Source organism: Rhipicephalus microplus, chromosome 2 (assembly GCF_043290135.1).
Source record: "Rhipicephalus microplus isolate Deutch F79 chromosome 2, USDA_Rmic, whole genome shotgun sequence".
NCBI lineage: Eukaryota > Metazoa > Arthropoda > Arachnida > Ixodida > Ixodidae > Rhipicephalus > Rhipicephalus microplus.
This window is the reverse complement of record NC_134701.1, coordinates 292,990,460-293,109,902: the sequence shown is the minus strand read 5'-3', so window position 1 is coordinate 293,109,902 and position 119,443 is coordinate 292,990,460. Positions and strand designations below refer to the sequence as shown.

At 46.0% G+C, this 119,443-nt stretch overlaps 2 protein-coding genes across 6 annotated transcripts; one reads left to right on the top strand and one right to left on the bottom strand.

Moving 5' to 3' along the window:
* Positions 1 to 2,806: 2,806 nt before the first annotated feature.
* LOC119178116 (CCR4-NOT transcription complex subunit Pop2) lies at positions 2,807 to 81,455 on the top strand. Of its 3 annotated transcripts, none has more exons than XM_037429278.2 (7): positions 2,808 to 2,967; positions 24,039 to 24,283; positions 40,996 to 41,189; positions 48,472 to 48,633; positions 48,692 to 48,869; positions 57,871 to 57,948; positions 79,992 to 81,455. In XM_037429278.2, exons 2-7 carry the CDS (start codon positions 24,095 to 24,097, stop codon positions 80,163 to 80,165), a joined length of 975 nt encoding a protein of 324 aa, XP_037285175.1. In that variant the 5' UTR covers positions 2,808 to 2,967; positions 24,039 to 24,094; the 3' UTR covers positions 80,166 to 81,455. The 3 variants fall into 3 exon arrangements, with proteins under 3 accessions (XP_075738379.1, XP_037285175.1, XP_075738380.1); XM_075882265.1 differs by lacking the exon at positions 79,992 to 81,455 and adding an exon at positions 63,241 to 63,264; XM_075882264.1 differs by lacking the exon at positions 57,871 to 57,948 and having other exon boundaries at positions 2,807 to 2,967.
* On the bottom strand, positions 53,025 to 107,097 carry LOC119178125 (coiled-coil domain-containing protein 134). 3 transcript variants are annotated; one of them, XM_075882266.1, is made up of 7 exons: positions 106,866 to 107,095; positions 106,601 to 106,722; positions 106,427 to 106,511; positions 106,090 to 106,268; positions 100,379 to 100,450; positions 99,740 to 99,844; positions 53,025 to 53,398 (listed from the first exon to the last, which is right to left on the bottom strand). In XM_075882266.1, exons 1-6 carry the CDS (start codon positions 106,963 to 106,965, stop codon positions 99,752 to 99,754), a joined length of 651 nt encoding a protein of 216 aa, XP_075738381.1. In that variant the 5' UTR covers positions 106,966 to 107,095; the 3' UTR covers positions 53,025 to 53,398; positions 99,740 to 99,751. The 3 variants fall into 3 exon arrangements, with proteins under 3 accessions (XP_075738381.1, XP_037285193.1, XP_075738382.1); XM_037429296.2 differs by lacking the exon at positions 53,025 to 53,398 and adding an exon at positions 57,834 to 58,133 and having other exon boundaries at positions 106,866 to 107,094; XM_075882267.1 differs by lacking the exons at positions 53,025 to 53,398; positions 106,601 to 106,722 and adding an exon at positions 57,834 to 58,133 and having other exon boundaries at positions 106,835 to 107,097.
* Positions 107,098 to 119,443: the final 12,346 nt, after the last annotated feature.

Here is a 119,443-nt window from a genome sequence, read left to right as displayed (position 1 = left end):
ACTTTGCTAGGAGCACGAGCCGTTCCTCAGGCATCTTTCTAAAGTTGGCGTTGTCTCCAATGAGACGCTGTTTTGATTACTTTATTCAACGCCTCCTCTAGAAAGATGCCTGAGGAATGGCTCGTGCTCCCAGCGGAGTTGGCCTGCTTACAGTTTTAAACGATTTCTGCACAGTGGCGCTCGCGACCGACACTAACATCACGACGGCGGGTGGTACCAGTTAAGCGTTTTTAGAGTGTACTAGAATAGGTTGAGTGGCGCGACCGCCGCTGTTTTCCTGAAGCTCCGTACGCGGTTGCGATAGAGGGCGCTACGAGCAATCCGGCTTGGTCGCGCATCGCTCGTGCGGTCGTGCGTTGCCGGGCTTCTGCGCCTTTGGCGACGGCCAGTTTCTTACCGGTGTACGGCTATAGATTTATACTGTCAGAGTAGCATTAAAAATGGTGTTTCCACACGATAATCAGGCTTTCGTCTCATAATATTGCCCCTAAATGTTGCTGCACTGGTTTCGCGGCTCTGAGCGTCTGCTACGGTGACGCGCGAATGCGCCCCTTGCGTAGGTTCTTCGCGATTCCGTTTTTTTTTTTTGTCTTTTTACCAATTGAGAGAAACTGTCAAGTCCGCGTGCTGTCCGTCTCACTGTGCATGGCCGCAGTAAAGCGAAGCTGTAAATAGCAGTTCAAATTGGAATGAATGTCGTCAGCGAAAGCTACACGTGTGCTTTTGTCACAACGCCTCGGCTACGGGAAGGAATGCTTTAAATAACGATGCTAATAGAAAACTGCTTTTTCTTACCCCCATATTAAAAGGACAACAGCGATGTCTGCATCCCTTAGCTTTGTATTGGATCAGCAGCAAATATACAAATATCGTTCAATGTGTAGAAACAAGCAGCTGCAATTTAGCCAGAGGATAAAGCCAGGCATAAACCGACGCGGTTTTTTCCACCTGTCAACAGCATATTAAATGTGTTTACAGACACGACAAAATAAAAATAAAGATGTTTAAAACCGGCTGCTATATACCCTACAAAGAAATATCAGTCACACACGCTATGCATAAAGATACATTTTAAAGGAAAACAAAATAAAAATAAAGATGCTTAAAACTTATTGCTTTACATATATACAAAGAAGTATCACTGTTACACTGGCTATGTACACAGATAAACTTCAAAGCACAAAAAAATCACTGTAAATACTATGTACCAAGAAAACTGTTACAGGTATGTAACAGGACGAGTGGAGCACTCAGCTGTACGGGAATCCTACACGCACCTACGGAGCTTTAGGTGCTGCAGCCTCCTGCGCCGTTCTTCCTTAGCTCTATTGATTCCTTTAACCAAAAAGTGCAATCGAGTGACAACATAAAATTTTACCACATGAGACTTCACTGCTTTTGCATGTTGCCAAGGGGTCTCCCTTCAACCCTGACCAGATGCAGCACATCTAAAATGCTATCACTGCGCAGTTCATTAGTGCTGAAGCAGTCTGTAAATGTGTCTTCTAAATAGCTAACGAAGTCAAACAGCTCCTTAGACGAGTACAACAAACCACCTTTGTCGCAAAAGTTCGTAAAGGCCGAACACTCATGTTCCTTCTCTTCTGAAGCTGGAACAAGCAGTGAAGTACGACAAGCAGTGCATCCTGACTTCTGCACACACTTTCTAGCAACATATCCAGCCATGTAATATGCTAGGCGAGAGTCACTTTTTTTTCCACAAGGCTGTAATGCTCAGTTGCGGCAGCAATACTGTCATGGCAGGCAGCGCTTTCTATCACGTCAAGATCTCCTTGAGCGATGTGGTCATCAATTGTTTCCTGCAGGCTTGTTGCATCTGCCGAGTGTGCATCTCCAGTGTCGAGCAGTGATGTAAGCACCAATGGTGTAACGCTCGCACCGTGCACTGGCTTAGCTAGGCTATAGTAGCTCAGGCAGTTGACAGCAATTAAGAACTGCTCTGGGGTCGGATGGTCATTACAGCCCGACGACTGCCGCACAACTCCAAACAAGTTCTCGAGTGGATCTTGGCTTAGGTTACTCGTCATCAAATACCTGTAGCTTAGTTCTGTGGTAACATAGTCCAGCAAAGAAAGCACACTGGACAGCGTAACCCTCAGGCCAGTAGCTGTCTGCTTGCTAAGGAACCCGACGCCCTTGCCGACATGCTGCTCCCACTTGTCAATGTAGTCTAGAAAACTGGAGAGCGCAGAACTACCACTTGAGTGCGGCCAAAGAGCCTCGGACTTGAATCTGGAGGTCATCAGTTTGATGAGAACACGCAGTCCCCGTCGCCTTCACTGCAAATTGCAATGGCCCGGCGGCGGACGCGGAGGAAATTTCCAAGCCGCTTCGATCGCAGCGCCCCCACGCTAACTTTCCGCAGTTCGGGCTTCGCCAGGAAGCGTAGGCGGCGCCCGGTGATCGCGCCACTCAACCTATTCTAGTACACTCTAGCGTTTTTCATCTGCGGCCCATAGGGGCGCGTCAGTCGAGAGTTGTTTGAGACCTGCACCCATAGAAAGGGCAGCGCAAAAACTCGGAAAAAAAAGAAAAACAGAGTTTTTGCGCTGCCCTATGTGAGGAATATGAACCAACTAGCCCAAACCAAAGTACTTCTTGAGACCTGCAACTGTGCATCACTGTTTTGGAGGCTATGCAAAGTGTTGCGTTGTTGCACCGTCCGCCACAAGTGACGCTAGCGACTGAGAACATTTTAAAATGAAAGAGAGAAAGGATGTGGCAGCTGTTTTTCTTCTCATGCGGCAGGCATCTTTATAGAGGAGGCGCTGCTTTATTATTATTTTTTACCCAGCATGCCCGCAAGCATGAAAGCCTGAAAGCCTCGGGTCGAGCACGCAACAGCATTTGCTCGGAAAGTACTGTAAATCCAACAAGCTTGGCTTAGCCGACCAAGTGATGCATTGCTGTGACTCTAACGCTTGAAAGGAGAATCAACTACACTTGGTAAGAAATGCATACGTGCATTCCTCGTTCTTTCCGCAACAACGCTGCTGAGTGCCGCCCGCTGAATTCAATGTGCGTCCGTATTTGAAGTTAGGCCTAGTCGCTAAATGGAATATCTCATCTCGACGTTCGAGCCTCCTTTTTATGCTCCAGTACGTGTCGTTCTAGTGCGTTAATGCGAGAGGCTCATTTCCGGGCCCGGCTGTTCACTGTTTCGTAGCCCTGGCGATCGGTCTGAGTTAGAAACCGGGCGCCGTTGAAACGTCACGGCGTTGGAATGATCCAGTGGTTTAGTGTTTACTTCTCGTCTCCTCGATTTGTGCGGGGCTTGGTGCCGTTTACGTGCTGCTGCAGTTACGTCCGGTCGTGGGTGCAAAGGATACTCCAGGGGCGAGTGGGATAGACCCAACTAGAAAGGTCTTACCTCTTTGTTCTCGGCAGGTCGTGCTTGCCGTGCCTTCTTTAATGCAAATGGAACAGTATCTCACCTTTTAGCGACCACAGTGACGATTTTGCGTGTCTCTGTCAACACACCATTTGAGCTTCTTATCGAGACGCGTTAATTGCCTTTTCAGTGCCCGCATCTTGCCGTTCAAACACGACAGGGCGCAGGTTCATTTTACATCGCATTTGCGTTCAGTTCAGCATTGCGCAGTCATCAGGAGTTCCAGCACGAGGGCTCAACCTGTGCTCGTTAGTAATGGACAGCATCGTGTGCAGGCTGTCTTTTTAAACGTAAATTACTCGAGTTGTGCACCCAAAGCTGTTGATCGTTTCTTGGGAGCTTACCCATAGCTGTGTTGTGTACACCTGTAAAAATACTGCTGCTCTCTCTTTGCTTGTGCTAATATTTGGTACTGCAGGTATGTATGAATTTTAGCAAAAAAAAGCTTTGTCAAACTTTAATTACTCTTGCTGTAAATCTGAATTATGTTATAAATAAGATCAACTGGGGTGTAGTATTGAAAGGAATATTTGGAAACTACAAAGATTTTTTTTGTGTGATGAATTCTATGGCGTACCACTTGTTGCACCACTAGTTCTTGCTAGTCGACCTATGTTGCGTCCGCTGTAGGCTTTTCCAACAACCCTGCCCCCTTGCAAGCACATTTCTTAAACCCCTGACGAATAAGACCTTTGATCAAGTTTCTCACTTGGAACACACAACGGGTAGCGGACTCTTTTTTTTCACAGGTCTTTTCTGGATGCAAGTTTAGGCCCGAAAAAAGGCAGTTGTGAAACCAGTGGGTCTCTTACAACAGCAAATAATAATTGGCAAAGCTTGCACTAAGATGGACAATTCTGAGTATTCTAGGTTGTTGCTGGGCTACGTCCACGTTAACTCGGCGAGGTTAAACTGACAAGACATGGTTGTCTGAATTCCGGAGACAGAAACCAAGTGCTTCCCGTAAATCATTTTTGGCCTTCCGGGCTCTTCTCACAGCCATTTGTTGGCAAGCTGTCGCCTTCTCCATTTTTTGCGGACCAAAGTTGAATATAGTGGTATTTATACTCTGTTTCAGAAGTTCCCTTTGCACTGTGGACGTTACAGGCCCTTCAGCCAATAGAAAGGGCGCTTAGCCTTTACACATGTATTCATTCTCGTCGCGTCGTCTGCTCACTGTATTCAAGGTGTCTGCTCAACGAATTGTAGTTTTTATGGCTAGTTTATTGCCTTATGAATGTAAGAAAAGCTATTGAAAAAGCAACTACACCGGGTACACGAAGAAGCACGAATTTGTAGCTCTGCTAAAGTTCAGTAGGATCTTATGCTGGTGGGTAACTTCACTTTGTGGCTGTTTCTCTCTGTTCGCGGCTTCCGTATCTCTTTCTACGTCGACGCATTTCTTCACGTCTCCTGCTGCAATGCTCCTTTTCTCTCTTTTTTGTTTACACCGAAAGAGGATCCAGCGTGCACGGAACGCTGTGCGAGGTAGCATGCTTGATATTTGAAGATGCAGTGTTCTTGGCGAAGCAGTCTGAACACGACCTCGGAGCATTAGGCTTAGAAGGTGTGGCTAAGCTGTATATATCGCTAATTACGACGAAACCTACCTGGTGCTTTATTCCCAGAGTAATATTGTCACAGGTAATGGGTATGAGCCATCAACTATAGGTGGAATCCCTGGGAAGTGAAGAAAGAAGAGGGCTTTTGTGTCCTGGTCTGAAGGCAAGCAAGACGTTGTTTCGTCGCTGTCTGTAATTACGTTCGTGGCACTGGTGGAGGTGCTGGGTAAATGCGCCTCGGCTTCAGATTTTCAGCCGACACACCGAGCTACTTGGAGACAGCTACAGCTCCCACGGCAAGAAGCAGTCGCCGCCTGCGAGGACTATCTCCCGAGTACCGTCCCCTCTCTCAAGGCGAGATGGCACCTTCAACTAACAACCAGGTGAGTCAAACCAACGACGCCTATTCTTTTCTCCCGCATGTTTTTCATGCGCCGCAAACACCACGCTCATTTCACGGAGACATTTATGAAGATGTTGACGACTGGCTTGACCACTTCAATCGAGTTGCCAACATCAACGAATGGGATGAAGCTCACAAGCTGCGGAGAGTTTACTTTGCGTTAGAAGACTCTGCCAAAACGTGGTACGAGAATCACTAGGGTTCCTTTGCGACGTGGCACGAGTTCAGCCGACAGTTTCGTGATGCGTACCGCAGCACTGAAAGGAAAGAGAGAGCGGAGCAGGCAATCTCGTCTCGGAACCAACGACCCAACAAGAGAGTTTCGATGTTTGTCGAGGACATGCTTCGACTCTTCAAGCGTGCTGACCCTGCAATGTCCGAGGAAAAGAAGGTGCGGCATTTAATGCGTGGGGTAAAAGAGCAGCTCTTCGCCGGACTCGTGCGCAATCCACCGACGACTGTGGCAGAGTTCATAAATGAAGCAACCGCAATGGAGCGTACTCTCCAGTATAGGTCGTCACAGTATGAACGCCACGACGTGACCCCTGCTGCATGCTTTATCGGGGCTGACAGCAAGAGGCATGCCCTCGCTGAGTTCATAAGAAGCATCGTGCGGGACGATCTGCGCCAACTCCAAGCAGCGGGACCCCAACCACCCGTAAGTGATCTCACAGACTTAATCCGAAATGAGATCCGACAGGTGGTCACCCCACTCGCGCCAACAAGGCCTGAGGCCCCTGTGCTGACTTATGCGGCGGCTCTGCGATCCCCTGCACCACATGGCCCTGATCCCACCATGGGGAGAATGGATCAGGCTAGCCATCGATTCCAGGGCACCTCTTCGACTCCGCCACCCGCCTCAAGGTTTCCGAGTGCACCAACTTATCGTCCGTCTGAATCGCGGCAGAACGCCACAAAGGCCAGCGTGTGGCGTACGTACGATAACCGTCCACTCTGCTACCACTGTGGCGAAGCGGGTCACGTCTACCGTAACTGCCAGTACCGCCAACTTGGTTTCCGTGGCTTTCACCCTGATGCTCGGCGCCCGCGTTACGATGAGCGTCCTCGCGACATCGAAGCGTACCTTACGGGCCAGCAAGCTCCTCGCCTTGGTCAACGCCTCCAATCACGATCACCATCACCTCGCCGCCCCACGTCGCCTAGCATTCCCTCGTCATCTTATGCTCCTTTCAGAGGCCGGTCACCGAGTCCCCACAGGGGAAACTAGAAACCGCGGCTCCTGGGGGTGAAGCCGCGTCCCAACGAACTGTCAAAGAGCCTCCTTCGACGCAAAGACCCGACGAAGACCGTTCTGACTTTCCAGTCATTTCCGAAAGTCATAAGACTGTTTCCGCCGACATCACCGTACACGTCGATAATCACGTCGTCACTGCTCTCGTCGACACCGGCGCCGATTATTCGGTTATGAGCAGCGCCCTAGCATCCCAACTGAGAAAGGTAACTACCCCTTGGCAAGGACCGCCGTTGCGCACGGCAGGGGGCCACCTCGTCACGCCGACTGGAATGTGCACAGCCCGTGTTCGAGTCCCTGCTTCGACGTTCATAGGGTCTTTCCTCGTATTACCTGTGTGCTCCCGTCCACTCATTCTGGGGCTGGACTTTCTTCGCGAACACGGCGCAATTATTGACTTACGAGACTTGCAGGTGTCGTTCGAGGACCCGTTTCATCCTGAACCGGAAAACGCCCGCTCATCGAAGGCTGCCCTACGTGTATCCTCCGAATCTGTTACTCTGCCTCCTCGCAGCAGCCTTTTTATCAACGTTGAATGTGACCAAGACGTCCCCGATGCTGTAATTGCAGAAGGAAATTTGTCCCTACTTTTTGCACAACAAATCTGTGTTGCCCGAGGTATTGTTCAGCCCAGTAGAAAGCAGGCTTGCCTATTAGTCACGAATTTCAGCGAGGAGTATCGCCATCTTACCAAACACACTGCGATCGCATACCTTGAGGATATTGCCGACGTCCCTGGTCCCTCAACATTATCTGCTCTTTCGTCGTGCGACGATTCCTCCATGACATTTGCAAGCACTCTCGACGTAAACCAGGGTCTACCGTCTGCACAACGGGAACGTCTTTTGAAGCTACTCGGCTCATTTCGGGACTGCTTCGCTACGACTTCGAAAGTTAACCAAACACCGCTTGCCAAGCATCGTATCATCACCGAGCCTACGGAGACACCCATTCGACAGCATGCCTACAGAGTCTCGCAAAAAGAACAAGACGTTATACGCCAACAGGTCCAGCAGATGCTCAAGGACGATGTCATCCAGCCATCGACCAGTCCCTGGGCGTCCCCTGTTGTGTTAGTAAAGAAAAAAGATGGTACTCTGCGATTTTGCGTCGACTACCGAAAGTTGAATAAGATCGCAAAGAAAGACGTGTATCCTTTACCACGAATAGACGACTCGCTGGACCGCATTCGCAATGCTCGTTACTTTTCTTCCATGGATCTACGCAGCGGCTATTGGCAAATATCTGTTGATGAGCGCGACCGCGAAAAGACCGCCTTCATTACTCCTGACGGACTCTACGAGTTCAAGGTCCTTCCCTTCGGCTTATGCTCGGCACCAGCTACTTTTCAAAGAATGATGGACACGGTTCTTTCTGGGCTAAAATGGCAATCGTGTCTTGTCTACCTTGACGATGTGGTCGTCTTCTCGGACACGTTTGAGCAGCACGTCCAGCGCTTACAGGCAGTTCTTCAGGCGATTCGAACAGCTGGACTTTCTCTCAAACCTGAGAAATGCCACTTTGCATTCGAGGAACTGAAATTTCTTGGTCACGTCGTCAGCCACGCCGGTATACATCCAGACCCTGAGAAAACGAAAGTTGTTGCCGCATTTCCTGTCCCAACGAACAAGCGCGACCTCTACCGATTTCTGGGACTCTGCACATATTACAGACGCTTCGTCAAAGGCTTTTCTAAAATCGCTGAACCGCTAAATGAACTTACGAAAGACGGCGTACCGTTTGTTTGGGGTCATGATCAGCATCACGCCTTTGACACGCTACGAAACCATCTCCAAGCTCCACCTGTACTCGGTCACTTTGACGATAACGCTGCCACAGAGCTACACACGGATGCCAGCAACGTCGGACTTGGAGCTGTACTGGTTCAATGGCAAAATGGCGTAGAACGCGTGATCGCCTATGCAAGTCGAACACTATCATCTGCAGAGAAAAACTACTCTGCAATAGAAAAGGAATGCTTAGCCGTTGTTTGGGCTATAACAAAGTTTCGCCTTTATTTATACGGTCGACCATTCAGGGTAGTTAGCGACCACCATTCTTTATGCTGGCTCGCCAACCTCAAAGACCCTTCCGGTCGTCTAGCACACTGGAGCCTTCGGCTGCAAGAATTTGACGTTACAGTCATTCACAAGTCGGGACGCAAACACTGATGCTGACTGTCTTTCACGTGCACCAATTGCAAGTACGAACGCGGACGTTGAAGAGGACGATACATTCATTTCCTCTGTGTCAGCAACCGACTTGGCTCAACAACAACGCGACGACATGGAGCTAAGCCCGCTGATTGACTACCTCGAAGGCCGAAAACGCAGCCTTCCTCGAAACTTCGCACGTTGGCTGGCCTCGTTCTGCATCAGGGATGGAGTCCTCTATAAGAAAAATTTCGACTAGAGTGTACTAGAATGGGGGAGTGGGTCCACTGAAGGCTCCACGCTGAGGCGTTTTTTTCGGAAAATCCAGGTGGCGCTACCATCGCCTTCACCTGAAGACTTAGCCGTGGTTGCCATGGTTACAAGTCCCCTTTGCCACGCGGTTCGCGACGGGTGGGTAGTCTGATAGTTCGCGCGGTTCGCGTGCTGCTCGCGCGTCTGGCGCAGTCTCGCAGCGTTGTTGCTTCGTTCGTGCGTGCGTGGCCGTGAACGGCGTCGCACCGTGCTTCCGCGCCAGTTCAACAAAATCTAAATGTTTATATTGCGAAACGCCCTGCTCGTATAGGTAGTCACGCACGCAAGTACCGTGATTTCCACGGTAATTGTTTACAATCAAGAGCGTAAGTTGAATTTGGCTTTTGCGAAAACGTACGCATCGAAAGTGTAATATGAGCATTAACTGCGATGCTTTTAAAAATGTCAATATAACTGGGATATATAAGTAAGTTTGCGTTTGGTGCAAATTTAGACTCACGGCAGCAAATTGAATATGATGCAAGACTAAAGTTACCAGCTGTTATCACGAGAATTAAAGCTAAAGTATGCGAACCCTTCTGCAAATTTGCAGCTATTCGTTAGGGACGCGTGATATTATTGAAAAACTGAACCAGTCCTGTTGCGATTACGTGAGGGTGTTGGCAAAGGAAGTTTAGTCACATCGGACGGCAACTGTGCTATTCGTAGGAAATGACTTATAGGGCGGACGCACGTCCGTCGCGGTGGTTTTATGATGAGTTTTTGTTCGGCATCTAGTGCTGGTATACGTTGTAGGTATTAATGAAATATGTTATATTTTACCTTTTCTCTTCGTGCCTGCGGTACGTGTCCATGCAAACATTTGTTCGAAACATGAACGTGTTTTCACCTATAGATAGGAAGTCTGAAAGACACCAATAAAGAAGTGATATGCGCAAAATATTTTATTTTAAATTGACTGCGCAAGCTTTTCGCATAAATATAAAAAACAAAATAAATATCATCGAAAGACTTCGACACCGTCGCTCAAGGAACGTCAGGCTCTATGTTGTCCTGCTAAGCTTTAAGTGTTTTGCTCTCGCTCGTTTCGAAGCGTTTTCCCTGTTCATTCCCTTCACTAAGAAGTGAAGGCGAGTGAGCACGTAGAACGAAACGAGCTTTGTGCTCACTGCATCTTTGTGGTCTGGACAGCCGACCGCTTTCGAGTTCAGAAAATTAGTTTTCACCAATGAAAGGATGTCAGAGATGCTATCTGTGTGCAACATGGAAACACTGAAACATTCAGTAAACAAGTTTTCAAGTGAGGCAATGAAATCATACAGCTGTCGTGAGGGGTACAGAAGTCCACCCCAGTCGCATTGCTCCGTGAATTGCGAAGGGAGCTGTTCAGCAACCGCGACAGCTTTCTCAAACAGAAGCACTTCTTTGCATTGTACGCATGCCAACTTCAATACACACTTTCTGGCCACGTACCCTGCTGTGTAGTAAATGAGTCTCGAGTCACTCTTCTCCAAAGTCACATCGATGTGGTCAGCAAACTTTTCTGGCATCGTGGCAATCGTGCTTTCGACCTCGCCAAGTTTTCCCTGTGATATAAGATCATCAATTTTTTTGTGCGTGACCTTTAGACCCTGTCTGTCATGCACAGTGACAAGAGCGTTTATCATGTCAGGGTTTGCGTTTGCGCTGTCCACACTGTGCGCCAAGTTATAAAAGGACAAGCAGTTGACGGTTATTAGAAACTCATCCGGAGAGGGGTGCGCGTTGCAGCCACTTGACTGGCGAACGATGCCGAAGAAATGTTCCACGGGATCGGTGCTAAGTCGAGATGTCATGAGATATTTGAATCCAACGCTCTCTGTCAGGTACTTCAGCAATGAAAGGGTATTTGCTATAGTGACCCTAAAACCTATGGCAGTGGACTCGCTGAGAAAGTGCCGCTTGTTGTCACTGAATGATTCCCAGTCATTCAGGAAGTCCAGAAAATTGGACAGGAATGCCACGTCTGTAGAAGCTGGTCTCAGCGCTTCGGCCCGAAACCTGGAAGTCATCACGGTGATCAGTCGTTGGATCTTCCTGCAAAATAAACAAAAAGAATGTATGTCAGAAGAGCGCTCATCATGCGTTTGAGATGTTTACGATTACACTTAATTCATTTGGAACGTAGGCGCAACTCACGAGAAGAACAGCTGAGTTGCCTCGATGCTGCCACACCTTCTCTCGATGTCCTCCTTGTAGAAGGCCAGGCCCCGTAGGACATATGGACCGAATAGTTGGAAGGCGAAAGGGGTTCTCATCTTCTCAAATGAGTTTGGTTCCAGATGCGTCTCGGTCAAATTGGGCATAACTTTCAGTGTCCTAACACTTCTGTCTAGAAGGTACGCCTCCCGAACCGGATGCACAGACACCTAGAAATATAGGTTGAGGTAATGCAATGTATGCAAAAAACACAATCTTTGTAAAATGTCAACCATGAATCTATACGTACCAATCCGTCTGGTGTTGCAAAGCCTTTCTGGAGAAGACCATTCCTGAGGCATTTTAGCAGATGCGGGAAATCGGAGATAAAGTGCAATTTCCTCATCTCGTCGACAGGATGCTGTATGGCGCCATTTATTTTCTTCGATGACGCCGACACCCCCGCTAGCTTCCACATTTTTCGATTCCAGGGGGCTCCGTCACAAGTGATGTGGTCGACGAACAAGCCCGCCTGTTCCACGAGGATGGTAGCTTCCATGAGAATTTTCAATAAAATGTCTCCTCTCACATTTCCTTTTGTCGCAAAAACGCCCACAATTTGGCTCCATTTTCCAGCGAAAGGCACAAACATGATGACCATGCCGTGATCACATTGCTGGTACTTGTCTTCGGGCTTCGTAAATTCTCCAAGGTCCACGAAGCCTTGAATCTGGCCAGACGCCGTCACATTGAAATGTTCTGACAATTTCATTTCGTCCACCAATAGTCCGCCGTGTCTTTCGAGGTCTGACATGCTCGCGGTTTTTTTCTTTAGAGTGTTCATTACTGCTTGATTAAAACCGAAGGCCGACTCGTATGACCTCAAGTATCTTTTCAAAGTAGTGTTGCTGGGCATCATGAGAATTTCGTTCTTTCTGATGTGCTGATAAAGCCGGGGACTCTTTAGTTTCATGAGTAAACACTCGAGGATCCACTCCTGATTGTAGCGCATGCCCTGCTTGCTGGTTTGTTTGGCAGCTTGAAAGCAAGCGCGAACACTTGCCTGCTGCTTTCGCGGTAGTGACGATATTTTATCCTCTAGTATTTTATCCGCGACATTCGCATTGTTTGCCCTCATCTCTTCGAGACGACCAGCAATGTCCAACAGCCTTGTCGCCATCCGCTTGTTTCTCTGACTCAGGACCCGCAGTTTGGTGGAGACTGAGTTTCTTCGCTCTTTTCGTTTTAGGTAGCTTTTTCTGGTGAGTATTACTTTCCTCACGTACTTGCATGAAATGCATGAAGAACCTGGAAGTATACGAGAAAAAAATTATGAAGAGCTTCCAGTTTTTTACCATGCATGTTTGAAACGCAATTTATGCACTTTCACTTTCTGTAGGCAAACTATTCTTTCGTAAATGTTAATGAGTACTACAAAAATTAGGGGCCACACAAATGTTCTAGCATTAAACAGGTTACTGATTGATTAATTGTACAATTACAAGTGACGTCTCAATAAACGTTTGCCGCACTCACCTTGTTGTTTAACCGCTCCTTTGCACGTGACACTGAAGACAAGGCCGTCGGAATGAGAGATTTGCTGCTCCAGTTTCTTCGTAAGAACGTCATAGGTGAAGTCCTTCGCCCTACCTGCTCCTCTGCAAGGGTGAAGAGATTCTGCGCAGTCCAGGACTTGTTTGGCATCTTCAAGGTTATAGGCGACCTTTTCGGAGATCAGCGTCTTCCGAACATATGTCCGACAAATCACTTCACTCCGGTCGGTACCGTAATTCATGAGCACAGTCTTTTCGATGCTTACGAGTTCACGACTTAGGGAGGCCGAAACATAAGCAATTCCGTCATAATGACGAAACTTGTGCATTGCCCAGTGGTCGTTTGGCCGGACAACGTCTTCAAGTTCAAATGCGTTGTCGCTTTGCCTCGCACTTTCGCAATCTTCAAATCTCAGTTGCGGCTCAACTGATTGCAGCGCAGTTCTTTTTGACGGCTGGTCTTCACAGGTTGGTGGTGAAGCCGCTCTCTTCTTCGTTGACTGCTCCGGTGTGGGCTGCTCGTCAGGACACTTCAGGAGATGAGGTATAATTATGGGTACAGCATCACTGCGAAGTTCCGGCTTTCCCCGCTCTATATATACTTCTCGGCCTTCGATAATATGTACATATTGCCTTAGTATGTATTTTTGCTCGAAGTGCAGCTCGCAAATGGCATCGGTGACTTGCAAGGGCCGATCAGCGCGGTTGAGATTCTGGTCCCATAGCCGGCGTCTTTCTTCGTCTTGAGGTACTCCAAAGAGTGAGAGCTTGGGCTGGTTTTTAACTCTGCTGTATCCGGTTTGGCAGCCTACGACACAACAGTAATTTCTACGCCTAGACGTGCTCATCCTCTAATCTTTTGAAGCAGCTTGGAACGCTCCGTTATGCAACCAGCAGACACATATCTGCGCACGCAAACGTGCCGTCTGCCGCGTATTCTTTGTCCAGACGGCTTTGCTCAAAGGGAAATACAAACCTACGCGTTCACGAAAAAAAGCATACATTTTATTTCATGTCACTTGTTTTTGTCTCTAATAATGTGTAAAAAAAGAACCAGGAGACAAATTGTGAAAACAGCGCACGAACGACGGTGCATCGAACAGACGACGGCGCGTCGAGCAGACGACAACATCGAGCGCTCAGCGTCCCCGCCAGCGCGTCGTGCGGCCCGAACCGCCGCACGACTCGCACGCTCCCGCCGAAACTGACGTCACTTCAGGAGAAGGCTACTGCAGCGCCACCAAATTTTCCGCCGTTTTTGCTTCACCCGCACCGCTTGCCGCCGGCCACAGTGGACCCACTCCCCCATTCTAGTACACTCTAATTTCGACCATACCCAGGCTACTTACCTACTGGTTGCGCCGACCTCGCTTCGGGACGATATTTTACATGCTTGTCACGACGAACCATCATCCGGACACCTTGGCTACACGCGCACATTGGAAAGAATTCGCCGCTCATACTACTGGCCCCGCCTCGCGAAGACAGTCGAGCAGTACGTCCGCACATGCCGCGACTGTCAACGCCGTAAGACTCCACCTGTCCGACCAGCAGGACTACTACAGCCTATCGCCACGCCGAAGACACCATTCCATCAAATTGGCATTGACTTGCTCGGCTCATTTCCCACCTCTTCGTCTGGAAACCGGTGGATTGTGGTTGCCACCGATTATTTAACGCGTTACAGTGAAACAAAGGCCCTGCCCAAAGCTACCGCAGCCGAAATCGCACAGTTCTTTGTCACCAGCATCGTACTTCGTCACGGAGCGCCAACTGTAATAATTACTGATCGTGGTACAGCTTTCACCGCAGAGATGCTTCAAGAAGTGCTGAGACTAAGTGGTACAGAACATCGGAAAACCACGGGTTATCACCCCCAAACAAATGGACTCACTGAACGGTTGAACAAGACCATTGCAGATATGCTATCAATGTATGTGGCCGTTGATCACAAGAACTGGGATGATATACTCCCTTACGCAACTTTTGCTTATAATACAGCAGTCCAAGAGAGTACAGGTTTCACCCCATTTCGCTTAGTTCATGGTCGAGAGGTCACTACAATGCTCGACGCAATGCTCCTTCCCAACAACTTGAGCATGTTCAACACGGACGCTGCATTGTTCGCTCAACGCGCCGAGGAGGCCCGTCAACTCGCCCGATGCCGTATTCAGGCTCGCCAAACTGCCGACGCACACCGCTACAACCTTACACACCGAGAGGTTACCTTCAAACCAGGCGATGAAGTTTGGGTGTGGACTCCCATCCGACAGCGTGGTCACTCTGAGAAGTTGCTTCGGCGCTACTTTGGCCCTTACGAAGTGCTGCGCCGACTCAGTGACGTTACGTATGAAGTTCTCCCTGAGGGCGCCTCAAGACGTTCCCGTCGGTTTCCACAAAGTGATGTGGTGCACGTGTCAAGACTCAAGCCATATTTCTCGCGTCACCCATCGAACGTGGACTAACTTACCATGCATTGGCTATTTTTTGTCACTTTCGTTTCTTTTTGATTGTCTTGTGTCCTAACTCCTTTCTTTATTGAGTACTTCTATGACACCAGGCCATTTTTTTCCTAACGACGGAGTTGTTGGGTTCCATGGTAGCATCTTTTCTTTCTCATTTTTTCTCAACACTCATTACCAGCATCGAGCCGATGCTTTTCGAGGAGAGGGAGTAATGTCACAGGTAATGGGTATGAGCCATCAACTGTAGGTGGAATCCCTTGGAAGTGAAGAAAGAAGAGGGCTTTTGCGTCCTGGTCAGAGGGCAAGCAAGACGTCGATTCGTCGCTGTCTGTTATTACGTTCGTGGCAATATGAAACAAATCAGTGGCTGATTTTGCCATTCGTTTACTGCTATCAGCGCAGTGGGCGTGTAGCAAGAGCAAGTCTGGATCAAAGCAGGCAGTCGGTCACTTCTGCTTGGGTGCTGCCATGTTGATTTTTAAACACAGTTATCGGCAATAGTCGACACAAGTAAATAAATGCGTACCATATAAAGTTGCAGAAGAATAAACACAGCACGTAGCAATATCATGTATCGATGTGGCGTACAATACTGCAAAAAACGCTCATTCTAGCCAACCCTGCTGTACAAGCGTGTGGCTTTCTTACACCCGGTAGCTGTTGTAGTGCTGAACGAAAGTGGTGAAACAGAGTATTGGTGGCACGTTTATGATGGCAGTTGTGTGGGGTGAACAATTTATTGCTAAGAAGCATGGATGGCTGGACGAAACTCAACATGGTGGTGCGTAAAAAGCAATAGCACATAGGGAGGCGTACAAAACACTGCGCCAACTACCAACTGAGAATTTATTGCAACAACAAACACATAAGCGGTTTCAACACGTGTTGATGAAACTGTTATATGGGCAGACAAGGATTGTCTTAAAGGGTTTCTGAAAAACTTTTTCAAGTAACAATGAAATGAATTCACTGGAAGAGCTTATTGCCTCATGAACTCAATGCCGCAAAAATTTTAAGAATCCGTCCAGTGCGAGTGGAGTTACAAAGATTTGTTGCATGCTGCAAATGCATTCTCTCATCCCGACGAAGGCGCTAGAAGCTAAGCAGGGAGGGATAGCAGGGGGGGGGGGAAATATGTCAACCGCACCTTGTGACCTTGAGTTATTATTATTTTTTTTTTCAAATGTGCGGCGGCTTCAGTGAGATCATGTGTGGTCAAGTTGCGGCCTCCCATGGCGATCTCTGTAACGACCGAGTGTGCCATGTTCAGATAAGCCAAAGGCTGATAGATGGGCTTGCTACAAGTGATTTTTGAGTCTTTCGTAATTTGTAGAGAGAAGAGAAAGCAATTTTTAGCTGACTTTGATTATTGTGAATTCGAGGCCACGTGCTGTGCTATAATATTTGGCTTGCGTGTTGTCGGGAGCCTCTACTACTGATCGGCAGCGTTCTCTGATGATGCTCAAAAAAGTGTTGCAGGGCCCCTTTAATAACGCACTTCCAGGAAAGCTGACTCAGCGGCAATAATGTTATACCCCTTTCACACTGGATGTTTTAATGACATCTGAATGGGATGGCATTCGCATCTAATGACGTCATGCGGCTGCTGCACCGAGATATATAATGTCATTAGAATCGGCTGACTTGGCCAGTCGAATGAGTTTGAGAAACACCTTCGCAGTCAAAGTGAATGTATACCCTCTACCTACAGAGACTACTTAAAAGATGGCATTTGGCATTATCAATTTGACCCACATTCATGCAAACACGCTATTAAGGGTGCTTTTTTAAGGGATCTATTTTAACGAGGACAAGAGTACAGAAGGCTGTCGCAAGATGTCTTTACTCTCCACCTCACTGGCGCCAGGCCGCTGGCGCGGTCGGCCATGGTGTAAACAAGCAGATGCTTTTGTGCACGTGTCTGCGTGTATCTCCAGCAGTGGCATCAGCTGCACGAAGGCAATGAACCCTGGCGGAGATGTTTGCTGTTGTAAGGCTACGGCAGTTCTGTTGCAAACTGTTTGCCCTCATGGATGCGTGCAAGACCGTGTTTTAAATCGATCGCGAAACGCTCGAGGTTAGTGTGCGGTCTCACCGCACACTAAACTATACTACGTGTGCGTCTGTTACTTCACATTCTAGAAAACCTAGATAGACGTGAGACGTTTATTTTCCTTTTTTTTTTCGTCACGATGTGCAAGCTGGTTGCTTGTGTGGACAAGAAGGGGTGTACTTTTGTGCATTCTACCGGCTGTGGCTACTGGCTAAGTGGATCGTCTTGGCTTTTGGTGGCAACATATTCTGCGATATAAAATTTCTTTGTGTATTTAGTTAGCAAAGCCACTTCCCGCATGTCTTTTAAAAGAAATAAGCTAAATTTTTATCAATCTACATTTCCCATCCTCAACTTTTTCGGCCACTTTTTTCTGAATTGTGGACATTGATATTATGAACGTATGACATTTCTTGTTCAGAATGACATTTGAATGTGATACTCCTGTCACAGCTCCAGTGTGACAGGAGTATCACATTCAAATGTGATACTCCTGCAAGGGCATCACTACACATGCATCACATGCCTTGTTGATAAAGTATACTTCTTCGATATTGTGCGAATCTATATCCTTAGATCTAGATTTCACTGGCGTAACACTGAACAAAGGTGTGCAGCCACATTTTGCTACAGTGCAAAGAATGGTTAGAACACAGTTGTCTCTTTAGCGAAGCTTGTTATTCACATAACTACCAGTCTGTCCAACATAATGCTTGAGTCCTTCAATACATTTACTGGTCGTGAAGCGTCGCCGTAACTCTATGGGAAAGCTTTGTGCACTGCGAGCGGAGGCCGCGGGGCGGCACTGCGTCATTGCGCGGGGCATCGAGCAGGCCGGAGGGAGGCTAGCTGTTGGCGCCGCTATGGGATCAATGCATAATATCGTGGCATGTCATCGCTTTTTTCACCGTATGACTACTATTGGGCCTAGTGTGCTGTGTCTGAAGATCGGGAAGGATACCATATACCTGCTAGGTACCTGGTTGTCGATCCAGTTACAAAATAAATATGACGAAAAAGTCTCGGAGTTCTCGCCGCCTACAGGGATTGGCGGGAAAAGTGGAAGCGCGCAATGCCGCAACAAGAAACTGGTGATTTCACATTTTTTCCCCCGAATGTGCACGTTCAGAAATTATTCTTGGATTTTTGCTGAATATTTTGACGTATATTGATATTTAGTGGATTTAATGTGCAATATAATGTCTAGTTACATAAAGTATCAGCGGTTGACTTGCAAGTATTCAATAATCTTTTTCTTAAACTTCAGAGATATCATTGCATGATTTTAATTCTGAGGAAGAAAATTTTGGATTGTGACAGACAGTCCTCGATAGTTGTTGAAATTTACCTTTCATCAGTGCAATGAATAGTTTTCACAATTTTCGCTAGAACCCAGGTGGTATAAATTTCCGGAGCCCTCCACTACGGCGTCTCTCATAATCATATGGTGGTTTTGAGATGTTAAACCCCAGATATCAATCAATTTTTGCGAGAACTTTTTCTTTCTTTTTTTTTTTCATTCTATTTTTTTTTCAAGTTTTTTTTTTCATTTGAGAGTCTTGATTTTTTTCCTTCCTTCTTTTTTTTCTGTTCTCGCTTTGTTCTCTTTTTTCCTCTCATAAAGCAAAATGCTCAAGTTTTTGTTTTCTTCTGTATGTTTTATTTTTAATTTTTCTTTTATTTTTATCTCTTTCTCCTTTTTTTTCTTCTTTTTCATTCTTTCATGCATTGTTTTTTTACATGATTTTTCTTTTACATTCATTTGACCAGTTTCAGTTTGACAGTATCTGAGTATGGACAATCATAATTAGAACAATTTGTTTTTCCTTGTAGAATGTGTTAGGATTTCGCCTTTACAGTAAAAAACAATAAATAAGGACAGGCAAAACGCAGCATGAGTAAGCTACACAGCAGAGTAAAGGACAGAGAAACTACATTGCACGGTCAACCAAACTTGGAACGCGCTACGGCACCGTAGTGATAAATTAACGCAAAACAACAAAAAACTAAAACGAGACAAACGTTGCATGAAGTATTGCTTGATCCTCATCACTTGCAAAATTAAAAGCACTGATTCATTCACAGTGGTCGTTGGTTTAATAAGTGCGAGGCAATTCTAATCTTCGTGTATATAAACACTGTATATATAAACGCTGTCAAAAGTTGCAACCATTGCACTTGTGTACAATCCGAATTCGTTGAAAAACTCTGGATTGTACACAAATGTTCACTCGATGCTCAGGAAAAAAAAAAAGCATGCTTTTATAGCGGTAGCATATATGATAGTTGAATCAGCATGCCGTTGAATTTCTTGCTTCAAGACCTCATTCGATGCTAAATTTCACTTTATTAGAGCTTTCCCGAATTTCCTTAAAGCGAACATCATTCTGAAGACGTATTTAACTTTCACGGCTACATTTAATTACGTTTCACAGCTCCGGCGCGTGTCATCAAACGGCGACAGGGGCACCCCCAGCGATTGCTCCTGTCTCTATATCAAACTTTTGCCGAAGGTTCATGACCAGTAAAAGTATTGAAGGACTCTGATAACGCTTGGAACACTAAAGTGGAATGTTGTACACCACATCAACGGCACTTGAAACCGTGCGCTGCCCCGCCGCGGTGGTCTAGTGGCTAAGGTGCTCGGCTGCTGACCCGCAGGTCGCGGGTTCGATTCCCGGCTGCGGCGGCTGCATTTCCGATGGAGGCGGAAATGTTGTAGGCCCGTGTACTCAGATTTGGGTGCACGTTAAAGAACCCCAGGTGGTCAAAATTTCCGGAGTCCTCCACTACGGCGTCTCTCATAATCAAATGGTGGTTTTGGGACGTTAAACCCCACAAATCAATCATGAAACCGTGCGCTTGACTTTGTAAACATTTATTTTATTGGTAAACAGCTTCATTGTAGAAAATTGTCTGTAGGTCTTTATTTTTCTTTTGCATTTTTTCATAGAATCATCAAAATGAACTGCATTCCTTACAGAAGGTGTAGTAGTCTGTCAATCTGTTGTTTAGTTCGATTTAAAAATGACAATGCTATCAGTATTTTTTTATATTTTGAGATAAACTAGGTTATTTTTGCTGATCTTGTTTGAAATGTTAGCGCCATGCTTACAGAAGTGTTTCTGACATGAAACATTAATTGTCAGTGCTATGTAGCAGCTCCACAATATCTCATCATTAGTCCTTCAAATTAGTGAAAGGTTGCTTACGTAAAGGAGTTATTGTATGCTCGTGTGATGGATATTAGTGCCAACTTATCTTGTGCATGTCATGGCGAACAGCATCTCTCGTGTGAATATTTCCCATCACCTGGTGTACTGGTGCCATGTACCTGTTTTCCTTCAGCAATTGCTAGAGCAAACACTTGCACTGTGATCATTGTTGGAATGAGTACATGGATTTGTCTAGTCAATGTGCCTATTGCCGCTTTTGTGGCTGTTCATTTTCATGGCTGCAGCGGCATCACTGGCACAGTGGTGGATCCGAAACTTCATTTTGTTGTAAATGCAATGGCTGCTCAACTCGTGTATGTGTCAGGAACTTTTCTCGTAAGCGTTTGCATCGAATAGAATTGAGAGAGTCGGAAAACGGGCGTGGCAAAACACACTTTATAACCCAAAAGACATAAGGAAAAAAAAAATGGAAAGAGGAAACGAAACCATCATTCGCGGACACAAAATTACACCAATAGCAGCACAAGCAAAACTGCCTGCAAACAAGTCTAAATCTGTTCGTTCTTAGCCCTAGCTGCTACTCATAATCCAATATGGCCGGCGTCTCAACAATCTGAACGCTCTTACAGTTCACGTCGGCTTCTCTCAGTTGCCGTGTCAAAGTTTGTCAAGTACGTCGTTGAATTTCTCCTCAACCTCCTACTTTCACCATCGGTTGGTCCTGCTAAACGAACCGCTCGTTGTCGTCGCCGGTGTCCTGGACTTCATCTTCTTTGGCCTCGCTAGGCTAGGCTTAGCCTCGTCATGGACTTTCTTGAATGCGAGTCCGCTATGCTGACTGGTGTGGGCTGTTGCCGTCCTGCCGCGAATTGCAAGAGCGGCAAGTTCGGGCAGCCTCACTCAAAACCTCCAAGGTCAACGGCCACTCTCCGGGCCTCTCACGCCGACACCCCTCAGAACTGGGTGGCTATACTGCTTCCGTCGCAGTAGGGATGCTCGTTTTTCATGTGTTCGCAGCTTGGCGTCCCAACGCACAGTGCCAGCTCATCCTATGGGATTTTTTTCTCCGGCCCGGGTCACGTGCCACGAGCCTTTCCCCGACCAATGTCTTGCGTCTCCGTGGCTGGTGCGTGTGCTCTCAGGTGACTCTTTTCTCCCCATGCACCGTGGCCGCGCTTCCACATTCGGCACCCGCCTGATGCCTCTCCTTTTACTTATGACAGTATGGCAACAGCTTCTGCTAGCCTTGTTTTTTGCAAGGCAGAAGTGGTTTGTCTCGATACTGCATATATATTTTGGCAGTGAGTTTTATATTGTTGGGCTTTTCAAGTTTCTTCCACTATTTTGTTGGGTGGCCACAATCGCTACGCGAAAAAGAGCTTGTGTTTGATCACATGCACACTCGAGACAGGAATCGTCCACAATTTTAATAATGTGTGCAGTGGCTGATCTATTGAGTACATTATTCCAGCAAACAGTGCTTTACATAACTTGCAAGCACGTCATTCTACGTAACTCTGAGATGTGATCTTGGCATGTGCACCACCATCGCCGAATACATGACAGCAGATACCGAGCCAAGCAGTGCGGTATTTGACTGCTGCACGAGAAGTAAGTATAACTATGGTAAAAAAGGGGTGAATGTGCTGTTCACTGAAGGTGACCACAAACCCCTGCAACCACACGAAAGGGCTGTGTGTGTAGCGCATCATATGGCTCGTGTTCGTAAACATGAGGCACCTCAAAACTGAACAGTGTATGTGTATGCAGGTGGGACTTTATAACATGCAAGTCAAGTTTCCAAATCTCATGTGAAGTTTTAACCATTATGTGACACCATGAACTCGGGACCCTGCAGATATGGAGGATCAGAGTTCCTCAGTCAACACTGCTTCGCTACTGGCTGTATAATGTCCTCGACGATTCTCATTTTTGTCATATGGGCAAGGCAAATGATCGAAACACGCATACTGTGCCAAACGATTCGCCGTATGAACGTGTAAACACAACATAGTCACAGAGATGTATGTGCTCCATGTTCTCTATAGTTCTGTTAGGTTGTTATCATGTCAGTTAATGTGACAGCATTTTACTTCATCTCTTTAATAAGTCTAGCTAACATTTTGAAGCAGGTAAATGCAGAAATGGTACCAAGTTTTGGCTGCTGTGATGACTTCTTGTTGGGCGGCAGATGAGTGTATGAGGAATAGGCAAGGAGTACGGTTTAGGATAAGTGGTGTGCAACTGTCATACAGGTATAATTTGTTTAGGTTTATGCTGGGCTGTTCTAGTGTTTGATATTGCAACCTTTGAGCAGCCTTGGGTTTTCCTGCAATTGTGGCACGCATGACCATGACGTTTCCTGCCATGAATGGAGCTGCCATTCTGCTGCCAGGACTATTGGAGAACATGTAAAGGAGCACTGACACAAAATTTTGAAGCAAGATAATGAGCAAGATAGATTTATGTGGAGACTTTCACAACATCTACAAAATATCAAGGGCCTATGTAGCCTAGAACATCTAAACATCAATAAAGTGCATTACTGAACAAGATGCGGGGGCAATGTAAACAAACCTATGTCACGAGTTAGTGTTGTCTCGTTCCTGGCGCGTGCCTAGCTCTTGCGCTCACTGCGATTTCCTTCACTGTGCCTGCTGCTGGCTGCCCACTCATGCATACTTTCGCGCGTGGCGCCCTTTTGCATAGTCACACGGCCAGCTGTGTGTACCTTGAAACTCTAGCTCAGTGCTCTTTGAAACTGAGACCAAGACTGGGCGCCCGAAAATTGTCTTAACTAGAAAATTAGCCGCATATCTGCATCTTAGACTGCAAAGGACGTGGAAAGACGAGTGTCTGCAGGTACTGTGTTGGAGGACCTCGGCGTCCTCTTCGTACACCTACAGAGAGGCAGTCAACAAGGGCATTGAGGCACTCCATGCTGCGTTCCCGTAAATGCTACCTTTTAGGTAGCAGAGTAGGCCGCACCACCGAAGCGGTCGCCATCCACCTGGAATCTATTACTGTGACTACTGGGTGTCACGCTCTTGTTCCATATAGCATGCAGAATTTGTCTTCGTTGGCTATGTTGTACTCCGAGAAAACAGTCTATGGGGCTTGGATTTGGGTGCCACCCTTTAGGAAGACAGCTGAGTGGAAGGGAGAAAGAAGGGGCTTGGCTGATATCTTAGTAGATATTAATGGGGAAAAAAAGAACCTGGACAGGTCATGCCATGGGAATAACGGGTAACAAATGGTCATTTAGAAAGTTGCAATGGATACCAAGGAATGGGTGGCACAGCTGAGGATGGCAAAGGGTTGGGGAAGCCACAAGTTTCAGAAATTTGAAAATGGGATTTGCTCGTTCAGCACAAGGTTGGTTGAAAATCATTAGGAGAGGTCCTTATTATACTATGGATATGAGATGAGCTAATGACGATTTTTTCCTGCTGCCAACGAATGGCTTTTCGTTTAGGGTGGGGGGAGTTAACGCTTCCTGATCAGACTGATGTGCCATTCATAATGCCGTGTAACACAGAATGCACTCCTTCCTTGCAGGGTAGGGGCATCCTCATGAGAACATGTAATGGTGAGGCCCTGCATGTGTGGTGAGCATGCCGGCCCCCAGCACCGCGGGCAGCAGCCCCAGCGCCAACAGCGCTGGCAGTGCCGGTGGCGGCAACACCAATGGCCTGGTCGTCTGCAACGAGGCCTGTGGAATCCGCGATGTCTGGGCCTCCAACCTGGAGGACGAGTTTCGCACCATCATACGGGTGGTCCAGAAGTACAACTATGTTGCCATGGTCAGTTGTGTACTACATGGCGTGTGTGTGCAGATAAGAGCATCGGTGCATCTCGGGCGACCCCCTTCAATTTTTCTGGGAGAAAATATATTTTGTGGCTTGAGTCCCTAAGACAACCCCACCAATTTCAGTCTTGCAAAAAATATTTTGCCTTCATTGGAAAAAGTGTGTTAAAGGGCCAGTAAACAACCTCAATGTCCAAAAATTGTTGTAAAGAGAAATATGTGCACTTTTACTTCGTGAACATACTGCCGCAAGAATTTTGCGAATACTCGCTACATTAAGAAAGTTAAATAGGCTAGAACATCCCGTTCATCTAGTTTCAAATTTTCATGCGGCCTCGCCAACCTTCTCTTTCAGAGGGAAGGGAAGGTGTGGCCCGTCATCGTGACTCTGCGCACTTCGGCAATGTGACAAGACTTGATCAGTCGCAATGCACTTCCGTTTGCTGTGATGCCTGGTTGTTTTACCTGGTGCCGATGCTTCTCTGCAGCCCAGTTGCTCCATTTGCAGCCGACAACGATTTGCAGCACAACTGCATTCCAAAACCCGGCCATGAGATTGGCCAGACTATTATGCCATGTGAGAGCAGCAACACAAAACACAAATAATTCGCTTAATAGTGGGTTTGCTGATCAACAGGTGGCGCGACAATCTGCTCACTCCCTAAAATTAGGTCAGTGAAGTGGCCTGATTTTGATGCATGGAGCCTATGGGAAGTTTTGCAACTTGTAAGATTGAATAGCTCTGTCGTAGCTGTGGGTGTGAAGAGCAACTCTCATTGACTTCACTACTGTTCGTTGAGACCTGGTTTAGACCAATCGACGAGCTGCGTGCTGCGTCACATAGCCGATTGTTGAGTTGTCACTGCTTGTGCAAGGAGCATTGGTCAGGCATAGGAAAGGAGCAGAGGCATTCCTTTTGAAAATAGAGGCTCTGCGCGATGTGAAGCTCTGTAATATTCAGAAAACGTGATCGCTGCTGTCTACTCTACGAATTACCAACCTTGTTTGGAGGGGTGTAAAAAAAAATTAAGTAGAGCCTGCTGACTGGCCCTATAACGTTATTCGGCTTCACAAGCCAAATATCGTTAAAATAATGCAACATGTTTTTACTCGATAAGTTAGAACAAGTGCTTCACCCTATTTCTCGAGAGATGAAAAAAAAATATTGAAGCCCCCCTCCCCCCCTTTGCTGCGAAAGCTATGAAAACGCAACACAGGCCACCTATGGTGCCGTAGGTGACCATCACTGCTGGTGTCCGTAAACAATATCGCACAAAATAAGAAAACGAAACAAAAAACTCGGTAATAAAAAACACCAAGGGTGCAATAGAATTTGAACCCAGGTCCTCTGCGTGTCAGCCCAGTGTTCTACCACTGAGCCACGCCAGTGTTTGGAACTTCTTGGCAAACTGGTCTTTGGCAGGCTTGATGTCAGGAAAGGAATCGTGTTAATAGGAGTAAAAAGCCTTTTAGGACAGAAAGGAACAACCAAATGTCAGACAATGCGAATTACACTACAAGTTAGTTCTCGAGTACTCAAGTCATTCACAGAAGGCTCATCTTACTGTAGCACATGCCCACTGTTGGGGATTGTAGGGATTACAACAGCTTGTGGCATAATTCTCATCGTCGACAGCTATAGGACAAAGGAAAACTGCACAAAGTTTCTCGCAAGTGTGCGGTGGATGCCACGCTTCTTGGGGAGAATGATGGAATGCATAGTGAATGCCTGCCTACTACGCAATGATTTATGACGTAGTGGGTACCCTGCAAGTTTGCTTGGAGCAGCTTGAAAAACGGTTCTGAAAGGCCACTCTTCCAGCTTTCGCTGTGACAGTGCTGCACATTCCGCGCAGGCCTGGGGGTTTTTGCCTTCCTCGTTGATCTTTTTTTTCTTCTTCCTCGATGATTTTTAGAGGCAAGCTCTTACTCAAGCACTGTGAGTGCATGTGGCATCATACTCGACATTTCTATTTGGCACACTTTTAGTATAATGTGCATGATCTCAAAAACTTTCAGAACACCGATTGTCATACAAGTGGAGCCAAATTAGGCTATCATTAAACAATGTGCCTTATTAGCCATCTTGTTTTTGTTTGTTTGCTTTTTTCTAAAATACAGACCTCAATATTAGCTGATTGCTTGTACATACTACAGTGATGCTACTGCTGCGCCAATTGCACCAAACTGCGCTGAATTGCTCTGGCTGCTACACGCTGCTACATTTCCTCAAAATTTGCTTAGTCTGCACCCAATCTGCACCAAAGGGCGTGCTCAGACTTTCAGAAATGAAACTAGTTGAGGTTCTTCCATTAAGAATGAAATCGCGGTGCATCTGCATAGGAGACAACTCGAGCCAAGCCAAGCCTAACTTGGCCAAATGTCACGGTTGGGACTATACTGGTATGGGCACCGCATACTGACCCTAGAGAGCTGCATTCATCGCGCTGCCCCATCCCAGGTTCGCTGACATTGGCCATAAGGGGCACGCAGATGAGACGCGTGCAAGCGTTCCCCGTTGTTACGAAGCGCGCCTCCGACGACGTTACGAAGGGCGCCTCGAAATCTCACCGCTGCAACCACTGTTTCGAAAGACGGCGACGCCAACACGGTCCTGAAGGCGCCACTGCTCCGATCTCCGCCGACACGGTCACCAGCTGTTTGGTAACATAGGTTTCTCAGGTCGCGACTGCTTCTGCGCAGAGCTGATAGACGAGCGGACGAGACGACGGTGATTTAAACAAGGTTTATGTACGGCATATATATACAGAGGCGTTACAAATTCGGCACTGGGGCCGACAGCTTAGAGACCCGAAGAGCCGAGCTCTCCTCTCTAACACATAGGTCTGCTCTCAAATGGGTCTGCTAACACATAGCTCAACTCTCTATCGCATAGCCCTCTTCGCTGACACACATGTCTGCTGCTAACACATAGCTCAACTGCGACACACGTCTGCTCTCACGTAGGACTGCTGCTCGCGACGCGCCGCAGGGCTTCTTTTATATGCACCGGGTGGATTCTTTGAATAACAAAATGTCCAACCAGAAGCGCCGCTGGTCATGAGGTCAGACTCCTCCAATGGGGTCGCCGCTGGGCCGCATCATTCTTTCTCATTGAATCTGGAGAGGCTGCGCTGCAGGTGGCTGCACCCAAGGACGAGTGACGTCACCAGGCATTGCGTCAAACCCGCCAGACAGGAAGGCGCCGGTTGTTTACTCGACGGGCTCGCGGGCTGAGGTGACTCGCTGCACGTGCGCGCCAGAAAGGCGCCGTCGCGTGATGACGCCGTTGAGTTGTTGATCGCGTCAGGCGGGCTCGCGTGCTGGCCTTGACACAGATTTCCTTTTTCCGAGGCATGGACGTTCGCTGCGGACTCGCAGGCATAACACCGTGTAGCCTGGCCACAGTCCTCCCGCTCGTGCAGACAGGGAGATGCGCACGTCGCATTCCATTTTCACGGACACTGTCTCAGTGTTGCTGTTTCCACCTGCTAGGCTTTGCGCTCTGGCGTTGCAAGCAGATTGACAAATTCAACCGCACGGTGCCTATAGGTGTTCTCTGCTATGGGGAACTAGATATACTTCACTATAGTTGGGACCATGGATGGTTGGGACACAGTGAATGCCCAATTTTACGGACTTTATAGGATTGAGAAATCGTCTGACAAAGATTCCTGACTTTTTATTCCTCTCAAGTAATTGAATCGCCACAGCCTCGTCTGAAACATGGCAGTACACTACACCAGCGGCACTTTCAACCCTGTGCTTGACTTTGTAAACCTTTATTTTATTGCTAAACAGCTTCACTGTTGAAAACATAAGAAAGTCGGTAGATCCGTTCTGTATTTATTTTTATTTTTTTGCATTTTTTTCATAGGATCATAAAAATGAGCCACATTATTTACAATGCCTTCTAGAGTACACTTTAGGGCATTTCGGTGCACGCTCTGGCTGCCCTAAATACATTCAGGGTCTACCGTTGTACATATGCAAATAAGCGTCGCGTGATGAGCGCTGCCAATACCAGCAAAGCGCTGAATAAGTTGCAGATTTATCACATGGAGCGTTCATTAAGCCCAAGAATGATTTCAGTTTGCTCACTGACTTGGGGACCGGTGCTTGAAGAACTGCTTCAATGTTGTCGTCCTTCGATTTGAGCCCATTAGCATCAGCTCGATGTCCGAGGAAGATGACTTCTTGTCTGAATTTGTATTTCTTGATGTTTAGCCTGAGACCATAGTCCCGTATGCGCAGCAAGACTTGCTTTAACAATGAAGTATCATTGCGCTTCTCAGCCACTACGATGTCATCCAGATAGGCTTGTACACCCGGGAGACCCTTGAATAAAGAATCCATATGCCTCTAGAAGATGGCCAGAGCTCAGCTAATCCCAAAAGGAAGCCTGCTGAAGCAAAATAGGCCTATGTGAGTGTTTATGACTGTCAGCTTCTTGGCCGCGTCGTCCAGGGGCAGCTGGTTGTACGCTTGAGTCAAATCCAGTGTACTAAATACTTCGCCCCATTCAGTCGTGCGAAGATGTCATCCACACGGGGTAGTGGGTACTGCTTAGTCACTGTAGCCGTGTTCACTGTCAGACGAAAATCTCCACACAGTCGAATGTACCCATCAGTCTTAACAACAGAGAACCACTGGCGTTGCCCATTCTGCAGCCATAACTGGTGATATCACACCGTCAGCAACCAATCTGTCCAAAGCATCAGACCCCTTGGTTGTCAAAGCGTATGGCACCGTATGTGCTTTGCAAAAGCGGGGCGTGGCATTTTCCTTCAGGATAAGCCTCACCGGTAGACCTTTGTATAGTTATGAACCTAGCACAAACACATCTTTGAACTCCTTGAGCAAAGTGTGAAGTTCTTGGCTTGTGCAGTCTTCCTTGTGCGTGTTGAGGTTTGCGATGACATTTGGCCTCAACATGGCCACTCCACAATTATTAAACACCTTGATTGTATCCCTTCTGCATAACGCTGGTTCAGGTGTATCGACGATAACCAGGGTGACCTGTACGTTGTGCCCCTCGCAGGTCGCTTACATGTGCACTTTTCCAACAACTGGAAGTTCTCCCAAAAAACATGACGATTTGAGAGTGGTGCTGCGTGGAGGCGGCCATCTGCTTTGATTCTGCTTGAACAGGCTCATTGAAATAACGCTAACAGGTGACCCCGTATCGATCAACATGGTAAGCGGCACATCATCTCAAGTAATTTTCTTTGAAATTGGCTTAACCATGCGACCGGTACTTTTTTTATGAGCCACTATAGTATAGAGCTTATCTTTCGAGCTATCGTCGGCTGCTGCCGACAGGACGTAAGCCCCACGGACGGGGCTTCTGCTGGGTTTGTTCACGGCACATCCGAGCGACGTGTCCTCGTTTACCGCATCGGCGGCAGGCCGTACGAACGTGACAGCACCGTTCGTTCGAGTGAGTTTCACTGCCACGCCTACGGCACGGTGTCATGCCTTTGGCCTTCGATTGCCCTTTTCGTGGCCTATTCTGAGGCGTGTATTGGATGCTACTCTGATCGGCAGATTGCATGCTTCTAGCATTCGCGGTCGCCTTCTGAGCTGCAATAACGAAATCCTCTGCTTCCGTTAGCCTCAGGTTCCTGAGAGTCAGCAAATGTCATCTCACATCTTCATCTAAGACTCCACACATGATTCGCTCTCGTAGCATGCGTTCGAGCGACGATCTGAAATTGCATATTTCTGCCAGCACCCTTATTTTAGCAATAAATTCCTGTACCCTCCTCTCCTTCTAGTTGTGATCGAGTAAAAACAAAAAACATCACTTGCCGCTATTTCATTGACTTCAGGAGCATAGTACTCCTCGAGGTATCATTGGCATCGTCGTAGTCAAGTGCATTAATTTGCCTTGGATGGCAACGTCCCTGGACCACTCGAATTGCGCTGTGTGGTAGCGAGGCCACTAACACTGCTCGTAGGTTCGAGGTGAACTCGGAACATTGGCCATGTTCCCTCAAACATTAGTGGCCGTCCCATGCTCATGGCTCTGTGGGTCTAGGACTGGTTGAGGTCTTTGTTGTCCTCGTCGCCACTGTTACAGCGCACGACACTGACTCAACAGAACATAGGTAGCACGTCGTTTATTCCAAGTAAGCCAGAGCTTCGGCCAACCCGAGCTCCCGCGCAGCGCGAGCCTCTAGAGACCGGCGCACCGCGCTTCTCACTGGTGATGTCTCCAATACCACAGATGGGGCTTGTGATGCGGTCGTGAAATCGTCTGAATTTGCAAGCATGTCTGAAAAATTTGGCTTCCAAAATATTGGCTGTCAACTGATCAAAGGTTTTATCTATTAAATATGGTCCGCTTATCTGTTGGTGATGTAGTTTTTTTTTTCTTTTTTATTCTATTATGCTTGAATAGCGTGCAGCACATTGTAATTTTATAATTCGGGAAGGGGGGGGGGGGGGGTGCAGGCCCGCCTGCTCGCCTCCCGCTCCGCTCACCCACTCGTGGGCAATAACGAGCGATCGCTCTCGCCTGGTGCGCCGTGCGCGCCGCTGCCGCTTCGTGTTTTGTCGGCGGCGGGGCAGCTGCGGAAGATGCATGCTCGTACCAAAATGTGGATTAAAATTTCTAGATTGTCCGTGGAAAAAGTTCGTTATATCAAGGTTGTCTCCCACTGTTACTTTGTTACATAGTGGTAGAAAATACATGTGCTTCTATGGAGCAACGGTGGGGAATAGAAACACTTTGTTATATCAAAGAATTCGTTATATGGAGGTTCGTTATAAGCAGGTTCAATTGTATTTCCTCGCAAACCAAACGTACTCGGCTATAGACCTCAGCATTGCATCTCCCACTCTTATTGCCCTACTTAATTGGAAAGTTACTACAAACCTTTATGGTAGTGACCACTGTCCAATAGTTCTGTGCGTACCAAAACGAAATGAACGTTCTTTACGGGCTCCTAAGTCGCGGATTGGTAACAGTTAAAAAAGATGCATTTTTGAACTGAACTGACATGTGTGCCTTAAGATGCAGCTGCAGACTACTTCGCAACATTTTTGATTGATGCTCCCACAAAGTGTATCCCACATGCTCGACTGTCCGCCAAACGACGCGTCTCTTGGTGGAACAGTGATTGTCAAAATGTTCGAAAAAAGCTAAATAAAGCATGGAGATTGCTTCGAAACTCACCGACAGCCAAGAACCTTGACAATTGTAAAAACATAAATTCCCAAGGCAGAAGAACATGCAGACAGGCGAGAACGAAAAGCTGGCATAAGTTTTTATCGGAAATCAATTCATATTCACAAGAGGCGAGAGTCTGGGACATGGTAGGAAAGGTAGCAGGACTGCAATCTCATCACTTCGTCTAGTAAACACACCAGGCGACAGCTTGGAAAACCAGGCGAACACCCTCGGCGCACACTCGAGCAGATCTCCAGTTCGTCGCACTACACCGCATCGTTCCGACTATACAAAACCCTAATAGAAAAAGGAACTAGAGCGCAATTCCACAAAACATGAATAATACAAAGAACCATTCATGTTAGCTGATATAGAGGCATCAATTAACTGCTGCAACAACTCATCCCCAGGCCCATACTGTGTAGTATATGACATGTAAAAACACAAGCCCTCTGAAATTCGAAAAGCACATCTCTCCCTGTGCCCACCGCGGTGGTCTTGTGGCTGAGGTACTCGGCTGCTAACTCGCAGGTCGTGGGATCGAATCCCATCTGCGGCGGCTGCATTTTCGATAGAGGCGAAAATGCTGTAGGCTTGTGCGCTCAGACTTGAGTGCACGTTAAAGAACCCCAGGTGGTCGAAATTTCCGGAGCCCTTCTCTACGGCGTTTCTAATAATCATACGGTGGTTTCGGGACTTTAAACCTCACACATCAATGAATCCTCTCCCTGTATAATGCTGTTTGGTTTTCTGGCGAGATTCCATCAGCCTGGAAAGAAGCCATTGTTATTCTGATTCTGAAGCAAGGCAAGGATCCATCCTCCGTTACCAGCTATAGACCGATCACACTTACAAGTTGTTTCTGCAAACTTTTCGAAAAGATAATTAACCGCCGGCTTTTACATTACCTGGAATTACAATATACTTGATCCACACCAGTGCGGATTTCGTGAGGGTAGATCCACCACTGACCACCTGCTACATTTCAAGGCACAAATCCACAATGCTTTCGTTCATAAACTGCTCTATTTTTCAGTATTCCTAGATTTGGAAAAGGCATACCGCACGACATGGCCTTTTGGCATACTGCGATTGGCATACTGCAAGATGTCTCGCACCTAGATGTCAGAGGTAAAATGCTAACCATAATCTAAAGTTATTTGTCGAACCGCACTCGTCGTTATGCGTCGAACCGAGTGGGGAAAGTTTTGTCACACATTTGTCCAGGAGACTGGAGCGTCGCAAAATGGTGTGTTGAGTTGCACACTTTCTATTGTAAAAATGAATACACTGCATTCCTGCATTCCAAGCAGTATGTTTCATTCCACATCTGTCGACGATGTTCAGATCGGTTTTAGATCCTGCAGTCTTGCGATGTGCGTGCGGCAGCTTCAGCTTTGTTTTAATAAGGCCACCAAACGGGCTGACAAAAATGGGCTCGCCCTTAACCTTCAAGAAGCACATGCATTTTATTTAGAACAACCTGATCTAATCGTTGGCCATCACGGCCAGCAACGAGCTGAGAAAACTGAACACAAATTTTATAGTTATAGATTTAGACATGAACTTGACATTCGTACCCTACATAAAAAAATCTGAAAACGAATGCCTGAAAGCTATGAATGTACCTAAGCTCTTGTCGTGGACATCACGGGGCAGTGATAGAAAATGTCTGATAAGTCTTTATATAAACCTTAAATGCACACGCCTAGATTCTGGGGCAATCGTTTATCAGCCTGTGGTTCCAAGCGCTTTGAAAATGCTTGACCCGATCCATCATTTGAGCATCCGCCTTTCTATGGGTGCTTTTTGCACTTCAGTAAAATAAATTTATAATGAACTCGAAAGTGCCCCAATAAGTGGTCGTTATATCAGTACTAGTTCATTGTATATGGACCCGCACATGAAAAGGTCAGGCAAACTTTTTTTTCCGTGTATCAGTTCGCTTGCAGTCCAGTGAATGTGCGCGTTGTGTTTTCTTCGCGCATGCTTGACTCGAGATCGTGCTCGGGTGCCTGTTCGTTCAAGCCAACGAAAAATTTTGCGAGCAACGCACTTCAGCGCCCTTGCACGACGCGGCAGCAGTGAACTTGCGAATCGCAACATGACTCGCTTGTACCGCCGTCGTTTCGCCGAGCAACTATTTGCAGATGACTGTGATGAGGTTGCCGGCGATGATTCGGTGGTACGTCCATCGCCACCGGCTATTTTGCCATTGCTCCTTTTTGATGGCTATCCGTTAAGGCACTGCCTCAACCGCACGAAAGTTGAATCAACTGGTTACTGCCGCTACTGAAAGGTAGAAAACGTTTCGCGGTGGAGAGTTGTGTCGCAGTGAACTTTTGTGCAACAAGTTATCGCTTCTCCCATTTGTGGGTTTTTGCATTCGAAGGCAGTGCTGGTTAATTGGTTAATCGTCAGTGGTCGTAGCCGAGAACGGCGTCAGAAATGTTTGCCGTGCGGAAGCTGACGGCAAGTCTTCATGCTGCCTCCTATTTTTTATTTACGTTTTTTTCCGCACTTCCGTTCCTATTTTTTATTTACGTTTTTTCTGCACTTCCGTTCTGCCTGTGAAGAGTCTGGAAAGAGAGCGACCTCGCTCGCAACGTTCCAAATCTGCATGTGGTGCTCGCCGTAGTCTACAAAATCTTCGTTGCAGCGGGGAATTTGCGAGCATGCGCCTATAACATGCTTTAGAATGCCTGTTCTAACATGATTTTCGCTTCGTATGCTCCATATTTTTACCGTGACCTTGTCTGAAGTATTCAATTAAAAAGTTGGAGGCTTTGAAAAATATTTGCTGTATTTGTACACCCCTTACACTACACTATCAAGTGATATGTCTACTTCTGTCCTCTTTGACAACCGCCCTGCCATGAGACAGACCTATGTACTTTGTGTGAGGGGTTTAGCTGAAGGAATGGGCATGCCACTTGAACGCCGTTTGACTGCTCCTGCTGCATACGTCCTACCATTGCAGTGGCAGCTCATAGATTGCAATATGTCATTTGTTGAAGTTGCCAAGCACGCAGCCATTGCACATATCCGTACACATTTCCTTGAACTCCAGCATAAATACTCATGTCCCAAATTCTTTACAGATATCTCAAAGACTAGGAGGTCCGTCCTATGTACGGCTGATGCAGAAGCTAAGCTATTGTTCCAGCCGCACACAGTCTTACCATGTACGATTAACGTCCCCTATCATTAGCTTGAATTATCGCAGCTACACTGGTTCCGGCGAATAAGGTAACAGGCTAGGTCAACAAACAACGCTTTATTGCTATACGTTAGCAATAACCCGTAAATGTCACGTAGAGTGACTACAGATAACAAAGGTGTCGATGTTTACACCTCGGTCGTTGTCGTCCTTGGCTCGCAGGGAGTTTCATGTCCGTCCTTTCGTGGCAGGTGCCAGAGCGCCCGGTCGTCGGCACGCTGGTTTTCTTCACCGTGCCGGTTTCCCTTTCCCGATAAGAATACGTTCTCTTGCTGAGAGAGGGGAAACTCGTTCTGTGTGCCGGGAAAAGATCGCAAGCGCTAGCCGCGTGGGTGTTACATCCCTTCGCAAGATGCTTTATTGACTCGTGTCTCTAAGGGACAATCATGTCCTCGCAACTAGGCTTTCACACTGCCATAAAAAGCGAAAGGGTGACAGGGCGCACATGCTCCCCCACAAGACCCATTCTTCTGTGTCCTATGTATAGTTTACTCACTTAAAAAAAAAACATGTATGCGAGAGCCCAGGGCGACGCGAGATACAAGGAAACGTGTTGGCGAACCAGCTAGCTGCATCCGCCAATGAGAACACCAACGCGTCTGTTCAGTAAAAGCTTGTTTATTCCCCTGCAGGGGCGTCCGCATAAGCAGGCGGTTGGTGGGTGTGTAGCGCCACCACGGACTCGAGCTCCGGGATCCGGGAAAAGGGGATCCTGGGGTTGAACTGACGCTGGGTGCTTGGACTTTTAAGGCCCCCCGGCTGAGGCAACACTCCCCTTTGGCCCCAGCTTCACGTAGACGGCACCCCTGGGCTAACCCACTCAGGGGGAATTGGCAGTCGCCTTTTCGTATCTCTCTCTCTACCTATGTCTTCGTCCTTAACTCTTTATCTGTCCTGTCATCTTCTCTTTTCCGTTTACTTCCAATTTTTTGGCAGCGAGGGTTAATGCTGTGCAATTAGCCAACCTTGGGTAACCACACAGGGTTATATTCTACTTGGAGACACCAGCCATGCATCCCTGCTATAACCGAATATAACCCCGTGCAGCTACCCAAGAATATAACCCTGTATAGTTACCCAACCTTGGGCAACTACACAGGGTTATATTCGGTTATAGCAGCGATGCATGGCTGGTGTCTCCAAGTGTTCACTATTCAACCTTGTAGCGTCCCCTTGTTGGGCTCCGTGGTGGGTGGCCACCATCGCCGCCGAAGGGTACACAATATGTATGGCCAACTTTTTCCCCCTCTCCCTGATCCGCCCGAAAAGGTGGCGCATCGAAGAACCGTTTTTTTCCAAAAAAAGCAGTCCTTCCCCAAGTTTCATGTCGTGCATAGCCAGAAAGCGAACAAAACAGTCCGAGAAATCTCACCTTTTCTTGTCTCGAAAACACTCACCGAAGCAATCTGCCCAGGATATTGTGTAACGAAGTTGGGAAGCGGCGACCTCCTTTTGGAGGTTCGCAACAAACTCCATTACGACAACTTACCTAAACTGGTAGCGTTTGGGGATGTCTCAGGGCCCACACAGGTCAATGAATATCGTGCGCTCTGTGGTCTCTGATGACGGCCTGGTTGGACTGTCCGAAAGTGAATTATTGGAAGCCTGGTCAAGGTCCAAAAAATAATTATACGACGGGACAAAAAGGAAACCCACAAAACACATAATCATCACCTTTGGTACCAGTGACTTACCTGATTCAATGGAAACTGGTTACTGCAAGCTCCGTGTTGGGCCCTATGTGCCAAGCCATCGCAGATGTTTCAGGTGGCAGCGCTTTGGACATAGGTCGCCAAGTTGCAGAGGGCGGAGGCGCATTACTTGCGCAAAATGTGCATCCAACGAGCACGCATCAGATTCGTATACCTCAACAACATAATGCTGTGCGAACTGTGAAGTAGACCATGCTGGTTACTCGAGATTGTGCCCAATCGGGAAGAAAAAAAAAAAAAACAAATCCTTGAGATTAAAGTGAAGTTCAATCTGTCCTTTCAAGAAGCACGTAAACGGTCCTCCATTCATCAGTCCCGTTCCTGCTTCGCCGATGTGACACGTCGCGCTGCATCTTTCCGTGCCCGCAAAAGTCGCACAGAGTGAGACTGTGGGCGCGCCACAAGCGCCCCCGGCTGGAGCAGCCAGTACTGCTCGGCCACCTAACAGGGCCAGCAGACTCCCCAGTCTGCCAGACCCTGGGCCACTGCAAGCACAGTGAGGCCCGAAAGCACCGTGAATGTCTGTCGAGCAGGCACCATTCACCATCTCACGAGAGGTGATGGATGAAAGTCCCACTCCTCAGGCGCCCGAAATGCTGAAGGAGAGGCGCAGCTCTCTGGAGTGCACTAAAAAAGAAAGGCTTTGATATACAGGGCCTCCTAAGGCCCTGTAACCTAAGGCAACACCTTTGTACACACAGCATTACACAGATGAAAAATTACACAAATAATACAGTGGAACGTTAAAAGGCTCCTGAAAAACCTCGATAATATTCAAGAACTTTCACACAAACATACACCAAAAGTGCTGTGTGTACAAGAGACACACTTGAAACCAAAACACACAAACTTTCTACGTTATTACGCTATGTTTCGAAAGGATCGGAATAATGCAGTCGCGTCATCCGGTGGCATCCCCATTGTTGTGGATCCAGGAACTGCCTGTACACATTTACCACTTCAGACGTCTCTTGATGCAGTAGCCGTTCGAGCCTTTATCTTGAACAAACTGGTCACAATTTGCTCTATTTATATACCTCCTCAGCACCAACTTAGTAAACGAGAATTCCAGACGTAAATTGATGAACACAGGCAGTTTGTTTTCTGGTGACAGACAGCACACAATAATCTCTATTGAATTGCCGTCCATGTGTCACCTACTATTGTAAATATCTGAACACTTCGTTTGTATACATTTGCATACTTTTACTCTGTTCACCCCACCATGGCTTTTGTTGTAGAATAAAACTGTAGAGGTTTGTGGTGTCTCGAATTGGCGAACGGGCGCCACGCCACGCTCTTGGAGTGAACGGATACAGCATACACGGTCGGAACAAACCAAACAACATATTTATTTAACTAATTTTAGAATGACAATATCGTCTGCCAAATTATTATAACATTACTGTGGTCATATGCTAAGCAACCTCACACATTATTCCAAACCATGACAAACACAATAACGCCCAAGGCGGCGTCGCCACCGCTTGACTTACCATGAGGTCTCCCGATGCGCAACCCGCAGTGTCACGCGTTGGGGATCCATGCTAGAGACAGCTGTTCGCGGCAGCATCCACGCAGTCACCCAAGTCAAACATTACGCGACGCTTCCCCTCCGAGCCGTGAACGCGCTCTTGCGTGAGCATCATGAACTCCCGTTGCCCCTCGTACGCGGCGCCATTGTAATTCTCAAGTGTATTCTTGTGTTTTTTTCTTCAGCAGCAGTTGCAGAGCGAGGCTGAGGCTAGCTGTTGCCCATTGCATGACGTCTTTGTATGCATGGGCGACAACCGACTGCCTTTGCAGACCGGTATATAGGGTGAGTTAAGGAGAGGAGGATGAGGGGATCTGAGACGTGCCCGCGGCCATTTAGCGGCATTCTGCCACACGGCCACACCCTTTTGCTTTTTCTGCTCTGATAACGGCGTGTGGCGATAGATGGCGCCACGTGCGGGTGCAGCATGCGGTGCGCGCACGCCGAGGGAGCGCACTCTTGTCCGTGGTCGGCGCCGGGTAAGCACGTGTTTTCTTTTGTCCGCGTCCCCTTTGGGAATCGCTGGACTGAAGCCTGCCTGGGGTTGCCTTGGGCACCTCGGCAGGCGTTTTTACTTGAGTGCTAGCTTCGGTACCGTTCGCTAAGCCCACAGCGGGTGCCTAGTGCTTGAAGTGGTCGTACCACACCGAGCCGCACTTGCCGTAGGCCTACGCGTACGAGGTTTGCCCTAACACTCGCGACCAGGCCCAGTGGACACCGTGAGAGTGCGTAGCATAGCCGCGAGGGACCTTTTCCGGACCGGCGTGTCAAAGCTCGCCATTGCCAGCTGCGACGTGCTCGCGGTTTTCCCCTTATTGTGAACGTCCACGTGCGGGTGTCTTTGCTACCCGCGTCCCGGAGCAGACGTTGTACTATTGTTCGGGGTGCCGCCAGAGGCAATAAAGTGTTGTGTATTTTGTATTAGAACACTGTCTGTTTTGCCGCACCGCGCAAAACGCCTTATTAGTTAAGCGCGCGCGGAGCGGCGCGCTACACGCAAGTAGGTGGTGAAGTCGCGGCCCTGTGGCTCGCTAAGTGTGAACCCGCGGTGATCATTCGCTGCAGTTAGTAGCGGGGTCACCATATTGTATATACCACCGCATCAACTTTTAACCGTTCATGACCTCGAAAGCCTAACAAGACCACTGCCACAGCCATTTATTTTGTCGGTGATTTTAACGCTCATTGTATTCTCTGGGCAGCCAAAGAACTCACCAGAGAGGGCATGTTATTGAAGATTTCATCCTTTCGACCAACATATGTCTTTTAAACTCTGGGGCACCAACATTTCTCGCCTACCTCCCGCAATTTTAGTTGCCTTGATTTAGCGTTTTGCTCGCTGTCCCTTTGTAGTGATTTTAATTGGGAAGTATGAGACACATCTTATGGAAATGATCACCTACCTCTCATCATCAAAATCACCTCTACATCACCCATCGTCAACCGTAAACCCTGTCGCTGGTTAATACAGCAGGCCGCCGGGCAGTTTTACTAAGAATGTTAAGCTTGAAAATGTGGTCTCACCAGATCTCAGCATCGATGAGATGAACGAACAACTAACCAAAACGTTGATAACAGCGGCTGAAAAAACGATACCCCAGTCTTCAAGTCACGTACGAAAGAATCGGAAGCCTTGGTGGACACCGGAGTGCGAACGAGCAGACTTCTTTTTACATGGAAAAAGCCAAATGGTCATCATGCTTTCGTCCATCCATCCCTTTTCATTCGCTTGTATGAGGACACCTGAAGGGAAGCAGTCCTTCGGCAGCGTCTTTCACCTAAATATGAGCATTGGTATAGTTTGGTTCCATTGGCACAGCAAGCAAGGACAAATGTAAAATGAGATTTTTCATGTCCTGTTGTTCGCAGCAGCACCGACTTGTCACCCTTTTGCGCAACAGTTCGTCCGATCAGAATGTCAAATGTCAATAGAATTTAGTCTATGTTGACAATGTGCTTCTCCGCGATCTCATTTTCGTCCACTTGCTTCTTCACGAACGCCTTGAAGTTATCCAGCTTTTCAGTGAAGTCTTCTGGCAGCTTTCGACAAAGCGTTGTGTGCGCTCTGATGCTCAAATAGTTGTGCTTCATTCATCTGAGGCACCAAGAAGGTCCACTGGCAAAACTAACAGCGCCCGTCTCCTGAGCCCACGTGCTCGCTTTCAGGCGCAACTGCACTGTTGACAATCCCCTGCCTTCAGCACGTTGTTCTAATACCCACGCGTGCAGGCGGGCTTCAAGTTGAGGCCATAGTGCTTCTCATAGCCTTCAGCTTCTCCTCCGACTTGCGCGACAATTATTACTGCTCAACTCGGTCAAATTGCAAATCTAACACATCAATTCAATATTTGGCTTGCAAAGTTTCTTTTTAGGACTTCGATGTTACTGTGGCATAATCACGAGGGGCAAGCACTTCTGTCAAGTTCGCCAGCCTAGTGCATTTTGACAACTACACACGCACACTAGTCGGCGCAAAAGTCTAAAAAATCACTACGTTGCCTAAATCGGCAAATTCAAATAGATTCTGAAAGTTGAGCGGCTGCACTAAGTACTAGAAAGTGCTGGGTGCACACGAAAAAAATCTAACAAGCCAAAATTGATGACAGAGAGGCGTCGATCACCGGTGATCGATTTGAATAGGCGTGCTAAGGAAAGAGTAAGGGAAGAGCCAGCTGAGACATTGAATTTGAACACGGAGAAACGCTCTTTCCAAAGATTCCAAACAAACGGCACTAGAGGCACCATTACAGAGCTCAGATTTTTCAAAAATTGGGTGGGTTTTTTTCGCGATTTCTGCAACAATTCTCACCGCTTTGGCAAGTGCAACAAATTTTCAAAAGCAGGTCTGGCGGTTTTAGTGGAAATATTTCGGGATTGGATAGGAGGGCTGCAGATACTGAAAAAGTGATTTTCAAGAAATCAGTTTTTTCGCCATTTTTTTTTGCACTACGAAAGCCGTGTTTTCCTTAAAAAAAAAAAAAAGGCTCTAGAAAGGCAGTTCTTTCATGCAGACCTTGCATTTTTTGTTGGTTTGTTGCTCACACTTCTAAACCACTGTATTTTACAGGACACAGAGTTTCCAGGAGTGGTGGCCCGGCCCATTGGGGAGTTCCGCAGCACTGCAGACTACCAGTATCAGCTGCTACGCTGCAATGTGGACCTTCTCAAGATCATCCAGTTAGGCCTCACCTTTCTCGACGAGCACGGAAACACACCCCCAAATTATTCAACCTGGCAGTTCAATTTCAAGTTCAGTCTCACGTGAGTGCCAGTCAGATAAGTGACATTCATTGTCTGTTGACAATAGCATTTCGAGTGAGCACCAATTGAAACTGCTGCATTTACTTGCATCTTAGCTGGCCTCGATTCTAGGCAGATTTTAAAAATTTGCCGGGCGAAAATGATATTCTCGTGCTACACGGTACCAGAAAGTAACATTGCGTTCTTAATGTCGTTGGACAGTGGCACAAGGGACACGGTCATAGTGTCTATGAAGTTCTGAAGGCACTGTATTTAGTGCTCAATAAACCTGGCTTGATGATGCACAGTTATGCACAATTGCAGATACTGTGCAACTTTTCCTTGAAGGTAGCATCACTCTGAAGATGAAATCAACCTTTATGGTGCAAGAGTTCAATAGCGACGCTAGGTAGTAGGCAGACAGCCGGTATGGACGCAGATACTCGAGCAGTTCAGCATCTACTGCTCGTGCACACGCTTGCGCTTGCGCGTCGCGTTCGTGAACCTCAGGTGGCACATGAGATGTGTGGTTTGGAGGCCGAAACGAATAGTCAGCGTGTCTTGGTGCGTTCACTGTGAAGCGCCGATGACATAGACGTGCAACGTGGCCTGGAATTCCGCAAAAGTAACATATGGGCCGGCTGTCAGCAGTGCATCAAGGACTTCCGGCGTGCTGCTGTGTAGCTGGAAACGGCGCGGTGGACGGTCGCACAGGTTGTGGCTTATACAATGGCAGATGAGGCAGAAGCATTGCTGCGACGGTTGCATAAGTCAGTGGCGCGACAACAGGTGTTGGTGGAGAGGCCGACGTAGGTAATGGCAACGCCTCGGAGACTTGCTCCTGAATAGCCTGTCTGATGGTCGGCATTAGGCGGTTCGTTGGTGCTTCGGTGGTCGGCAGATACGAGAAACGCGAAAGCCGTCGTGCGACCTCTTCGCGTACATATTCTTTTATCTGCTCCAGCAGGGTGCTGTCACCACCGACGGCCAGGGCAGGGTCGTCTGCTGTCGTCGACCTCCGAACTGATGCACGTTATTTGCGAATCTCTTCCAAGCTCTGGTACAAGGTCACAAGTTCGGATACGGTACTTGCGCCCTTCGGCAGCAACATTTGAAAGGCATCATCGTTTATGCCATTCAAGATATGTCTCATCTTGTCCTGTTCGGTCATCTCGTGTTTAAAGCGCCAGCATAAATCGATAACATCTTCAATATAGCTTGTGATGCTTTCGCCCTGCCTTTGTGCACATCCGCGTAGGCGCTGTTCAGCACGCAGCTTGCACACTGCGGGGCGATCAAACACAGCTGCAAGGGTGGTCTTGAAAGCGGGCTAAGTGGTAAATTCAGCACGGTGGTTTGTGAACCACAGGCTGGCGAGGCGACGTTTTTGAGATAAACAGGGACATACTCCAATTTCGAGGGGTCGTCCCCTCGAAATTGGAGTATGTCCTTTTCAAACAGGTGCAACCAGTCTTCCACATCTTGGTCCTCGATGCCGCTGAAGAAGGGGGATCCTGTTGGCGCAGGGTGGTAAGCACGATGACCAGTTGAGATTGGGTCGTGCTTTGCTGGGTGGCGCCTTGCTCGGTCATCTGATCAGGAGTTGCTGATCCAATTGGCAGCTTCTGGCTTCGAAGTTCCAGATTTGCGACGCCAGGTAATTGGCAGACGGCCGGTACAGACACAAATAATCCAGCAGTTCAGCATCTACCGCTCGTGCAAAAGCTCGCGCTTCGCACTCAGAGATCGTTTAAGTGGTCATGGCCTTGTGAATTCCCTATATAACGGGTACATTTACTGTAAAAGCCCACAATTAGCCAGGGTTTTCTTTCTACATTTTAGGGTACTCAATTACGTCCCCGTGCTTTTTGCGGGTCCCAAGAATTTTTGACTGCGCTGGGTGCTAGATAGTGTTAGTGACGGTAGCAGGCGTTAGTCATTCAGTCATTCAGCAGCGCATAGGCTGTACTCGTCTGCTTTTAAAAGGAAAGTTATCGCTGCCGCCAAAACCAAACACCATTGGCCACTGTGCTGCGAAGTGCACTTCGGAGTCTACGAGCGCAGTATTCGCGGTTTTTGGAAGATGGTCTTTTTGCTTGCAGCGGCCAGCAAAAAAGTTTCCGCAGACCAAAAAAATGAAGCATTTCCTGACGTGGAACGAATACTCCCAGACTTTGTGTGGGAGCAGCAAGCTGCACATTTCGCTGTAAACATTGAGCCACTACAAGCGAAGACGAGGGAGATTGCCTGAGACAAAGGCATTCAGCCGAAGGAATTCAAAGCAAACTAGCATTGGGTGGCTCTCTTCATGCGGCGGCGTATGTCGATCTCGCAGAAGCTACCAAAGAGCTATGAAGAGCACCTTGTGATGTTTCAAAAGTATGTCATTGCGTTGCAAAAGGCTTTTCAGCTGGGCCAGATCGGCAACGGGAATAAAAAGCCGGTCTACCTGGATGTGCCTTCGGCGCTGACGGTGCACCAGCAAGGCTCCAGGCAAGTTATCGTGTGATCGACTGGGAACGAAAAAACGCAGCTAACTGTAATGTCCTGCAGTACAGTCGGTCGCAAGCTACCACCCTACATGGTGTTTAAACGAAAGTCGCTGCCGAAGGAAGAGAAGTTCCCCCCAAAAAATATTGTCGTTCGCTTCCAGGACAAGGGGTGAATGGCGAATCACTACTGCTTGGCTGAATAATGTCCGCAAGGTGTTGATGGCCCACAGTGCCGCAGGGGTTTCCTTCGAAGCTTGTGCTTGATGGGTTTCGGTTTCATATGAACGATTCCGTAAAGGGACTTGCGCACACAGCTCGTCTTCATCCCGAAAGGCATGACATCACAGCTGCAGCTGCTTGATGTGTGCCTTAAGGGGGGAGGATACCCCGGAAACTGTACTTCTTTACTTTTTAAGATATCTTCATGAAACTATGAGGGCATGTTCGCTACATTAAAACTAGAGAAACTGCAAAGTTTCATGAAATCGTGTTCAGGCGTTTAGAGTTACTGAGGTCTAACTGGGTGCTTCACTTGTGTGCCTGAGGAAAAGCCGGAGGAAATCGCAGGACATACCAGAAGGCTGAAATTTTTTGTGGTCATCCCTGGATAGATGTCTTAGAGTACTAAAGAGCCATTTTTTTTTTTCAATTTTCCTTCCGAAAAAGCTTTATGAAACTTTGAATTTGATGTAGCCAGTAGGTATGACCTTTATCAAAAAATAATCGTTTATTAATTAATGACACCAATTAAAAAAAAAGAAGCTTGTTACACCCTGGCAAAATCATCCAGGAGCAGAATAAAAGAAACGGCCCACAAATCTGATCAGCAGTTCTTGAGAAATCGCTTCCCTCAGCACCTCAACTAGCTTAAAGTCCATTTTGAGAAAACGGGCTTTGAAAGTTCAGCACGTGTTTTCCTCAAAAAGCTCCAGCAAAGTAGCTTGAAGTGTCCTTGTGCACTTTTTTCCTCTTTTGTCTTCCCTCCATCATCTCTAAGTGCCGTTTATTTTTTCAGACGTAGGGCATCTTTTTAAGAGCCAGCTACATCAGTTCAAATTTTTTCGCGTCTCTGGCGTAAATTCGAGTTCAGCGCAAACAGCGTCTCGAGGTCTCGCATTCGCATCGATTTCTTCCTAGTTAAGAAATGCATCCTCAGATGAAGGATCGACGCCCCATGCACGCTATTTGTCCCAACGCAGACGAAGTGCTGGTTCTGGCGATCTTAGCAACAGTCGGTGTCACGCTCGACGGTACCGATTCATAGCATGTGCTGGATCCAGCGATCTCGGACACGCTTGATGTATTCGCGGCTCCAGGTACACACAGTTTGTCGGATTCTGAACTTGTGGCAGCCGACAGCACAGTTTGGCTGGCGCAAGCATCTACGCACTGGGCCTTTGCAGCAGAAAAGCGAAATTATAATTCTCATTCCGCGCTCCGAACTAATGCAACGTCTTACGCTTCGTTGCCGGCATCATGATCAGCAACAAACATACAGGGGACAGAACTCGTGTGAAAATAAAAAAAGGAATAGAAACTGATTGAAAATACAGCGCGAGGCAAAAAGCGGCCCATAAGCAAACGTCTATCGAAGCGAACGGAGCATAGAGCAATAGCGAGACAAGCGTGCCGGTCATGCCATCACTAGGAAGGACTGCTTCCGCTTTCAACGCAGCAGCCAATGGCAGGTAATGGGCGCGAGTTCACACCTCGTGACTACGTTTGTAAAAAACGCTTCTTGGATGGCACGCGCGACTGCGCTCCCTCCTTAGCCTGTCGCCGCTCACAACGCTCGAGCCCACTCCTCACGTCGGCATCATCTCCACACCCGTGTCACCTCTCTCCATCTGTCAGCGAGAAGCCACGGGTAGGCGCGCTGCGCCCTGTCGTCTAGCCGGCCGTGGTCACACGGCGCCGGCAACGTGGACAGCGCGTCGTTTGCTGCGCGATCATGCCGACAGGTGGGACGCCGCCGGGCATGCTTCCCACTAGTGTGCGCGTACCTTTCACTGCCATCGTCGGTGTGGGGGGTTAGCGAAGCCGACCGCGTTCGCGAATAGCGACGTCGCGCCTGGAACACCTACGAGGCGCAAGCCAGGGAAGCCGAACGTAAGCGTCGGCAATGGAATACCAACGACACTTGCAAGGTGCGAGACAGAAACACCAATCGCGTTCGAGAATAGTGTCGGCGTGCGGGTAACACAGACAAGATGCGAGCTGACGAAGCCAAGCACAAGCGTTTCAATGTGTCCCTCCTCCAGTGTCTTTGCATTTCAAACAATAGTTTACTATAGTAAACGCTACACAGAGTTTCGCTTCAAACCGTCCCTCCAGCACCCGCGTTAAAGCCCGTTTCAACCGGGTCAACGCCGTGCGCACCGCTGCTGCTTCGCATCCCATCAGGGCTCTCTTCGGGGCAACGGTTCATACCGTAATTACTCGAATCTAACGCGCACCTTTTTTCCGGTTTAGCGAGTTCATAAATCGCATGCGCGTTAGAATCGAGCACGAACAAAAAAATTTTGGTCAATCTATTGCCATCGCAAAATCCAAAATGGCCGCCCCCTACGTGCGTCGACATGGCGCGTCGGCTATTTCTGCCTATGTGTTTCCCATGTACGGCACTTCGTACGTGTGCTGAGGAGTTCGCCATCTAGTAGTGCATTAGCATCGACGGCGTGGAAGGGCCGACTCCAAAAACTCGAGTGCTCCACGATGTCGCTTTTAAAAGAAAAGTCATCGCGTGTGCAGAAACGGACGGAAATCGGGCCGCATCGCGGTCGTTCGGAGTTCCCGAAACGTGCGTGCGGGACCGGCGGAAACAAAAGCAGAAGATTGTCGACAGCAAAGCTGCTCGCAAAGGCTTCAGTGGACCACAACAGGGTCAGTTTCCGCAAATTAAAGAGCTGCTCGGCGAGTATGTGCTTGAGCAGCGAGCGGCACAGCGGCCCGTGACGACAGAACTGCTCCAAGTGCGGGCTATGCAATTAGTCTTAGAAAAAGGTCTAATGCGGAGCCAGTTTTAAGCGAGCAGGTGCTGGCTAACTAACTTTATGAAGAGGAAAGGCTTTTCCCTCCGAAGGGCAACATGCATATGCGAAAAGTTTTGCGGAGGAGTACGATGAAAAGCTTCACAGTTTTCAGAGGTTCGTCCTAAACTTGCGGCGCAACAACGGCTACCTGCTTGGGCAAATCGGGAATGCCGATCAGACGCCTCTTTATTTCAACATGCCTGGCACCACAACCGTCGAGAAGGGGGTGAAGCAAGTTCGAGGGCTGACATCGGTCCACGGTAAAACTACAGTGACGACAATGCTCTGTTACACGTCAGATGGGCACAAGCTTCGCCCGTACCTCATATTTATATGGAAGACGCTCCCGAAAGGAGTCGTTTTTTTGAGTGGTGTGATCATGCGGGCCAGCGAGAAAAATGGGTGCGCGTTGCAATCGATGTCTTACGTTTTTTTTTTTTTTTCGCGGTGGAAATCTGGTTTGCGTTACAATCGAGGGCGCGGTAGAATCGAGTAAATACGGTAGTTTTTTCTTTTCAAAGCAGCTTCCTGCAGTGTTGTAGCTCTGTGGTTGAACTGCTAGCTGCATGCCATGAAGAATGCGTGGTTGCTATTGCTACTTAAAACCAATTTCGGGATCACGGACAATGCTGATTTTTCATTTCCAACCAATGACGAGGACGCCAACCTTTCTGCAGAACGAGCTCTTTCACGCTGTCCTGTTAAACCTTCGAGCTGGCGAAGACGCAGGGAAACCCACCTAGTTGTATGTTAAGCACAAACGGTGAATCGGGGCGAAGTGGCCTTTAACGAGAGCGTGGTGAGAGCGATGTGCACGTTTTTCCTCCTCCGTCAGTAAGTTTTACGACAGGGGGCACGTAAGTGCTGTGCCCGATTTCGTGACTTCTTTAGGGTGCCTAAGCGAGCGCAGTTTCGCCTGCTCAAGAATTCTTGCTCCGTGCTCTAAGTTCATAATACTTATGTAAGTGATATCACGCTTTAAAGGAGATAATTGCACTTTCATAAGCCGGAAAAGTTACGCCTGCTCAAGAATTCTTGCTCCCTGCTCTAAGTTCATAATACTTATGTAAGTGATATCACGCTTTAAAGGAGATAATTGCACTTTCATAAGCCGGAAAAGTTAGACCTCGATCTGGTCAAAAAGTGACGGAAACATGTTCAGACTCAAAGTTGCTAAAAAATGCATCTCGAGGAAACTCGTTTTAAGCGTGCAAATGAAAGTTTTTCGTTGCGGGAAAGATGTGATTTTTGAAATGATTGCTTCCATTATGAGATATTTGGAACTATGGTTATTTTCAGCATGTGGCTTTGGTGAACTCCTCATGTGAGGTGCAATGGCAGGAACCCAGGTGACGTTCCGAAGTGTTCTGTCTCGGGCGAGTGTGCTATTCATGGATTTGAATAATATTACCGCTGCACATATGAAAAAGGAAAAGATAAGACGTCGTGAAAGGTAGCTTTTGAATAGCATCTCCCTTTAAATGCCAGTGTAGTTTGTTTCTGGTAAGTCCACGATGTACCCGCATATACTAAATTTACAAGAATGTGTCGATTCACCTCATAACTCTTGGTTTAGAGCCATAAAATGCAGCATAATAAATTACTCAACCGTTTTGCATGAAATCTGCCTAATTTTAGTTTTCCGGCATTTCAGGCTCTTGTTCCTTTCTGCAGACATGCAGGAGTCCGATTTGATGGCTTTTACCAGTAGCATGGTGTGGCAACATTGTTATAAGTGGGTTTGATTGTGGCAACACGAGTTAATTTTTTTTGCTCCAGGGAGGACATGTACGCGCAGGATTCCATTGACCTGCTTACCAACTCCGGCATTCAGTTCAAGAAACACGATGAAGAGGGCATCAATCCGTACGAGTTTGCTCAGCTTCTCATGACATCGGGAGTGGTCCTGTCGGACAATGTCAAGTGGCTTTCCTTTCACAGGCAAGTGCACTGTCCTTGGGTGAGGCGATGCTGATGCAGACTTTACCTCTGTGCGCAGTGGATATGACTTTGGCTACATGCTGAAGTTGCTGACGGACCAAAACCTGCCCGTGGATGAGTCAGAATTCTTTGAGTTGTTGCGAATCTACTTTCCGGCCATCTACGATGTGAAGTACCTTATGAAAAGTTGCAAGAACCTGAAAGGAGGCCTGCAGGAGGTGGCTGAGCAGCTAGAGGTGAGTTGTGGTTGGTTGGTTTGCATGCCAGGGCTACCATGTGCTCATATACTTGGTGCAGTCAAACTTCATTAGTACATTCTCCACTTTAGAAATACTAACAGTAAACACATACAGTCGAACTTTGGTTATACTTCCCCCGGATTCGTGACGACTCTCATTTTACGACAAATCGGTTTGGTCCTGGCAAAGTCGTCATTGAAAAAATGTATTCAAAATTTTGGTTATTCTCGAGTCCAAATTAGCACTCACCACCTAGCGGCCATGTCTGGAAATGGCGCTACCGGTGTCAACCCTGAAAGGAGACATAATGCTACGTTGTGCGCATTGAGAAGTGGCCGCATAGTTGTTTTCTTTTCGCCACGTTGCATGTGCGAGCCCGAAAAAGAAGAAAGCGATGTCCAGAGCATCGCAGTGTATCACCACGGTCGCTGGATAAAAAAAAACAAGGTGTGGCCTGTTGCATCACGTCGCCGGCGATGCGCGAGCGCGTCTAGGTAGAGTTGACAGTTTTGGCTGCTTTTTGGGGGAGGGCGCTGATGCTCCAGCCGTCAATGAGGATGGCACTTCATGTTTCAATGTGGTTGCGTGAGGATTTGTGCATATCCGTTTCTCGTGCTTTTTTTTGCGTGTGATCGTGTGTGGGGGGCAGTTAGTCTCATGTTTTCTGTGATCAAGTACGATTCTTTGGTGCGTGCATGTGTAGCGGATGGTTTCTTTGTGGTATGACACCGCGAAGCTGTTCTGTGCCGCTGAGCATCTCGAATGCTAAAAAAAGACGCTACGTCAAAGTACAGCATATTCCCCTGCGATCTACAGCTTCAAGATGCATATTATTCGTAACACAGCATTTATTTTTGTCACAAACGAGCGCTGAAGCAGACGCAGGCCGCCGCCTCCAGACAACGGCATCAAATCATCTTGACACACATTCCCTTTATGGACACGCACAAGGAAACAAGAAAACAAGCATTAAAAGTCCCCAAGGCATGCCCTTACCCTCTACACACGCGACAGCCAACCAGCAAAGATGAGAAAAAATCGACATATCAAAGTTGGGCTTCTCTTGGAGGCAACAGTTTTCGCAGACGAACCAGCAAGACGAAACACTTTTCCCGGGTTGCCGCTTTGGTGTGTGCTGCACGCAGTACAATTACTTGGAATGTTTGCAAAACCGGGAAGGATCCAAACTAGAGATGTCGGAGGGTGGGACAGGTGGTGAACATCGGCCAAGTTGTGATGTTCGAGCGGTGTGAATGAGTCGTGTAGTGCAGCCAGTCGATATTGAAGAATCGAGTCGTGACGCCGCTGGAGTACTTTGTTCAAAAGTGTCGCCGGGACGATGACCAGTGCTGGAGTTCGTTTCAGTGTTTCCTTGAAGAGAAATTTTCGAGACATGTTTGAAGAATTGTGGAGCACACGCGTGTGGTGAATATTTGGGGCCTCTAAGTGTTTTTGCAGAGTTACCGTAATTACTCTAATCTAACGCACACCTTTTTCCGGTTAAGCAAGTTCATAAATCACATGCGCGTTAGTATCGAGTACGAACAAAAAAAATTACGGTCAATCTATTGCCATCGGCAAATCCAAAATGGCTGCCCCCTACGTGCGTCGGCCATTTCTGCCTATGTGTTTCCCATGTGCGGCACTTTGTACGTGTGCTGAGGAGTTCGTCATCTAGTAGTGCATTAGAATCGATGGCGTGGAAGGGCCGACTCCCAAAACTCGAGCGCACCACGATGCCGCTTTTAAAAGAAAAGTAATCGCGTGAGCAGAAACGGACGAAAATCGGGCCGCATCGCGGTCGTTCGGAGTTCCCGAAACGTGCGTGCGGGACCGGCGGAAGCAAAAGCAGAACATTGTCGACAGCGAAGCTTCACGCAAAGGCTTCTGTGGACCACAGCAAGGTCGGTTTCTGCAAATTAAAGAGCTGCTCGGCGAGTATGTACTTGAGCAGCGAGCGGCACAGCGGCCCGTGACGACAGAACTGCTCCAAGTGCGGGCTATGCAATTAGTCTTAGAAAAAGGTCTAATGCAGGGCCAGTTTAAAGCGAGCAGGTGCTGGCTAACTAACTTTATGAAGAGGAAAGGCTTTTTCCTCCGAAGGGGAACATGCATATGCGAAAAGTTTTGCGGAGGAGTACGATGAAAAGCTTCACAGTTTTCGGAGGTTCGTCCTAAACTTGCGGCGCAACAACGGCTACCTGCTTGGGCAAATCGGGAATGCCGATCAGACGCCTCTTTACTTCAACATGCCTGGCACCACAACCGTCGAGAAGAAGGGGGCGAAGCAAGTTCGCGTGCTGACATCGGTCCACGGTAAAACTACAGTGACGGCAATGCTCTGTTACACGTCAGATGGGCACAAGCTTCGCCCGTACCTCATATTTAAATGGAAGACGCTCCCGAAAGGAGTAGTTTTTTCGAGTGGGGTGATCGTGCGGGCCAGCGAGAAAAATGGGTGCGCGTTGCAATTGATGTCTTACGTTTTTTTTTTTTTGCGGCGGAAATAGGGTGCGCGCTCCAATGGAGGGCGCGGTAGAATCAAGTAAATACGGTAATGATGCGTGAGATTGCATTTCTAGCGTGGTAAGTTTGTTCACTTTGTTTTAAATACCTTCTAAGTGATTTTCTGAGTTGTACTTAATAGCTATAGAGCGTGCAAGTTTGTGTGATGCCTTTGCTAAGAATACATATTTTGTTTGTGCCGTAAACTCTTGCTATTTAACTCGGGTCTTTGGACTGTAACCGGTGTTGTTAATGCACTAAAAGAACCTGCATTTAAATTATGTGTGTTTTCACTGTGCGTTTCGGTGGGCTGATACGTGAACCCTTGAAATATGCCCGGCGATTGCCTCTCCGTGAATGGAATCACTGACCCCTTTTCACTTCGGGTGAGTCCTACGAGCAGTATTCATGGAGCGTGTTGAGGCCTATACTCCACAAATTATTGGCCCTCCTAGGGCAAACTGTTCTCATATGTGGCGTAATAGGTACTCCTAATAACGGGTCAGAATCGAACCTGTGACCCTGTGATGTGCAGCTAGGAAACACGTTGTATACGCCCTGCTGTGGCGTGTAGAAATTTGTGTGAAAGCCTTTCTCCTGGGAGAAGTGGTGGCACCTGGGTGGGCACAAGGTGAACTAGGCCTGTCCCGCTGCTTATGGCGGCACACACCAGACAGCGCCTCCAGCGGCTGTAATATAGCAATGCGTGGCATCGTGGTGGAAAACATGGCAACATATCGTTTTATCATGTTTTGATGGATGCAGACGGAAAAAGATGCAAATCGGAAACTTGCGCATTGGAATAAAGGTGACGGACACTAGGGTAGTTTGTTCTAATCAATTTACTCTCGACATCATAATTCTCCTCGGTGAGTACACCATAAATAAGCTTGTGTGCATTTTTATCAATATTCGGGCTTCTCTAAGTACGAGGTATAGTTTCGTTTATACTATATAGTACGTATAATTTCGTTTATATAAGCAAGTGCTTTAAGAAATTCATTCTGTTACGTATGTGGCTGTATTCATGCTGGTTTTCTGTGCAAGTCCTAGTCCTACCCATTCTCAAATAAGCTGCTGTAGTCCTTCTCCCCGAATATTATTAAGCTGCAGTAACTCTCCCTCTCCCCCTCCTGAATGTTTTTGATTTTGCGTGTCTGTATAATCACACACATAAACGCGTGCAGAGGTCGCGCATGCGTAATGTGCGCGTATGTAAGTTCGTGCATGTATGCATCATGTCTCATGTCTGTGCATTCTTAGCGTGCATATTGCACGTGCATATATCGTATTTACTTGCATAATCCTCTCACTCGCATAGTTCTCGCACCCTCCACATCGCCCAACAAAAATACGATTTTCTTTTTCCTCGAGTAATTGACGCACCCCCTAAAATTGGGCAATAATGTCTGCTTGTTCCAGTTGATGATGATAGCGTGCACCATGTGACGCCATGTCTAAGGCATTAAGCGTACTATTATTGCTTGGAGATTCAATCCAATTTTGTATGTTGTGTCGGTAATCTTGTCACGTTATGGGGCGATACTGAAGCTACTTGGCTGCTTTCAAGTTGAAAGGGTGTGGGGTCTTGAAATGGCGAGCGAGCTCCACACCACGCTCTTGGAGTGAACGGACACAGCAGACGCGGTCGGTACAAACCACACACATACATTTATTTATCTAATTTAGAACGTCCGCCGAACCGATACATCAATTTTTATCAACACACGAAGTCATCATTACGCAAAATTACCACACACTTAAACAACATAACACAAGAGCACACAAAAGGCGGCATCGCGAACGCTTCACTCACCACGTGGGCCTACCGCAGGCGGCCCGCGGTGCCGTCCACGGCAGACCCACTGGGAGAGGTTAGGTTGGGTTGGGTTGGGTTAGGTTAGGTTCGTAAGGCACATGCCCGCCTCGCACACACTCGAGCGCATAATGAGCGCTCGCTCTTGCCTGGGGGTCGTCGGAGCCACGAGCGTGCTGCCGCTGCTTCATAGGCGGCGGGGCCACTGCAAAAGATGCACGCTCATGCTGAAATGACAAAATCCAGGGCGAAATTTGTAGATTGTTTGTGGCAAAATTTGTTATATCAAGGTTGACTCCTGCTGTTACTTTGTTACATAGAGGTTGCAAATACATGTGCTTCTTTGGAGTAACGGCGGGAAATAGAAACACTAGCTATATCGAGAAATTCGCTATATGGAGGTTTGTTATAAGCAGGTTTAACTGTACTGCCAACTTGAACAAGTGAGTGTTCGGAAGCACACAACCTTATTCTTTAGAAACCTAATACATGGATTGGCGAACGTAAATAAAGGAGCGCTGCTATTACAACTGAAACTACAATTTGCCTTATCTGAAGATAGACTGGCCTAGGCATAGCTCCATTCTGTTATCAAGTGCCTCGCCGCGATCGTCTAGTGGCTAAGGTACTCTGCTATTGACCTGCGGGTTGCGGAATGGAATCCCAGCTATGGCGGCTGCATTTTCCATGGAGGTGAAAATGCTGTAGGCCTATTTTCTATGGAGGCGAAAATGCTATAGGCCTGTGTGCACAGATTTGGGTGCGCATTAAAAAACCACAGGTGGTCGTAATTTCTGGAGCCCTCCTTTACGGCATCTCTCATAATCATATGGTGGTTTTGGGACATTATACCTCATGTATCGATTTTTTGATCAAGTGAACGGCATGCGTATTTAGCTTTTGCAGCACAACGGAATCCATGGGATACATGCAATTGGCAGCACGAGTTACAGCGTAGTCACCTCGAAAACTGATAAGGCCTTACATGTAGCAGTATAGCAGCGCAGCACAAAAGTGCTGCCACCTTCAGGAGAGTTGAGTCAAATTGGCCCAACTGTTGTCGGGTCTTGGCTGGTAGAGATCCACCATTCGAGAGGGTGTCGCCCTTTCTCGTGACCTCTTGTTCTTGGCCCACTACACATGAGAAGTTGCCTAGATAGGTTCTTCAACTTGAAGTAAATTTAATGCAGTTCGCTGAAGAGCCTCGATGTTTGCTTGCATAGCGCAACTATTTACGCTGTTTTTCCAGTGAAACCCTTTTTGCCAATGGGGATGAGGCAGTCCTTTCCTTTCGACTTCGGCAAAGCAACACGATCGAACAACACAATCAAGAAACTTCTGCACAGTGCCAAACGAAAGTGCCGCGCTGACCCCGTTGAGCGTAGCCCTCCTTTTTTTTTTTTTTTTTTCGACCATTGTTGTCAGCACACGGAGAATTTTCTGGAGATCTGTATACAAGGCAGTATGCCGTCCGAAAGAAAAAAAACTACCTTTACTTGAATCAAACATCATCCGAATATTTATGAGAGCAAAGTATGAAAGTGCGTTTTCCCTAGGTTGACAATTAGAAAAGTAAACATACAAGATGTCTTCTTAGAATCGAAAATTTATTCTCCTGGATGTTCGTAAGCTTTTACATACACCTCGACCACAGGCGAATGTATTCAGGGTCATTACCTAATAAAGCTCTATCCACGCAGAGTAGATTCAGCAGGCTGAAAAGCTGATAATTTCACGTTTGGAAGCTTTTTCTGGTGGATATACAGCTGACCTCCTGCCTTTAATGCACTCGCAGTCACAGGCTTGCGCACGCGTAAGGGAGCGATTTAGGTCTTTGTACCATGTAAAATTACGTTCACTTGACATCAACATTCATAATAACAGCAAGACATCACTAGTTACAGTTCACAAGCTAACAAATTACAACACACACAGCTCAGTCACGCACAAAGGCATTCTACACGAATTCGTGGTCCGTCGCCATTATGCGGCAGTGATGACACTGCTGATGGGAGGGTGTTGGCAATGCGGTTTCAGTTTTGTTTTGACACGTAGGCATTTCTCAGGCTGTATATCGGTAAAAAGATGCGCGTTAAGTTCGATTATTTTTTAGAATTGATAATAGACTCGCTCGCACCTCCTCCAACTAAGTAATGCAGCCATTAGCTACTACTGGCAAGAATAATTTATTTTACCTTCCTTGCAGAGGCACGAGGTTGTGCTGTGAGCTTATTCAGGAAGTCTGTACCAGTTTTTTGGGCAAGGTTGAGTGTCGCTGCGTGTAATCATAGTTTTTCGATGATATTTTTCGTGGCACTCTGAAGGTCGTACAACCGCCCCGCCGCGGTGGTCTAGTGGCTAAGGTACTCGGCTGCTGACCCGCAGGTCGCGGGATCAAATCCCGGCTGCGGCGGCTGCATTTCCGATGGAGGCGGAAATGTTGTAGGCCCGTGTGCTCAGATTTGGGTGCACGTTAAAGAACCCCAGGTGGTCAAAATTTCCGGAGCCCTCCACTACGGCGTCTCTCATAATCATATGGTGGTTTTGAGACGTTAAACCCCACAAATCAATCGAACCCTAGGTGGTCGAAATTTCCGGAGTCCTCCACTACGGCGTCTCTCGTAATCATATGGTGGTTTTGGGACGTTAAACCCCACATATCAATCAATCAAGGTCTTACAACCGGGGTTCCACTGTAGCTGCGACGAATCCTCGACAGATTCTCATGGAGACTAATGCATTTGTGGACCGCTTAATTCTTTCGTTACTGCGAGACAATGATTATTTTTCATGTCTTGGGAAAATAGTTTTTGCTAGTTTGAAAAGTACTCAAGCACATGCTGCAGGATACCAATTTTTCACGTTGAAATGCTCTTCCCCCTTCCAAAAAAAATACATGTTTTTGGGCAACAAAACTATTTTGCAAAGAATGAAAATATCAAAAGTGTGAAATTTCTGGTTGCCAGCTGGTAAGCAGTGTAATAAAGACACATTATATGCAAAAATATTGAAAACGAAGAAATTCAGAATATACATTTTGAAAAATTTGAAGACCAAGGAACAGTATAAAAAATAATAAATTTAGTACAAAGTGTATTTATTCATGTAGACAAATAAAATCAGAAGAGATTCTGTTTTATTACCTATGCCATGCAGCGATTCATTGCATGATTTTTCGTGAAGCAGGAGTAACTCTTGCACTTTTCACAGTAGTAAATATTTGTTTTCTCGCTTCTTTTTTTTTTTTGCGATAGGATACTGCAGGTATTTATTTCATTGTAGATGGATGCGCATGATGTGAATAATCCCTCTGTAAATCAGATGTGCAATGAACTTCGCTATTTCGTCTATTGTCACCTCTTTCCATGAGCCAAGTCACTCCGCATAGGTTGGGGTTCCAATATATGCATCCAAGCGTAATTCTTTGCATTTTTGCACATCGTAATAAAAAAAAAGAACAATGCAGTTCTAAAATGCCTCGCACTGCTCCCTAGTCAGGGCCAAGATTTGCTCCGGTTGTCTTCTTGTCGTGAGGAGAACCTCTGCAGCCGAGGCCAGCATACCGCACCCTAGCGACATGCGTACCTCGCACGTAACCAGAGTAGCTATAAAATTGTACACAAAGATCAGCAGCTATGCACTTGCAGTGGTGGAGACAACTTGAGGTCGTAAACAAAACTAACACGAACGGCTGCAGACGTCTCAGACTCACTTTAAACATAGTGCCATAAAATTTGAAGCTGAGGTGCTGACATTGTCGGATTCTTAACATTGTCAGATTTTCGTCGGATTCATTGTCGACGTAATTCACTTCAGGTGCAGTTGCCACACAGTTTAGAGCAGCGCACGTTTTTTGTAGCGCAGGTACACACCCATGCGCGCATAGCTAGGATGCCACAGAAGCTACTAGTGACACTGGATGCGACCCTCAGTTTGATATAACAATACAAGTGAAACCGAAACTGCCGGAAACTGCCAGAGGAAGTACCATAACACTTTATACATGTCGTGGACCTTGAGAAATATTTTTGTAGAATACATTTTTCCTCATTCCTAGCAACAGGCCAGTGCTGGGGCCAAGGGCGTCTCTTCAAATTGACAAGCTTTTACTACCAAGGGGTTCCCACTCCTCGGTCGCTGATGAGTTAACACGACCAAACAAATTATCTGTGCTCAGTGTGTCATCCTTAATTTCGAATGCAATATTAATCGTTATGACAATTTCATTAGGACAAAGAAGACAATTCACAGTATTGCGTACTAATAAAAGGGCAGGAGCGCACCTAACTTGGCATGCTGCTGCCCGAGAGAAAAGCAATGGCGAATTTCTTTGAATTACATAGCAGTTGTTCCAATGGTGCTTTTACTCCTTTCATCATATATAGCCTCTACATCATCACTGTCATCAGTTCTAATACACAGGCGTTCTTGTGAAATTCTGATTGGTAAACATATGTACGGGAGGATGTCCTTGATGGAATTACGGCATTTTATTTGTATAACCTTTCTCTTTTTATGTCAGGAAGCCAAGGGTTAGGAGTACCAGAAGAATGTCTGTGTAAACATTCCATGTTCAATAGCTTTAAGTCCATCAGCGTAAGGGTTGCACGGGATGTTATGGTAGACACATTCTATGTGAATCTGCTTGCTTTGCCCCACAGAGCTCTTTTATTGCAGCTTGAACGTATCGGGCCACAACACCAGGCGGGCAGTGACAGCTTGCTTACCGGCGCAGCCTTCTTCAAGATGCGAGAAGTAAGTGCTCCATGGATCCAGACTAGAATTCACGATCACCTTTGCCTCTTGCGTCATTTGCTGGGTCAGCACAAGTAGTAAGGCTGCCAACACAAACCTTTGATGCAGTGGGAAAGTGTGTAGTTTTGAGTCTTGTGGTCCGGATGAGAAAATGTACCAGGGCTATGTGCTGTTCTCTAGAAGATCTGCAGAAACGAGAGTGTTGTTTTGCAATAAAGTGTTAAGTGAAAAAAGCAATATCTACTTTTTGATTCATCTGAATGCCTTGAGTATGTGCATAAAAGAAATTGCACTGCAGTGGTGTTACAAGAGCTTTATTGGCAGAAGTAAAAAAAAAAAAAACCTGTGAAATTGTGAGTGAAATATAGAAGTATATAACTTCAATATAACAAAAGTTGGTAAAATTCCCAATTTTTCTTGCTTGTATTGAAATCTTGTCATTTGTTCAAGTATAAAGCCGTTGCTAGTTAGCGTAATAGGGCATTCAAGGAAAGATGGTTATGATGGTAATCAGTTTTCATGAACACTAAAGCAGGTGTATGTCATTTGATGTGCACCATGGTCATCAATGTAAGCTGTGCATTCATTATGGTCCCTAATTGCACCGCATGCTTTGCACTCCATGTACATGTAGCATGCGTCGAAAAAGAATTTTTCCGGCAAGCAATGGTAACAAATGTGAGTGTTACATGAAGTAGGGCTAGTGCATCGCCTGCTACGGCGGCGCTCCACGGAACTTGCTCACGGCAGCTTTCTTGTTCTTATCAAACTTCAACATTTAATATGCTTCCAGTTGACTTACTGCTTATGTGGATACAGACAAGGTGGCCTGCAGGCTTTACTCAATGGTTCGCTAAGAATAGATGTCCAGCCTATATTTCAGCTGTCTGCATTGCGTTAAAGGGCCAGAAATTGTTACAAAGAGAAATGTGTGCACTTTTGCGATGTAAACATGCTGCCGAAAGAAATTTGCAAATACGTGCTATGATATAGAAGTTACAGGGTGTTACGTTTGGCTCGGCAGTTCGTCTTAGCAGACACCATTGTTCATGAGCCGGTCTGCGAGAAGGCTTTCACTCCGATATCGGCGCCCGGTCGATAAGCAAGACGCTGTCCTGCAGGAGGGCCAGGTAGTTTGCTGTGGCCAGGCTACGAGGAACTTGATAGAAGCTTTGGGAACAACCCTTTTGTTGAACGGGTTCGAATAGCGTGAGATGGCATCGCTGTTGCAGTTCTCATGAAGTCAACCTCTTCAGACAGCCATTGTCACCTACGCGAAGTCAAGACAAAGAACCTTTAGTTCAGAAGTGTGGGAAGGCGTCGCAGTCGAGTTCTCGGGGATCGAGCACCTGGCCTGCCGAGTTCAAGAAACTTCTGGAATCCTGTACCTCAATGGTTTTCAGCCATGGATGTGTCGGGGATCGCTTGTGGACTGGTGGAAGTGATGGGGGACCCCTTGCAGCGCAGTGGGGGGAGGGGGGGATACGTAGGTAAATTAACGCAACTGGAGTGTGAAACGTGTACCTTTTATTCCCACCACAAAATCAAATGAAAGTGCCACATCACTTCATTTTGTACAGTTCATCAATACGTGGCACAGTCACGCTTGAAGAAAAATGCGGATGAATGTCTGGCAAATCATATAAATTGCCTCCCAAATTCTCAAATGGAGGCCCGCAAACCCCTATTTGAGCTGAACGCAGCCATGAACTGCTGCTGACGTGCGTGTCAGCGGCCATCTTCTCCCCAGAGAAGCTCGACTTTCCCTCTCCACCTAACTGTACCCCTTTGCCCTACGAAGTCTTCAAGGCGCGGGTCAGGTGCATCATTGTGTGGTGCGCTCAGGGGGTCCACGAAGCCATTCTCAAATGGAGGCCTGCAGACCCCTATTTGAGAACCATTGCTGTAGCTGAACGCAGCCATGAACTGCTGCTCACGTGCATGTCAGCGGCCATCTCCCAGAGGAGCTCGACTTTCGCTCTCCACCTGACTGCACCCCCTTGCCTTACGAAGTCTTCAAGGCACGGGCCAGGTGTGTCATTGTGTGGTGCGCTCAGGGTACCTATTGGACACTTGCGCCCGTGTTCCTCATCAGCCGAGTGGTCCAATATCTACACCCTTTCTGGTGGGTGGATCACTGAAGCTTAACGTCAGTCACCTGATTCTTGGCAACAGTGGTCACCCCTTTCTTCGGACTGACAGGTACAGGAAACGACGGGCTATACAAGCCAAGACATTTGTAAATAAGAGCTGAATCATTTTACAGTTTCATCCTTCTTCCATCATGTAAATAAACCTTCGTTCTGTCTCCAAGAATGCGTCTCCTCACTGGGAAAGATCGGCTGTGCAGATGACGGAGGGGAGCCAGCTACCGTAAAGAAACCCGCCATACCTGCCATTGAACTTCGAGCCCTTTACAAGGAGTTAAAACATCAATTTCAGCTGGCTTCAAATGTGCGTGCGGCCTTGCCACCCTTCTCCGCCATAGGAAGGCATAGCCACTCATCTCCAGCAATATGACACTACATCAGTGATACGTCATTGCCACGCAGTCAGCATCGCCGACCTGAGCATATGTCATAGTGGTGTGGGGAGGAAGAGCAGTTTGCAGTTTGAGGACCATCCTTCCCCTAGTGATAAAGCTGCAAGACTCCTCTATCTCGGAGGCTTTCATTGTGAACACCGCTTGTTCAGATAGTCTCGGGCTCTACAAAACGGCAGAGGGCAGCACACACAGGAAAATAAAAATACAGACTGCGCTGCCGAAACTGCATCACAGCAGGGCCAAGGTGCCATTTCGTAAGACAAAAGACCAATCAACGACCTTAGTGGTACAAAAGTTGCCCATGAGCATGGTTTCATAACTCTGCATACGAGGGAGGATTGGTTGGGCAAATGAAATAGGAGCAAGAATTGTTTTTCGAAGTGGGGGGTCTGCGCTGCGCACAACACTGTAATATTCAGAAAAGATAATGCCACAGTCTGCTGTAAGAACTGATGATCTTGTTAAGAACTGATGATCTTGTTAAAAAAAGTCTGAGCCTGTTTACTGGCCCTTTAATCCTCCAAGTGTGGGAAGTTGTAGTGAATAAGCATTTGCAGTGTAGTTTTTATAATGACTGCTACTGTTCTAACCGCAGGAGTCTTCCCTACATGAAAAATGGCCCAAAATGTCTGTAAAAGCTTCAAACAAGTTTGCTTACTGGAATACAAACACGCTAAAAAACTGTACTCATGATTTTTACTATTACAGAAAAAAAAGAAAACATTATCAAAACAACAGTACCTATGCTTTACACTGTTTACCACACAAATCCTTGGGGCGGCTATAAATCGAGATGAGACTGCAAAATATCACGGTAACTTTACTTCCTTTCTGGCATTTTCCCCCTTTTCAGAAAGCTGTCGTACCTAGTTGATTTTTTTGCAGGAAAAATTCTGTGGCAACCACTCCAATTTTCAAGCACAATCCAAAAAGAAGGTCACTAACTATGGGGGTTTTGTTAAAGGCTTCTAGATAGCTTCCTCAAATGCTTTCGATGCAAAAACAAAGCCCCGTGAGGAATGAATTTCATTTTTCTGTGAACGTACCCACAAATGTAGTACACTGTGTGTTGCCTCTTGGTGCACTATGCTGCACCGGGAAGAAGTAACACTGACAAGTGCCACTTCCTGCGCTCATATTCAGAAATGGGAACACTATAATTAATAAAATGATGTATTGCTGTAATGTGAATGAAGTGTAACAAAACCCAGTCACTGGTAAAAGATGATGATTTTGTTGGTTTACAAGGTAAGTATAATATATTAAAGTAAAAAAAGTACACTGCTTTGAAGGCCGAACAACAGTTGACAATTGATACCGAATGTAAGTGTGATGCAACTCTGAGTAACGATAGCGTTGTTCATCGCTTACCTGTTATTTTGCTGTTCAATTTTTGGCGACTCCACCAAATTAGGCATTGAGCTTTCGAAGGGTGTTGTGCGTTTTGGGGGATATTGGTGCCTTAGTTATGAACATTTTGGCTTTGATAAATAGGGTGGAAATCCTGAAAACAAGCTGGTAGAGTGCAGGGCGCAAGCTCCCACTTTCTGCGTCGGATCAAAACTTTAGCCAGCAAAACACTACGATAGTGCTTCACAATGTCTTAATTCTCAAATTGAAGGTGAAGTCTTTGTGATGAAAAGCTTGCTCCCACCATTTGAATTGCCCCGGCTGCGGGGGCTGCATTTCCGATGGAGGCAGAATATGTTGTAGGCCCGTGTGCTCAGATATGGGTGCACGTTAAGGAACCCCAGGTGGTCGAAATTTCCGGAGCCCTCTACTACAGCGTCTCTCATAATTATATGGTGGTTTTGAGACCTTAAACCCCACACATCTATCAATCAACCATTTGAATTGCGTTGATTATTTTGGTGGTCCGTCACGTTAAACATTCGTTTATACCCAAATCAAGAACAAGTCATGGCATGCAAATGATTCACTTCACGGCGGCGAATTTGAAACTTTAGTTATAATATCTGGTCACTCTCCTAGGTTATTTTTGTTGGAAGTTACAGCTACTTTTCAGTGTGTGTCTTGATCATGCTCTGAAATTACGTTGTCGCATAAAAAACCGTCTTTTCACCTATAAGTTATATTTATGAACTGTTTGTTATTTGACACAATGTTAAAAAGCCGGTTTTGCGGAAATTCAGGTGGCGGTGTCGGTTTTGAGCTTAAAATCTTATCCGTGATGAAAAAAATTTAAGATTGTGTCAATAGAATAATAAACTTCAGTACTAGTTAAAATTGAACCCAGGCTGTCTGCATGACGATCACATGTTCTAACATAAAGCCACGCCAATGATCGAACTTGATAAAGAAAAAAAAAAACATTATGGCTCATGTAGTAAAAGTTCTCATTAACATTGCATCTTATAAAGAAAACAAGCCCATAAGTTTACACTTCTTTTCTTATCTCTTTCGCTGCTGTGCTTATTCAAATCGTTCAATTTGAATTTCAAGTTTAAATTCTCGCGGAGTTTGCGTGCACATAACGCCATCTATGTAAAAAAGTCGGAAATGCGCAATGATATCTGTGATGTTTTGGTTGTTTTCTGCTTTAGGGAAGTTTTTCCCACGCCACAAAAAGTTTCAGGTAGCTGCATGTGCGCGCCAATCATGGCGTCGTTTTTCTGTGCGGACGGTCCTGAAAGATTACTCGTTTCTCGCGAATTGAGCGCATCAGCAGTAGATTTTGAGGATAGAATCAGAAGCAGTGAGTCTGATGTTGACACATCAAATTTCAGCTCCGATGACGAGGATGCGTCAAGTCAAGCCGCAAAATTCGAGTAAGTGCCGGCTGTATATGTGGCGCACAATTTGTTGTCTAATTATTAGTTACAGGCAGCAGAGTGCGTACTCACGGCAATTTTACTCATTTTGAGAGTCTCAACGTTCTATAGACATGATTCCTGGCCGGCATCTGTCAAGCGTGCGCAGAATTTTTCTAGGCGAAACTTAGGGGTTGAAGTCGGAGAGGTTCACTCCAGATAACTCATGGCACTTCTTCCGGGCGTTGATTTCATCCAGCTGTTTTTCACTACACCAACAAATATGCGTGGATACTTGTTTCAGAGAGACAGATGTACACGGGAAGGGGCAGTTCGTGGAGGAGCTTTACTCCTGATGAAGTGACGAAGTGCATTGGAATCCTCGTTTCCATGATAATCGTTGAGTTACCTCGCCTTCATCTCTACTGGAATACGTCAGAGTCAACTTCAGGGCTGATTTCTTTGAATATTATGTGCAGACGCCGTTTTTGTTCGTTCTTTGCCTTTCTTAGTGTCACGGACTCGGAGCAGACCGACACCGTCTGCGATGGCAAGCTGCACAGGATAACGCATCCACAGCAGGAGCCCCACCAACTTTCTCTTTACTGCGATAACTGTTATGAGATCGCAACTCGGGCTACCCGCAGTTGTCTGCCGCCGCTGCTTCCACCGGTCTCGGTAACCACATTGTGCGAAATGCAGAAAAATAATAAATTGGCAGATTTCACGGACAGACACCATATTGTGCGAAATGAAAAAAAAATAGAGGTTTTTAGTTTGACGTTTTTGTGGTCCGCCCCGCTCCGGGAGCACCCGGGAAGCCGCCGCTCCGCTGCAGCTGATTTTTCTCTTTTTGTTATTCGTTGCCGGCAGGGAAGCGGACCTTTCGCAGTTGCAGCGCCCTCTGGTCGTTTTCATCGTCGGTAAACATAATAAAAAACATTTTTTCACGTATACAAAGCAAAACAATAACGTATAAATGATCTTTTCACGAAAAGTATTTAGAAATACACTTTCAATATATTAACCGTCTATTTTTTTGACAAAGAAGCAAGCTCTGCCTCAAAAGCCAGCAAGGTTCCATTCCAGATCCATTGCAAGCATTCACTGTATGTTGTTTGCGCTTTTGACGCGTGTGTGGCAGCGGCGTTTTTATTTTCCACCGTTGAAACTGTGTTTTCGCGGCTTGCGCTGGGCAGGTGACGGCGAAGCTGCAGCACTCGCGCAAAGCGTGCCATTTCCGGAGGCAGCCATCTTGAAATGAGCAAAGTTGCTGCACGCACGAGAGAGGGCGCGCGCGTTGTCCCCCTTCTAGAGTGCCTCGATGCGCGCGGGCATCAAGGCACCCTACCCCCTTCCGCTTGCAAAAAAGGGCAGAGACGCACCGCCCTCCGCTTAGGCTGCTCGTAAGCGGACCGTATTCCCCGCTCCGGTAACCCGCTTAAGGCCTTAGCGGAGGGCGCATGCGCACTCACGTTCCCGCTCCGCTTAGTTGCTAAGTGGAGCGTAAAAACGTCAAACTAAAAACCTCTAATAATAAATTGGCAGATTCCACGGACAGTGGGAATCGATGATATGCGAAGCACTAATGAGGAAGGTTGATACGTCACTTTGAAATCACCACAATGAGGTGGAGGTAAATTATGCTGTACATGACTTCCATGTCATGTTTGGCATGTCATTTACCTTCGCCATCTATTCACGTCCCTTGATACCAAATTTGGTATATACGAAGCTGGAACACGGCGAGCGCATCATGAAGGACCCAATATACTCCGGCCTAACGCTGATGTGCGTGCATGCTGGACGCAGGGACGTTATGCCAGCAAAACGCGAGCACTCTATATAGTATGACGCCAGGAGCGACTAGTGTTCGTCGGTGCGGCCCTGCAGCAACACTACATAAGAAGCGGCATGCTGCCTTTCGCGCCACCGCTGTTACCCAGACAGCACCGCGTCTGCCTCTCTTCGCGACGGAGGGACGCTGGGCACACTCAAATGTGCATGCGTCAAAGCACTGCTGCCGTGACGCTACGAAACGAACGCCGCCATGCACGTGAACAGTACAAGTCGAAGTATATTAGCGCCTTGAGTGTGGCTTGTAGTCGGGTTCTTACATGATACGCATCTCATGATTATCATGCTTGCACCAGTCACCTACCTTCGTCATCCATTTGACGTAATACTAATTTTGGCATATGTGAAGCTTGTGAAACGGCCGCAAGCACATCATGAGTGTGGCATGTAGTGATGTTTTTGCATGACACGCACCTCATGATTATCTTGTTTGCACCAGTCACATACTTTCGTCGTCCGTTCATGTACCAAAATACCGAATTTGGTATATGCGAAGCTAGCGAAATGGCCACGAGCACTTTAAGAGTGTGGCATGTGGTCATGTTGTTACATGACATGCGTGTCATTATTTTCATGTTACAGTCTGTCGCTTGTGTTTGCCATGCAGTCATGTCATACCATACCAGTTTTGCAACATGTCATGTGAACGAAACCAGCGCAAAAGCAGCAAGACCATGAAATGCAAGTTATGACATTCATGAAATACATGTTATGATTTTCATGTTACGACTAGTCACTTGTGCTCGTCATACAGTCACGTTATGCCATACCAGTTTTCGTATCGATATCATTATCGAAACGGTTAGGAGAGCTAAAAGTCGTAGGCTGCTAGATAGATAGAAGTTGTTGAAGAGTGATAATAAATACTTCGCATTTAGAAACCTAGCACCAATGACACAGTGGGGCCCAAAGCCGGGTCCACTGGGTGCCAGCCCAGTATTCTACCGCAGAGCTATGCTGGTGCTTGTGACTTGTTCGCAAACCGCAATCGCGTTAACAAGAATTATGAAGCATTTCAAAACAGCGAAAGAACAACCAGTCGTCGCACAATGCGAATAGCGTAACGAGGGGGCCGTCGAATGCTCCAACCCATTACAAAAGCTTGTTCTTGTTCCCCTAATAACTGCGGCGTATACCCACTTCAGCCATAATTCTTCGTCATCAGCAACTGCATGAACAATTGGCACGAAATTCCTTGGAAGTGTTTAGCGGATACCACGCTTCTCGGAAGAATGACGAGAAATAGCATAAAGAATGGCGGCATGTAGTACCCAAAAAAATGTATTATTAGGGCTCTAGTCGGTATGAACCAAGTGTGCTTGCAGTAGGTACCCCATGAGTGTTCTGAAAAGGCTCTGAAAGGCCGCTCTTTTTGCTTTCGCTGTGGCTGTGCTGCGCCTTCCGCGCAGGTCTGGCGTTTTTCTGCGGGGAAAATAGTTTTTGGCAATAATTCTTGCAACTTGTACAACCTTTTTACAACATAATGTCAGGGGTGAGACTGCTATACGCATATTGCACGTTTTTGATAATTTCCGTTTTCTTGTGCCAAGCTGCTCCAAAAGCATAAAAATTGTGAAAATTATGTCGAACTGCTCCAAAACAGCCTCGAAAGCTAGAATTTTGATGCAAATCTCTGCTTCTGTGGGGCAAAAAAAAGCCGATTCGACTAATAAGATGTACAATCGTGGTTTTTTTTTAACTTTGCACCTTTTTGGTGACGAAGCTCCCATGCATGTTGCTGCCATAATCTCTAAACTGCTGTATGCGTGACTCCGCAAAAATGTGCTGCCGTTCATCGAGCGTGCTGGTTCTACTAGCTAGGCTGTGTGGTATGGTGCCTCTGTTGCCTAGCGAAAACCAGAGTGTGGAGTGGCGAGCGTAGTGGAGCTGACTGTCAAGTTCTTTGTTGTGTGTAGCACACTCCTGCCGTCACTACAGTTTATGTTGACGCTGGTGCTTGCGGTCACCTACACGTGCGCGTTTGCCGTGGGCGAGCAGCTGTGAAGGTAAAGTTACATCCCTGCATGCGAAGTACGTATCCTAGATGCTCTGGCGCATGCACATTCTCAAAACGGGTTCCGTAAGGGACAAAACGCGTGCAATCCCTTCCTGGTTTATGCCCATTAGCTGCTAATTTATTTAAACAAGTGAGTTTTCATTGTATTTAAAAAAAAACTATTGCACACAATATCTGCACATCGATGTCCGCAGATAGAAAGACTTGGTAATTTGCGAAGCCGTGGTGACAGAACACGCATTCAAACCATTTTAAGCGATATTAACGGGCACTTCAGCGCTTTACTTGTGACTCATGACGTGTCTGTGATCACATGGCACAGTTTTCATGAATGGTGATTTACCACTGCTTCGTATTGTTATCTAAACTCCTAGCGAACACTTTAAGAGGCGTCACTGCGTGCCGGCTCTGGGCTGCACGAGCTTTTAAGCTTAGTTTTATGTTCGAGTGGTGTTTCGGCCGGCGGCCGTTCCGCTGTGTGACTTCGTTTCTTCTATTTTTTTTTTTTTTTTGCAATAAAACCGGCCTCTGTATGTCCGGCGGTTCGTTAGTGTGGACACATTTCTTACCTGCTCTGCATGGTGCGAGCGCTTTACACGAGTTGCGGCGTGTGCGGCAATCGCAGTTCAATGTATTATCGGGAGTTTACATCGACGGGATAACCTACGATATTACAAAAAAAAAAAAAAGGGTCAACGTGCGTTGTAGTAGTAACATGTTGTTTCTAGTGTGGAGGCGTTATCAGTACTATTCGTTTATCACTTTGTGCCATACAGACTCGCTTTACGAGATAGTCAGTGCCCCGAGCTTTCTTGGCTTGTAAAGGGGGTCCCACAAGGTGGCCGCGAACGACAGTGCAGGGCACTTTTGTTGACTGTTAAAAGCACTTGAAGCTATCATGTCAGGCTTTTTTTTAAGCAAGGACCGCCGTTATGTAAGAAAGATTCTTGTGCGCTCACAATTTTTGAATTTCTTTTTGAGTGTGATGCGTGTTTCTTTTTAATTGTTTCCGGGGAACCTAGTTTTCAACAAAACATTTTTTTTATTATTCTTTCATATGTTTGCTACAAGAGCTAGATAGGTCATACGGCAAGTAACAAGGTAGTGCAGTTCATACCTGGCAATAATAAGTCTAAGGGCTACTACTCGAAGACACTTTTTTTTAATATTCTCCCTAGAGCAATGCAACCTGAGGTGTTTATAGAACTTATCATTCTTATTTCGAATATATAATTAGTTTTCCAAGTTGCATACTTTTAGCTGTGCGACATGACAGAGTAAAAACTTTAGCTCTTCTGCCCCCCCCCCCCCCCCACACACACACACACACCTTTTTCATCCTTAAACTTCTACAACTTCTTATCGTTCATAGTTTATAATGTTTCAAATAAAGTGAAGAATGCAAGTATCTAGGAAGTGCATACGAAATATGTAATAGACATGAAAAATAGTAGAGGTGATAAAGTCCAGATTTCTCCTACCCTTGAAAAGGTTTACACAGAATTTTTCATCACAATAGAGATATTGAAATTTAAACTAGATAAATGCATTTGTCATTCTTTGGAAGAAGTTTGTGCAAAATTTCATGCAGATCCAAGCAACAGAAGCACCTGAAAAAGGGGCACATTGAAAAAAAAAGAGCAAAATATATGGTTTGAGAAACTATTTCAAGGTTAAAATTGATGTTTTGTTTATGAACGATGTCATTAAGTGCCATGAAACTTGTAGATCAAAAAGAACAATCCTTGTTGTGGTGGCCTTTGCCACTAAAATGCGCCAGCACCATAAGTTTGTTCCTCGCGACTCTTTCGAGAAGACTTCTCACTGACAGGGCGATGAAATGCTTGCGAAAGTTCTTCCGCTCCATCTGGCAGAGCCTTGTGCTAACCGTAAGCGAGGAAAAAGTTCCACAGGACTGCGAAAGTCCAGTGTCGAGGCACACAACAGTGTCGATGCCAATGCCATTTTATGGCCACGTTTGTGCCACATACTGTCGTACAGAATGGCAACGCCATCCCTGCTAAGTTCTCTCACTGTGAGCTTCTTTCACCTCACAAGATTGGTGCCGATGTTACAGTGGCTAGAATAGGGAAGTGTGATGAGCAGCAAGCGCCGTCTACGGGGTGCACTAAAGTTTCTGCAGAACAGCCGCATGGGGGCGCGCACAGTCGTTTATACATTGTTTGCACGTTACAGACAGTTTCGTCGGACGCGTTAGTCCTCATCTTTTTTTTTTTTTCTTATTGCGGTGGCACTCTGACACCAATGCTTCTGTATGCACTCTCATGGCGCGAAAGCAGTCATTGCTTCATCCCAGGGTGCACTACAGGCTACAAGTCAGTTAAAAAGAAGCATGCGTTGTTTGGCGTTCCAAAGGACGAAGCTCTGTTTGCGCAGTGACGGAGAGCGATCCCGCGCGCTGACAAGCGCTGCTTCAGGAAAACTCGGCTGTGTGCAAGCTGCTTTTTGACGAGAGGTACATCTCCCGGCACTTCGAGTACCCTGTGAACGGTGAAATTGTTCACATTGAAGGGGGCAGGCTCATATGCATGTGCAGACTTTCCGTTCAGGGGGGGGGGGGGGGGGCAATGGTTCACTGCAGCACCACCCCCTCCCTATTAAATCAGTTAATGGGGCAGATTTGGCGCCCCCTTTTAGGTGACTAAAGGGTGCCCTGCCGTATAGTCAATGTATAGACTAGATATAGCACCCACCTCCCAGGTGACTAGGGGGGGCACCCGCCCCCTCTGCTCCCCTTGTGTGGACGCTTATGGGCAGGCCCTTCAAAGAGGCTCCTGGCATTTCTAAACACCCTTGAAATCACTTCTTCAGAGTGGTTTAGCTAAAACGAGCGTCACAGTGACAACTTGAAAGAGCTTGTTTTCTGCTTGAAAAAAAAAAAAAAAGTCGCACGGAGCTGCGCACATAGTTCGAGCCTCGCCAATCGAGCGACCAAGTTTTTTCTGCTCACCAATTTGCGTTTTTACACAAAGGCACTCCACAAGGAGCGAGCATCTTCCCGTGAAAAGAGGAAGTACCTAAAGCTCAGGCGCGTCGTTTAGGTTTGCAGCCCAATGTTATGTGGGGCGCTTGTGAACTATAAAACTATAAATATTGTTAGTCACCGGCTAACAATATTTCAATGGTACGGTTCGAAAGGAAGTCACATACGTAGTTATACGTACGTTCACCCGGGTCAATGGCAGCAAGGTTTGAGACGATGGCTTGGTGTCGCACCGAGTCGAATGCCTTATGAAGATCTAGACCGAGCACGGCGTGAGTGCCGGCCTTTGGCGAGGTACAAAAGAGGTCATGATGTATATGCACCAGCGCGTCTTGCGTCTCTAGGTGGCCGCAAAAGCCGAGCATCGTGGGAGGGAGAATGTCATTTTCATCAGCGTAGCTTTGTAATCAGGCAAAGACAACATGTTCTATTTGCTTGCCAATGCAAGATGTGAGTGATATGGGGCATAAGTTCCCGATGTCCATCTTCCTGCCTGGTTTGGGGATAAACACGAGCCTTGTGTGTCTCCACTCCTGTGGTATGTGGCCCGAGCGCCAGCACTGGTTAGCGTGCCACGTGAGCGTAGCCACCGATTTCACGTCGATATTTCAGAGGGACTTGTTGCTTAAGTTTGAGCATTACGGCGCAGATTTCCGCCTTCAGAATATCTTCGTCCAGTCAGTGGTTCGGTTTGCCGCTGTACGAGGGAAAGCGCTCCGGCGGCGCATTCAGTCACGTAACGACTAGCCAACTCTTCGAGCAGCTCGGCTTTCGTGCCAGGGTAACGATGTAGCAGCCGGTGAAGCTGTTTTTGCGCAGACGACTTGGACGCACAGGGATCGAGCAAGTGTCGTAGTAGGTGCCACATTCTCTTGGAGCTCATCTGCCTGTTGAAACTGTCACACAGCTGACCCCACTGCTGTCTCGCGAGGGCGAGGCTGTGGTTCTCAATTTCACGCGCTAGCGCTTCGATGCGGCGGCGTAATTTCTCTTTGAGACGCTGCCGGTACCACCTGCGCATGAGGTCAGCGTGTGCCACCGTGGCTAACAGTAAAAGCAATAAAGGTATTAAAAAACTAAAAAAAAGGCACGAAGCGTTATGGTGTTCGTACCTATCTTTGTTCATGACTATGGTGAAGCGGACTTCAGCACTTTCCAGTGCCGTCTATTCACATAAGGCTCGCAAAAACGTTCGCAAGTTCTTTTAACACCGGCAATCCACACAGCTTACACCACACGTGAAGCAGAGATCCAGACTGTGATAAGGCGACTGTGCGATAAGTCATAATGGCCCATTAATCGCTGGCTGCCACCGTGACTTCACTCTTTTCTTATGTGTTTCCGTGAACGCATTGTTGCAATCACACAGTAGCCAGAATCGTTGCTCGACCAGTTTCTGCCGTCACTGAAAAGACGGAAGATGTTTCGCGGCACATGGTGGCATTACCAGATGCAGTTAACCTCGTATGTGACGAAAAGTTGTCCCAATTATTGCATATTGCATTCGTGTCTTACGTTCCACAGCATTGTTTTATCATAGGCGGTTATAGCTGCAAGCAGTGGCAAAAGAAAAGCTTGATGTGCGAAGGCTGGTAGCAAGGCTTCATGCAGACTTTTTTCTTCTTCACTGCCATTCTGCATCATTGAAGAAATGTCTGGAATATGCGAGACCTCACTCACGGCGTCTTAAATCTGCATGCAGTGCTTGCCAATTGCAAGTAAAGTAGTGGGTCACGCTCGAGTGCGCACCTCTTTCATGCGTTGAAATATTTGTTTCTAACCTTTTTTTTTAATTCGTATGCACAGTTTTTATTTTTTCACTGTCACAGTGGCAAAAGTGTTCATTGTAAAGAAGGAGGAGGCTTTCAAAAATATTACGTGGACTGTTGTACCCAATGGGTCGTTATAAGTGGGTTCTAGTGTACTAGGGTTTACTAATGTGTTTTTAAAATTCGACTCCAATCTTAGCTTCTGGAGTTGAACAAATTAACCGACGAATTATTACTCTTATAAATGCTATTCCTTTCTTTAATATAATTTCACGTTTCGTTATGCACACACTTTCGTGGGGGCATTTTTATTCTTTGGCATTCTCATTGGATAACTTAAATTGATACTCTAATTACTGCAATTTCACCTTGTGGAAGCTTAGCAAGCCACAGGCCTCCACATGTGCTCAGCATGTGAAAGTGCCATATGACAAAGCTGAGATTGCTCTAGCTAAACACAAGACATTTGAATGCCTCTGGCAGCACACCCAAAGACAGTACAATGTCTGTTCTCATTACAAAGGGAAACGAAGGGCCTGCCCGCACAGACAATACACAAAAAGTGGTTGGCAACGTTGGAGTAAGTAAGGCCGGACAGTGATGGAAATGCTGCTCCGTGCTGCACAAAAGTGCAATATTTGCTGGTAACTGCTCCAAATCTGCTTTGAAAGTATGTTGGCAAACTAAAAACAGTGAAGTTGAGCCATGGGACTATCCTGTGAGCCTAAGCGAAACCAAAAAAGCAAGCTGTATACACACTACCATCGTAGTGTGCAACTCAGTGGCATCAATCCAGAAAAATCACAAGGGGTGACACATATCAGGCCATGGCAGCCAACTTGTATTCTTAACATGGGTTGTATTTTTATTTATATGATAATTAAATCATGCCTCCAAATCGAATCTTCAAAAAGGAGCCTGGGGTCCAAGCTCGAGAAATTGCATTGTTCTATTCAGTCTCTTTTTCTCAACTTTTTGCGATTTCCATAATTAACACAGCTGAGAGCATTTAACACAGGTAAACAATAGAATATAAATAGCCTTTTAAAAAGTTCATTGCACTATACTAACTGTTAACTCAATTATATCACGTGCTAAAGCTAAATATAAAGGGGGACACTTGCAAGGACTGTGCTCCCCAGCTTGAACACAAGAAAAATCTGGCCTACTTCTACCCCCCGCCCCATGATTTAGGCCAATGAAGCTACTTCTTGTTTACTAGCATATGGCATGTTTAATAATAAATATTTATTAGATGCTTAAGTGATGTATTTGACATGAAGAGTCGTTAGGTACATGCATCTGCTCCAAAAACATCAATAGAAACCCTAAGCTATATCATTTTTTTTTCTGCTCTGAAGACACTTAGGCAGCTTTAAAGCACCATTTTTTCTGCTCCAGAAAGCACAATGTCGCTTCCATCACTGCAGCAATAACACGCTGCTCATGAAAAGCTCCCTCGTGGTAATGCCTACTGAGCCCAGTCACTACAGCTTAGGCAAAAAATGCCTGTGCATGCGTGCCTCTGGCAAGTGTGGCTTCGTGTAGTATAACCACGTGCAAGCACTCGGCACTGCCGTTTGGCTTAGTGCATGTACCTGTCATGAATGCCAAGTCATCGTAAACAGGCTGCGGTCCGAACAACCTCCAAATGAGTAGATCACCGGCTAGGAAACATGTCCTTACTTTGGGCTGTCTGTGTTGGCTTTTATACCCGTCATTTGGAAGGCCATTGAGTCTGTTGATTCAACTGTCAAGCATGAGCCACACAGGCGGTTTAAAAGGCCACTGAGTCAATAATAGCAGGGGTGGAACAGGTGCGCCAGTTCCGCCATTGTTCCCCAAACATGCTTTTCTGCACCGAACCACCCCTGCAGCGCCAAACTTGCCTATGTGCCACAGCACCAGAATTAAGCCACAAAGTGCAAAAGTCATCAAGCACTGTGCCCAGAAACATGTCTGAAACATTCTACATTTGATTTCATCAAGAATGGTAGTTTCAGTTTCTTAAAGGCTGTGATCGCCAGGAGCAGTTGTGAACTTGATCCTAAGGGCGTGGTCACAATCGCTATTCATGCGCGATCACGTCGGGCATCAGCGCAAACAGCTCGCGAACCCTTCTACCTGCTTTCCTCTCAACGCGAAAATAATGCAACAACAGCATCTATCCCTGGCACGGCTGTGTTCTCTTACGTCAGCATTTTGCGTTCTCTTACATCAGCTTGCTCCCAGGAATACTCCCAAACCCTTGTACCAGGCGCCACTCCTGCAATAGTCTATTGAGTCAACAGAGCACCCCAATACTCCACGGAAACTTAGATGGCCATTCAGGGATGAAAGCGGAAACGGTGGGAACATGTTCTCCTGTTCACTGTGTACTCGGTGTACTCGTGCACACGTTTAAAAACATTAAAACAAGGAATCAAGCTGGTATGCTTTAAAAGCAGCGCATGTGAGGGTTATGTATTATTTAATAGAATATTCTTTCCACATGAAAATGTGCAAACTGCACATACTCTCGACAACAGCCATATGGCCGTCTTCAGCCTGCAGTCTTGCCGTGTATCGCTCGCTACAGTTTCACTGCTCAATTACTTAAAGCTGAATATGCATGGGTAACTACCAGTGTTGTGGAGTTGGCATGAATGCGGAATAATTCCACATTTTCGCAACCCCAGAATGGAATGGTTAGAAAGCTTGGACAAATGTAATGGTAATGGAATTAAGCGCATTTTCCGTGGAATAGAACGGAAATGGTCTTTTTCCAAAAACAGCACATTTTCGTTGACGTGCTGTTTTTCAAACCTCAAACATTAGTAAGTCTGATCCTCGAATTTGACAATAAAGCAGTAGTTTAAGAAGCCTTAGGTTATTAAGCATAGTGCTTTTATAAGCAACGCACCTAGTATAATTCAGTTCTTATATAGACTGTGTTGCTCCGAAGTTTTTCGCTATTCTTCGCGTAACCACGGCTCTATGCAATGGTATCCGTCTTGAGAAACTATACGGTGGCAGCACAGCATGCCCACCTTACACCTTCCAGTATTTTCCTCCTCAGTGGCGCCGCAGCTGCCGTCAGTCACTCGCACGCGTATCTGAAAAAGTGCTTCTTTAAGTTGCGATGCGTGTTGACGCCGGTGCGATCCTTCAGTGATAAACTGTGTGCTGTGTGAACTGTGTGTGCCACGAACTGTTGTACAAGCTGAACCGAACAGAGAAAGGTATAATAGACTCTTGAAAGCATTGGCTCGGGTAGCCAGCCAAAGCAGGCGATCCCGCATAACCAAAAAGCGCCTTCCTGAATCCCTACGTGACTATTCGCTAAGTCGTCATTTTTGCATTAGCGCATTTAAGCTCAAACAATATTAAAACATCATTCATTTAAACATGCATTCTTAAAAAAAGGCCTGCTTATTCACTTAACAATTTGTTACCCGTTTACTTGTCACAAAAAGCCCTAACTTGGTACGTGAATGTATAGTAAAAAAAATTCTTATTAGTGAAACTTGCTAGTTTGCAAAGTAGTTCATGAATAGTGCCAACTCGAATAATGAATACATCACTGAATTTTACTTGACGGGCATTTATGTGCACATGTACATTGTCACACCAAGATAAATCAATTACAAAAGTATATATGGGATAATACGCAAAGTGCAGTTGTCCTTGTGGATTAATTAGCGGCCACTAATGATTCCATCTAATTACCATGGCAACTATGCATCACAGCAACATACATAGAGGCATGAACGAATTACAGGTGAGGACACACAGCCAAACGCACACATAGAATATCAAGACTTGGCAGGTATCTTATATATACTGCAGCAGGTGTTTCAAAGCTATTTATGTTCCTACTTTGGAATAAAATACTGTGTACTGGTTAGCAATCATATAATTTAGAAAAATAATGGACGTTTGGTCATATTCTGCCCTTCTATATATGTATATTATCACTTAGCACGAAACTTATTATTATTCCAAAGTAATCGACATAATTTTAAGATTGGTCTAAATTTTTCTTACAATGTCAATATTACTGCAAGATATACAGTAGTGCTTACGAGAGATCTGGCAACGTATGTGGCTTGGTAGTTACCTAATTAAAAAGCCAAACTGCAAAGGTTGTACTCCATAAGATAAGCCACGAAGCTGCTATCTGTAGACTGTGGAAACATGTTTAGCGTAGTTTTGCAGTTCCTATGCATCCGGTGACATCAGTTTTGTTTTTACAATCATTCTTAGCTCGATAAAGCAATCAAGATACACCTCTCCTATGTTGAGGAATCGTAGGAATAGAATCGACTGCCTAGTCATTCTTGGAGTGGGAATGGGCTAAGTTATTTCATTCCGAGGAATCGAAAAGAGTGGAATCATTGGAAGTTGCAATTCCCCAAATTGAATTGGAATGGAATGTAGGTGCCCATTCCACAACACTGCTAACTACTAATAATTTGAAATATTTAATATTGAAATATTTAAACATCAACTGACATCTTTGAGTGTGAACTTATTCAACCTGAGATCCCATTTAGCATAAATGGGAAAATAAGGATCTGCAGCACCACACAGTTTTTGTACCTAAACCACTGAACGGCCGTGTAGCAGCGCGACAACTATAGGGCCTGTGTGACACAGGTTGTTAAAAGTGGAGCAAGAGAGGTGCAAAGGATTCAGGTATACTCGCATTCTCTTTTCCTTAATTTATGTTGAATTTCAATGCTAGAGTCGAAGCAGCCAATGGACTCCGCAAGCGAGCACTCGACTTCGGCATAGAGCAAGCTTCCAAATCCGTGGTTGGAACACAATTTATGCTGCCAGAGCAAGCATAGGGAGCAAGGTGGAAGCAGAAGTCCTTGAGTTACCCAGAATATCTTGTGTATAGTTATTCCATACCGCTAATTCTACTGTCGAATTCTGTTAAATTACCACTAATTTGCAGTAGTTTCAGTGTCGCTGTCTTTATCCAATGAACTCCAGCTGTCGATTTGCTTATTCAGCCAAGTCGTCCACCATTACTGCCAAAACATGCGACAGTGACGGCACTTCCAAGCGGGTGACTCTGTTGAAGGGAGTTGAATGTGAAAATTCGACAGAAGTCTGTCTGGTTGGGTATGAAACTGAGAGATGGTTTAGACTCCAACCAAAAGTTTTGAAGAAACCCGAGGTTTTGAAACCGACTTGGTTCCTTCCTCAGGGGTGACTGCGGAACACAGTCATCCCTGCGACCACTGCCTGCCCTTCCTGCTGGCACGAAAACGCAACGGCCTGGAGTTTTCCGTTCACAGGAAGCCAACGCACACTGGCCGCTGCCTTCAATTTGATTCTTCCCACTCCGCCTGCCACAAGGCCTCGGTTGTGACCACGCTACTCCAGAGAGCTAAGAACCAGGCACAGCCACCACATTCACAATGGAGAGCTTGTGTGTTCATCTGGTGAGGGACTTGCTCCGTGACAGATTGCCACAGATTTGGGCAGCAAGAGAACAAGCAGGATATGTCTTTTCTGTCATTGTTGAATCAACATTCATCACACTTTTCAGTGCAGGCTGAGGTTGTCATGGAAATGTGGAGCTCTAGTGGGAATAGCTTTTGGAACTGGTTTATGTGACAAGGTAATCAAAAGCTCCCGGCGTGGTGTTACTTGGGTGATTCCGATGTTATAGTGGCAAATTTGGCTTTGTGAATTCTGAGCGCTCACTTAAAGATTTTTGTGAATGTTTCAGTGAAATAATGGCTAGAATTGCTGTTGCTACATGCCCTGCTTCTTTGCTGGAATGACGTTTTCATTAGGAAAATTATTAGGCATCTATTGTTTTCTCAGTATTTTTAATAATTTTGCATTTAATTAATTCTAGCTTTTACCGGGGTTGTGCAAATCTTTGGATAGTGTTTGCTGTTCAATTAGACTCTCAACAGTTCCACTATCGAACTTCGTGGAAAGAGATAGTCAGCAACAGATTGGCAGTGGCCACTTCAGATTTTCAATACGCTTCACCCCTTCACACTCTGTCATTGCGGCATGCCTTTCAGAACCTGCTATGCTAGCAAAGGTATTCAAGAAAATGCTGGTTCTAAAAACATGGAGATGATCGATGTGGCAAAGGTGGGGGTTTAATTAATATCATATTGGACCTGAAGTTTGGACAAAATATAAAAAAAATCTGATGTCAAAGAATTTCAGCTAACCTTTTTACAGGAGCACCCAGGGGTTGAGGGTATGTTCTGAGTGTTGCCATCATGCTTTCGACTGCGCATGCCATACTTCATATATTTGGATGTAGTGTGTGTTATAGGCGCCTGTCTTCGAGAAAAAGCGACCGTAACAGCAGGAAATTGCATTTATTTGAAGAATAAATCATCTGGCAATCATTGTGTCGTGAAGGGTTAACAATCTACACAAAAGCAACAGTTTGGGTGAAATCATGTGTCTGTAGCACAGTACACTATGCAATGAGTACGTGCAGGTGTGATATGTTTGCGCTGAATCGCTCTCCATCGTCACCTGAATTGCAGAAGCAGTGGGTGGTGTCAGTAAATTGAAAGATCGTCATGCCTCTGTTCACAGCACCTCGTTGGCGGCAAGAAAACTGAAGAGAACAACGCTCTCGTACCAGTGCTGCATTTTGTATATATATAAAAAAAAAGTGCAGACAGAATCACACTTGTCTGGAGCACCTTACTGGCTGCTTTACCTGCTGCTTTCTGCCAAATTATGCAAATCCCGATTCTATAATGCTACCTCGCATAGTTACACTGCTCGTATTTTCTTACTATAAATTCGAACAGGACCGGACGCTTGTAGGAGAAAGAAGCTAGGCACTCGGCAGCTCCAGATAAGTGCGACTCCGTCTGTATGCAAATTGCGAATGGTACTACGCTTGCTGCTACTGTTACTGACGACAAAGCAGTGCAGTTCTCAGATGCGGAGATCATTTTTGCGTCGCGCTAGCGCGTATGCACACCGCTGAATGGTTCGGAAAAGGATGTGTATTTGAAATCGGCTAGGGGCAGAGACACTGTCTAACAAAACAGTCTAAGCAAACGAAAAATCTTTAACATGGGCTCTATCAGGGATTTTCACCTGGATAATGTGCTGGTTCAAGCACGCACAGCCTAGGGTGAAAGTTTCGCCAAAGTTGCATGTTAGATGGCGTGCATTTTAATGTGGCCCCCCGCTGTCATAAATATTTGAAAATGTGTATACATTGACATTTACCAGGCAGATGAGGAACTCCAGATTGAACAGAAGCACACCCTTGTCCTCCACATCAGTTAGCTTCTACAGAAGTTGAGAGTAAGAGAGAGGCTGAGAAAATGGCATCTCCATCTCGGACTTGTAAATTGTTGTGAACACAGCTTTGATTGCACTAATTGACGTAAATAAATACAATTCGGCATCTGCATTGCCTTTTTTTTGATAAAACAACTGGGAAACACCACCCTTCTAGGGCTTCAGCAACCTACTCAAAACGTTAGCTCCCATGTTGCCATCAACTATGCTTGGAGTATTATACAAATATTCAATTTGATTAGCCTCAAACTTCAATATTCAAATTCGTTTTGAGCCCAAAATTTTGCTATTCTTGCATAGCTGTAGCGTGTACCTGCTACAGATTAGTGAACGCAATAACTTCTTTACAGGGATGTAGCACATTACCTGTAATGAACGAGGGCAAGAGCGTTTTATTGTTGCCTAATTTGTAGTACCCACATCACTTATGGCAATTTGAATTAATGTTCAATGCTTTCACGCATGCTACGGTAGCAGCAGGGAATGCACTTTGCTGCACGTTCCACGGCAACTTGTTGCTTCTACTAGCAAGGCAGCAGTAGCAATTGTGTTGCCATACAAGTCGCAGAAAAGAAGCTAGCTGTGCTCGCACAGATGATATTCCATGGAAAGGTCTATTTTTTGCTGGCCCTGCTATGGTCACATTTGTGTGTGCAAGACTTTGGATGATGAAAAGTTGCAGTTGAAATAAGATATAATATTTTGGTTGTAGTAATTATAATTAGGCTAGGAGAGGAAAAATGGATGAGGTCTGCAACCAGCTGATCGACTGTATCTCCCCTTGCAGATGTTCTTTGAGGACAACATAGACGATGCCAAGTACTGTGGCCACCTGTACGGACTGGGCACATCTTATGTTATGAACGGAAACTCTTACCATGACGAGGCGACCCCAAACAACGTGGCTCTGCCTGCAACCGCTGCCCAGTCTACCCCCACCTCCACCAACTCTGCGTCTTGACATGCCTGCCACCACTACAGTGCTGCCAACTCTTCAAAAGTTCCTCCCTAGCCGTTCCCTCAGTCTGTTATTCTAACATCAGTGGCTGGCGACCAGGAGAGCACGTTTTTATAGGTGTGCAAGTTTTGTTCATTTCACAAGTGTTTAATCAGGGCTGCATGTACAGGATAATGCTTGTGTGCCAGTGTGGCCACATGGGACATTTTATATTTCAGCAAAATAGCTATTTCTTCTTCTATGCATTGATCTCTGTTCTCCCATGCTGGGCAGTAAAATCTCATTCAAGGCAAATGCTGTGCACCACTCACTTGAATGCATGCCTTGGCTGTGTCATAATCGTTGTGTGCATTAGGGCAGCACATGTAAAAAGAAAATGCGACACACGTGTAGAGGCAGGTATGTACGGGCAGGATGCATGTCGTGTTCTGTTCCATGTGCCGCACTAATGCACTCCACAATGATGGATGACCAACTTGCCCCTGCGGATGTGCCAGTCAAATACACACAGAACCCTCTTCAAATGAACGTCTAAGCCAGTAAAAAAAAAAACTGCTTTAGGAATGTCCCATATCTGTGTATTTTCACATGTGGAAAATTCAAGTTCGAGGAAAGTTTTTCTGGTTGAGTGTGTTGCATGGCTGGTATTTTATTTGCAACATTTTTTTTTCTTCTCTTCCCAGCAAGGAATTCAGAAGTGGTATCTTTGTGGTCTCTCTCTACCAGCTTTTCTATTCCAAAACTGAAACCTATGAATGTACACCTGCCCTTGTTAGACTACCAGTGTGTTTTCTTGCTGCTTTACAGATTTTAGCGAAACCACTAAGTTTCAGAGTTTAGCAAACAGGGGTTTTCTTTAGCCGTGGTGACGTGTCTGTCGTGTAAAAATGACCAGGCTGAAACTGCTATGATGAGTTTTCACAAAGACCATGCCAGTGAGTCAATCTGCCTCCTCAATAGCATATCGAGCCCTCACCTCCCTTTGCCACTCGGCACACAAGCTATGCAGCGCCTATTTCTAGCCAGCCCTTTGGGATTTCACACTTTTCTATGACACAAAACTGCTTTTTATTATAACTTAGTGCATACAAGGTGTACAAAGCCACTCATGTCCACCTTGTGCCATTTTTTGCCTCCCTTTTAAAGTTCTGTGCGCAATTTTCTGTGGATGCCCACTGCACGCACAGACTGACATTTGGAGAGGGGGGAGCCACTGTGGTGCAATGTCATTTTTAGTGAATACATAATGTTGTAAATAAATGAAATTGTGCATTAAAGGCTGTCTGAATATCATTTTGGAGAACTTTCTCTTAAGAGGAGATGAAAATTTCAAACACATGGCGACACATGTTTTGTTCACAATGTGCATTGCAGAACACTAGATTTCTATGAATGTTCGAACCATTGTTGAATTCGCATCAACTAAAATTAAACTCATTCTAACTTCAAAAGTATTCTAAATGAACAAACAAGCCAATATAAAACACATGATGTAACAGCCTGTAAAGGTGGTTTTACTGCAGTAGAGGAATGCTATACTGTGATTACACCTACCCAAGGGAAACTGGCACGAAGCCCCACTTCAAGGTTAAAATCCAATTTTGAAAAGTGACGTTTTCGTATTCTTTTTTACCATCGTGCACCTGCGTGCAAGTCTTTGTATCAAAATCCAGCTTATTAGCGTCATAACAGTGAATCAAAAATGCGTTGGCACGCCCCCAGACCTTTAAATTGTGGACAAATCATGCTTATTTCGGCTGCCTGTAACTCGTGAAAGACCCGCTCCAAAGCGGTCATTTTGGTATCATTAAAAAGCTCTTGCGTTTGCCTTTTTTATCACTCGGTCAGGCAACACTGAGCTTGCCACCTTCTCAAATTAAAAGGAAGTAGGCGTAACATGTCGTTGGCCACTTTCGATAACGTGGCTAAAATTGCGTCGTCTGATTGGCTTAGGGTGCTGCATCTGAAAACCTATCTAGTTCAGGTGCCATTTTGATTAGGCTATAATCCTACGACGAACATGCCTAAAGGACCGAGAAATTTCCACTCGGATCGACCGAAGACGAGCCAAAATGAAAAACAAAAAAAAATAAAATACGTGCTAACAGCACGACATCACAGGTTTCTGCAACCAATCAGCAAGCGAGCGTCATTGCTTCGGCACCCGATAACGACGATGGAGGTTATTGCCATTTGCTCCACAATGGCACGGTATCGCGACACTCTGCAACCGAAGATCAAGCGACTCGCGGTTCGCACGATAAGGGGATGCCGTGGTCCAGCTTAACAAACGAGCAGCATGCGACCCACGATGATGCAACTGACAGCAATCCGCCCGAGAAAGACAGCATTTCTCGCGCCGACTCTCGCCTTGTCCGAGTTGATACTAAAGCTGTCACGAACAGCGACATAGCCCAAGTCGTGGATGACTGTGACTACAGCCTCGCTAAAGGCCTGGCCACATTCATCCATTGCAGTGTGTGAGCGCATGGCGTTTTGATGCGGCGCATGGCTACGCGAAGCTGCGTGCCTTCCTTTTCCATATGAGAGAGGGCATAGCGTCGCATCAAAAAGCCACGCCCTGACGTGCAACGAATGCGTGTGGTCAGGCTTTAAGAAACTGGTGGTGAAGTGCGACTGTTGTGGCGAAGTGACGACGGCATGGAATTCGCGCAGGGTCTGATGAAAAGTCTTGCAATGCACTTGAGACTAACATTTTATCCACAAGTGCAATGCTCTGTAGCGGGAACGGCCAGTCATTCATGAACGGTATTTTCGCGCCGTTGGCACTGTCAAAGCGGGGGCTCCAGAATAAAACGTTCCAACGGCAATTTCTTTTACCTGGTTCCCCAAAGTGGCATTTCTGATGGCGTCATATTGAAGCAACAAATATCTCTTGTTCTACTCAACTAGTCTCAATATTACCTGTTTCATCAGAAAGGGGATGAATTTACAAGTGCATTAGGACTAGTATAATATAAATTTTTGAAGTTGTTATTGAATTTTACAAATGAATTTTCAGATGTTCTAATTTTATTCGAGATAGTTGTAAAATATTCATTCTTGCCTGATTGAACCTGTATATCATCCTCGATCACTGAGTGTAAGTGTTCAGAGATTTGCATAATTATTTCTAACTTGCCTTGAAAAGGTTTTTTTTTTTTTTTCGTTTTCTCAAAACTGCATTTTTGATCATGGTGTAGTTTTAAAGTGACGATATCTCTGGTGGTAATTATCATATCGCAGTTATTCTCGTTTTGTTAGAAAAGGGGACGAATGGGGAGTGCAATAGGCATACAATTTGAACAAATAAAATGAGAGATTTTTTCAAAAAGTAATTTCTCTAGGGTGTTACTGAAGCCTTTTGCTTACAAAAGTTTAACTTTGGTCCAAATCAGTATAGAGCATTCATTCTTGTAGCACTGCAAGCTCTGACCATATAACATAATTTTCATATTCCATTGTCTTTTATCACTACCAGCATTCAAGGAAAAACTCGCCTCGAAATCGGTCAATGCAAAGAACATGAATTCTGAATACTTTGAAAAGTATGTGTTGTACAGGAAAGGTAATTTATATCCCAAATCACCCTGTCAAAATCCATTAAGGGTGGAAGTTTGATCAAAATTCACCCAGAAATAAAAAAATTTAATTGGAGTGACCCCCTTAAATAAATATACACTCGAACCTTGATATAACGTGCCCAAATATAAGGAAATATCAGTTATAAAGTAAATGCGTGCTCTTGCAATGGATGTAGTGCTGGGAATTTACATTTATATTGACTTTTTGAATGTAATGAACTTGTTTTACTATAAGATGCAACTTCTTTATAATGAGGTTTGAGTGTATTGCCATTGCATTGATTCATGTTTTCTGAGTTTAAAGGTTTGTTTTAGCGGCTTTTAATTTCTGGGTATAGTAAATTTTCAAACCTAATATATATTACGCCTAATCACTTGCGTTCTACCGAAAGTAAAATCCAGCTATTATTTGAAGTTGTTTCCGCTCCCTCTGAACCAAAACAAATGACGTGCACGTGCCTTGCTTGGGTATAAAAAATAATGTGCAGGTTCGTGGGGTAATGTTTTCTGATATTTTGTGACATCGCTATTTGCTTCAAACGTGAAATTTACTATTGGCTCAAGCCTACAGAACTTATGATTTAACGAAGTGGCTTTGAACCAGACAAGAGAATAATACCCCTATTACACGTGGCAACTTAAGTGCGCTTTGAGAGAGTACACTTTGCCGCGAGTGTCATTTGCGCGATGACACACGGGAAAGTTTAGTGTCACTCGCTGCAAAGTACACTTGACGGCAAGTGTGTTCCCCAACCTCTCTTTGCTGCAATGAAGTGTGTATGTAGTCTCGGTACCACTGGCTTGCACCGTAATAAGATGTTGACGAAAGTGGCACTCATACTATTTTTAAACCATTGTTTTAGTTATAAGGAATACTGCTATGTAATAAAACAAATCAAAATACAACAAATAGCCTCACTACTCTCATTCTTAGGCAGTTTCCAGCCATGTCGGCTAGTAGGATACGGTAGCACATGCTACGCAATCGCTGTGTCTGTCACGTCGTTTATTTCCAGGCACACTTGCACACGCGTAGGTGATTCGTTCTCTTAGTCATTTGCGATGGCGTGTGCCACTGGTGCTACTTCCTCGAAGACTACTTGGTCCGATGATGAGCAACAAGCACAAAAATAGGAAATATATTTACCATTACAAATTTGCCAATCGTAGCTGCCACCATTTCCAAAGTGCACTTCGTTTCTTTCGTGCAACAGCAAACAGCCAGAGTGACACTTCCCTTGCGAGTCCAAGTACATTCACTCGAAGTGCACACAGCCTCCACATAAGCCATGCATTACTGTATGTTGCTTCTGGATTTTGTACAGACTTTGATTACTGTCTGTGCAATATTTATACCATTCTGAAAACCTTATGCCCAAAGTTACGGATATTATAATCCCGACATGAAAATGTAGGTTGTCTAGTTCTTTCAGTGTGGCCCACTCTAGTGTATCGGAGAAAAAGCTACGACTCCATTGACCTGGTGCCCTTTTTTACTGCATTCTGCTGAGTCGTGCATGTCACAACTACCGTATTTACTTGCATAATAGGCACACTTTTTTATTTAAGAAAATTCGGCTCGAAGGGTGTGCCAATTACGCGTGGTAAAATGTCTGAAAATTTTTTTACTCTGTTCTTGCGCTTTAAATCTGCACATTAATCAAGTAAAAGGCGACTTTATCATTTAACAATTATTTCAGCATAAAACAAACATACCTATGTACCTCTTGATGAACAAGCCAAAGCCCTATGTTAGGGTTGCAGTATTCATAAATAAAATAAAAAAATAAAGCGAGAGAAAATTTATTTACACGAAAGTCATAGGTGTTCCTCTTTTTCCCTATTTGAAGTCCGAGTCGGAGAGCACACATTTACCCTCACCAAGAGGGGATTCGTTTTCGGTGTCCGAATCATCCGCACCCCACAACATGTCATCCTCATTCGCATCTAGTGCATTCGTGATACCAGTCTTCTTGAAGCTTTTTCTGACGACTTCGTTGGACCTTGCCTGCCACGCTTCCACGATCTAAGTGCACAGCATTTCCACAGGCGGCCTCTTAGTCTTGCCACCTGGAGTAAGCTGATGTTGTCCTCCAGCCATCCAGGTGGTGTACAGCCTTTGAACATTGTCCTTGAAAGGCTTATTCAAGGACATGTTTAAAGGCTGCAGAATCACTGCCAGATTTGTGCGCAGCTCCTTTAGCTCAGCTCGTACGCAGTCTACTAGGTGCCCAGGAACACTGTCCAGGACAAGCATGGACGGGAACAACAGACCACCCGGCCGCTGATCCCAGACTGTTTTCACCCAGTCCACCATGAGTTCCACACTCATCCAGCTTTTTTCCTGGACTTAGACGTAGATGCCTTGAAGAAAATTTGCTTTCGGGAGCATCTAATGTTTAAAAATAACGTAAGGCGGTAGCTTGTGCCCATTCACTGTCACCGCCAGCATTATGGTGCATCGTTGTTAATCAGCGCCAGACATTCTGACAATGATGCTCCGTGCACCTTTCTCCTCCAATGTCGTGTTCCGCGGCATATCAAAGCAAAGGGGAGCCTGATCCGCGTTGCCGATCTGGGACAAAATGAAGTCTTTCTGCTGTCGCAGCTTTACAAGGAAACGGTGGAAGTCCACCACTTTGTCCTCATATGCTGTGGGCAAGCGCTGGCACAAGTTGGTCTGCCTTTGCGGTGCGAGCCCATGGCGCCGCATGAAACGAGTTGTCCATCCGGAGCTGGCTTGGAACTCTTTTGCTTAGATGCGCTGCACTAGGGCTATTTTGCGCGCCTCAGTCTGCACAATACCCAACGGCACAGCACAGCCGTCTTGTCGTAGCTCCTGCTTATCCCAAACCAGTTGCTCTTCGATGGTCAGGTACCTGCCGGTCTTGGCACCGCGGAAAGCCCATCCCGTCTTCTTCGTCGCCTAAAGTTTTTCGTCTTGATCTCTCCAGTACCGAATACTGGTTTCTCCCAACACCGAAATGCTTGCTTGCAGCCCGGTTGCCATGCTCCAGCACGTACTGCACTGCCTTTAGTTTAAATCCAGCCGTGTAGCTTGCGTACTTCCCCATGGTGGAACCAAAGTTGAATACACACTACAACAGACGCACACGACTTACAAAATGGCATTTTTCTCTGATGATGATGGTGGCGATCAAGCTCCTGGTTTTGTACATGTGACCTCCAAGAAGCACGGTGGTTTGGTGGGTATTAGTAATTGATGGAACAGCTGTTCCGCAAACACATTGGTTAGGTCGTAGCACTTCGATTTTTTTTAATTGCTTGTTGATTTGCCTTCTTTTTTCCTTCTGGGTACGGGGACCGTGTTTCAACTGTACCGCTGAGGGGTAGAATCGTTTCTGATCACGGCCATGTTCGGGGTGCGCCTAATGCGAGTAAATACGGTAATGTCAGAGGGATCAGAACTGTTAAAAATGCCCACATGCAAAACTTAAATGGGCCTTTCAGCACTACTGAAGCCCCCCCCCGTTTCTCTTTGGTTACATAGATTATTGTTACATGTCGTTACTCGTGTGGTTACATAGGTAACATCAGACCTGCAGAGGGAGGACAGATTATGTGTTAGAAATTGCCCCCGTCTTCCCAAAAAATAATCGTGAGGTGAGGAAATGCGCTTGCATTTCTTGCGTCTAGAGTACATTTAATGCCGAAAATTAATCACGAGACAAGGATTTGTATCGTTACCATTTATTTACACATTCATCAGGCAGCAAACGGTCGAAAGTGAGGCACTCCCTCCATTCATATATGCATACGAAGCAGCAGATGGGAGAGTGGGGCGCAGGGAGGAGAGAGCGAATGATGAGAAAAGGAGCGGCGAAGCATTGCACCTACCCTCTTTTCACACACGTGGGCTATGAGAGCACCCTCGCACGTCGGGAGCGTGCTCCTCCTCTTCACTCACTCTTCGCTACTTCGCCTGCACCACCTGTTCCGGTTGCTAGGGGCAGGGATAAGTGTGCGCGCTGGCAGCTGTTGCTATGGGCAAGGGAGTGAGAGCAGAGAGATAACACCTGCCAGCACACTGACACCGACAGATGCCCCAACTAAGAAATGCATTTGCATTTAAGGAACTGGCCACCCTGTTTATCAAGTGTCTCCTGATGAGGATACCAGAATCTTGGAAGAATGCTAACATCATCTTAATCCATAAGATAGGGGACCACAAAGACTTGAAGAATTACAGGCCGATCAGCTTGCTCTCTGTCGTATACAGGCTATTTACAAAGGTAATTGCTAACAGAATAAAGAGAACATTAGAATTCAATCAACCAAAGGATTAAGAAGGATTTCGAACAGGTTACTCAACTTCATACTATCAGTCAGGTGATGAAGAAATACTCAAAATACACCCAACCGCTATACACAGCGTTCATAGATTATGAGAAGGCATTTGATTCAGTAGAGATATCAGCAGTCCTGCAGACACTGCAAAATCAGGGCGTCAACGAAGCAAATATAAAACATCCTAGAAAAAATCTACAGAGGATCCACTGCCACCATAGTGCCCCATAAAAAAAAATGACAGAACACTGCATGCTTACAGGATGTTTTCAAAGGTAGAATGAGAAGAGTTAGGGATAAGAGTTAATGGAGAGTACCTTAGTAACCTGGGCTTCACCAATGACATTGCATTGGTGAGTAAATCGGGGGTGAAATGCAATTCTTGATTACTGAATTGAACAAGGAGAGCAGAAAGGTAGGTCTTGAAATCAATCTGCAGAAAACGAAAGTAATGTACAACAACCTCGGATAAGAACAGCGCTTTGACATAGGTAGTAGTGCATTCGAAATCGATAAGGACTACATCTACTTAGGACCGGTAATAACCGCGGAGCCGAACTATGATATTGAAGTAACTAGAATAACAATGGGGTGGAGCACATTTGGCAAGCACTGTCAAATCATGACTGGTAGATTGCCACTATCCCTCAAGAGGAAGGTATATCACAGCTGCATCTTGCTGGTGCTTTCCTACGGAGCAGAAACCTGGAGAATCACAAAGAGGGTTCAACTTAAAGGGCCCCTGAAACAGTTTTTCAAGTAATTATGGAATAGATTCACTACCAGAGCTTATTGCCTGACAAATGCAATGCAGCAAAAATTTTAAGAATCCGTTCAGTGTGAGTGGAGTCGCAAAGACTTGTCGCATGCTGCAATTGCATTCTCTCTTCAGTCATCCCGACGAAATCGCTTGAAGCTAAGCAGGTGGAGAATGGCATGGGAAAAGAAAGTACGTTACGTGCGCCTTGCGACCTTGACCACTTTTTTCCTTTTCTTCGAATACGCGGCTTTTTCAGAGTGATCGCGCACGCAAGCGTGGACTAGTTGGGGCTTGCCGCGACAATCCCTGTAACAACCGAGTGCACCATGTTCAAATCAGCCAATAGCTGATATAAGGCCTTCTAAGAATTATTTTTGAGCTTCCTCCATCATTTATCACAAGAAGAGAAAACAATTTTTAGCTGACTTTGATAACTTATTGTGTATTGCGGGTCGTATGCTGCATTATAATACTTGGCTTGCATTTTCTCGGGAGGCTCTACTATCGATTGGCAGTGTTTCCTGACCATGCTCAAAAAGTGTTGCAGAGCGCCTTCAAGTTCAGGATGACGCACCGAGCAATGAACAGGAAGAAGATAGGTATAAACCCGAGGGACAAGAGGAGAGCATACAATATCAGGCAACAAACAGGTGTTAAGGAACATCACAGTCGAAATCAAGAAAAAGAAATGGTCATGGGCTGGGTACATAGGGCGAAAGCAAGATAACCACTGGTTATCTTGCTAGTTAGGTGGGCAGACGAGATTAGGAAATTTGCGGGCATAAAGTGACAGCAGCAAGCACAGGACCGAGTTGAATGGTGGAACATGAAAGACGCCGTTGTCCTACAGTGGGTGTAGTCAGGCTGATGATGATGACATAGATTCAAGGATGGAAAGGCTTATGCAGCAGCAGTAGGAGGGACACAGTGTGAAGTTATTCAGCCTTATAAGACACAAAGAGAAAACAAAAACTCTCTCCCTCAACTGTATTACTGCAGGATTCAAGCTCACAAATCATGTGGGTAGCGCCCCGCCGTGGTAGTCTAATGGCTAAGCTACTCGGCTGCTGACCCGCAGGTCGCGGGATCGAATCCCGGCTGCAGCGGCTGCATTTTCGATGAAGGCGAAAATACTGTAGGCCAGTGTGCTCAGATTTGGGTGCACGTTTATCCCAGGTGGTCGAAATTTCTGGAGCCCTCCACTACGGCGTCTTTCATAATCATATGGTGGTACCCTACATATCACTCAAATCATGTGGGTAGAGGCCTGTATATCGGCTGGAAATGAAGGGAGCGTGAACACTTCTTGGAGGTCTTATGGGCAGTCGTGAACCTGAACATAGCAGTCTCTGACGCACTCGTGAGACTAATTACCCATTACATGCAACAAAATGGACTTGGTTTCACAGCCAACAAGGAAATGGAGGCATTTCTGGGAGTCAACTTAGTTGTGAGCTACCACATGTTGCCAGCACTCTGAAAGTACTGGTCAACGCTGCCTAACCTTGTTCTGCCTTTTATTGTCAGTGTGATGCTCTTTCATTGCTTTGTGCAGCCTCAATGTGCCTTGCATTTTGCAGACAAAGAGCTTCAGCTGAATAGAAAGAAGGCCAACTCTGACACAGCATACAAAGTGCGGCCTCTTGTACCGTATTTACTAGCGTAATCCTCGCACCTCCGACATCGCCCGACAAAAATACAATTTTATTTTTTCCTCGAGTAATTATCGCACCCCCTAAATTTGCCGCAATAATGTCGTCTGCTCATTCAAGCCACTGATGATGATAACATGCACCGTCTGGCGCCATCTCCTAAGCATAGAGCATCTGTTATTGCACCGAAATTCAATTCAATCCAATCTGAGCCAAAGTGGCAAGTGCGCGTTGCAGTGTGATTCGTATGTTGTGTCCGTAATCGTTTTACGTTATGGGGCGATATGGAAGCTTCACGGCTGCTTCCAAGTTGGAAGTGATTGATCATGCACTAAACAACGGCAACAGGGCCGCCGGTAGGCTCTTCGGAGTAGACGAGTTTTGTGTTCGCTACTGGTGGCGGCAGCTGAAAGCCACCAAGACGTGTTGGGTCTTCCGTGTGCCTAAGACTGGGATTGATGGTAAACTTTATTTCATCAGAAGGTAACTGCAGACGATTCTGTTAAATGGCCATCAGACCAATACTGACGTCCTTCGCTTGCCTTTTGCAGACTCCTGTTGAGCGAAGAACGCTACCGCTACGCATGCAACGCCCATAAGCTTTGCACACGGTATTCTAATTCTCGACTATTTAATTGCGCCTTTTGTGTCACGAATAAATCTTGCCTTGTGTTGACCCTGTGCTTTTATTGTTCTGGCATGAGAATCCCGACTTGCGGTCACTTTGTTTTCTTTGTCGCTCTGTACGTTTTCGTGCAAAGTTTTCCCCGCATAATTTTCGCACCCCCCAACTTTGCAGCAGTTTTCCACCCAAAAAAGTGTGAAGATTATGCAAGTAAATACAGTATATTGAAATGGTCAATGGTAACTGTTGCAAGCACAAATTACATGAAATCAAAGATTTAAATCCATGCGATAAGTTTTTGCATAGTCCCTGCAGTGCCTTGGTGCATTACGACAGCTGTTTTTTGGACTTTCATGCAGCAAAGAACCAACTTCAGCGCGTCAGTTCGCTTAAGAATCATAGGGATGTGTCTGTCTGTGCCTATAACTTCTTAACTGTACACTTGCTTTTTAACTGCTTCTATGCTCTTTCTGAGGTCAACACAAAATTTATCACTGTGCATATAATATTTCGAGTCTAGTTTTCTTGTGCTCATCAGTGGTAAAGAAGTGCTGAAACCAAAATTTTTTTTTCTGTGGCATATTGCTGGGGGCCTATTACTCATAGCAGGGCTCATCACTTGCTTCAGCATGTGAGCAATGATGGCTTTCAAACACAAGTCACTAGACTGACAGCAGCTGGTTACTCCTACCACATGCAAGCTTCTGCAAGATGAAACCTTGAAACTTTTGTATGAGCACAAACAAGGATGCGACGATAACAAAAATTAAAAGCAAGTCCACAGATACAGTTTCATACCCAACTTTTCACCAATTTGATACACAATTTGAAGCAAAGTGGCGAGCATGTCAAAGTTGGCTCAGGTACGCCAAATTATGTAGCAATGTCCGCACCAGGCCCATAGCCAAGCGGCTGCCCTAGTCACACACCCCATGCCCCCCCCCTGAAATTTCAATGAGGGAGTGTATTACCAAAAATAAGTAATGAGGATATGAAAACAGGTGTTTTTCTCAAATGGTCAAGTTCATCATCAAGGAGCCCCCCTGGCTACATGCTTGTCCACAACCCTCCCAACGAAGGCCTTGCTTGTAGCAAGCAACACAAGTGGCCTTTTCGGCCATGTGTAGAATGTACTGGCTCCTCTTGTTATGCCGGCCAGACTGGCCGACATTTATATGGCTGGCTTTATAAACGATGCAACCAGAGCACTAAGTGCCCATGTTGACATCAATGGGAAGCAATGTGGTTGTTGCCCTTTTTTTTTGTAAAATGTAGTGTGCTGGCAAGAAACATTAACGAAGTGACACAATAAATTGTGAAAGCCCACAATATAGCATTGTTGAAGGGATCGACAACAAAAAATATTATGGTGCCTAGTTTCTTTAGCGCAATGGTCAGTCAGCCTAATGATGGAAAGGAAAAGTGGAAAACGCCGCAAAACGTTAGTAATCAGAATTTATCCTATAGGCAGTGAATATGAAGTCGCATGACACCCTGCAAACAGTGAGCGCAAGAGCGGTTCATGTTTCGTGCGCGGTAGTTTACTCTGCATGCGTGCACTCGGCGCACATTCGCTGCGGCTCGACTTTGTCTTCTGGCTGCCGCGATAGCAGCGGTGCTTTTCACTATGCGATTCTTACGTCGTAAGCAGCACAGTAAGCCAAGTCTCACTATTCCTTGCGTTCTGCTTAAGATGTTCATAGCGGCACACTTTTTGTTGGTTTGGTTTTAGGTGCACAGTGACCCACCAATGGGACACCCAGCTATGCCTCCACCTTTTGTTCAAACGAGATGCCACCTTTGCAGCGGGTGTTAGGCGCATTTGTTTGAAAGATGCAAAGCCGTTTTTTTTGCATTCTTTGAATGAATCTATGTTTAAATGCAAAGTGCTTGCAACAAGAAAACACATGAAGTTAGTTTCTGTGATAGAAATTATTCATTAAGTAGATAAAAGTAAATATTTAGTGAGAATATTAATCAACGAAGTAGCACTGCCACCTTTTCAGCAGACGTTTGGCGTGTTTATTTGAGAGATGCCAAGCTGTTTTCAACCTTTTTCACTTTAATCTATGTTTAAATACAAGGCCATGCCTCTGCAATCATGCCTCTGCGTTCAAGTAACAGCCGCAAGCACATAAATATGCATGAATTCGCAGTCGCATGGGGGGAGCACAGGCTGTGACCCAGCGGTGACCCACGACGCAGTGAACGCGTTAATATTGTGGGCATTTAGTATACCAATCCTCTTCATCTGTACATTATCATCATTATCATGTGTTGCTCATTCATCCTCATCGTTGTCATGTAGCATCATCATCTTGGTTCGTTCATCTCAGCTGTCGGCTGCCGGTTACTCTGGCCTAATAAAGGTCTTCCAAACCAAGACTTCATACGTGGTGGAGCGTGCTGTTAGATCCCCCGTCATCCTCTCGACCACTCTACCCCCTGGAGCTACGTTCAGGTTGCCGCTTGAGCCAGGTGTCCGGAAATATGTCGCACCAAGAAGAGGTCGGTGCTGCAGCCGTTCCCACTCCGCCACCGCGTGCCGCGCCTTTTCACGTTATTAACAGCCTCGAACGTGAGCCCCATCCCTTCGCTGGTATGCGCGGGGAAGATGTGGAGGAATGGCTGGACGATTTCGAACGTGTCGGCGCTGCTAACCGGTGGGATAACACCTACAAACTCGCTTACGTGTCATTCTACCTCACAGGTGTCGCGAAGACGTGGTTCCTCAACAACTTCATCGACATCCCCGAATGGTCAGCCTTCAAAGATCAGCTTCGCCATGTCTTTGGCACACTGGCTGTTCGTTCAGCTCTCGCAAAGAAAGCTCTCGCGACTTGGAAACAGCACATCGGGGAGTCGTATACATCCTACATCGAGGATGTCCTTTCACTTTGCCGCCGGGTTGACACCCCAATGACAGAGTTTGACAAGGTACGCCAGCTTCTTAAGGGGATTGCACCCATCGCATTCAATGCCCTTGCAATCCAGAATCCGGCTACCGTTGCTGACGTTGCGACAACCTGTCAGCGCCTCGAAGAACTTGAGTCTATGAGCCTACAACCGGACAGTGACGCGGCTTGTATTACGGCGGATCCAAACCTAAGAGACACAATAAGGGTGATTATACGCGAAGAATTAGAATCAATGGGATTCACACTACCTTCAGTGTGTCCCATTCAGTCTTCTTCAACATCATTGCGGGATGTCATCAGGGAGGAGCTCACGTCCATGACCCATATGTCCCACCTGCAGCCCACTGTCGCTCGTACTCTCCCACCGTTCTCGCATGCCATCGCCGCACCATCAGGCACCGTCAGCTCGACGTCGCCGCCACGAACGTACGCGTCGGTTGCTGCCGCACCTCCCAGAAGCTTTCCCACGAGCTTTCCATCACCACCGCCTGAGCCATCATCTGTCCCTCTCACTGCTGTCTCTCCCGGTGCATCTAACACAAGCTACTACCCTCCTTATTGATCGACTCGCCCTACGTGCTATTATTGCGGCTATTGTGGTCACATCTCACGCTTTTGCCGCAAGCGCCAGCAAGATGAGCGCCGAGGGTACGACATACGCGAACGAGACTATACCGCAGGAGCCTTGTACCAGGGCCGTCGTTATTCGTCACCGCCGCGTCGGTCTCCATCTCCGCCAGCATCCGGTGAACTGCGCAGTAGTTATCGATCAACCCGACGCCGTTCATTATTGCCGTACCGTTGCTCCTCTTCTCCTCTTCAGCCTGCTTCCCTCGCTTCTGATCGGCGTCCGGAAAACTAAGCGATGCAGTTTTTGGAGGACAAACTGCATTCCAACACAGTACTCCAATTCCTCCAGCGTGCCCTTACAATACGATTGCAGTCACAGTTGAGGGAGTGGACGTTGATGCTTTGGTGGACACTGGGGCTGGGTTTTCTATTATTCGTGCTGATTTGTGTACCTGTCTTCGAAAAGTCACGACGCCTTATGATGGACCAACACTGGTTACAGCCCAGGGAACAATGATTCGCCCTTCCGCTCTCTGTACTGCCCGTGTGCTAATCGACGACATTCTTCATCATATACAATTCGCTGTGCTAGCCCCGTGCTCCCACGAACTCATTTCAGACTGGGACTTTCTTTCGTCTGCTTCCGCGGCTATTTGTTGTGCACAACGTGTCGTCCATCTTACTGACACAGACCACTTGCTTAGTGACGAAACCTACAGGCCACTTCGACTCATCGCTGCTGTAGACATCGAGTTACCGCCGAACGAACATCAATTAGTCACAGTTTTGTCCAACGACGTCGACTCTGGTGACATTTTGGTCACTCCATCGCCCCGTTGCCTTAATAAAGGCACAGCTCTCACATCAAGTGTGGCTCGCTTCAACAATAGATCAGCTGTCCTCACTGCTACAAACACCACACCAGATAAAATTTTACTGCCGCGGGGCACTACTGTCGCCTGCGTTGCCAATCTGGAGCCTGTGTGCGTCGTGCCTCTTACCCCTGCCTCCTCTAAAGGCCATCCTGGAGATCATGCTGCTTCCTCGGCCTTTACAGCAGCCATCAACAAGGACTGGACAGACTCGCAGAAGCAGCAGCTGCTTGATTTGTTGCAAAAGCATGCAAACTCTTTTGACGTTCATTCATCCAGCCTGGGTCAGACAACTGCTACAGCACATCGTATTCAGACCGACGGAACATCCATTGTGCATCGTCGTCCGTACCGCGTCTCCCTAGCCGAACGAAAATCATTGAGGAAAACGTAGACGATATGCCGCAACGGGAGATAATCCGACCCTCAACCAGTCCTTGGTCGTCTCCAGTGGTTCTGGTGCGTAAAAAAGACGGTTCCGTACGATTTTGCGTCGATTACCGAGCACTCAATAAGATCACTAGGAAGGACGTATACCCCATGCCACGTATCAACGATGCCCTCGATTCCTTACAAGGTGCTGAATTCTTTTCAAGCCTCGACTTGCGTTCCGGCTATTGGCGAATCCCCATGCACGAAGATGACAAAGAAAAAACTGTGTTTGCAACCCCGGACGGCCTATACGAATTGAATGTTATGCCGTTTGGTCTATGCAATGCGCCCGCAACTTTTGAGCGCTTGATTGACACTGTGCTGCGTGGCCTCAAATGGAAGACTTGCCTATGTTACCTCGATGACATTGTTGTCTTTTCATCGACGTTTTCTCAACATCTGCAACGCTTGTACGAGGTCCTGACTTGCCTTGCGAGTGCTGGTCTTCAAATTAACACCAAGAAGTGCCATTTCGCCAGCAGATCTATCAAGGTCCTCGGTCATGTTGTAAGCAAGGACGGAATTCGTCCAGACCCTGAAAAAACTGCTGCGGTGCTTCGCTTCCCTCGCCGTGACAAGCCGAAAGATTTGCGAAGTTTCCCTGGTCTCGCCTCTTACTTTCGGCGATTCATACAAAGCTTTGCCTCCATAGCCACACCACTCCATAAGCTACTTGCTTGTGGTACGCCCTTTCAGTGGTCTCAGGAATGTGAATCGACTTTCGACAGGTTGAAGAGTGCCCTCACGACCGATCCTGTACTTTCTCATTTTCACGATGATGCACCGACCTTCCTCCATACAGACGCTAGCGGCCACGGTTTAGGAACCGTGCTTCTCCAGCGCGACAACTCTTCGTGAGAGCGAGTCGTTGCGTACGCCAGCCGCGTCCTTTCCGCAGCCAAGAGGAACTACACGATCACCGAGAAGGAGTGCCTCGCCATCGTTTGGTCAGTGCAGAAATTTCGTCCCTATCTTCACGGCCGCCATTTCACCATTGTGACCGACCACCATGCTTTATGTTGGCTTTCGACACTCAAGAACTTGTCGGGACGCCTCGGCCACTGGATTCTACGCCTACAAGAGTATGATTTTTACATCGTATACAAGTGTGGCAGAAAGCATAGCGACCCCGATGCTCTTTCTCGCTGCCCACTACCAGCGGCTCCCCTCAGCGTTTCCGCAATCACTTTGCACAACACACCCTCGGAGTCCACGTCTACGGCGGTTTCCTCTCTCGCCTCTATGGACCAGCTGCCTTCGGACGACCCGCACGATTTTTCTTCTCGACAGCTGGCTGACCCATACTGTTTGACGTATTATAGGCTACCTCACTGGCAGTTCCCGTTCACCTAATGCGAGGCTCCGCGTCGCCAACTCTCGCAGTTTAAGCTGGACAACTCGGTGCTGTACCGCAAAATTTACCATCTTGAGGGTCAGCGCTGGGTTCCCGTTCTACCCCGATCGCTTCGGTCCGAAGTCCTCAGAGCACTTCATGACCATCCGACGGCTGGTCACCTTGGTTACCACAAAACCTACGATCGCCTTCGAAGTCGGTTTTATTGGCCAGGTATTACCACTAGTGTAGCTCGGTACGTTGGGTCCTGCACTACCTGCCAATGTAGAAAACTACCCACATCTGCTCCAGCCGGTACACTACAGCCTCTTCCGTGCCCAGCCACACCATTCGAAGTTGTAGGCATCTATCTTTATGGCCCCCTTCCAGTCAGTGCTGCTGGAAACCGATGGATAGTAACATCCGTTGACCATTTGATGCGCTACGCCGAGACGGCATCCGTCACTACCGGTTCAGCTTCTGAAATGGCCGATTTCATCCTCCGAGCCATTATACTGCGTCATGGTGCTCCACGTGTATTGCTCAGTGACCGTGGAAGGGCCTTCCTTTCACAACTAGTGAACGAACATCTTCGCGCCTCTGGCACAACTCACAAGACTGCCTCTAGTTATCATCCCCAAACTAACGGCCTCACTGAGCGATTCCACCGCATTCTTGCTGACATGATCGCCACCTACATTCAACCAGACAACCAGACCACAAGAACTGGGATGTAGTTCTACCATTCGTCACTTTCGCCTACAATACGGCTATTCAGCCGACAACCGGCTACTCACCATTTTACCTAGTTTATGGATGCTCCCCTACTTCTTTCCTGGACGTCTCTTTCTTTACCTGCCATGCGGATTCATCCCCATCCTCTTCAGAGGAAAACGTTTTATGGCTCGCAGAGAGCCGCCAACGTGCTCATATCAACACTGAAGCCTGACAGCAAGACAGAAAGCTGGTTTATGATGAATCGCATCGTGCTGTATCCTCTCAACCTGAAGACGAAGTGCTCCTTTTGACGCCTATTCGCACACCTGGTTTGTGCGACAAATTCCAGCCACGGTTTATCTGGCCGTACACAGTTCTTGAAGAAACTTCACCAGTGAATTATCGCGTGATGGCACTTGTAGCCCCAGCAGATCGCCGTTATCGAACTACTGAGGTCGTCCATGTCTCCCTTATGAAGCCCTTCATGCGACGTTCTTTGTCCCCTTGACTTGCCGCGGCCAGGCTGGCCGCTTTCACGTGGGAGGAATTAGTGTGGGCATTTAGTATACCAATCCTCTTCATCTGTACATTATCATCATTATCATGTGTTGCTCATTCACCCTCATCGTTGTCACGTAGCATCATCATCTTGGTTCGTTCATCTCAGCTGTCGGCTGCCGGTTCTTCGGGCCTAATAAAGGTCTTCCAAACCAAGACTTCATAATATACACCTATTTGTTTAGTTCCAATAACTTAAATTCGAATCGAAACAAATGCTTTGATATACGTTAGAATATTCAAAGTGCTCGAATATTCACACATGCCTATCAAACAAGCAATTGTTCATAATCTGACCACGAAATGTTTATATGAGAAGCAGCTTATGGTGGAGTTTCATCCGGCGGTTTGTGGCATGGCCACCTTTACAGCACATGCGCAAGAGATGGGCCAAGCACTGCCAGAACGCGCTCACACACTGGCATGTTCCGGCCTGTGTATGGGGCTGGGTAAGACAATGTAGCTGCTTCCCCTAACACTCTCTCAGCAATTATGCGATGGCGTCAGGGAATGATATTCAGACGCGCGATGAACCCATGTGGCGTGCTCGAACAAGAGTTTGGGACGAGTAACAGCAACAGAAACTACAGTGAATTCATGGCGTGCTCCGCTTGCAAAGATGTGTTAACATCGGGCACGGTGCCCGTGATGTACTGAACTTTAGGTCGACTCATGCGCTGCTTTGCAAGCTACTCTTGGCTCCCTTTAGTGGGAGATGGTGTAATTTTTTTTTAACTGCACTCTTCTTGGATATTTGAAATGTTTTTTTCTTAAGTATTTGTACTTCATTTAAATGCCCCTACTGAGCACGCAATGTAAAATGTTCAAACCCCACAAAAGTCGAGCAGTTCATTAAATAATAAGTCCGCCTGTTCATTAGATACTGCCATGAACATTTCAGCCAAGCATTGCACCTATACTCACTATGTCTAGTGGATGGCTTGACATTGCCACTGTCGTTTGAATGGCTTTACAACATACTAAATATGGCTAAAACAAACTGAATATAGCCAAAAATATTGATGACAAGTTACAAGCCACAAAGTGGGGATACAAAAGTGGAAGTAGCAGTGTTAGTGTGGCCTTCTGCATTTCGCAAAAACAAAGCACCAATTCTGAAACGATTTGCACAGCTGTGCTGCACTAAGTGAGACAATGTGCACTTTCAAAAAGTAGGTTTTATCACTGCAAATGCTGTGTGAGCATTAGATGTAACAAAGTATCACAAGCACAAATGAGGCTGCTCACCACGCTACGCAATCACAGCTCTGCTCGACTTAGTCGTGGGCCTCGCTGGATCTTCTTTTTCTTCATCTTAGGCACTGGCTTTGTCGGTGGCACTGGAGACTCACTCTGGTGAGAGACATATTCATGGTGAGGGGCCACAGAAGGCATACGGGGCTGTCGCATTTCATGTAATGCAGTTTTTTACATTAGTGCCAATTCCAATTCGGCAAATTTTTTTTTTCTCTTTGACTGCCTCCCTTCTTTTCCATGCAACCTGGGCCTCGAGAAATTGCCGACCCCTGGGTTAGAACATCATTGGGGCTTCCAGAGAAAGAACGACTGTCCCAAGTGGTATCTCTTAGCACGACACCACAGCATACATTGAGGAAGTCACAGTAGTTGCTTTGAAAATTATGTGGCTGGTTGTCAGACCTCTTAAAGGTTAGATCCCCCACGGTGCCTAGATTGTGAGGCATGGAATGGAATAGCACAAAACATTTACAGAACACTTTGTTTAAAGTATTGGTTTTCTTAAATGAGAAGCAACTGCAAGCATGCTGAAAATCATGGAAATCACCTGCGGCACCTCGTCTATGCCAGCAACAGTCGGAGCAAGGCTACTATGTGTGAACGACACGCATTCAAAGACCTTATACTCACTTTGGCTTGCTTTACTGCGTACGGGTTGTGATAATTTGGGTCCCTCTCAACCAAGCCCAGTTCCTGAGCAACCTGCATCCACAACAATAAACTTGCTACAATCAGCCAACTTAATAAACACGTGGGTGAAGAACGTCACTTCTCATTTAGAAAACGCAGCTCACATCCCACTGATGTTTTATTAAGGAAGCTACATCCATCAGAGGGGAAACCATCATATCCGAAATATTTAGATTGTACACATACATCACAGCCACATACCCAGCCATCTCATCCTGCAGCAGTAACCCCAGGACACCGGCACTAGGATTGTTTGAATATTCAAAATTTCGGATATTTCATCAACAGTGTTTGCCACTGTTGACTAATACAGTCAACTTCAAATTAACAATAACTCCTTCAAAATTTTCAATATGCTTCACCCCACTACATTCTAGTATTGCGGCAAAGCTGCCTTTTCGGCTCTGTTGCGGTTACATTTGTATTGAATCAAGAAAACGCCAGTTCCAATATAAAGATGATAGATGTGGCAGGGGTGGGGGCTCCAATAATCTAGCTTTGCACCTGAAGTTTAGGCAGGGAGTCTGAAAAATCAGACGCCCAAGATTTTTAGCATCCAAAGGTTTAGATATGCTTATATATTGATGAGGCAAATTTGGAACTCTGGACTCAAAGGAAGCACACTCTTGTCCGTCACACCAGTTGGGCTTCCACAAAAGTTCAAATATGAGAAGCAGCTGAGGAAAGAGCATCTTTGCCTTCCAGGTGTAAAGTGTTATTGACAACAAATTGGTTGCAGCAAATCATGTACATAGGTACAATTCGGCCTCTGCATTGCCTTATTCTTGATGAGACAACTATGAAACACAAACCCACCAGTACTTCATGAAACTAGCCAAAAGAAACACTTTCATGTTGCTATACCATAAGAACATGTTAAGAAATAGTCTCCAACTTTTTTCTGCAATTTTGCCTTGAAGTATTTTATTCGATTCGCACTCAGACTTCAATATTCGAATTCACTTTGCTATTCATACAGCTCCACTTAGCACCATCCAGCATGCACGCTTCGTTATCTCCTTAACATCTCTTTAGCAGCCATTCCTACAATGCCCTTCCCTCTGACAACAGCACTGGCTTGCAATGGCCTCCAGCAACAGTGCGGCACTCTAAACCAGCAAAGAAACCTTGAGAGCTGGTGCACTGAACAAGGATTTGACGAGGCAAAAGACATCCAAGACGGCAAAGTCTGGCAGGGGCCCACCATTCCTAAACTTAACAGGTGAATCGGTCAAGCACACTTGACGATATGGAGCATACCAGATAGCACAGTTCCAGGTTCGAGATGTTTCAGGAGCTTGTAGGTGCCAAATCCAGGGCACAGGAACACACTCAGTCACTCTCCCTGACCTTGCACCTACTGAACATGGGAGGCAGCCAGTGGATGTAGCTACCTAGTGGCAGACATATAGTTGTAGTAACCTGGCCAGCTGATGTGGCCAGTGTCTGGGAGGGTAGAGCAGGCGCTTCAGAATACGTGCATCAGGATGTCAGAGGCAGTGCCCTCAAAGAGTGACCCATTGATGTCCTTGATCAGGCCAATTCAAACAGCATCACCATCTCCACCAGCACCTCACTCGTACTCGTCCAATTCACCGTTCTCTTTGTCTAGCTGGTCCATCATTAGGGGCTCCTTGAGTGCGTCTTCTGATCATTTTTACACATTTTGGCTGAAGTATGCTTCTGCTAAGTCTCAATGCCACCAGTGGACATCTGCATGGCCAAGATGAATTTATGTGTTTGCTGCGTCATGACGTCACCTTGCTTGTCAACAGAACATTTTTCTGCATAAACAGTGGGAGAACCCATGCAGCCGCTTGCCTTTGCTTTCTGCTATCTCGTATAGCCATTTTGCTAGCAAGGGGCATCACAGCGCCCAGGTGGCAGTTGCCCACATGCTGCAAAATGGGTGATGCGGCTACTCCACCAGAAGTAGCTGGGGCTCCATATCGTAAGTTAGGTGCCAATGTCCCAATGGACGCGTGCAGTCACTCTGGGGCAGCTCACACCCAGCAGTGTTCGTCCAGGCCTGGCTGCCAGCCACACGTGTCATGCACCACACACCCCTGAGGAAGCCATTCCCACAGCATACATGCACACAGAACCTAGCTATGCCCCTGGAATCCAACAACTCCAATTAGAACCTCGATTCTGCTTCATCTTCATACTGGGATAGCCATAAATCTGTCTACAACAGCTGATTCCTAACCCTTTTAGACGCTATGTACACAATTGTGTACACCACTTGTTTTTCCCAGTTGCATCCAGTACGGGCTAAGATAGAGCGAGATATATAGAGCTTTGGCTGAATTGACCCTCCTGCATAATGAATTTGTGTTCATATAGCTTCACTTTGCAGCGTACCGTTGCTTATATTCTCTTTTTTGAAGGCACTACCAGGTTTGAGGAGCCGAGTGGCATGCAGTATACTGCAAGCAACATGAAAAGCAGAATTTTTTTTTTGCTCAAAATTGGCATAACGAAAAATGAATTTGCATGATATTCCTAGCCTGAGATTTTATTCTGTTTATGCTGAAAGGAAGCATCAAGGACTTCAGAGTAAAGAGATATTTATTGACCCTCCTGCATAATGAATTTGTGTTCATATAGCTTCACTTTGCAGCGTACCGTTGCTTATATTCTCTTTTTTGAAGGCACTACCAGGTTTGAGGAGCCGAGTGGCATGCAGTATACTGCAAGCAACATGAAAAGCAGAATTTTTTTTTTTGCTCAAAATTGGCATAACGAAAAATGAATTTGCATGATATTCCTAGTCTGAGATTTTATTCTGTTTATGCTGAAAGGAAGCATCAAGGACTTCAGGGTAAAGAGATATTTATTGACCCTCCTGCATAATGAATTTGTGTTCATATAGCTTCACTTTGCAGCGTACCGTTGCTTATATTCTCTTTTTTGAAGGCACTACCAGGTTTGAGGAGCCGAGTGGCATGCAGTATACTGCAAGCAACATGAAAAGCAGAATTTTTTTTTTTGCTCAAAATTGGCATAACGAAAAATGAATTTGCATGATATTCCTAGTCTGAGATTTTATTCTGTTTATGCTGAAAGGAAGCATCAAGGACTTCAGGGTAAAGAGATATTTATTGACCCTCCTGCATAATGAATTTGTGTTCATATAGCTTCACTTTGCAGCGTACCGTTGCTTATATTCTCTTTTTTGAAGGCACTACCAGGTTTGAGGAGCCGAGTGGCATGAAGTATACTGCAAGCAACATGAAAAGCAGAATTTTTTTTTTGCTCAAAATTGGCATAACGAAAAATGAATTTGCATGATATTCCTAGTCTGAGATTTTATTCTGTTTATGCTGAAAGGAAGCATCAAGGACTTCAGGGTAAAGAGATATTTATTGACCCTCCTGCATAATGAATTTGTGTTCATATAGCTTCACTTTGCAGCGTACCGTTGCTTATATTCTCTTTTTTGAAGGCACTACCAGGTTTGAGGAGCCGAGTGGCATGCAGTATACTGCAAGCAACATGAAAAGCAGAATTTTTTTTTTTTTGCTCAAAATTGGCATAACGAAAAATGAATTTGCAAGATATTCCTAGTCTGAGATTTTATTCTGTTTATGCTGAAAGGAATCATCAAGGACTTCAGGGTAAAGAGATATTTATTACAACCTAATCAGTATGAGTTACTATAACACACATAAATTTAACAGTTATGCCATTATTCTTGTTAATAGAATATTGAGTGCCTTGAAAAACGTAGTAGTGATTTGACACATTTACAGACTGCCTTTCATAGGTGGCATCTGAAAGGGTTAAAGAAGTGACAGTGACATAAAATTTTAAACTTGAGATGTGGAATTCACTTGGTATGCATGATTTTCTTTAGCGAAGTATGAATGGTATCCGTTACGTAGACATTATTTTATTTCCAGTGCAAAGAGCGTCCGAAGGCTCAACGACGTTCCCAGCTATAGGAAGACAGCATTTTGACATTGTTCAGAGAGCTCCTAGGCCACGCTTCACACGCTGAGTGACGAAGAAGGAGTGATGACGTCAACAATTTTCGTGTTGTCATCGCGGTGTGTCCACATGGCACCATCTGGCGGCGGCACCTGGCTGCCTGGCAAGGCTTCACTTGCTTTGTTTTACTTAGTTTGTGCAGCCCGTTCGTGCGAATTCTGCATTTTTGTTTTGCCACTACGGGTGCTTTGTTGTGGAGTCATGAGTGTGAATGTAAATATTTTAAACTATGGTCATCTCAAACAAGTAACACACACGCAGCGTTCATATGTTTTACCAGCCAGCGTTGCACAAGCGTGCGTCTCCAGCAGCCTCGTTGCTGCTCGGACCGGTGCTAATTTCATAGTTGCTGCTCAAAAGAGAATCAAATCTAAATTATTTGCCATGCCACGAATAGCCACGATTCAATATTCCTCAGTGTTCTCATTGTCACTTGTGGACGCTGATGACGGAAGCGACAACAATCAAGCACACGAAATGTCATCTGAAACTCGCGTCGCCATTTCATGTGGCCATGTGATCACACGGAGCGGCACCGTGGGAAGTGACTGCTTGGCAGCGCTGAAAATTGGTGGGCTTTGCACCCATTTTGAATTGGGTTGGATAATGGTCATCTTTAGTTGATACTACAAAAACTAATTCATTCCTCCGTTGCATTATTAGTACCAAATTGTTACCAGGGGATCAAAACTATGTGTTGACGAGAAAAACGCAACACATGTCAATTTGATTTCCCTGCTCCTTTAAGGTTTACATTGTGTTCTAAGGTCACCAGTTAGATAATGCTGCCCCATACATGACTTCCAGTAAAAGAGTTAAACCTGCACAGTGAAGTAATAAAAATTTTTAAGATTAACATTTTGGCATGATTACAGTCATGTATGCAGGGCTGTATGGCTATTACTAGGTCATATGTTCTACCCACCACATTGCCATCTTTTCTAGCTTTTCACTTGTGCAGCAATGCAGACTTTCAAAAGATGGGACCTAATGACAGAACTACCACTTCTTACAAAGACCTCTATACATTATAAAGCATGAGCGTGAGGAGATCTGCATGCCTACATGACAGGATTATCAGCAACAATGCACAGCATATTCATTGGGAAAAGAAGTAATAGGAACTTATTGCAATAACTAATAATGCAAAATGAAACAACCAATTTTGGAGAATTCAAGACTTGAGCAATAAACTTTGATTAACGCCGCATTTTTTCTAAAAAAGTAAACTCCAAATTGACACCCTCTGAATTTCATGAAAAATGAACTTTGAAAATAGTTCAGCAAGATCTAGAGTGCCTCAAGGTTTAGTGCGTGAAGGAAAGAAGTATAAATATAAGGGCCAGATTTCTTTGTTAGAGACAATAATAATAAGAACAGGTAACAATTCCAAGGAAGTACAAGGGACGTAAAGGAGTAATTGCAATGCAAATGTCAAGTTTTCTTTCTTCACATTTACAACTAATAATGTCTCCTGTACTATTCTTGGCATCACTGCCTGTTAAAATTGCCATTAATACGGTTTAGTCCATGTGTCAGCGAAACAAAGGCACTTGACTACATGAACCACTTGGGATGCACACAGAACCTGATGTTCTCGTGAATACAAGTGATTTGCCCCGCGTAGGTTAAGGAACTCTGTGGAAACTTAAGCTTACCAGATTGATCAGTTTGGTTGTAGTTTCATCATAGAGTTCCGTAGAGTTTGAGAAACCAATGGCCCAATTGAGTACCACAGCACCGGCCTTGTTCATGTTCAACACAGCATGAGCTATGTTTGGCAGTCGAAGGATTATCTCCCCAAAGAAGGCCGTGTTCTCCAGCACTTGCGACAATGCTGAAACGAAGGCGGGCACGGTTTTCCACTTTACGTTACAACATACTAACAAGTGCACGCTGTGAGAAGCCTCGATTTATAGTTGTAAACATAAGAAGCAAACATATAATCAGGCCAGCTAAACGACCTAATAATTAACAGTCCCACGAGAAACCTACCATCTCTGGTACTTTCATCCTCTGGGAAGGCGCCGCCAGGAATGTAGTCCGAACTCTCAAGTTTCAACTTCGACGTCGTAAGTACCTGTGACATTACAACGGGACCTCAGCACATGTTCTCGCTTCCTTGGCACAAAAACACAATGCATCTTTGGCGAGATAACGAGAAGGCACCTCATTAATTTTTTCCAACACGATGTTGACTAGTTTGGCTTGCTTTTCAAAATTATCCAGTTTCAATATACTCTTCACTGCTTCCAGACGTTCGGCGCGGCGCATCTTGAACATTTTTCGATCTGAGCTTCGGTCAGGAAAAATATATTTGTTCAAGCATGCTCTTCGCGTACATACCGGCGTGCCGCATTTATCGCGAACAGCCACAGAGCAAACCAAGTCACAGAAATTAACCTTGGAGGAATGACGAAACGCCAAAGGATACATTGTTGTACATGTAGAACATTTTCTCTTGAGTCTTGCGTGAAGCCAACTACAAGCAGTGTAGCTGCCAGGAGTAATCTGAAGACTTGATCGATGCTCATGGTGATCACCCAAATACCTATCTGTACAATAAATAGCTCAGGCCAACCCAAAAATTCAACGACGTTCGAAACGCGCACATCGCAACAGCCACAGCGGCACAACCACGTGTTTTGTTGACATACACGCACTTGCAGCATAGAATGGCAAGCTTTCGCGAGACGCGTTAACAGTTTCCTCCATGTTTGTGCAATATTACTTTCAATTAGTTTCGGTTCTGATATCAAAGGCTTTGCTAGCTTTGAGGTATTATTGTGATTTAGAAGTGTGGCAGCTTGGGCTAGTTGTTAAGGCATGACGATAGTTACAGCGCGAGAACAAAACGATGACTCGGAGACATGTGTCCTTCGTCTCCTTCTTGTCTCTGTGTCGTCGTTTTGTTCTCGTGCTATAGGCTATAGCTATCGTAGTGTTGTGATGTTGGGACAGATAACCCTGGGTTTTTAGGAGTGATAATCGTTTATACATCCTCGTCTCGTGTATTGTCTAAGCTATTCTTATCATAGAGTTTCCTAAATATATTCTTATTACCCACTAGACGCGACCGGAACGCGGGCGGCTCCAAAAAGTATCCATCAACGTTGGGCGGGCCACCCACGAAAAACAAAGAACATCTTGAAACAGAAGGTCCGTTCGATTCGCCTGCACCACGTGAACAAGTTCACGGGGTGCTGCACTTTGCCATTCGTTTCAGCGGTGCAGCATTGACGACCTGTGAACCCTGCCATTCGTTTCAAAAGGTGCAGAAGAGATGCAGCATTGGTTCACGAGTTTCGTGCACCTCCTACGCTGACGGTGCCAGCTTGGTGGAGCCGCGCGTGCAGCTGTTCTCGCGCTATAACTATCGTCATGAGCGCGGCGTGTTTTGCCAAGATGTTTGCGCCTCATAAACTGTCCACATGTGCGGTTGGTCATCGTTCAGTGTTAGCTTAATGGTGTAAATTAAGCGAACAGAAATAAGGCCTGCATTTTGTTGGCACATCGTCATTCGTTTCGGGGGTCGCGCTGTGCCTGCACCGCTGAACTCGTGCTGCACAATTTCTGAACTTCGCGTGCACAGCCGTGAGCCGGTTTTAATTGGTGCAGGTGAATCAAACGGACCTAGATACTGCACACACGTCACATCCGGGAACGAGATGGCCGAGAACCGCCATGTTTGTCCACATAAACAGCTGCCTGAAAGCATAGTCAGGAGCTTTGCCACTGCGAGATCTGGTCTTCGATCACGCTACCGTCTTCACCATTACTGTGCCATTTTTGATGCAGAACAAGAAGTGGAACTTCTGCTTCTAAGTTCGGTCAAGGCAAAGCCATGCGTTAGAATGTTTTGTTTTCCCGCGATTATTACAAATCAACGTGCGCGAACAAGGATGTTGTCCGAAAAGCGCCGTATCGCTTGGCTGGCGCGCATTAACAAAAAAAAAAAACCTAAAAAAACAGAAATACATACGTGTTTGAAGTCATCACTTCACCAAAAGTAACGGTACTTTCGAGTTACGTGCAGGTTTAACCTGCTTACTGGTCATGTCACTTCTCCAGAATGTTTTTATTCTTCAAAATTTTTAGAACGACATGAAAGCTGCTTTGCTGCCATGGTCTTCGCCCATCCGCTGGTGAAGTAGTTGTGGCCGTTCAGCAACTTGCAGACCTTCATTTACGTCAGTGTGGCACGACTTGTTGAAAGCACCAAATAGTTCGCGATGTCGCCGTGTGTCAAGGAAGGCAGCAGATTGATGTTCGGCGTAGCGTCCTTACCGATACGCAGTTCGTACGGGTCGATGCCGTCGCACGTTTCAATTTTTGCTCGGTAACGAACACGAGTCAGTCCCACAAGGTCTTCATGGTACTGCGGGCAAAGCGCGGTCACGTTTTGCTTTCGCCATATCGCTCGCATGATTCCGGCAAGCTCCGCCGCGGCGGTAAGCTGTAAGCGCAGCCCAGTGCCGCCTTAATTAGACCAGTATGCTGACAAACATGGCGGTCGCTCACTTCGCTAGCCGGAAATGACATCACATGCTTGGTCTTCATGAAGAAATAAAATAGATGTTTTTGAAAATATATTGGTTTGGCGTCTGAAATATTGTGTTCTCAGACTTTCGACTTGCATTGAAGCGACTGTTTGTCATAGAGAACATGATTGTAAACAAGTTCGTAACGTCTACTTCAAGACGTTATTTAGATGTTTTGTCCAAACACTCACACGCGCTATAGCTGTTTCAAGAGAAGCGACCGTTCCTCTCGAAACGTCCATCGATGGATGTTTTGCTGATTACCGGAAAATGCCAAGCGACACATCAAAATAGCGATGACTGTCGGGTATCAACAAAAAAAAAAATGATGCGTAAGAACAAAACTTCAATCAAATTCATTTCTCGTCGCAACGTGACAGTTCGCATGCATTCTTTTTTTCAATTGATGATCCAGGCCAGCAATGCTTTTGCCGTTTCACATATGACATTGCTTATATCGCTTTAGCAAATTTATTCTCAATATGTCATGCCTGAACTTTAAGATATTAGCAAAACAGTTTTCTTTTTTCAAAATAATAGCTTCTAAGCTTTCAGAAAAGAGAATGAAACTTTTATTCACAAGAAAACTTTTTCTAACAGTGGTTTTGGCACCGTCCTACATATAGGACACTAGGCACATAAGATGTCGTGTTGTGTTATTTTGGAACGCGTACCACACGATTTACTTAGTTCAACGGTATAACTTGAAACATTTTTCATGTACTACGATATCACATTTTTTACAACGTGTGGTGGTCTTCCCATGCCTATGAGTGAACCTCGTTTGCTTTCCTTGGGGGATCAGTGCGGTCAAGTCAGCTTCGTGCTTCCAGCCGAGATGGGCGGCTTCTTCCACGCAATGGCTTGCAGCGATATCTCTTTATGTATGACATTGCTACTGTACTTCCGAATTCTCAAATACGTTTTGTCTGTTCTCTTTCTATACCACTGGAATGCGTTGTTCAATCATGCATCAAAAAGATACGTTGGTAGTGATGACTACCACTTCATATTCTCTCATGACAGTGTGGTACTTTGCAATAGTTTTATCCAGTCGTTCAACCTCATCTATGTTGGCATTATATTTGAAATTCAAAAAAGGCTGCTCTGCTGTGACCTTAGATCTCTTTTATCTAGATTATCTTTTCACCATTTACTGCGATTCAAGCCTATGATTATTTGACATCACGGTAACCATGCTGCCGTCCTTCCAATGGCATTCAAAAATTTGTGACCCGGTGTCGACCCTGTAATCGTAAAAGCCTCGAAACTTCTTTTTCATTTGTTTCTGCGTGCCTTCTTCATTACCGCCTTATTGACCTGTCATTGCACCAGCATAATTGTCGGGCGGAAGAATGGTGACAACTCAAGGCACATCATCGCCAGTGTCCGTATGATCCAAGATGTCGTTGGGCGTCTGCGGGTATTTGCTTGAGTGAAATAAACTGCAGGGAGCCTCCTGAGCGTATATAAAATAAAAACATGAACGTGCTATACACCAATATGGATATCATTGTGTTACAAGCTTCACGGGCACGACGCGGCCCGCGCATAAAGTACGTTTACTGTGTTTCTATGGCACGCGTTCCAAATAGACGCAGCGCGACACCACATGTGTCTAGCGTCCTATTTGTATAGACACCAATGTTTGACAGGCCGCACACAATAAACTTTACCGCATATCCGTCACACGAATTTTACTGCATGCTAAATAATCGACAAACAATCCTCAAAAATATTGGCAGCATCGCGAACATTCGAATCTATATTACTTGAACTTTCTTCCGCGGCATGGTGCTCTGCTTCACGCACGTGAAACAACAATTTTGCGACTGTGCTCGCGAGGCTACTGGTGGCCCGACCATAGCCTATACTCTGTTTCAGAAGTTCCCTTCAGCACTGTGGAGGCGACGAAGCCCCAGCCAATAGAAAAGACGATTAGCCCCTCCACATATATTCATCCACGCCGTGTCGTCTGCTCACCGTCTTCAAGGCGTCTGCTCGCCGAATTGCCCTTGCACGCTCATTCCATGTAACATGGGTAGTTTATTAACTTTAAGAAAACTGTCGAACAAGGCATTGCACTTCAACTTCAGGAAGTTTGACGTCTCAACAATATGATTTGTGGCTCTACTGAAGATCGGTAGACGCTCATGCAAGCTGATAGCTTCACTTTGTGGCTGTCCGTGGTTCTGGCATGACTGCTTCTCTGTCGAAGCATTTTCTCTCGTCCCTCACTGCAATGCTTTTTTCGTATCTTTTTTTTTTGTTTCACAGAAGGAGCATCCGACGCGTGCGAAACGCTGTGCGAGGTTGCATGTCCGATATTTGGAGACGGAGTGTTCTTGGTATGGTGACACAGCCCTAGCTCCGGCCTTGGCGTGTTAGGCTTATCGAATACGTCTACGAAAGCAGCATATTTCACTAATAACGACCAAACGTACCTGATTCTTCATCCTTAGAGAAAGATGAAAAAAAATCAATGGCCGATTTCACAATTTATTTATTGCTGTCAGCGCTGTGGACGTTTAGCAGGAGCTAGTTAGGATCGAAGCGGGCGGTCGCTTCTGCATGAGGGCTGTCATGTTGATTTGTAGCCATAGTTTCGGTCGGCAATCGACACAAATCATTGAATGCGTAGCCAATAAATTATTCGATAAAATAAAATTATTCAATAAAGTAAGTTAGATTAGGAAAACATATCGTGTATTGATTTGGCGCAATGCACACCACACAAACGCCAGTTTTAGACAACCCTGGCATTTTCGAGGCACTTAAATATGAAACTATGTTTCACTGCGCAATAGTGTGGCTTTCTTACACCCCGTAGCTTTGGTACTGCTGAACCAACGCCTCCTTTATTAAGATGCCTGAGGAATGGCTCGTGCTGCCAGTGGAGTCATCCTGCCTTCAGATTTTGAGCAAGCGCCGCGAAGTGGCGCTCGAGACTGACACTCGAGACCGGTTCGGACTGTCACGGTGGATGGACGTGTTTTTTGAGCGCTCCTGATCGACTGCGCAGATAAGTGTTTTTGCATGTTTTAGCTAGTGTTTATAATTATAAGGCAGCAGCTGAAATCTTCGTAGCACTTATTTTATGGTACGGCTTTTTCGGGGGGCCAGTCACCAGGTATTTATTAGTTAGTGCGTGTGTGTGTGTTTGAATTTTTTGTTGTTTTTTCTTTTGCCACCCCATGGGGGAGGTGCGCGTACATTGAACACGCAAATTTTTGTAGTAGAGCTTAGACTTCCTTTTTTTCGTAGGGCAGGGCTCGAGTTTAGTAATTATCGAGTATAGGGACAATTGGTGTCAGAAAGGCATGGTTAAAAAGACTGTAAAGTGTTCAGGATGTGGAGTGGGTTTGAAAGTGGACCCGAGTGCAGAAGCGGATGAAGAAGAGCCTGACGCGAAGTGTAGGCAATGTGAGGTCGAGGAAAAAATGAAGAAAATTATTGTTGCCCAGAGTGAACTGCTGATGAGAATCGCCGAGCTCGAGACTGCGTTGGCGACAGAGCAAGAGAAAACGAAGGCAATGGGAGAAAGGCTGAAGTCCGCCGAGAAAGCACTAGCCAAGGTGAACAGAGGAGCGGCCTACGGAGAGAACAGTAGAGAACCGGCAACCAGAACGGCGGAGAAGAAAGAGCAAGCAAGACTGGAAAAAACAGGCTCAGCCAGTTCAATTGTCGCAAGGCCCAGCTTCAGCGAAGTAGTGGTGGGGTTGGGAGGAGACAAAGCAGCCGGCGTCACAGGTGCAAGTAGCCCCCAGGTGCAGGACGCTCCAGCTGAAAAGTCACAGCATGTGGTAATCACCGCGGACTCGAATTTAAATCGATGCACAGAAGCAATAAAAGAGAGGGTAAGAGGTGACAAGAGGGTTGCAGTAGGGGCGTTCCCAGGATACAAGCTGGAAGCAGTCATGAGGCAAGCGAGCGCGAAACTCAAAACTACAGCTGATAGACGAAACATCGTGATAATTTCAGGTGGTTTAAACGATGTCTTAAATGAAGATACAGCAGGTTTAGCAACCACACTGGCGAAAGGCGTCGATGACATGCACGCCACTTCTCCTCAGGTAGAGGTAGTGATATGCACGATACCGGAGTTACCGGTGCGTGATAGCAACCTGCAAAGAGCGGTTGTCAACGCAAACCAAGAGATATGGCGGATGAGTCGAGAGAAATGCTTTGAGGTGGTGGAAATAAACAGAGAGGTGCATAGGTGGGGTGGTTTTCAACGAGACAGAATTCACTTCGATGGGCGGCTAAGTCATGAGGTGGGTTGGCGACTTGCAGGACGCGCAGTAGCTTTTTTGAGGGGCAAGCGGGCCCTTCGGGGTGCAGGATAGCTAGTAACGAGGAAAACAACCAGGGAGACTCTTTGACAGGTGGTATGGACAGATACGTTTCCAAAGTGGCACCAGTATCTAAGATAGGTAGAGTCCGGGGCAAAAATAGACGTAGGCACGAGCGCCGAGCCAATTCGGACATTGGGTATATTAACATGCAGGGTGGTAGGAACAGGCTGAAGTGGGAAGAGATAGAAGAACAGCTAAGGCAAGAGAGGCCATGGTATACGGTTTTGTAGAAACATATCTCAAAGACATGGAACAGCCTCCAACAATCCGGACTACGCGTGGGAATATTGTAATAGAACAGAAGGCAGCAGAAAGGGGGGTGCTATTGGGGCATTCATTCATAAAAGTACAGACCATGGCAAAGCGTCAAGCAGGAGGGCAAGGAACATTTATGGCTGAAAGGGAAAGTGGAAGGTCAAATGACACTCCTTGGTTTCGTGTACTTGTGGGCGGGAGCAAAGGCCAGAAAGGAAAACCAGGCAATAGTAGAGTGTATATCAAAGGACATACAGGAGTTAGGAAGAGAGTGCGGGATAATTATACTAGGAGATATAAATGCGCACATAGAAGATATAGATGGGTATACCGACCCGACAGGCAAAATGATCATGGATATGTGTGAAAGGCTTGATTTGATCATTTGCAACAGTACCGAGAAGTGTGAAGGGCAAATAACACGGGAGGTAGGAAGGCTGCAGTTGACGATAGATTATGCACTGATGTCACGTATGATGTATAATAAGCTCAGGGGAATGCACATAGATGGAGGTGGCTCCAGAAGTCTGGGTAGTGATCACAAACGTATCAAGCTAAGTTTTGCAAGAGCAGTGAAAGTGGGAAAAAGACAAGATGAGCAACTACCGGAAAATTTTTATTCAGACGGCATGTTGAAATAGCCACTAAAAAAATTGAGAAAGTGATCACGGAGGATAATAAAACAGTGTGGACATACACGAATCTGATTAGACTGTTTGAGCTAGAGCTTGCTAAGACGCATGACAAGTCACCCCGGAAAAGAAGACACAAACCCAAAAGTTGGTGGGATGAGGAAGTTAACAGAGCCATAGCGAAACGTTCGGGAAGCCTCTAGGGAACAGAGACATGCTAAGAAGCGGGGTGAACCGACAGATGATGTTGAAAGAAAAATGGGAAACCTTTCTAAGCTGTAGAAGGTATGCATCCCTTCTGGTCAATGAAAAGATTAGAAGAAAGGGAGCTCAGTGGCTGGCAGAAGTACATAAGAAAGATAGAAAGGCAGAGTCGAAATTTTGGAACAATCTAAACTCCCTAAGAAATGAGACGAGCCTAGAGCAGAGGTTTGTAACTACAGCCCAAGGTGCTAGGCTAGAAGGGGACGAAGCTATTGAATATATAAGAACAAGAGTGACAGAAAAATTTCAACAAAGAGGTGCTTTATGCACCACGATGGACAAGGATGAATCAAGTGGCGCAATGGCTCCATTTTCACAACGAGAGTGGGAAAGGGCTGAGAAAAGAGTTCCTAGTAGTACATCAACAGGCCCAAATGGCATGCCAATTATGCTGATAAAGACATTAGGTCCGAAGTCTAAGCAGGCTTTGAGAGAGGCAGTGAGTAAACTAATAATCGATGGTGAAGTTCCCGATGGATGGAAACTTAGCAGGATGAGCATGATCTATAAAGAAAAGGGGAACAAAACTGACATAAACAACTACCGTCCTGTAACAGTGACATCAGTGCTCTACAGGTTGGCGATGCAGATTATAAAGGAAAGGTTGCAGGCATGGATAGAGGATGAGGGGGTGCTGGGTGAACTGCAGAATGGGTTTCGGAAACACAGGAGGTTGGAAGACAATCTGTTCTCACTGACGCAGTGCATCGAAATAGCAGAAAAGGAACACAGGTCCCTGTGGCTAGCATTTTAGGATATCAAGGGAGCGTACGTTAGCGTGGTTCAAGAGGAATTGTGGGGAATACTGGACACACTAGGCGTGGAAGATGAAGTCAGTAATCTTTTAAAGGATATCTATAAAGGTAACAAGGTAGTTATAAAGAGGGGAAAACAGGTATCCAAGCCTGCAGAGGTAAAACGGGGCTTAGGCAGGGGTGTTTTCTGTCACCCTTATTATTCATGATGTACCTACAAGGATTAGAGGCCGAATTAGAGGAAAGTGGACTGGGCTTGAACCCCTCTTTCGTCAAACAAGGAAAACTCATTGAACAGGCACTACCAGCATTAATGTACGCAGATGATATAGTGCTAATGGCCAACAACAAGGAAGATTTGCAGAGATTGGTGGACATCTGCGGTAATGAGGGAGATAGGTTAGATTTCAGATTAAGTAAGGAAAAATCAGCAGTCATGATTTTTCATGACAATGACGGTAGTGAGCTTAGAATACAGGAGGTTACGCTAGAGATAACCGATAAATACAACTATCTGGGCGTATAGATAAGAAATGGGGCCGAGTACCCAAGGGAACACGAAATATACGTGACGACTAAAGGTAGCAGGAATGCAGCGGTGATGAAAAAACAGGACACTGTGGAATTACATTAGGCATGATGTTGTGAGAGGAATATGGAAAGGTGTCATGGTTCCTGGTCTGACGTTCGGCAGTGCGGTCTTGTGCATGAGATCAGAAGTTCAAGCAAGATTAGAAATTAAGCAACGTGGAATAGATAGGCTTGCCTTAGGAGCTCACGGGAATACACCAAATCAGGGAGTACAAGGTGATATGAGATGGACATCGTTTGAGGGCAGGGCAGCTAGCAGCAAGATAAAATTTGAGAAGCGATTGAGAGAAATGGGGGAGGAGCGTTGGGCTAGGAAGGTATTCAGCTACTTGTACATGAAGAAGAGGTCGATACAAAATGGAGGAAGCGAACCAGAAATTGACTGGTAAATACTTAGAAAACAGCATGGGGCCAAACCAAAAAGAATTATCGGTTAAGAAGAAGGTGAAGGAAGCTGAGACCGATATGTGGAGAATAGGCATGATTAAGAAGTCCGCACTAGAGATCTATCAAACTTTTAAGCAGGAAATTGCCAAGGAAAGGATCTATGATAATACTCGGGGTAGTTCTCTACTGTTTAAGGCCAGGACGGGAGTATTGCGAACCAAGACATATCGGGCGAAATACGAAGAGGAAGACACGGTATGCAGTGCGTGTGGAGAAAAAGAGGAAAGGGACGAACACTTGATAATGTTCTGTAAATGGCTTCACCCTATAGTTCGGGATGATGACGCAGAGTTTTTCAAAGCACTGGGGTTTAGGGACAGGGAGGGCAAAATAGAGTTTAAGCGGGTAGAATTAACTAAAAGGAGGTTATCTGATTGGTGGCTAAAGTCAAGGCACGAGTGAAAATTAAACCCTTCCCTGCAAAGTACGAATACTCAACCTCACCATTTAAAGGAGAAAAAAGAAATCTAGTTTTTGGTTCATTAAGTATTACGGCTTGGTGGCGCTAGCCACCGCCTGATTTAAAGGGTACAGCCGTATCCATCCATCCATCCATCCGTCCATCCACCCATCCATCCATCCATACATCCATCCATCCATCCATCCATCCATCCATCCATCCATCCATCCATCCATCCATCCATCCATCCATCCATCCATCCATCCATCCATTCATCCATCCATCCATCCATCCATCCATCCATCCATCCATCCATCCATCCATCCATCCATCCATCCATCCATCCATCCATCCATCCATCCATCCATCCATCCATCCATCCATCTATCCATCCATCCATTCATCCATCCAATCGAAAATGAAGGAGGGAAAGGGTGTGGCAGCTGTTTTTCTTCTCACGCGGCAGGCATCTAAATAGAGGAGGCGTTGGCTGAATCAAAGTGGTAAAACAGAGTATAGACTTTCACGTGGGAAGGGCAGGGCACCGTCAGCACACGTGAGGTTGCGCTAGCTTTTTTATGAAAAAAAAAGCTTGATTTACAATGAAAAGTTTCAGCGTCCTACAAGTAGGACTCTAGGCATATACGCGTTAAATTCCCAATCGGCAGTGCGAGTTGACAGTCGTTATTGAGAATATCTATGTTACATTTTTATTACGTGCGTTACATTTTCCTTCATTAAAATGTGACCGCATGAAAGCATTTTTAACCTCGTGAACTATGCCGGTAAGTTTATCTGATACAGACTTAAAAGTGAGCCCAAGGCTTTCTGTAGTATTTTTGTTTTTGTTTTATTTAATGCAGCTCAAAATTCACAATTGAGCAGTGCCTCGAAACTGCTCTGTATATTTAATTAATAAACACTGAAATCAACTATAATAGTCACTTTTTTCAATTGCTTCTTTTTAGACGAGCATGATACGTATGAACATTTTAAAGTATGTATATGGCGCCTGCTTGCGCCAGTGGTGCTGCAGGGTGTGCCGATTTGAGTAAGGTCCCTGGATGAAACGGTTCATCTAGGGACCTTAGATTTGAGCCTTGGTCATGTTTGAGCATGTTCAGTGCGAAGCAACTTTTCAGTCAATCGTGACTGCTTTGCCGGAACGGTCTTAGTGTGAAAGTTATGGGTACTCAGTGCGCCCAGCTTCAGCGGACAACCATCATTTCCATTGCTGACAATCCGCAGTTCGTCTACTGTCACGGTAAAAAATGGTACCTTCTTTAAATCATGCACGCGACTTACGTTTTACCAGCCACATACTCGTACTTACGCAGAATAATTTTGGGTTGTGGGGCGGGCACATTTTCCAACACTTTCTGGACGAACACTTTCAGGCACACTAGCTGTGGTAGTGAAATTACAGACACTGGAAGTGTCATCTTGACTACAAAGCCATGTCGACACAATGTGGCTGTCGAGCCGTTGATGTGTGACTTTCCCGTGCCCGGGAAGGTTCTATTCATTTATTTATTTATTCAAAATACCTCAAATGTCTTACATGGGACATTACATGAGGGGTGGGCGGACACAACTGGCGGGTCAGGTTATATTTCATGACTTGGAAGGTGGTCTTCAAAGGCAGCCTTGAATTGAACACTCTGAGGGATGAGGGCAATATGTGAAGGAAGGGCATTCCATTCTCCGGCAGTATGCAGAAAAATGAATGTTGATAAGTTGTCATGTGTGCAGGTGGTGGGGCAAGTCAGGTGAGAGGTACAATGTACAGTAATGATGATTTGGTGTCCTCGAGGCAGCGAATGCGAAACCTGAAAAATGAGATTCAATGAGTAGCCTTGCGGCGAGAAAAAAGTGAGGGGAGGCATAGCTGGGATTTTAGGGCGGATACACTTGTGCTGCGGGAATAATCAGAAAGAATGAACCTCACAGCACGGTTCTGGACATATTCAAGAAAATTAGTCATATTAACTTGGTGGTTGTCATAGATAGTAAATAAATATTCTAGTTTCGGTCGAATAGACGTTTTATATGCAAGTAATTTTACTGTAGAGGATGCTGATGATAGGTTGCCGCCCCCGTAACCTAATAAGCGATTGCAGGAATTGGTTAGTTGGTGTATATGATGGATTCAGGACAGATCGCTAGTTATATGTACTCTTAGGTATTTAAATGTCTGGCATTGAGTCAAAGTGTTGTTGTTGAGGGAGTACGAAGATGCTGCATATATTACGGCGGCGATGAAAGGATACGTGGGAGCACTTACTTACGCTGAGATACTTGTACCATCGGTTGCACCATGTTTGGATTTTGAGGAGATCATCCTGGAGGAGTCTGTGGAGTTTGTTATTTGACGACACAGGCACCCACAAAGAGGCGCATATTTGATGATACATTATCTTGAAGGTCATTAATATATACAAGAAAGAGTAGCGGTCCAACTACAAAGCCTTGCGACACACCAGATAAAACAGGGGGTAGAAAAGAGGAAGATGAGACAAATTGAAGGCAATTTGCCAAGAATTCGCCTACCCAGTTAACTGTAATGGGGTGCAGTTTTAGGTTAGAAACTTTATGCATCACAAGAATGTGCGAATTGTCGAAGGCTTTTCGTTCAGCAAGGTTCAACTTACACGAACAGAATACATACACCGGAATGGACTTGTTTTCCACGTGTTGGCGCCACATGAGACGATATTACTGGAGTTGCCTCTACAAGTGGTGTGTTAGACTCGCATGAAAGTACTGTACTTG

What these genes read in the sequence shown, in the direction of transcription:
- LOC119178116 (XM_037429278.2), top strand. Translation starts at nt 24,095, where the DNA reads ATGCCGGCCCCCAGCACCGCGGGCAGCAGCCCCAGCGCCAACAGCGCT. An exon ending in AATTTCAAGTTCAGTCTCAC is followed by an intron (nt 41,190 to 48,471) that starts GTGAGTGCCAGT and finishes TTTTTGCTCCAG; the next exon opens with GGAGGACATGTACGCGCAGG. An exon ending in CCTTCTTCAAGATGCGAGAA is followed by an intron (nt 57,949 to 79,991) that starts GTAAGTGCTCCA and finishes CTCCCCTTGCAG; the next exon opens with ATGTTCTTTGAGGACAACAT.
- LOC119178125 (XM_075882266.1), bottom strand. Translation starts at nt 106,965, where the DNA reads ATGAGCATCGATCAAGTCTTCAGATTACTCCTGGCAGCTACACTGCTT. An exon ending in GGATGAAAGTACCAGAGATG is followed by an intron (nt 106,269 to 106,426) that starts GTAGGTTTCTCG and finishes CCTTCGTTTCAG; the next exon opens with CATTGTCGCAAGTGCTGGAG. An exon ending in ACGCAGTAAAGCAAGCCAAA is followed by an intron (nt 99,845 to 100,378) that starts GTGAGTATAAGG and finishes GTCTCTCACCAG; the next exon opens with AGTGAGTCTCCAGTGCCACC.